This window comes from Microtus oregoni, unplaced genomic scaffold (genome assembly GCF_018167655.1).
Source record: "Microtus oregoni isolate MIOR12 unplaced genomic scaffold, Mior012 000018F_ref0000195, whole genome shotgun sequence".
NCBI lineage: Eukaryota > Metazoa > Chordata > Mammalia > Rodentia > Cricetidae > Microtus > Microtus oregoni.
In genome coordinates this window covers 3,768,854-3,873,316 of record NW_024543077.1, presented here as the reverse complement: position 1 = coordinate 3,873,316, position 104,463 = coordinate 3,768,854, and the positions used below count along the sequence as shown (strand labels likewise).

General features: G+C 41.1%; 2 protein-coding genes and 1 non-coding gene across 4 annotated transcripts; 2 read left to right on the top strand and 1 right to left on the bottom strand.

Annotated features, from left to right (window-relative positions):
• The first annotated feature begins 5,590 nt into the window (after positions 1–5,590).
• Positions 5,591–47,903, top strand: Rint1 (RAD50 interactor 1). Of its 2 annotated transcripts, XM_041668581.1 has the most exons (15): positions 5,591–5,762; positions 6,174–6,219; positions 9,921–10,105; positions 17,690–17,931; positions 24,849–25,022; positions 25,111–25,260; positions 26,592–26,748; positions 29,180–29,290; positions 29,382–29,607; positions 30,359–30,496; positions 36,942–37,141; positions 43,088–43,302; positions 43,987–44,167; positions 44,241–44,359; positions 47,057–47,903. In XM_041668581.1, exons 1-15 carry the CDS (start codon positions 5,721–5,723, stop codon positions 47,247–47,249), a joined length of 2,379 nt encoding a protein of 792 aa, XP_041524515.1. In that variant the 5' UTR covers positions 5,591–5,720; the 3' UTR covers positions 47,250–47,903. The 2 variants fall into 2 exon arrangements, with proteins under 2 accessions (XP_041524515.1, XP_041524517.1); XM_041668583.1 differs by lacking the exons at positions 5,591–5,762; positions 6,174–6,219; positions 9,921–10,105; positions 17,690–17,931; positions 24,849–25,022 and having other exon boundaries at positions 25,134–25,260; positions 26,594–26,748.
• Positions 47,904–56,538: 8,635 nt separating this feature from the next.
• On the top strand, positions 56,539–56,641 carry LOC121459164. The gene has a single exon (XR_005975919.1). It is a non-coding gene; the product is annotated as a U6 spliceosomal RNA (small nuclear RNA).
• Positions 56,642–63,088: 6,447 nt separating this feature from the next.
• Positions 63,089–72,913, bottom strand: LOC121458612 (signal-regulatory protein beta-1-like). Its single transcript, XM_041667926.1, has 3 exons — positions 72,841–72,913; positions 65,580–65,930; positions 63,089–63,201 (listed from the first exon to the last, which is right to left on the bottom strand). The coding sequence occupies exons 1-3, from the start codon at positions 72,911–72,913 to the stop codon at positions 63,089–63,091; spliced, it is 537 nt and encodes a 178-aa protein (XP_041523860.1).
• Positions 72,914–104,463: the final 31,550 nt, after the last annotated feature.

Genomic DNA, 104,463 nt, shown 5'->3' with positions numbered 1-104,463 from the left:
AACTGATCAAATCAAAACACCCTATAACATTTCAGATGTAATTTTTCACCCAGACTTCAACACAGGGAAAAAATAATAAAATAAATCAAGATATGTAAGAGTGTGGTGGTTTGAAAGAAAATGGCTCTCAAATGGAGTGGCACTATTAGGAGGTGTGGCTTTGAGTGGTTGTGACCTTGTTGGAGGAAGTGTGTAACTGTGGAGGGTGGACTTTGGGGTCTCACATATGTTCAAAATTCTACCCAGTGTCTCAGACTACTTCCTGTTGCCTGCCAGGTGTAGGAAATTCTCAGTTACTTCTCCAGCACCATGTCTGTCTGTATGCCATCATGTCCCACCATGATGGATAATAGACTGACTATCTGAACTGTATGTGAGCTACCCCAATTAAATGTTATACTTTATAAGAGTTGCTGTGGTCATGGTGTCTCTTCATAGTCACAGAAACCCTAACTAAAACATGGAGTGTCACAAGCTTGTTATCCCAGCACAAAGTTGATGGGGGAAGAAGGACTAGAAGGTTATGGTCCTTTGGGGCTGTGTAAGGAATCCCAGATCAACATGGGTTAGGTGAGAGCCTGTCTCAAATAAAAATGGTATTTCAAATCTTTGTATTTCTCTTAGACATGTGTTGTGTTTGTTGTATCTCTGTGTTTATGTTCACATATGTGATGATTGTCTTATTTGTCAATTTGACATAATCTAAAATTACCTGGGAGACAGGCTCCTGGCCATGCCTATGTAGAATTATCCTGGTTGATTTAATTGAAATGGAAAGACCCACATACTATGAATAGCATCATTCTCTGGCTGGAATTCTGGACCATGTAAATCAGAGGCTCTCAACCTGTGGGTCATGACCTTCTTGGGAGTTCTGTTTTTTTTGTTTGTTTGTTTGTTTGTTTTTCCAGACAGGGTTTCTCTGTAGTTTTGGAGCCTGTCCTGAAACTCGCTCTTGTAGACCAGGCTGGCCTCGAACTCACAGAGATCCGCCTGCCTCTGCCTCCCAAGTGCTGGGATTAAAGATGTGCACCACCACCGCCCCCTTCTTGGGAGTTCTGATGACCCTTTCATTGCTGTCTGTTTCCACTTGTGGGTGTGAGGTGACCAGGGTTCTTAGCTTCCCTTCCATAATGGACTCTATCCTTGAACTGTCAGCCATCTTTAACCCTTTCTCCCTTAAGCTGGTTTTATCACAAGAAAGTCACTAAGATTTTGTTCACTTTTAAGTTCAAGGAGACAGAAGGCCCATATTGGGTGTTTTCCTTTATTGCTTTCCAACTTACTTATTTTTACCATTGTGTGTTTATGACATGTGTGTATGTGTGTGCATGCCTACATGTGGAGGTCAGAGGTCAATTCTGTAGAGGTTGGTTCTCTCCTTCTACCTTTACATGGTTTCTGGGAATAGAAGTCAAGTTGTCAGGCTTGCTTGGCAAGTGCCTTCTCCTTTTGAGCCATCTTGATCATCCCTTTACCTTACTTTTTGAGAAAGCTTTTCGATGACCCTGGAGCTCATCTATTTGACTAGACTGATTGGCCAGAGAGCTTAAGGCTCTTAAGCTGTCTTTCTAATGCTTGTATTACAGGTACCTGCTGTGTCTAACTTTTTACACGAGTACTAAGATCTGAACTCATGCTTGCACAGTGAACATTGTATTGACGAAACCCTGGAGGTGGAGTTTTTCATGGGGACCATGATCAGCTCTGTTCAGCCAGCTGCTTCCCAAATAACCATTCAAAGACTTATTATTAATTATAAATGCTTGATTGATAGCTCTGGCTTATTACTACCTTGCTCTTACAACTTAAATTAATTAAGGTGCTGCCCCGAGGCTCTTGACTTTTACCTCTCCTGCATATCCTGCTCCCTTTCCATCTTGCTGGCGACTCCTCTGACTCTACCTTCCTTCTTCCCAGCATTCTCTCTGCCCTGAAAATCCTGCCTAACTATTGGTCAGTCAGCTTTTTATTAACAATAAGAGCAATACCTATTTACAATGTACAAAGATTGTTCCACAGATTGTCCCACAGCATCTCTCCAACTCAAGACTTCTTAAAACTTGGATTTAATGTGAAAATTCAACTAATTGAATCATTGTCTTAATTGTTTTCCTACTGCTATAACGAGACACCATCTCCAAGGCAACCTGTAGAAAAAAAGAGTTTATTGGGCTTACAGTTTCATAGGATGAGTACATGATGATGACCTTCATGGGGAGTATGGCGGCAGGCAGATATGAGCAATAGCTGAGCACTTACATCTGGATCCACAAGTTTGAGGTGGAGAACATCAGGAATGGTGTGGCTTCTAAAACCTCAAAGCTAGCTTCCTTTGACATGCCTCCTCCAATAAGGCCACACCTCCTGCTTCTTCCCAAACAGTTCTATGTACTGGGGACCAAGTGTTCGAACATATGAGCCTGTGGGGGGTCATTCTCATTCAATGACCACAGCCATATATAATTAGCTTAGACATGTGGGTTTTGTATTGCCTTCCTCTATTATGCATCTCAGTTACCTACCTAAATTCTTTCCTTTGTCCTTGTTTCATTCATTTATTCATTCACTTTTTTTTGAGATAGGTGCTCAGTGTACTGTTATGCCAAAGTCCAGATACCCAACATATCACCACGAGACTGAATCCAACACAAAAGCAGAGTCTTTTAATACGAGTTAACTGGGGCCTCTCTCTCCATCCAAAGCAGCAGCAGCACCACCACCACTACCAGGAGGCCCTGAGTAGTGTGGAGAGGCAGTTTTTATAGTGGCCAGGCAAGATGTGAAGGCCTTGGGGGATTTCAAAACTACATAGCTACACATTGGTGATTGACTCAAGCTCTGACTAGGGGTATCCGGACTGAGTTGATTGGCTGCCTTAGGTCTAGGGGAATTGCAGAGGACTCCTGGAGTTGTTTACTCGCTTCTGATAGGCCCCTCCCTGTGTGTGTGTGTGTGTGTGTGTGTGTGTGTGTGTGTGTGTAGCGGGGGTGAGGTGTTTCCTGTTCCTGACTGGTCTCTCTCAGTGGTGTGTTGTGGTACCCATTAACCCTCCCCATGGGTTAAGGTCAGGGGAAGGTCAGAGGCAGTTGTGCCTGCTTGGCTGAAGGAGACTGCTTCCTGCTAAGGTCAGGGGGAGGTCACACCTCTACACCAGAGGGAGCTACTTCCCTGCTCAAGGCTTAGTTGGGATTTGTGTTTCAGTTGGTCAGGGGCAGAGATGGCTCTGATTTCAGGGACAAACTGTTTCTTCCACTGGTCCTTTTTAGCCTTTTGGCTCTAATTTTAGGGTCAGGGCATATTTCTTTAACTGGTTCTGATTCTAGGGAGCAAGTGTTGTTTCTTTGGTTTCAGGGTCAGGGTGTTTTGCTCCAGTTCTGGGTTTGGGGATAAGGCGTTTCTTTTGCTGACTCAGGTTCCATATCCTTGGTGTGTTTCTTTCCCTGGCTCTGGGTTCAGAGTCAGGGTGCTCAGGGATTGTGCTATGGCTCCAGATCTGCTGGGGCCAGGGTCTCTCATATAGCTTAGGCTGGACCCAAATTCAAGATCCTCCTCCCTCAGCCCCCCAAGTACTGTATTTATAGGCTTGTGGCACCATGCCTGGCTCATTTCACTAATTCTTGTACAATCACATACTCTTGGGCTGTGGTAAATTAATAATGACCCTACATCAGCAGATTCAAATACAACTATGTGGCATAATTTAGCCCAGACTCTTTATTTTATTTTATTTTTTGCCTTTTCAAGACAGAGTTTTTCTGTGTAACCTCGGCCATCCTAAAATCACTGTGTAGACTAGGTTGGGCTCAAACTCACAGAGATCTGAATACCTCTAACTCCCAAGTACTGGGATTAAAGGCATGTGCCACCATTGCCCAGCTTTATTTTAATTTTTGATTTTTTAAAATTTATTTTATTATTTTTACTTTTTAAAACAACTGATTGTTTTGTCAGTATATCAAGTGTGTTCCTCCTACCTGGAGTCCAGAAATTATTCCCCTGAAATTGGAGTTACAGCCGGTTGTCAGCTGCTGGGTGTGCTAGGAAGTGAATCTTTTTTTTATTTTTTAATTTATTTATTTATTAAGGATTTCTGCCTCGTCCCCGCAACCGCTTCCCATTTCCCTCCCCCTCCCCCGATCAAGTCTCCCTCCCTCATCTGCTTGAAGAGCAATCAGGGTTCCCTGACCTGTGGGAAGCCCAAGGACCGCCCACCTCTATCCAGGTTTAGTAAGGTGAGCATCCAAACTGCCTAGGCTCCCACAAAGCCAGTACGTGCAGTAGGATCAAAAACCCACTGCGATTGTTCTTGAATTCTCAGTATTAGGAAGTGAATCTTGGTTCTCTGGAAGAGCAGCTGGTACTCTGAATTGCTAAAACCATCACTTTAGACCCTAATATTTATTTATTTTTTCTATTAAGACATAGTCTCATTATGTGGCTCTGTGGAACACACAGAGATTCACCTGCCTCCGCATTCTGAGTGCTGGGCTAAAGATGTGCACCATCACCCCTGCCACCTCTCCTGGCTCTATGTCTACTTACATTTTATGTGTAAAGGTGTTTGTCTGCTTATATGTCTGCACCAGTGAGTTTTCTTCTCATTGAGTAGTTTCTGTTTTCTCTAAAGATTTTCTCCTGTTGGAGCTGGGCGGTGGTGGTGCACGCCTTTAATCCCAGCACTTGGAAGGCAGAGGCAGGCGGATCTCTGTGAGTTCGAGGCCAGCCTGGTCTACAAGAGCTAGTTCCAGGATAGGAACCAAAAGCTACAGAGAAACCTTGTCTCAAAAAAAAAAAAAAGATTTTCTCCTGTTGGATCCCCATTTGTTTTGATCTCAAAGGGATTGCCTTTCAGGATTTGCTAATGAGGTTGTCAGATTTCCAGATTCTCTGCTGTTGCTTCTAAGTAACTCCAGCTCCTCCTCCTTGGGAAATGGTAGAGGCTTAGGGGCCTCTGCTAGGCAAAGTGCATGTTAGATTTTTGAGTGCTTTTCTTCTATCTGGCTCCCAGAATGACTCTCTAGTTGGAAAATAAGAGGGTCATCTCTATGCAATTTGACCAATATTAAATAAATATCGAGATACTGGCATTCATTGGTAAATATATGCCAAACCAAGTAACCTACTTTGCCTCTTATGGCCACCATGCTCACTCTCATTTTCAGAACATCAGGATATTGTCTAGATATTTATAATAAACTTACAGATTCACATAAAATCTATGGCATGGAAGGAGAACTATTTTCAAGTTCCATTATCTCATGTACTTAAGGGCATCTTTGAACTCAGTAGCTGGAGCTGACTTTGAACTTCTGATCCTCATGCCTTCCTTACCTCCCAAATGGTGGGATTACAAGTGTGGGTCACCAAGTGAGGGCTGAATTCTGTTTTTATTAATTCCATAGAAGTGGAGGGAGCTCTGTCACAGCGAGGATGCTTTCCTCTGCAGGGCTGGGAAGTAGTAGGGCCACCGGGTTCCATGAGCTGTCGATGTGACAGTCAACCAGGAGGTGGCACCACGGAACAGACTGCGGCGACGCAGATAGGTCTCTCTAGCCGAGAGAACGGAACCAGAGAGACGGCGAAAGGAAGCCGAGGTGGCGCTCGGTCTGGCCTCCCTGGAGGCTGATGTGGTTGTTTTGCCCGTCCGTGGGTGCCCTTACCGGACTCTGTAAGCCAGGCTGGCGGCGAATGGAATCGAGGACTCGCGCGGAGGCAGGATGCTTCCAGTTGGCGAGATAGGCAGGGTGTCGGCAGCCCCGGTGAGGTGTCCCTGGAAACCCGGGGAAGGGACACTGGTGACCCTGTGAGGTGGCACAGACCTCCCTAGGGGGATTATCCCCGCTAAGTTAACCTGGGAGCCTGTGAAGATGGTTCCCACGGTCCGAGGCAGTAAGGGGCTCCCCCGGGGAAGTAGTCACAGTGGAGTGTTCCAGGAAGATGACAGTTTTGAGAGTTGGCGGGAAGGTGGACTCAGTGTCCTGGCAGGGTAGTTGGGAGCCTGGCGAGGTGGTCCAGATTTCTGGGAAGGTGGCAGTGGTGGCATCAGGGAGGTGGTCAGAAGTACCCCTGGGATACGCGCTTAGGACCTCTTCTCCAGTAGGTGACCTTTTGGAGCCCTGTGTGCACTCCACTTGAATCTAACTTGTTCGCCACACCTGTTTTTCTGCCAGTGCTGCCCCGAAAGCGGTGACGAAATGAAGAACACAGAGGAGAAAAGTAAGCAGGCTTCAAACCCTTAGTTCTTTTTGCCTGGCTGTCCTTCCCAGCAAACTCTTTCAGGCTCTGCAAAAGAGGTTTCTTAGCCTGTTATCTTTTAAATGAAGTATTTTCTTCTGTACAATGTGTTAATAGTAATAAATACTAGTTATCTTTGCACATGGACTTTTGTCTCTTAAAGATTGTAAGATATAGAGAGAGCACTCTTGAGACTCCTACCTAGTGTCCTGTCAAGTATGACTTTACTGGGGCCTGTCATTTTAATGACACAGCAGCCTGATATCAGGTATTTGGAGGGAGTGATGTGGGTCACTGTTGCTGGGCTCAAGAAAGAGGTTAGATAATTGCTTAATTATACTTTTACTTTCAGTAAATTTGTAATTAAAATTTACTTCAGGTAGAACACAACTTAGGTCCTAAATCTTGGTCCGGATAGGGGATAAGGAAAAGATCTGATAGCTCATTTCCTGTTAGGGCAAGGAAACGTGTCAGAGATGTGGATATTTATCCTTTTACTTTAATGAGATAAGCATAGCAAGTTATTAGAAATCCAGTACTCTTAGGGACTGGTTTTGTTCCTCATGCCTCTGTTTCCCAGGTGTCATATTCCCAATCTCTTCAGGACCTTTTTTCCTTTTTTTTTTTTTTAAGAGGAAGCAAAAGAGCATGCAATAGCTTTTTTTTTTTTTTTTTTTTTTTTTTTTTTTTTTGGTTTTTCGAGACAGGGTTTCTCTGTGGTTTTGGAGCCTGTCCTGGAACTAGCTCTTGTAGACCAGGCTGGTCTCGAACTCACAGAGATCCGCCTGCCTCTGCCTCCCGAGTGCTGGGATTAAAGGCGTGCGCCACCACCGCCCGGCATGCAATAGCTTTTTTAGTGTGCTAAGAGTTCAGTTCAATGACTTGACAAGCAGACTGAGGGTGCCCATGTCACCGTGTCCTAGGAGGAAGTTCTGACCTTGCTATTGGCTACTGTTAAGCCCCCTCCCCCTTTTTCTTGGATCTGGAAAGATGGCTTGTTGCTTCAGAGTGCTTGCTGCTTTTACAGAGTATCTTGTTCAGTTCCCAGAATGCAGGTGGCAGCTTAGTCTTTAGTTTCAGGAGTTTAAATCCCCTGTTCTCACCTTGTAGGGCTCAGGAAGCAAACCTATGTGTACATCAGTTAAATGAACAAACCCTTTTAAAAAAGCAGAAATTGTCTGGGAAGTATTTATTACAGTGGCAGAATTCTTGCCTAGCACTTTGGCAGCCGTGGATTTGAACTTAGGCACCACCACACAAACAAACAAACAAACAAACAAACAGAAAATGGGCTTAGTTGTTAAGAGAATTCACCGCTCTTCCAGCTGGGTTCCATTCCCAGCACCCACAGGGTGGCTAACAACTACTTATAACTATAGTTCTAGGGGATCCAATGCCTGCTTCTGGCCCGTGTCTGGCCTCTGTGTTCATTGGACGAATGTGGTACACAGTCATACATGAAGTCAAAACACCTGTATACATGAAAATAAAATCTCTGAAAGCTGCCGGGCAGTGGTAGCACACTGCTTTAATTCCAGCACTCAGGAAGTAGAGGCAGGTGGAGTTTGAGACCATCCTGATCTAAGAAGTGAATTCCAGGACAGCCAGAACTGCTACACAGAGAAACCCTGTCTTGAAAAATCCCACTCAGATGCCTTGACATAACTGATCCGTCATTTTAGAATGTCAGGTACAAATTATTGCATTAAGGACTTTGTTGTGTAGCCAGTGACTCAATCATCTGCTGTGCAATGCTGAACGCTCTTTATAAGAAATAAAAGGAGCCAGGTGTGCTGGCTGATGTCTCAAATTCCTTTTCTTAGGAGACTGAGGCAGGAGGATTGCCATGATTTGGAGACCAGTCTAGGTCACAGATTTAGAGCCTATCTTTTTGTTTTTAGATCTTTATTTTTTAGATTTGTGAAGTATAATTAAGCCTAGACTCCTTTTTAAAATTTAAATTGATTTATTTTTAATTTTTATGGTGTCTTGCTTGCATGTATGTCTGTGCACCATATGCTTCTCTGGTGCCAGAAGAAGCCAGAAGAGGACTTCAGATCCCTGGGAACTGAAGTTAAGATGGTTCTAAGCTGTCGTGTGGGTGCTGGGAATCAAACCCTGGTCTTCTGTAAAAGCAACAATAGTTATTCTGCAGCCCATAGATCCTACCTTAAGAAACCAAAATAAAACCAAGTATGGTGCATGCCGGTAATCCTAGCACCCAAGAGGATGCTAGGATTAGAAATTGAAAGTCAAAGTCATCCTTGACTAGATAAGCAAATTTGAGACCAGCTCGGGATATCCGAGAGCTTTCTCAAAAGCAAATAAACATAAATAAATAATAAAAAAATCCTTATTTATAATTTTGAAGGAGATATGCTTAAGAATATAGTATGCCATATTTAAATATGGTTGTAATTTTTGTTGTTTAAAGTGAAGGTTAAATTGACCACCCAGGAAACAGAAACCTAGTTCTGTCAAATATACTCCGTACAACTCATTTGTTATATTTATGAAAAGTTCTTAAGAAGATATTAAGCAGTCAGGACATGATTGCAGTTGCATGTGTCTTATGTATCCCAGGCTGGTTTTAAACTTGCTATGTCGCTGCGGATGCCTCTGAACTTCCCATCTTCCTCCCCCCACTTCTCCAGTACTCCATTACAGGCGGGTGCCATCACATTCGGTATCATTTTACCAACTGAATCGCATCCCTAGCCACACATAATTATATTTTAATGTATTAGTTATTATTGTGGCTAACATATGTCAAATATTAAAGTTGAGATACAGAAAAAATAGCTGTTCATATATGGATAAGAGAATAAAAATAGTTTTGAATTAAAAGCCAGGAAATATGATTTTAGTCTCATTTTCAACCTTTATAGATTGGGGCATACATTATTACTTATTTATAGTTTGGAAGTTAAGACTTAGCCTTGTTTTATTTCTCCTATCAGTGGTTTCTTGCTTCTCATTTGCTGCAAATGATCTGATCCTCCTTTTGTATAAATAAAATTTTTTATTGCATTTTATTTAGTGTGTGTGTGTACATAGGCACGTGTGTGCTATGGTGTTGTGTGGTGATCAGAGGACAGCTTGTGAGAGTTAGCTGTCTTCTACCATGTACATTCTGGGCATCAAACTTAGGACATCAAGTTATTTTTTTTTTGTAGGGGTTTGAGACAGAGTTTACTATATAGTTCAACCTGGCCTTGAATTTGTATTTGTTCTCCTTCAGCCCCCGGAGTGCTAGCCTTGGTCTGGTATATTCTGTTACTCTATACATAAATATTTGAACAGTATCTCATACACATTTTTCATTTGGGCATATCTTCATTTAGATATGATAGAGTGCTTGCTTAGCACGCTCAGCTCTCTAGGTTCAGTACCCAGAACTGCATAATACTGTGTAGTGGGGTACCTATAATTTCAGCAAAGACTTGGAATGTGGAGTCAGGAGGATCAGACATTCATTTCTAGCTGTATAGAGAGTTTAAGGCCTGCCGGGCTACAGAGACCCTATCTCAAAACGAAAGCTCTAAACCAAAATATGCGCGCGCACACACACACACACACACACACACACACCCATAACAATTTTTTTGAAAGAGCTGATGCAGCTTATGCTTTTGTAATTCCTGTAACACAGTGATATGAGTAGTTGCTTTTCCTTTCTGTAGGTGACATGAACATTGCAGCTCTTGTTGGAAGCGAAAAACCCATGCAAGGTAGAGATAACGATGAGCTTCCCCTGAATGTGTCTGCATTCATAGAAAAGGAAGTGGGAAGTGACCTGAAATCTTTAAAGAAACTTGGCAAACTCATAGAACAGATGACAGAAAATAAAATGAAGTTACAAGAACAGGTAAGTATTAATCTCAGTGAAGTTATAGTAACTGTATTCATTGAAACAGAATGTAACAGTGTTATGCGTGCTGCATATCATGCATTTGAAGATGTAGATCGTGATGGAGAACAATTTAACTGATAGGCTTTAATGTCTTCTGCTACAAATTTTATAAATGAAGTAAACCAGCCTGGTCTACAAGAGCTAGTTCCAGGACAGGCTCCAAAAAAAAAAAAAAAACCACAGAGAAACCCTGTCTCAAAAAAAAAAAAAAAAAAATGAAGTAAAAGAGTTCCTACTGATTTGTATTTTTGAAAACAGAATGTTAGCTAACAATTTATATCATTTTCATTTTATACCTTCTAGAACAGGTTAATAATTCAGAATGTACAAAAATGGTTAAACAGTATCATTCCAAGTTTTTATAAATGCACATAGAAGAAGGAAGCATGTGTAATGTACGGTGGTTGCTGGGTGTGTTGGCAGCACACGATAACCTCAGCACTTAGAGAGAGGAGGCAAGTGTATCAGGAGTTCAAGGCCAACCTCAGCTATGTAATGATTATAGATCATTTTGGATTCCACGAAAAATAACAAAACAAAAAACTGAAAGAGAATTTTTAACAATGTTTGTTTGTGAGTGTTTGTTGAAAGGTGATTTTCCTCATGCATTTATGTATTATTGAGGTTTCATTTTACTATGGACATAGTACTTTATTTTTAAAAACCCAATGAAAATAATCTTAAGCTAGATAAGTAAGTCTTCATAGTTGTAGTACTCTGTCAAAGAGGAAAGATTCTATAATATAAGAAATTAGTTAGGTTAAGCAAACTCTGGATATGTGGGTGTGGCGTGGCTTTATTTTCTTCCAGCGCCGTGAACTGAGTTAGGCTTCCACAGTTTCTTGCTTTCCTATCACAGCTACTACTAATCTTTATGTGTGGTCTGGTCAGCTTTTCCATTCCTTCGGAGTTCTGCTGAGTCATTCAAGGATGGCCCAATTTGTGGCCTGCTTCCATGACTGTCTTCAGCTTTACCTTACAGATTTTGTTGCTACCTCATCATCCTTCTGAATTTTCCCGAAGAGACTACCCTATGTGGCTGTTCTGCCATATCGTTTTCTCTAATAGAAAATTGAAACCCCTTCCATGTATTAATTTAACACTTTATTTGTTATCATTTTTACCTTTCAGAGGTAAACTAATTTTTTGTTTACCACTAAAGGATTCTAGGTGAGCATTTAATAAGTTGTGTAGCAGAGAATGGCCTTGAACTTTTGACCTTCCTCCTTCCACTTCTGGAGTACTAGGATTTTCAACACGCACCACCATGTTGTGTTCCCAGGGATCAAACTCAGGGCTTCATGCATACTAGGCAAGCACTCTCCCAAGCAGGAACTCAAGTCAGGACCCTGGAGACAGGAACTGATGCAGAAACCATGGAACCTTTTCATGGGTTGCAGAAATCACACTTGGGTGATCAACCTTACTACTAGCTGCTACCTCTGGTCTTTAAAAATATATCATTAATGTTCTTAATGTATGCCTTTTTAGGGTTTCTATTGCTATGAAGAGACACCATGACCATGGTAACTCTTATAAAGGAAAGCATTTAATTGGGTCTGGCTTACAGTTTCAGAGGTAGTTCATTTTCATCATGACGGGACATGGTGGCTTGCCTGCAGACATGGTGCTGGAGGAGCTGAGAGTTCTCCATCTTGATCTGCAGGTAGTAGAAGCAACTATGTGTAGCTTGAGCATCTAAGACCTCAGAACGCACCCCGACGGTGACATACTTCCTCCTAATAATGCCACTCCCTATGGGCTAAGCATTCAGACATGATTCTGGGGGGGGGGGGCACACCTACTCACACCACCACAGTGTATAAATAGGTTTCATTATGACATTTTCATACATATATATCATTGTACTTTGCATATATTCTCTGATCCTGGTTCTCTCCTTACCTCATTTCTTCTGTCAATGATATTGTACCTGCCCTGCATAAGCCTTCCAGCAGGAGCTAATACTAATGCAGCCTTACACCCTAGCTTTTCCCTAGCACCTTGGCAACCGGTGGTCTTAACTTGCTCTTAGAATTCGATCCTTTGCTTCACTACCAGTCCTGTCTTTTCAGTAGATAAACATAGGTCTTCCTATCCCCCCCCCCAAAAAAAAGCCAAAAACCAAAAAGAAAACTATTCCCTTCATTTTTTAGTAGGCATTTATTCATTCATTTGGCTCAGGGTTTTTAAAAAGTCTTTATTATCAATCTCCATTTTCTAGTTTGCTGTTAACTCTTTTACCTTGTGATCAAGTTTGATTACCACAGATATTTTTGCTGAAGTCTATTGCTAACCCTGAAACTGTTCTCCTCTGTCTCTCATCTGTGACTGATAGCACGGCCCTCTGTTTATCACTCAGGTCTCGATTTTTAGTTCTGTGATAAAACACAGTGGCCAAAAAAAAAGCAACTTGTGGAAGAAAGAGATATTTTTGGCTTACACTTCCATGTCATGGTCTATCACTGAGGGAAGTCAAAGCAAGAACTCAAGACAGGAACTAGTACAGAGACCATGGGAAAACAATGCTTATTGGCTTGCTTTTCATGGCTTGCTCAGCTTGTTTTTTCTATAACTAAGGACCACCTGACCAGGGGTGGCACTACCTTTAGTGTGCTGTGATCTTCCACATCAGTCATTAATCAAGATCATGCCCACAGACCACCCTAAAAGCCAATGGTTTGGAAGCATTTTCTCAGCAGAAGTTCCATCTTTTCAGTGACTCTATCTTGTGTCAATTTGACAAAAACCCAACCAGCTCAGGTCTGTAGCCTAGCAGTCTGATGCTTCCCCTCCCTCGGTTAATATACAACCTCCAGTCATCTGAGTTCCCTTGTTACTTTCCTATTCCTGCTTTCTACACTGTGAATTTCCTTTATTTAAAACATCTAGTGGACTGTTACTGTTGTACAGTATGTTCTCCCGTTAGCTGTGATCTGGTCTTTCCCTCCTGTCCAGGCTGTTCTCTCTTCTTACTTTGAGTTAGAGTCTTTCATTTAGAATAAGATCTCTAGGCGACTTTTGTGCATGCTCAGGTTTCAGGAGTGCTACATTAGTGTTTCTACAAGCTCCTGGTGTGTTGTTAACAAGGCATCGCTCTAGCACTGGCTAACCTGGAACTCACAAGATTCCATCTGCCTTTAACTCCCAAGTGCTGGGGCTAAGGGTGAAGCCACGCCCACTTTGTTTTATTGCACTAACTTCACTTTTTTGTATGATTATGTGTCTCTTTCATACTTAAGGGCAGATGTTGTATCTTTGTTCTATTGCTAGTATAGTGCTGGGTTGAGTGTGCTAATCAGGGCTGATTAAGTTGAAATGCTATGAAATTCTGTGTAGTATGGGTTTGGTCACATGGTTTTGACCTGTAATCCCAGAACACATAAGATGGAAGGAGAATGCCCAGAAATTCAAGGCTAGCCTGGTAGATATGAGACTATCTCAAAATAAAATAAAATATTAGTCATCAAACCTTGCTTTTTGATGTCTAATATTGATTTATGTTTCTCATATATGATAAAAAACATTTTAAAACTGTTTATTTTTTTAAACTTTATAGGTGTAGCTTCTTTTTATTATTTATTTTTTTTTTGAAAAAATTTCCGCCTCCTCCCCGCCTCCCATTTCCCTCCCCCTCCTCCCACTCCATTCCCCCCCCCCCCAAAAAAAAGTTAATGTTTAAATGGCATACCAAAAATAAAAATGTTTCATCACGGCAAAAAAATAAATAAATAAATAAAACCTGTTTATTTTAATTACGTGATTGGGGTTGGGTTATATGCATAAGTGCAGGTGCCCCCATAGCCAGAGGCTTCAGTCCATTGTGGGTTCTGGGCAAAGAACTTGTGTTCTCTGGAGGAGAAATATATACAATTAACTACTGAGCCATCTCTTCTGACCCCTATAAAAATATCCCTTAATAAATTTCATTTCTAAAGACGTTACCTAAATATCTTTTTATCAAATCAGTAAGTCTCATCCAAGGCTTCTGCAAAATACAGGGACCCAGCTGTATTTTGGGTTTTTTGTTTGTTTGCTGTGAGACAGGGCTTTATGTAACTCAGGCTGGCCTCATACTCCTATGTAGCTGAGACTGACATAGAACTCCTGATCCTCCTGCCTCGTTCTCCCAAGTGTTGAGGTTGGAGGTATGTGCTACCTTGCGTAGTTTAAAAGATTTTTCCCTCTGTGGTACTGAGAATTTAACCCAGTCTTACGCATACTAGGTAGGTACTCTACTTGATGAGACATATCCCCAACTGTGTTATGAATATAGCTTGGATCACAACTTCATTTATTTTATGAAGGAAAATATCTTAGTGAATCAAGAAATCTCTGGCTGTATGCTTTCAAAGTGTTCCAGATACTTGCATGGGAGCCGTGTGTTGGGAGGTCTCTGTATATAGCATTTACACTTTGGGTTGATTGCTATAGGATAAAGAAATTGAGCCTTGTTATTTTTTTTGTGTGTGTGTGTGTATGTATGTGTGTGTGTGTGGTTGTGTGTGTGTGTATGTGTGTATATGGCATATGTTTCCATGAGTGTGCAAATGTCAGGTCAGTGTCAAGTGTCTATCTCTATCACTGTCCACATTTTTTTGAGGTAGGGTCCCTTTACTGATTCAGCTAGATGGTCTGGAGCAGAGTTCTACCTGTCTCTGTGCTCCTAGAGTGAGGATTACAGACACAGGGCTGTGCCTGGTTTTTACCTTTCCAGCCCTTTTTCTTTTTCTTTCTTTTATTTTTTTTTAAACACACTATCTTTTTTCAGTTTACATACCAATCTCCGTTCCCACTCCCTCCCTCCTCCCATTCCCTTCACCTTAGTCCCCCCACATCCCCATCCAATCCTCAGAGAGAGTAGGGAACATTGCTTTGAGGAAGGTCCAAGGCCCTCCCTACTATATTTAGGCTGAGCAAGGTATCCATCCAAAGAGAATAGGTTCGCAAAAAAACAGTACAAGCAGTAGGGATAAATCCTAGTGCCCTTGCCAGTGACCCTGCAGTCTGCTCCAGCCATACAACTGGATCTAGTTTATTCCTATGCTGGTTCCTTCCCTGTCTGGCTGGAGTTGGTGAGCTCCCATTAGCTCAGGTAGACTTTCAGTGGGTGTCCCCATCATGGCCTTGACCTCTTTGCTCATATTCTTACTCCTCCCACTCTTCAACTGAACTTTGGGAGCTCAGCCCAGTGCTCTGCTGCAGGTCTCTGCCTCTGTTTCTATCAGTTGATTGATGAAGGTTCTATGGTGACATTTAAGATAGTCATCAATCTGACTACAGGTCAGTTTGGGTACCTGTAGTAGTAGGAGCGGCGGGGCTGCGTCCTCAGCACCCCGGCCGCCTGGCTAGCTTATGCCCGAAATAACAACACACAAACTGTATTCATTTAATCACTGCTTGGCCCATTTCTATCTAGCCTCTTCTTGGCTAACTCTCGCACCTGGACTAGCCCATTTCTGATCATCTGTGTAGCCCACAAGGTGGCTTACCAAGGAGGTTCTAGCCTACGTCCATCCTGGGTCGGAGCTTCATCGCGTGTGCCTGGGAGAGCGGAGCATGGCATCTCTCTGAGGCGTCTGCTCCCGAGAGGAGAGCTGTCGAGTCTGAGCTCACTTCCTCTTCCTCCCAGCATTCTGTTCTGTTTACTCCTCCCACCTATGTTTTAACCTATGAGGGCCAGCCAAGCAGTTTCTTTTTATTGCTTAACCAATGAAATCAACAGATTGATATGACACTCCCACATCAGGTACCCTCTCCATTATTGCTTAGGGTCTTTGCTGGGGTCATCCTTGTGGATTCCTGGAAATTTCTCTACAGCCAGGTTTCTTGCTATTCCCATAATAGCTCCCTCACTCAAAATATCTCTTTTTTTCTCTCCTCTACTATACCGTTCCCTCAAGTTCTCTTCCCCTCCCTTTCTTCCCTTCTTCTCTTCCACCCTCCCTTCTCCCCGCACACCCATTCTCCCAATTTTGTCAGGAGATCTTGTCTATCTATTTTGCCTTCCCAGGGGGGAATCTATATATGTTTTTCTTAGGGTTCACCTTGTTACTTAGCTTCTCTAGGGTCATGAACTATAGGCTCGTTATCCTTTGCTTTACAGCTAGTATCCATGTTCATCTTTCTGGGTCTGTCTGGGTTACCTCACCCAGGATGGTTTTACTGAGGGTATTTATCAGCTGTAGAAGTTCCCTGGTAAAGTTTTTGGGGGTCACTTATGTATACTATCATATCATCTAAAAATAGCCAAAATTTGACTTCTCCCTTTCCAATTTGAATCCTCTTGATCTCTTTTGTTGTCTTATTGCACTAGCCAGAACTTCAAGAACTATATTGAATGGATATGGAGAGAGTGGACAGCCTTGCCTTGTTCCTAATTCTAGTGGAATCGCTTTGAGTTTCTCACCATTTAATTTGATGGTGGCTGTCGGCTTGCTGTATGTTGCTTTTATTATGTTTAGATATATTCCTTGTATTCCTGATCTCTCCAAGATCTTTATCATGAAGGGGTGTTGGATTTTGTCAAATGCTTTTCCATTTCTAATGAGATGACCATGTGTTTTTCTTCTTTCAGTTTGTTTATATGGTAGATTACATTGATAGATTTTCGTATGTTGAACCATCTCTGCATCTGTGGGATAAAGCCAACTTGATCATGGTGGATGATTTTTTTTTTTGATGTGTTTTTTGATTCGGTTTGCCAGTATTTTATTGAGTATTTTTGCATCTATGTTCATGAGTGAGATTGGTCTGTAATTGTCTTTCTTGGTTGAGTCTTTTTGTGGTTTTAGTATCAGTGTAACTATAGCCTCATAAAAAGAGTTTGTTAATGTTCGTTCTATTTCTATTATGTGGAACACTTTGAGGAGTATAGGTATTAGCTATTCTTTGAAGTTCTGGTAGACTTCTGCACTGAAACCATCCGGCCCTGGCCTTTTTTCAGAGGTTTTTTTTTTTTTCCTTTTGAAGATTAATTTATTATGTGTACAGAGTTCTGCTTGCATTTATACCTGCAGGTCAGAAGATGGTATGAGATCTTATTACAGATGGTTGTGAGCCACTATGTGGTTGCTGGGAACTGAACTCAGGACCTCTGGAAGAGCAGCCAGTGCTCTTAACCACTGAGCCATCTCTCCAGTCCTCTTTTGATATAGTCTTATGTAGGCTAGGGTGGCCTAGAACTCAATAAATAGCCCAGGCTGACCTTGAATTCCTGATTGTTCAACTTCTACCTCCCAAGTGCTGGGACAGAAGGTGTGTGCCAGCACACCTAACCAAACCTTTTGTTTAAAGGGTTTTTATGTTTTGTTTTTAAGACAAACTCTCATTACATAACTGTGGCTAGCCTGAAACTCACACACAGCCTTAAACTGACAAGGTTCTCCTGCACCTACCTTTTGAGTGTTGAGATTAGAGATTTATACCACTGTGCCCAGCTAGCTTGAAAGTTTTAATACTTTCAGTTCTTTTGGAACATGATTTTGGAAAAGACTAACAAAATTTTACCTCATTGCTAATATTTTTGTGTGTTGTTAGGTACTTGCAATTTCGTCAGAAATCCCTAAAAGAATTCAAAGTGCTTTAAAAGATGCAGAAGTATCCAGACACGTTCTTAGTCAGTTTCTGGAGCAGGAAACTCCTCTCTTCAGCTCCATCACCAGCCATTTGCTGACTGCACAGCCCTGGATGGACGACCTCAGTGCCATGATCAGCCAGATAGAAGAGATCGAGCAGCATCTCACGTACCTTAAGTGGGTTTCCCAGATCGAAGAGCTAAGGTAGGTGGGCATTATTCTCATAATTATTGCTTCCTTTGAGCTTCTGTCTCAGAGAGTGTGTGTATGCTGTTAAATAATCGAGTTAATTAAAGATAATAATTTTTACTAGTTGTTAGGAAAATGGCATTATGGTAATGAGTAGTCTGCTCTGTTGTGAATAAATATAAACTTTTCAGGGAGCTTAATTTGTGTTTGAAAGAAAGTACTCTAAATAAGTTAAAAATTTAAGGCTGCGCACGCCTTTAACCCCTGTGCTTGGGAAGTGAGGCAGGTGGATCTCTGTGAGTTCCTGTCTGGTCTACAGAATGAGTTCTAGGACAGCCAAGACTACACAGAGAAACCCTGCCTTGAAAAACTAAAAAAATTAAAAAGTTAAAAAAAAAAATTTAAGGCTCAAGCAATTGTGTTTTGAACACATGATCAAAACTACTATTTCTTTTCTTTCTTTTCTTATCACTGTATGCATATGGTGCACATAATATACATGCAGGCAAAGCACTTGTAAACATAAAATATGAATAAATAAATAATTGGCTGTGTAGTGGTATTTTATACCTTTAATTCCAACACTTAGGAGGCAGAGGCAGGCAGATCTCTGTAAATTCGAGGCCAGCCTGGTCCATAGTGTGAGTTTCAGGACAGCGAGGGCTACACAAATCCTGTCTTGAAAAACCAAAACTATCAATCAATCAAATCAATCAATCAATCAATCAATCAATCAATCCTGTCTTGAAAAACCAAAATAATAAGGAAAGGAATGAATAAATGAATGAGCAAATGAATACATAAATAAATGCTTAAAAAAGAACTGTGAGCCTAACATATAATCCCCAACTTGGGACTGAAGCAGGAAGATTGCTGCATGTTTTGGGTCAGCTTTGTTTACATAGTGACTTCCAAAAAACTTAGGATACTTACTGAGACCTGATTTCCAGAACAACAGCAAGCAAAAATAACTACATAATTTGGCCAATGTGATGGTTCAAACATGACATTTTAGTTTTGGGGAGGCCAAGACAGAAGGATAGCAAGTTCACTTCAAGAGCAGCTTAGGGCTTCATGGCCAGACCTTGCCTAAAAACAAACAGACAAATACCCACCCCCAAACAATGCACTATTATTAGATGAATAATAGAGTGAAATACCTATGAATAGGGAAAAATAAGAAAGTTATTTTGATAAAAAGAGAAATAAAGTTCACATCTGTTTTGTGAACACCACAAGTTGATTCTCTCTGGTCAGAGCAACGTTTCTGCCTAAATGGGGAGATTATTCTGCTTCACGGTATGGTCTCTACCCCTTCCAAATTGTACATTGGTTGTCTTCGTTTATTTTATTTTTATTATTATTATTGTTTTTTTGAGACAGGTTTCTCTGTGTAGCTTTTGTGCCTGTAGACTAGGTTGGCCTCCAACTCATAGAGATCTATCTACCTCTGCTTCTCGAGGGCTGGCTTGAAAGGCGTGCACCACCACCACCTGATGCTTTTTATTTTTAAGACAGAGCCTTACTATGTAATCCTGACTTCTTGGAACTTACTATGTAGACCAGGCTTCTGGCATCAAACTCACAGAGATCTGCTCTAGTCGTTGAGGTTTTTTTTCTTTTCTGTTTTGGGGGCCTGCTACCCAGCGCCCGAATAAATACACATGGAGGCTTATTCTTTCTTATGGCCTTAGGTTGCTTTGTGTCTATCCAACTTTTAAAAAATTATCCTGTCTGCCTCTGGGCTTTTATCTTTCTCTATTCTATATACCTTTCTTTACTTCTTACTCCGTGGCTTGCTGAGTGGCTGGGTGGCTGGCCCCTGGTGTCTTCTCTCTTCTTTTATTCCTTGATCTTTTCTTCCCAGATTTCTCCTCTTATTTATTCTCTCTGCCTGCCTGCCATGCCTATCCTTTCTCCTGTCTACCTATGAAGTAATAAGGGTGGCGGCGGGGCTGCGTTCCCAGCACCCCAGCCGCCTGCTCTTATTACTTCATTATGGCGCCCCACATGATGGACTAAACCCACCTAAAAAACCTGAGAAGGCTTAAAAATAAGGGAGAGAGAGAGTTTAACACAGATTTTTGCTGTTTGTTGATGGCGTGCTGTAGAGAGATTTCCTGATTCGGCAACAGCAGCAGAAAAAACGCTGTGTCATTTTCAAGCGCAGCTTCTTGGGGCTGTGCTGCCAGCGTGAACTCTGGCTTTAAAGCATTTGTGGCACTCTGCTTGCTAGAGGCAAGCAAGCTTCTCTCATCTAAGAGAAGCTTCCTGACTCAGCTTTGGCTGCAAAACCCTGCAGCTCATTAAGAGGTCCTACCACGAAACACTTAAATGGTGTTGACGAAAAGCTGAACACATGCTTTTCGGTTTTCAGCCGTAGCAGAAAAAAAGCTGCGCCGTTTAAAAATGCCGGCTTTCTGGGCTGTCCTGCTAGGACAAACTCTGACTCTTTTACGCAGGCGGTTTGTGCGGTTTGCAAGCACAGGCTGCTGAAGCTCGCTTGCTGGCTACAGCCAGTACCTCAGCCATGAGGCTGAAAAGCTAAGGTATGGGCTGGATCCAGCTGGCAAAGCCACGCCTTTAATCCTACTGATATTGCTTGGTAAATTGAAGACTCGTGTGGTCAGAAAAAGAGAGATATACAGTAAAGAGAGATTCAAAGACAAAGAAAATTTCTAAATGGTTTGAAGTGTGTTAAAAATATATGCAGACTAAAAGTTGAAGTTCTTAAAGTAAAAAACAAAAAAAAAAAAGGAAGAGAATTGTTATGTGTGGTAGCACACGCCTTTAATCCCAGTGCCTAGAAGGCAGAGACAAACAGATCTCTGTGAGTTCAAGGTGTAGTAGTGTACACCTTTAATCCCAATGCCTGGGAGGCAGAGACAGGCGGATCTCTGAGAGTTCAAAGACAGCCTGGTCTACAGAGTTACTTCAGGTCAAAGATACAGAGAACCTGTCTCAAAAAGCAAAGAGTTAAAAGTAAAAATAAACAAAATAGAGGTTAAAACAAAGCTGCACAAAGATGGAAAATACACAGAGAATTTTGATACTGTATGCTATTATGCTCTCTTTAAATTATTTAAATGCTGAGGAAGGAGCAACAGCTGCTAAAAGATATTTATTTATAAATGCTGCTGAACTAATCCAACATAGATATTTTGATGCCTTGAATTTGAAATTTGGATCTAAGGACATGATACTTTGGAAAGGAGTTTCTTATTTTGTTTTCACAGAGGATGAGACGCTGTTCATTTCTTCTATTCCGATTTGGTATGATGGACCACGCCCTCCTGAAGGGTTGGTGTGAACACCTTCAGAAAATTGCTTTGCTCAACTGCCAACTGAGATGAAACTAGCACACAGGTTATACCATGAAAGACCTAATTAACGACGCCCCCATTCAGCAGGAAGCAGTTTGGAGAGAAAAAACTGCGCCCATATTCCCAAATATGGTTTATAAACGTCCTTTTACATTTAAAGGGGGATATGATATAGATATGAATAATTTACATTAGTATAGATTTTGCTTTATTGATAGAGATTTAAGGTCAATTTTGTTATATATATATATATGTTTCTGATTTTGATTAAGGTATTGTGATTGTGTAGTTCATTTAAATATGTACTGTATAATTAAGAAATATAGGTTGTTAATGGATAATCATCGATAATAGTAAAGCTTGTAGTCATGTTAGTTAGATTTTCTAGACATATAGAGATATATTTCAGATAGGCATTCTTCATATCTCTCAAAGGCTGCAGAATATGGCATTTAAATTATTTTAATAACTTAGGACTTTTCATGACAATGAAACTCTGCTCCTGGCAGCACCAATCTACTTCAAGAGGAAGATGGGCATCGAAGAGGCTCGTTATGGAGTTTGATAGCTATTTGGGCAAGAAACTGCTCTTGCCTGGACTATTGCATAAACTGAACACAGAGAACCCGCAGAGAGGGGACTATTGAACTTGCCTAAGGTGAGATGATCTTTCGGGGTTCCTGATTCATGAAAGAGTCTGCGAGACATTCTGCAGGACACAACAGATAGTGACTGAACTGACTTTGAATTTTCCTGCTTTATGGAAATGTCTGCTGGATAGCATGGGCCTGAAGGCTGAAGATGGATGCCCCAACGGTACAGAGGAACTTTGGGTGACTGTCCAGGTAGCGAGATGTCTCTGTCATTTCTAGAGTTTTAAAAGTTGCTTTTTTCTTGTTTGCTTAGGTAGTATTGTATCTTTCTGGAGTCTTTGATGGAGTTAAGAATAGTTAGTTATAGTTTTCCTTAGTTATGATAAAGATTATTGTAACTTTTACTTGATAACTGTTTTTTTATATGTAATTTTGCTATGTTAAAGTTAAAGCCTTTTTTTTGTTTAAACCGAAAAAGGGGAAATGATGGAGGAAGGTCACTGGCCAATAAAGAAACTGCTTGGCCCTGTGGGTGGAGTAAACAGAACAAAATGCTGGGAGGAAGAGGAAGTGAGGTCAGAGACTCACAGCTCTCCTCTCGGGAACAGACGCCTGAGAGAGACGCCATGCCCCGCTCCCGGCATGAAGCTCCGACCCAGGATGGACTAGGCTAGAATCTTCCCGGTAAGACCGGTTCTCACAGATTATTAGAGATGGGTTGATCGGGATGTGAGAATTAGCCTGTAAGTGCTAGAGCTAAAGGGCCAAGCAGTGCTTAAAAGAATACAGTGTCTGTGTAATTATTTTGGGGCATAAGCTAGCCAGGCGGCTGGGTGCCAGGGACGCAGCCCCCCGCCGCTCTTATTACTTCATACCTATTGGCTGTTCAGCTCTTTATTAGACCAATCTGATGTTTTAGACAGGCAAAGTAATACAGTTTCACAGAGTTAAACAAATACAACATAAAAGAATGCAGCACATCTTTGCGTCATTAAACAGGTGTAACACATCTTCAACTAATATTCTATAACAATCTACCGATATCCACATACTGGGTGCTAAGATTAAAGGTGTGCACTCTTGTGCCTGCCTCATTTTTTAATTGGAGGTCTAGGCAGGTCTTAAGACTTATAAATTCCTGAACCTCCTGCCTCTATTTCCTCAGTGTACAGTGCAAGATTACATGCTGTGTCGCTGTGCCTGGCTACATTTGTACATTTCTTAAGCATGATGGTCTTTATTTTAATTTAATGAGCTCTTAGCTTGGAATACGTTCTTTTTTGGATGTAGAAATGGTAACTATGGTGAAAAGTATATAAAAACTGAAGGATACTTTACTTCAGTGTCCCAGTGCTAATTACATTATCCATGAAATGTGACCCATCTGTCCTCTCAGGAGGAGTGGGAGGGACAGGTAGATGACATCTGAAGAACAGGCTGCTCTTAAGAGGATGTAAAGGAAGGAACTCGGGTTCCTTCAGATGTGAGTGTCTTATAAAGAGGATGTAAAGGAAGGAACTCTGGTTCCTTCAGATGTGAGTGTCTTATAAAGAGGATGTAAAGGAAGGAACTCGGGTTCCTTCAGATGTGAGTGTCTTATAAAGAGGATGTAAAGCGCAGGGCGGTGGTGGCGCACGCCTTTAATCCCAGCACTCTGGAGGCAGAGGCAGGCGGATCTCTGTGAGTTGAGACCAGCCTGGTCTACAAGAGCTAGTTCCAGGACAGGCTCCAAAACCACAGAGAAACCCTGTCTCGAAAAACAAAAACAAAAAAACAAACAAACAAAAAAAAGAGGATGTAAAGGAAGGAACTTCAGATGTGAGTGAGTGTCTTATAAAGTAAGCAGCCAGCTCACGGCCGTGCTTCATTCTTCCTTAGATGACAGAGAAAGTTTTTTTTTTTTCCTTTTTTCCTTTTTCTCCCCCTGAGACAGAGTTTCTCTGTGTAGCCCTGGTTGTTCTGAAACTCTCTCTGTGGACCAGGCTGGCCTTGAATTTACAGAGATCTTCCTGCCTCTGCCTCCCGAGAGCTGGGATTAAAGGTGTGCACCACCACTGCTTGACTTGAGAAAGTTTTTCAGAGATTAAAATTGTTCCAAGGGATCTGGGTGATGTTTAATTAGTAAAGTGCTTTCTGTGTAAGCATAAATATCCCGAGTTCAGTCTCCAGCTCCTGCATGAGAAAGCTAGCTGTGGGGGACAGAAAGAAGGACTCCTGGAGCTGGCCAGACAGACAGTGCAGACTCTAGACTCCAGATGAGTTGGTGAAATTCAGGTTCAATGAAGAGGCCATGTCTCAAAGATAAGGTGGAGAATGGTTGAGAAAGACACCTGCCATTCACCTTGGGGTCTCCACACAGGTACACACATACACAGACAGACAGGTACACACACACATCCACATCCACACACAGACAGGTCCACACACACACATCCACACACAGACATACACACACCCATGTACACACATACACACATACACACATCCACATACAGACAGGTCCACACACACACGTACACACACACACATCCACACACAGACAGGTCCACACACACACGTACACACATACACACACACACACACACAGGTCTGCATACACACATACACACAGATGTAAACACATACACACAAAGACAGGTACACACACACATACACACATATACACACAGGCATCCATACACATCCACACACACATCCACACATAGACAGGTCCACACACACACACGTACACACATACACACACACAGACAGGTCTTCACACACACATACACACAGGTGTAAACACATACATACAAAGACAGGTACACACACATACACACATATACACACAGGCATCCACACACATACATACACACATACACACAAAGACAGGTACACACACGCACATCCACACAGGTGTATACACACATACACACAAAGACAGGTACACACACACACATCCACACAGGTGTACACACACACACTAGCTCATTCCACTAAAAGCTCTCATTAACATGTGTTCTGCTTTGTCTTACAGTGATAACATTCAGCAATACCTGATGACCAATAATGTGCCAGAGGCAGCCTCTATCCTGGTGACCATGACAGAAGTTGACATCAAGCTTCAGGAGTCATCTTGTACTCATCTTCTTAGTTTCGTGAGAGCGACAGTTAAATTCTGGCATAAAATTCTCAAGGACAAGCTTACCAGGCAGGAAATATCTCGTGGTGATTGTTTTCTGATGGATATTTGGTAATTCAATGGCATCATATGAGATAATGTTTCTTTTCTGTTACAGTGATTTTGAGGAAATTTTAGCACAGCTTCATTGGCCGTTCATCACACACACCCAGTCTCAGACTGTTGGCATAAGCCGGCCTGCTGGTGCGCCTGAGGTGTATGGTACCCTGGAGACCCTGTTTTGTCAACTGTTGAAACTTCAAGCCTCGTATCTTTGTTGGAGTGGAAAACTTGATAAAACTTCTTCCTGTAGTAGATTTGTGGCTAGTGATTAAAACATTCTGGGCAAGTGATCGAGAGGTAGAGTATGAAGGAGGCAGTGGAATTATCTCCAGTACCAGGGGAAAGTTTTCAAAGTGTCCATAAGCCAAATCGAGGGTCCTGGGTTAGACTTGATGTGCTTGTTGGAGAATATATATTCTCTTTGAAAAATGAATTTTCTGGGAGTGGGAGGGCTGTAAAAAAAGAATTCTGAGATCAACAACTGTCTTAGCCAGTGTTCTTTTGCTGTGAAGAGACACCGTGGCCACAGGAACTCTTATAAAGGAAAACCTTTAGTTGGGTCTGACTTAGTTTCAGAGGTGTAGTCCATTGTTGTCATGGTGGGAAACATGGTGCTGGAGAAGGAGCTGAGACAGCAGGAAGAGGGAGACACTGGGCCTATCCTGAGCGGTTGAAACCCCCAAAGCCCACCTCTAGTGACACACTTCCTCCAAGGCCACAGCTATTCCAATAAGGCCACACACCTAGTCCCTGTCAAATTGTATCTCTTCCTAATGACCAAACATTTAAATATTTGAGCCTGTGTTGGCCATTCTTATTCAGAACACCACAGTAACTGGTCAGTGTTGGCATTACAGGTCTTTTAGAACAATAAAACAAATAGGCAATAGGAAAAAAAAAAACCTTAGAAAGTACTAATCAAATGATTGTGTAAGTTGATTTTCTTACCGTTCATTGATTCTAAAAACCTTTTATATTTTCATTTATTTTTTATTTTGTGAGTATAAATGTTTTGCCAGTATCTGTATCATGTGCATGCCTTGTGCCTGTTCAAGTCAGAAGAGTACATCAGATCCCCTGATGCTATGGTTAAGGATGATTGTAATGATGTGGGTGCTGGGAATCCAGCCTGGATTCTCTGCAAGAGCAACAAGTGTTCTCTCTCCCTCCCTCCCCCACCCCCTCTTTGGTTTTCCAGACAAGGTTTCTATGTAGCTTTGGAGCCTGTCCTGGAACTAGCTCTGTAGATCAGGCTGTCCTTGAACTCACAGAGATCCTCTTACCACTTCTGGGATTAAAGGCATGCACCATCACTCCCTGGCTGCAACAAGTGTTCTTTACCATGGGGTCATGTCTTCAGTCCCATGAACCTTTTTAGGTTTAAATTCAATATAAAGTTAGATTTTTCATTACTTGTATTAAACCTTTTGCTAAGTATTAATATATTTGATGGAAATTTTTTTTGTGTATGTATGTGTGTACACTTAGGTGTATATATGTGATTTTGATTCTTTTTCCTTGACTTGACTGTGCCAGAGATGAATTATTAACTGAGCCAAAACAACTCCCAGAAAAATATTCTCTTCCTCCATGCCCTTCTGTGATCTTGCCCATCCAGATCATGCTGACTCCCCTTCAGAAGAGATTCAGGTACCACTTCAGAGGAAGCCGGCAGACGAACGTCATCAGCAAGGTGCGCTTCTCTATTTCCTCTTTTCTTTTTGAGATGGTCCGAGAAGAACCCCAGACTGGCCCCAAACTGAGCTCCCTCTGCATCTGCCTCCTGAGAACTGAGATTACATGTATGTGTCACGATATCCCTTTGCCGTGTTTTCATTAAATGTTACCCGTGCCAGGGTGTTTAAGTTAAAAACTGGTCTCTATACATGTTTCTGTTTTCCCTAAAAGGCTAAATACCTGCCTCATGACTGCCCTTTGTAGCCTTCACACGTTGTCAGAATTGCTGCTCTCTTTGGGACATTGACCAATTTCTCACATTTACATTTGGGCAAGCAGACTTGTCTTCACTGTACAGCCCACTCCTGTAGATGCATAGAGTAAATAACTGTGAGTTCCACAAGATAGTGCATTGGCTGGTGAATAGACAGGCCAGTGCCAAAGTGACTCATAGCTGTAGAAGAGACATCATGGCAGTAAGTGATGGAATAATTTAAAGGAAATTGTTAGCAGCATTTGAACAGAGGGACCACATCAGTGTATCCTGTTGGTGCTTTTCTGTAATTATAATTTACAAGGATGAGGGCACTGTCTTGTTTATTCTTGATGTTTGCTGCAGCCAATACAGCACATGGAGCAGGGCTCCAGGTATTTACATGTCATATGAATGAACTTAATGTTTGTACTTTATTGGTTTCCTTTTTGGATAGAGTGTTGTTGGAATAGCAGAATAATTTAGTACTCAGTAGTAAATGAGGCAAAACATAAACCGAACATGTAGAAAGGCAATAATATAATTTGGTGTAAGAAAATTTTGAGTTGTGTTGGCTTAGTTTAAAAGTGTGATCCTAATGAAGTTAGTGCACTGTCACTACACCTAAAATGAGACAATCCTTGAGATTAGATGCTGCCCTTATTTGTATGCCCAACCTTTAGAACACCATAGGCATTAACAGCATTTTTTTTTCTCAGTGCTGGGGACTGAACTCAGGGCCTTGCACATGCTAGGCAAGTGTTCTATCCCTGAGTTATACCCCCAGCTTAGTATATGTTTTTGAGTTCTTGTCTAGAAAAACTTGAAATGTTTGCAGAATCCTTTCTAAAGACAATTTAAAGTGCTTTATGTGGGGCTGGTGAGGTGGCCTAGTGGATGAAGCCGTACATACCTCCAAGCCTGGCAGCAGGAGTTTGATCCCCAGGACCCACACTGTGTCAAGAGAGAACTGACTACTAAGGTTGTCTTCTGAGTGCCACTGTACACTGTGTCTCTGTGCAAATGTGCATGTCTACACAGAGGAAAAATGTAATATAAATTTTAAATTCTTGGTACATTTTAAGGCTTGGATATATTTTTAATGTAGACCAGCTGACTTTCCCCCTTTATGTTTTGAAAAGAGAAAGCTGAAGAACATCATGTTTTTTTTTTTTTTTTTTTTTTTTTTTTGGTTTTTCGAGACAGGGTTTCTCTGTGGCTTTGGAGCCTGTCCTGGAACTAGCTCTGTAGACCAGGCTGGTCTCGAACTCACAGAGATCCGCCTGCCTCTGCCTCCCGAGTGCTGGGATTAAAGGCGTGCGCCACCATCGCCCGGCTGAACATCATGTTTAAAACTTATCTGGGGATGTAACTCATTCTAAGTATTTAGCATGCTTGCCTAGCTCACATGAAGACCTAGGTTTGCTCCCCTGCACCACATAAACCACATGAAATTCTCAAACGAGGGAGGTAGAGCAGAAGATCAGAAGTTCATCATCCTCAGAGTTTGAGTCTAGCATAAGCTGTATGAGATCCTATCCCCAAAAACTTTTTGAAATGCTATTTCAACAAACAGTTTCAAAGATATTAGTTGTTTGTAGTACCTCATCATGCTAGGTTTGGAGGGCTGTAAAATAAACCAGCACTTTATTTCTTTCTCCTGTGTATGTCAGAGGAGCGGCCTGTGCAAGTTGGTTCTTGCCCTCTACCACGTCAGGTTGCTAGGTTTGCTCGCAGGCCCCTTCACTCACAGAGCTGTTGTTTGTTTTGTTGTAGAACCTAGGGCTTTGTGTGCGCTGGGCGGATGCTGGTTTCTAAGTGTGTTTGACTGTCTTTTCTTCATTATTGTTGTCATTATGCCCTCCTCCTCTTTTTTGTGGCATTGGGGGTTGAAACCAAGGCTTTTTACATCTAAGTGAATGTTATACTACCAAGCTATATGTAGCTCCAATGTGGTGTTTTAAATTTGTGAGTTTACTGATTTAAGCCACATTATTGGAATTTGTTGAGAGTATATTGGGAAACATTTGATTATGAAGTCTTTTGTGAGTTTGAAGTACAGGGTAAGAATTATTGTCTTATGTATAGGATTTTTTTAAACTAATTTGGTGTCTGTTTACAATTAAATGCACTTAATTAGAATTTTTATAACTAAAGAATAAATAAAGAATAGAAACCATTTCTTTTCCCTTAGCCTGAATGGTACTTGACTCAGGTACTCATATGGATTGGAAACCATGCTCACTTTCTGGATGAGAAGATTCAGCCAATATTGGATAAAGCAGGCTCTGTAGTAAATGCCAGGGTAAGAGGCTAAGGCCTTTGAATTTCAGCTTCATTAGAGTTGTTCACGTACCTGATGGACATGATTCCTCATACCTGTCTGTTTCTTTCAGCTCGAGTTTTCCCGGGGCCTTGTGATGCTCGTCCTTGAGAAGCTGGCTTCCGATATACCTTGCCTGCTCTATGATGACAATCTCTTCTGCCATTTGGTGGATGAGGTGTTGTTGTTTGAGAGGGAGCTGCACAGTGTTCATGGCTATCCTAGCACTTTTGCCAGTTGTATGCATATTCTGTCAGAGGAAACCTGTTTTCAGAGATGGTTGACTGTGGAGAGAAAATGTAAGTGCTCATGTGGCCATTGCGTTGGGAGGGCTGTCTCAGTTGTTTTTTGTTTGTTGTTGTTGTTTGTTTGTTTGCTTCCTTTTTGTTTTATTTTTAGGCAAGGTCTCACTATACAACTTTGGCTGGCCTACAACTCTCTATGTAGACCAAGTTGGCCTCAAACTCATTGAGATCTATATGCCTTTGCCTCCTAAGTGTTAGGATTAAAGGCATATACCACCACTGTCTGGCAATCTGTCTGTTTTTGGTGTGTAAATTTTTGGGTTTTTTTGTTTTTTTTTTTTTCTTTCTCTTTCAGCTCTGAGCAGGAACTATAGGAGCCTGTTTTCCTGGGCAGGATCTATTGAATTACCTTCAAAGACAATCTTCTTTTCTTTCCATGAATCCTCAGGGTTTTTTTTTTTTCTTTTTTTCCCTTGGAATTGCAGTCTGCCTGTTAAAATATTGAGTCAGTAGAGGATATTGCTGTTTTATAAATTTTTGGCATATACTGTTTCTGCACTATTTCTACCTTTTGTTGATTGTTTTTGGATGTACCACATCTAGACAGCGTAACTATTTTGAGGATTTGAGAGGAGAGAAAATAAGGTATTTTATTTAACTCTAAAGTAGAACATTTTAAATATAGTGCAATTAGTTAGAGATTGCAAATTTATTTTGTATGAAAAAAATAATTGCTAAAAAGTATAAGTTGATAATTTAAGGATGACTATAACTCCTTGACATGGTCTTTCTTTCTTCCTGTTAGTTGCTCTTCAAAAAATGGACTCGATGCTTTCATCAGAGGCTGCTTGGGTATCTCAATATAAAGACATCACTGATGTGGATGAAATGAAGGTTCCAGACTGTGCAGAAGTTTTTATGACTTTACTTTTGGTTATAACTGGTAATTACTGGTCTTTTAATGTATAATATTAATTTAAAATTAAGTTTTTAAGCTGCTTGTGGGGACACACACTTGTAATCCCATCTTGGGAAGTAGAGGCAGGGCAGGAAGACTAAGAGTTCAAGGCCAGTCCCAGCTACAAAGCAAGTTTGAGGTCAGCCATATCAAACAAAAACAAAACAAACCAAGGAGCAAACAAAAAACAAAACTACTGTAGTAAGTTTGGGGCTTGAGAGGTAGCTCAGCAGATGAGGATCTTGTGCTCTTGGTAAGCTCCCAGTTTGTATGTAACCTGCTATAACCTCCTTAGACACCAGGTGTGTGTGGTGCATATGTATACATGCAGGCACACATTCATAAACATAAGAGTGCTAAATCTTTAAAGTAGTACATTTTACCAGGAGGTAGTGGTGCATGCCTTTAATCCTAGCACTTGGGAGGCAGAGGCAGGGGGATCTCTGAGTTCAAGGCCAGCCTGATCTATAGAATAAGTTCCAGGATAGCCAGGGCTACACAGAGAAACCTGTCTCCAAAAACCAAAACCAAATAAACCAAGTAGTACGTTTCACGCGGAATTTTTTTTTTTTTTTTGTCGTTGTTGTGGTTTGTTAAATAAGGGATCACGGTATAGTAACTTCATGTTTTTTCTATTCTAGTAAAAATCTAGGACAGTAGTCTCATGTTTGGTTTTATAATAATTTAGGACTGAGCCAGGTGTGGTAGCATTCACTTTTTATCCCAGCATTATGGAAGAACAGTTTAGAGGATTTGTGACTTTGAGACCATTCTGGTTTATGAATTCCAGGTTACCCCAGATGTATACTGAGATTCTGTCTCAAAATAATGAAATAACAGTAAATGTTAATAATAATATTAATAGTAGCAATGATCAGGCCATTTGAGATGCTATCTCAAAATAATGATAACAACAACAGCATCAATAACTTAGGATGTAAACACTGGTATACATATGAAAGGAAAAAGTCTTGAATGAGGCTGGGCAGTGGTGGTTCATGTCTTTAATCCCAGCACTCGGGAGGCAGAGGCAGGCGGATCTCTGTGAGTTTGAAACCAGCCTGGTCTACAAGAGCTAGTTCCAGGACAGGCTCCAAAACCACAGAGAAACCCTGTCTCGAAAAACCAAAAAAACAAAAAACAAAAAAATAATCAGGCCATTTGAGATGCTCTCTCAAAATAATGTTAACAACAACAGCATCAATAATTTAGGATGTAAACATTGGTATACATATGAAGGGAAAAGTCTTGAATAAAGGTGGTTCATGCCTTTAATCCCAGGACTCACGAAGCAGAGGCAGGCAGATAATTTATGAGTTCTAAGTCAGCCTGGTCTACAGAGTGAGTTCTAGGACAGTAAGGGGCAACACAGAGAAATCCTGTCTCGAAAAACAAAAAACAAACAAAAAAACCAACAAAAAAAATTAAAAAAAATTCATTGTCATTCTTTTTACAAGTCTTCAGATTTCATTTTATTACTATTATTTTAAAGACTTGATGTGTATGAGTATTTATACCTGCATGAACGTATGTGTACCATGTGTGTGTTTAGTGCCTATAGAGGCCAGAAGGAAATGTTGGATCCCCTGAAATTGGAGTTACAGATGGTTGTGAGCTGCCATGGAGGGGCTGAGAACCAAACTTGTATCCTCTGTAAGCAAGTACTCTTAAATGGCAAGCATCTCTCTGAGTCCTTTTATTTTACTCAAATTCTTTAGCTTTATGTGTTTGAGACGTTTGCCTGCACATATGTATGTGTACCACATGCGTGCTTAGTGCCTGTGTAGCTCAGAAGAGAGCATTGGATTCTCTAGAATGGGAGTTGTGTATGGTTGTAAGCTGGGAATGGAACCAGGATCCTCTTCAAGAACAGTCATTGTTCTTTCTGCCCCGCCCCCATTTATTGTATTTTTAAGAGGTAGAGTCTTACTGTATTGCCTGGGCTGACTTGAGCTCCTCTTCTCAGATGATCTTTCTGTCTTGGCTTTCCAGGTAGCTGAGACTAGGAACACACTGCCATGTCCAGTGCAAACCTAAACTTTCTTGGCACTGAAGAAGAGAGTAGAATAATAAAGTAGTTTTAGAATTGTTCAAGGAGATAAAATGATTACGTAACGGAATATAGGGAGTGGTGATCTCAGGGCAAAATCCCACCCGGCTAAGTTTCCAATTTGTGAAAAGGAACTAAAGAAAAGCTTATAGCCAGGTGTGGTGGTGCACACCTTCACTCCCAGCACTGGGAAGGCAGAGGCTGGTGAATCTCTTGAGTTTAAGGCCAGCCTGGTCTACAGAGCAAGTTTCAGGATAGCTAAGCTTCTACAGTGAAGGACAGAAAGCTGTTGAAGATGTAACTGAACAAGGGGGCCGTGTTCTAGTCCCAGTAAGCAGCAGAACTTGGCAGCTTTAGCCACATGGTTGTGGGTTTAGAATTAAGGATAGAAGAAATGGGTTATGGAGTTTACCTCTGAGCCTAAAGAAAGCCCCTGACATGTGACAGGGGTGTTCCTGAATGCAGGCCTAGTAGAGAGGTCATTGCGTGAAGCTGTGAAGTTGAAGCCCGCGTTTCCTTGGAGATGGCAGAGTTGTGGATACCTGTACTGTGCCTTTGTCACACGCAGCCCCCAAATGGAACCACCACAGATCTGGTGCCTGACGCAAACGCACTGGGGTTTATTGAATACAAGCTAACTCAGATTGGTTAGGGTATAGGGGAATTTCAAAACAATGACTATCAGCAGACAAGAATTTCAAAACAGCAGTCAATCAGATACCCACAAGGACATTTGAAGCATGCAGTAAAGAACTGTTGTTTGGACACTTTGGTGGGTTACTCTGACCAGGGCTGGCACAGCTTCTTGGGAATGCGTATAACTTTTGCTGGGCTGCATTAACCCCCAGCCCTAGTTAGGTCCTGTCTGAAATGGAGTTCTTCTGTTTGTTCTGCTCCTTCACCTGCTGAGTAGAGCTACTAACAGGGCGTAGAAGCAGCCCACAATAAGCTGAACAGAGTTGGAGATCTGAAGAGCATTTTGACATCAGACATGGAGATGCAGAGTTTGGAGTCTGCCCAGCTGGTTTTTGGTCTTGCTTTGGTCCAGTTTCCTTGATATGCCCCCTTCCCTGTGTTTTGGAATAGTAATGTATATCCTGTGCCATTATGTGTTGGAAGTATGTGATCTGCTTTTTGATTTTAATTTTATAAGGGATTACAGTTAAGAGATTGCCATGATTTTGGACTTTGAAACAAATTTGAGACTGTTATAGGCTATGGGGATTTAGGAAGTTAGATTAAATACATTTTTGCATTATAATACAGCTACAAGCCTTTGGGGGGCCAGAGAGTGGAATGTGACAGTTTGAAAGAAATGACCCCTAAAGGAAGTGGCACTTTTAGGAGGTGTGGCTTCGTTGGAGTTTGGTGTGGTATGGTCTTTCTGGAGCAAGTGTGTTACTGTGGGGGTGGGTTGTGAGGTTTCCTATGCTTGGGATACCTCCCAGTGTCTCAGTCAACTTCCTATTGCCTGCAAGATGCAGCACTCTCAGCTACTCCAGCACCACGTCAGCCTGCATGCCCCCATCCCCCCACCATGGTGATAAACTGTAAGGGAGCCCCAATTACATGTTTTAATTAATAGGAATGGGCATGGTCATGGTGTTTCTTTTTTTTTTTTTTTTATTTTCGAGACAGGGTTTCTCTGTAGCTTTTTGGGTCCTGTCCTGGAACTAGCTCTTGTAGACCAGGCTGGCCTCGAACTCACAGAGATCCGCCTGCCTCTGCCTCCCGAGTGCTGGGATTAAAGGCATGCGCCACCACTGCCCGGCATGGTGTTTCTTTACAACAGTAAAAACCCTAACTAAGACAGCAATCCATTTATTTATTTATTTATTTATTTGCTTTTTTTAAATTGATTTTTATTGAGCTCTACATTTTTCTCTGCTCCCCTTCCTGCCTCTCTTTTCCGCTCTTAAACCCTCCAAGGTCCCCATGTTCCCAATTTACTCAGATCTTGTAGCATCCATATCTTGAGCTTTATGATAATCTGAAGAAGTTTCATTCTGACCCAATCAATAATTACCTATTTTGACTACAGGAAAAATGTGAAACACTTAAAGATAAGGGAAGAGTCCTGGGCTGCCCAACTTGGCTGCCATCTGGGCCCAGATCCAGCACTTTGAGTGGGTCTACCTGAACATCTCTTCCATCTATGAGCTACTGGAGCTCATGGAGGAGCCTGTCTTACAGAATCAGATGAATAGGGCCTGTTTTTGGCCCATGCTGCCAGCATGGAGCTGCTGTGGCTGCTGGGAGAGCACAGGGCAGTGGTACTGCTTGCAGGCTACAGGCACAAAGGTCAAGCTTGGTGAGCCTTGGGTTGGATGCGAGGTCACTCTGACTCTGGGCAACCGCAGGATATCCAAGATGAGTTTCTGGCAGTGGTCCAGTATTTATGGTATGTCAGAAACCAGAAATCTTGAAGCAGATTAGTGACTCAATGGAATGAGTATTTGCACTACATATATATATATATATATATATATATATATATATGTAAATTATGTGGCATACTGCAGTTTCCAGTGCCACTATTATCAATGGATATGAGATGGAGAGATGGAAAGATGGAGGCATGGAGGAGTGTGTGTGTGTGTGTGTGTGTGTGTGTGTGTGTATGTGTATGTGTGTTGGAGAGAGATGGAACTAGAGGCGTCATGGTGATGACAGATGTGACAGAAAGACACAGTTGAACATGTTGCCATTGCCAGGTAGGACTGGTGGGGTGATGTGCAGCAGCCTTGAGCTTGCTCAGACTCAGCCCCTAAACATGCTGCCCAGCCACAAGATCGCTCTAGCTCTGAGCAACAACAGGATGTCGGAGGTAAAGAATGATTCATTTTCTGGGTTGGAATACCATTTAAGATCTTCATGGTCCATCCTGCCCCCAGAGGCTTTGTTGGTATCTGTGGTCCATGCTGTGGTCCCATGCTGTATTGAAGCCTAAGGTTCATGTATATATCAGTGGAGTGGGCTGCCGGTGGAGGCCATGTTGATGACTACCATGCTACCATGGTAGGCTAGATGTATGCCCATACTCTGTGCTAATGCAGAGGCCATGCTAGTGTCTGTGGTCCTGGTTGCCACTGGAGACCTGTCTTTTATGTTGATGTGTGTGGCCTGTACTGTCATGTTGATATCCATGGTCTGTGCTGCCACTGAGGGTCAAGTTGGGGTCTGTGGTCCTGCTGCAGCTGGGAGCCATGTTAATGTCTGTGGGCCATGGAGCTGCTGGGGGCCTTGTTGACAGAAGTGACCTATGCCTGTTGATATAAGTGGGCTGAGGCCATGTTGATGTCCGTGGTCCATGCTCCCACTGACTGTAAAGGACAAGGAAGTTGCTTTTGGAGTGGAATCAATGCTGGCAGACACACAGCTGAGAGCTGAGGCATATGAAAGCAACTACCACACGCTTCCCTATCCCCAACAAAATAACAGCCTAGACAACCAGCCATCAAAGAGCCCTTAAAAATTCTGGTAAGGATGCTGAAGTATTTTTTTTCCACAATTGATGACTTCTGGCAGGAGTAGGACTTCTGGTAGGAAGGACTGGAGTTTCTTTAAGGGGCTGACCACTGCGAGTTTGACCATGCTCCAGTGGGTATATGAGCAACACAAATTGGACTTGTGTGTTTTTATTTTTTCTTCTTTTTTTGGGGGTGGTGGTGGTGGTGGTTACAAAGGTGGTGGAAGTGGACCTTGGGTGCATTGTGTGAAATTCCCAAATAATCAATAAAAATAATACGTTGGAAAAAGAAAATGATAGCCAGATATGATGGTACATACCTTTAATCTGAAATACCAGGATTTTAGAGGTAGAGGCTAAAGAATCAGGGATTCAAAGTCATCCTTAGCCACATAGGGAATTTGAGACCAGCCTGGGCTACATGATCCCTGTCTCACTCAAGTCCTGCTCACCAGAGCTACTAACTTAAGGAACAGTTATTTTTAAACATAATATGTGCTGATTGGTGGTGGCACACACCTTTAATCCCAGCATTTGGAAGACAGAGGCAGGCAGATCTCTGTGAGTTTGAGGCCACCTTGGTCTACAAGAGCTAGTTTCAGAACAGGCCTCAAAGCTACAGAGAAACTGTCTCAAAAACAAACAAACAAACAAAAAAAAAACCCCAAACTTTCTTTTTTGTAAATGGGACATGATTTATATGTAGTAAAACACACAGATCTAGATTTTAAGTATTTTTAAGTATACTGTTGGATGAGCCCTGACACATGTAAAGGGTAATGTAAAGATTACCCTTGTAATCTTTAAGCGTTTAGGAATGGTCATTTGAGATTTTTCCTAAAGGAAATTTTAGGGAAAACTGTCATGACAGTGCCAAACCCCATCATGTGTTTTGTTAATTTTCTCCACAGACAGGTATAAAAATCTTCCCACAGCTTCACGAAAGCTACAGTTCCTGGAATTACAGAAAGATCTAGTCGATGATTTTAGGATACGATTAACGCAGGTCATGAAAGAAGAGACCAGAGCTTCACTTGACTTCCGGTACTGTGCAATTCTTAATGCTGTGAACTACATCTCAACAGTGCTGGCAGATTGGGCTGACAATGTTGTGAGTTAATATGCTTTTATGTTTATATAAATAATATATTGTACCTTGATCTTCTTTAACCTCTGAAATGTTGGCTCTGTTACAAGCAAAAAAAAAAATTATGTTCGACAAAAAGGATAATGATGCCAAATTTAGGAGATGTGAGTAAAGATTTTTCTCAATCAAATCTAAAACAGTTAAATAATACTAATTATTTAATAACTTTACTCATAAGAGGGCTAGAGGTATAGCTCAGTTGAGCATATAAACCCACCAAACTTGAGCAAGATCTTGAGTTTGATCCCTAGGACCATAAACTGAGAGAAAGAAAAGACAAAAAGAAGAAAACAGGCAGACATGGTAGGTTAGCCTGTAATCCCAGCACTTGGGAATATGGATCAGGAGCCTCAAGGTCATTTTTGATAATATAGTGAGTTCTAGGCTAGCCTGAGTTACTTCTTTCAGAAATAAACAAAAGGAAGGAAAGAAAGAAAATGAAGACAGACACACAGACTTCCATAAATAATTATATAGCATGAACCATTTTTTTCTTCCAACTTTGTACTCTGAAAATAATAATATGCTAAATGCTAGCACAGAAAAGTCATTATAATGATCCCCAAACCAATACATTTAAATTGGTGGTATAGTTCAGTGGCAGAACATGGTGGAAAGTTTAGTTTTTATTTCCCAACACTGCAAAGAAAAAAAAGTCCAGGGCTTGACTCTTTTGGATATCTTCAAAACAAGATTTCTTAGTTATGGTTCCTATTGCTGTGATAAAAGACTGTGGCCAAAGGCAGCTTGTCGTCCGCCATCCAGGGAGTCAGGGCAGGAACATGGAGACAGGAGCTGGTGCAGAAGTCATGGAGGAGTGTTGCTTATTAGATGGCTCTCCATCGCTTGCTCAGTCTGCACCCAGGACCACCACAAAGGCTGGAACTGCCTACATCAGTGTCCACAGGCCCATCCGGTGGGTGCATTATGTATCTGTCACTCTTACTGTTTTTTTTTAAAGGTTTTCTTTAATGGTATGTGTCTGAGTGTTTTGGTGCATGTAAGTGTGTAAACCACCCATGTGCAGTGCCCACAGAGGCTAGAAGATTCCTCCCATACTGGAGTTACAGAGGATTGTAAGTCACCATGTTGGTGTTGGCCACTGAACCTGGATCCTCTGAAAGAGCAGTGAGTGCTCTTAATTCCAGACCCTTGCTGTGCTTCTTACACCACCTTTGTGTTGTTATCACTTCTCCCTGCCCCAACCAACTTGACTATTTTAAGTTTACCTCAGATATTATATTTAATTATTAATATTTTAGTATGTATCTGTAAAAGAAAAGTGTGTGCGTGTGTGTAGACCAGAGGTTAATGTCTTTTTTTTTTCTTCTCTTCATTTCCATCTTATTTTTTGAGGCAGTCTTTTGGTGAACCTGGAGATTGTCCTTTTGGCTAGGCTGGCAGGCTACTAAGCCCTGGCCGGGATACCCAGCTTTGCCTGCTAGTGTTACAGTTACAGGTGCACACCCATCACACTGGTGTTTACTTGGCTACCGGAGGTCTTTGTGTTTGAGTAGCATGGGCTTTGCCCACTGATCCACTTCCCCAGCCCAAGAACTACTTAAGAAAAAACAAAAACAACCACCATACCACATTTACCACATTAAAAAGAAGTACACTGCAAAATATACTGCAAAATATATTTTAAAGTAAGCGTGACAAGAAGGTCTATGGCTATAACTGCAGCACTCAAGGGGCTGAGGTGGGGGGGTTGCCATGAGTTCCAGGCTTTCCTTCACTGTCACAAAACCCAAAATCAACAGCAATCTAAACACCTAAACTTGGGCCTAGTAAGCACTTCAGTCCTTCAAGGGTCCTACCTATTCTTGCCCTCTCCTTGAAGATTGTATGTGTCTTAGTTGCTGTTCTATCGCTGTGAAGAGACCCCACGACCAGTGCAAATCTTATAAGAGAAAGCATTTAATTGGGGGTTTGCTTACAGTTTCAGAAGTTTAGTCCATTATCATGGCAGGGATCTTGGCAGCATGCAGGCCGGCACTGGAGCAGTAACTGAGAGCTACATCTTGATTCACAGGCAGAGAGGAGAGGAGAGGGGAGAGGAGGCGAGGAGAGAGGTGAGGGAGAGGAAGGGAAGGAGGGAAGGGGGGAGGGAGGGAGGGAGGGAGGGAGAAAGAGAGAGAGAGAGAGAGAGAGAGAGAGACCGACCAGACAGACAAGACAGACATTGGGCCTAGCATGGACTTTTGAAATCTCAGAGCCCACCTTCTCCAACAAGGCCACACCTACTCCGAGAAAGCTACACCTCCTAATTATTCTAATCCTTTCAAACAGTTCTGCTCCCTGGTCTAAACATTCAAATATATGAGCTTATAGGGGTCATACTCATTCAAATCACTATGGTATATGTTCATAGATTTAAGTTTTAATCTTGTTATTAATCTAAACAACAGATATTAACTATTAGCTTAGTGAAGGTAACCAGATTTTCTGATATGTACTTCTGTTCGAATATGCCTTTAGAGACTGGGGCTGTGACTCAGTTGGTGGAATCATTACCCCCATGTGTAAGTCCTGGGTTTGATCCCACACAGCATAAACTGGGCATGTGGAGAAGTCTGCGATCCCAACACATGGGAGGTGGAGGAAGATCAGAAGTTCTAGGTTATCCTCAGCTACACAGGAAGTTCAAGGTCAGCCTAAGGTACATGAAATCCTGCCTCAAAAAAGAAAGCCTTTATATATAGTCTCAATATTGGTTAATTTCTTTAGATATTTTAGATACAGTACTAAAGTGATTTCAGAGGGCCTTCCGGGCTAACTTCTTAGGCAAGAGTGCTGTCCAGCTAGGATTCGGTGTTTTAAGAACATTTATGAAGGTACAGCTATGTATTTGGCTTTATAATGTATGCTTCATACAGTGCATTTCATGACAGAAACCATTCATAAGGACCTTAGGTAAGCATATGATGGCAAAATATACATTAGAACATAAAAACTATGATGAACAGATAGGTATATTATAGATATAAACTGTTATATATTATCATAAAAGCAAAGTAGACTAATCCCCCTAAATTAAAAATATAGTGTGTGTATATTTTAAAAATGCCGCTTTAAAAATACAGTATGTAGAGGGGAGTTAAAAATTATAAAATTAAGGTTGGGATTTTGTTCAGTGGCAGAGTCCTTGCTTAGTAAAAATGAAGCCCTTGATTCAATCTCTTGTACAAAGGAAAATAAAGTAGAAGTTTTTACATAGTGTTGAGAACGTAGCTCAGTTGGTAGGGTTTTCTAGCAACACACAAAGCTCTAGGTTCAGTCTCCAGCTCCACCAAAAACAAAAACAAGTTAACTGAAGGACAGGAGTGTAGTTTAGTGGTAGTAGAGTACTTGTATAAGACTGTTGGTTCAGTTTCAAGCACCATCTCTCTCTCTCTCTCTCTCTCTCTCTCTCTCTCTCTCTCTCTCACACACACACACACACACACACACACACAGTTAACTGAAATATATGTACATGATATCATTTGCTGGAGCAAGGAAATGAATATAATGCAGAGTGCAGTGATTAATGCATTTATTTTTATAAAGTCAATCAGCATTATTTGTTCATTTTGCGCTTTTGTGTCATGTTCTACTTCCAGTCAGCACTTCATATCCAGCTCCCACACTGATCCACTTGCTGCTAAGACTTTTCAAAGCATGAAACAAATTGTCATTCTTATGCTAGATGATCCAGTGAGAGACTCATTCAGGAACAGATTTTTAGTATCAATGAAATTCTTTGTAGAACATCCCAAGTATTTGGTGCCATTGTCTGCTAATGAAGATGGTTTGGCTACCATCTTTACCTAAAGAAAATTAAAATATTGAATGAAGAAAGTATGGAATATATACATATTAGAGTATTACTCAGCAGTAAAAAACAAGGACTTCTTGAATTTTGCATACAAATGGATGGAAATAGAAAACACTATCCTGAGTGAGGTAAGCCAGACCCAAAAAGAGGAACAGGGGATGTACTCACTCATAGTTGGTTTCTAGCCATAAATAAAGGACATTGAGCTTATAATTCGCGATCCTAGAGAAGCTAAATAAGAAGGTGAATCCAAAGACAAACATATAGGCATCCTCCTGAATATTAACCTTCATCAGGCAATGAAAGGAGACAGAGACAGAGACCCACATGGAAGCACCTGACAGAAATCTCAAGGTCCAAATCAGGAGCAGAAGGAGAGAGAGCATGAGCAAGGAACTCAGGACTGCGAGGGGTACACCCACACACTGAGACAATGGGGATGTTCTATCGGGAACTCACCAAGGCCAGCTGGCCTGAGTCTGAAAAAGCATGGGATAAAACCGGACTTGCTGAACATAGCGGACAATGAGGACTACTGAGAACTCAAGAACAATGGCAATGGGTTTTTGATCCTACTGCATGTACTGGCTTTGGGGGAGCCTAGGCAGTTTGGATGCTCTACATACTAGACCTGGATGGAGGTGGGTGGTCCTTGGACTTCCCACAGGTCAGGGAACCCTGATTGCTCTTCGAGCGGATGAGGGAGGGGGACTTGATAGGGGGAGGGGAAGGGAAATGGGAGGCGGTGGCGGGGAGGAGGCAGAAATACTTAATAAATAAATAAATTTAAAAAAATAAAAAAAAGAAAATTAAAGTATTGTTTCTCGGAGCAAGAGAAAGAACAAAATTTAAGAGTTGACTATTAAGTATGAATGGATTCTGGATTTTATGGTGCTGATTTTATCTTCCCATCAAAAGTCCTTCAATTATTTTCACAGTGCTTCAGACTTTAAATGCTTTAAGTAAATGTCATCAAAGTTTTTGTTGTATAGTTCCATAACCAGAAAAAAAAATGACAGTTCGCCTTCCGTCTGTTTCTGATTGTCTGTTGATGACCATCTGTTGTTGGATTATGCCAAGCCTGAAATATCCAAGCATTCAGAAATTTCCTTTCAGTTCCAACTGTCCTAAGTGTGGGAGTTGGGGAGGGGTAAGTGAAGGATTTGTGTAAATGTGCTCATTACATTAGGCATGCCTTCTCCACAGTTCATCTCTGGTTTCAGACTTTGGACATGTGGCCTAGGAGGCTCTTGGGCTAGTACTGAAAAAAAAAATGACATTTTAGTTCTCTGACTGTTATAATTCCAGGTTTATGACAACCTTCAGTTTTTTTTTTTTTTTAAAAAACTTGAGTGTTTGGAGCATGATCATGACCAGGAAATACAAATTTACAAATAAAAGCCACTGTAGTGAGAAAAAGAAACTGTCAGGGAAGGCACACCCCTTTCATTTTAGCAATGGGACCACACCTTCAAGGCCAGCTTCATCTGCACAGAGAGTTTTGAGCTAGCTAAGACTACAAGTACCACAGTAACACTTTTAACCAAATGCTTAGGAGACTGAGGCAGGGTGATTATGAGTTTGAAGATACACTGGACTACTATTTTGAGACCAGCCTGAACTACATAGCAAATTCCAGTCTTAAAACAGTGCAAAAAAGAAAACAAAACTCTCACATATGCCAAAAACAAAACAAAACCCAAACAACAAACCTACACAAAATTCTCCCAGTGTGCACGTAGAGAGCTTTAACCCTCTGTATACGGCAGGTGGTGAAAGATGGAATTATAAATCCAGCAGTTCCACTCTTCCAGACAGGCAAAGACATACTACATTTTATGCATTCTCTAGCTGCTGGATGTTTGGATTGTTTCCATTTTGTATCTATTATGTATAATGTTGCTGGGAACAATAGTGTGCCTATTTTTCTGTGAAAAGTCCTTCCATCTTGAACTCAGGACATCAGGCTTGGCAGAAAGTGACTTTACCGATGGAGCCGTCTCTCTGGAGCTGGACTGCTACCTTAAATAAGGAAATTGTATGATGCCCAGCACATGGTAATACTTATCCTAATAGATGCGTGCTTTCAGTTCTTCCTGCAGCTTCAGCAGGCAGCGCTGGAGGTCTTTGCAGAGAATAACGCCCTCAGTAAGCTGCAGCTGGGACAGCTGGCCTCCATGGAGAGCTCTGTCTTTGATGACATGATTAACCTCTTGGAGCGTTTAAAGCTTGATATGTTGACTCGCCAAGTGGACCACGTTTTTAGAGAAGTGAAAGATGCCGCAAAGTTGTATAAGAAGGAAAGGTATGTCCTGTGTCAGTCACTCTTACACAAGCTGGTCGAGTCGAAGGTGGCATGGATGCCATGGATCATAGCTTTTGTGGAACCCCTGCTCCCGTATGTGGAGACTGAACTCGGGGTTCTGTATGTGGTAGGTCCAAACTTTGGTTTCGATGTAAATCTTTCTAAAATCTATTCTTTTGAAATTTACTCAGAAATAAACAAGTGATAATGTGGATTTCACAGAGAAGGGACATGATCTGGGGTTGACTAGCTCGGTGTCCAGAGGAAAGTGCCCTGTAGTCCGTGCCCTGTGTATGTGTCTCACAATTGATTCTCCTGCCTTTAAGCCCTAGTATGGTACCTGCTCACAGAACTGTCATCAGTTTGGAAGTAGTATTAGTTTGTTTGCTAAAATCAGAACATAAGATTAACTGGCGTCTTTTTAATTCTAAAGATAAGCTTTAATTTTTAGCTTACAACAATTGAATTTAGGGTATTTTCAAGGAAATATTAAATGATTAAAAGTTAAAATATAAGTAGATACATTTATTTCTGGGAGGGCCTTTAATATTAGACATTACTTTTTTTCTTTTAAACTCTAGAATTCCCCCCAAACAGTAAATCTTGAATTTAAAATGATTTGTTGAAACCTTAAGGATACAGAGTGATAAACATCCCTCTGGTGAAGGTTATTTGTTTTTTTAGATGGTTGTCCCTGCCATCACAGTCTGAACAGGCAGTGATGTCCCTGTCCAGCTCAGCCTGCCCACTCTTGCTGACCTTGCGGGATCATCTGCTTCAGTTGGAGCAGCAGCTTTGTTTCTCCTTATTCCGGATTTTCTGGCAGATACTTGTAGAGAAGCTGGATACATACATCTATCAGGAGGTAAGCCAGTGGGTGCTGGGGGGCTGGCTGTGCTGACGAAGGCTGTCATTATATGTATTGCTTTTTGTTTCAGATAATCCTTGCTAATCATTTCAACGAAGGAGGAGCAGCCCAGTTGCAGTTCGATATGACACGGAATCTTTTCCCTTTGTTTTCTCACTATTGCAAGAGACCAGAAAACTACTTTAAACAGTAAGCCTGATGACTTATTGTAAATATTGGTGTATCCACTTGTTAAAAGAGTTGGCTTCTTTTTTAACAATTTCAGAGTTTCATTGATATTGGTTGCAGTAATATCAATTAAAATCTGGAGCTGGAGAGATAGCTCATAAGTTAAGAGCACGTGATGCTCTTGTAGAGGACTGGGGTTTGGTTCTCAGCACTTACATAGTGGCTTACAGCTGTCCATAGCTCCAGTTCTGACACTGTCTTCTGGCCTCCACAGGCACCAGGCACATACAAGGTGCATAGACACGTACAGGCAAAACAGGCACATATAATTAAAAAAATATATAAAAAATAAGTTAAAACCTTAAAGCATCCTTTGGGTATCTATTTTATTTTCAAAACACAATAGGGAAACCAAAATAATGCATGTGATCCACATCCTCAGAAATTACATGTTGTACTTGCTACCTAGCATCTAGGTCACTGCTATTTGCTTATTACTGGGAGAGTAAATAGAAAATGAATTCAGATATAAATCTACCACCTGCAGAAAATAAGAAATCACAGCTAGGTTTAGTGCCTAACAGTAGCCGAGACCACAGGAAAATGAGTTTTCTTATAAATTTAATATTAGTTTTAGTTCTAGGTATAGTTAAAACATGAGAACAATTACTAAGAATTTAGTAAAAATTTTGTTGATTTAAAATTTACATTATGTATAGGGTTTGTGCAATTTGGAAACATTCCTTTGCAATATAAAAGCTTATGCTTGTTTATTTCAGGAAGCTATGGTTGCTTCTGGTTTGGGTTTCAGGTATTGCAAGCTGGCCATGAATTAGTATGTAGTAGCAGAGGGCGCCCCTTAGCTTCTGACCCTCCTGTCTCCCACTTCTGAGTGTTGTGAATGCAGGTACACACTCTCCACACCCCCAAGTTCTCTCCCACACTTATTCGTTCTAGGTAAGCACTCTACCTAGTACAGTAAATCTCCAGTGCCTGTTTGTTTATTATTGTTATTTTTATTATGTTTTTTTTAAGACAAGAGTTTCTTTTTTATTTTAATTTTTTAAACAATCTTTTCTCATTTTCCATAGCTATTCCAGTTCCCACTCCTTCCCCTCTTCCCACTCTTTCTACATCCTCTCCCCGCCGCCCCTCTTCACTCCTTAAGAGGGTAAGGCTTCTCAGGGGAGTCAACAAAGTCTGGCACATCACTCTGAGGCAGGACCAAGGCCCTTCCCCTATATCTATGCTGAGCAAGGTATCCCTCCAAAAAGAATGGGCTCCAAAAAACCCCTTTCAAACACTAGGGATAAATCCTGGTCCCACTGCCAGTGGCCCCGTAGACTTCTCAAGCCACATTCAGAGTGCCTAGTTTGGTCTTATGCAGGTCCCTCCTCCCCCATCAGTACAGAGCCAGTGAGCTTCCTCTAGCTCAGGTCAGGTGTTCTGTTGGTATCCCCATCATGGTCTTGATCCCTTTGACTCCTCCCTCTCTATGACTGTACTCCAGGAGCTAAGCCCAGTACATCAATTTGATTACAGGGGAAGGCCAGTTCAGGCACCCTCTCCACTATTGCTTAGGGTCTTAGCTGGGGTCATTCTTATGGAATCCTGGGAATTTTCCTGGTGTCAGGATTCACACTAGCCCTGTAATGGCTCCTTCAATCAAAAGGATTTCCTTGCTTTCCCTCTTTGTCCTTCCCACATCTTGGCCATCCCATTCCCTCAAGTTCTCCTCCCTCCCCTTCTCCTGTCCTCTTCCTTTCCTGTTCCCCTCCCCCCATGCTCCCAATTTTCTAGGAGATTTTATCTATTTCCCATTCCTAGGGGGATCCATGTATGTCTCTCAGGGTTCTTCTTGTTACCTAGGTTCTCTGGGGTCATGGACTATAGGCTGGTTATTCTTTGTTTTACCTCTAATACCCACTTATGAGTGAGTACATACTGTGTTTGTCAAGACAAGGTTTCTTTGTATAGCCTTGGATGCCCTAAAACTAACTTTGTAGACCAGGCTGACCTCGAAGTCACAGAGATCCTCCTGCTTCTGCCTCCTGAGTGCTGGGATTAAAGGCATGCACTACCACTGCCCAGCTGATTTTTATTATTATTTAAATTTTTAAATTTCTATTCTTGTGTGGAGGTCAGATGACAACTTGTGGGAAATAGTTCTCTCCTACCATGCAAAACCCAAGAATTGAACTCAGGCAGGTCACAAAGCTTGCCAACAGGCACTTTACCCACGAGCCGTTTTACACAGCCTTTCTATTTCTGTTGTGGTTTTGGTTTTCTGAAACAAAGTCTCTCTGTGTAGCCTTGGCTAGCCTGGAGCTCACAGTGTAGACCAGACTGTCCTAGTAGAAGTAGAGATACTTCCACTTTGGTTTCCTGTGTGCTGAGATTAAAAGTATGCCAACATCTCCAACCTGTTTTATGTTTTTGATTTGTTTTGCTTTTCGGCATGTTCATTTTTATTCCTTTTCTTTTTTCCCCTATGTCCTAATTCTACCTAAAATCATTGCTATATTTAATAATCTGTTAACATCAGTTTACTAAGACAAACGAATGATCTGTTAACCCTGTACACTTTGTGTAGTCCCAGTATATTTAAAGAACTAAGTAGTAAGTCCATAGGTAGTCGATTCTCCAATGGTGATTGTCAGCCTAAGGATGGTGCAATAGAGAATCTGTCCTTCCCTTCTTTTTTGTCTTCCTAAACAGTGTAAAAGAAGCCTGCATTGTTCTGAATTTGAACATTGGTTCTGCATTACTCCTGAAAGATGTCCTGCAGTCAGCTTCCGAGCATGTTCCTGCCACAGCAGCCTTAAATGAAGTTGGAATTTACAAACTGGCTCAGCAAGATGTTGAGATTTTGCTCAATTTGAGGACAAACTGGCCTAACACTGGAAAATAATGTCTCTTTAAGAAAAGGGCTATTTAACAAAGAAAACAGTTGGATTGAAGTTGTCTGCTAAAAGTTCTGAATTACTGAAACTGGACAAATGAAAACTTGGTAGAATCATTTATTATCTTGAGTTATGATGTCACCAAAGCAATGAACATGCTTCCTCCGTCCTCCTGCTCCTAAGAAAACAAAGAACGGAAAACTCAGCTATGAGAAGCAGAGTAATTACAAATTAGAATTACAGATAGGCATGCAGACATCTGAAGACAGTGTGAGAGCAAAGGCCAGCCATAAACTGATCTCCACTTTGCTAAAGCCGAACACACCCAGTACCTTGTAGAAATACTAAGTTACGAATGTATGTTGATAATTGAGGTTCCTGTATCCAGTTTGGGATTTTACCATGTTTATATGAGAAATGCACAGTGCGTTGGGAGTGGTAGAAGACACCTATATTCTCAGGAGGATCACTGTGTGTTTAAGACTCGCCTGGGCAACATAGATTCTGTCTCACCAGAGAAAAACAAAACAAAGCAAACCACACCACCCCCAAACCAACAACACAACAGTTTTATGAGATGGTGGTTAAGCTATAGTTGTTCCTAATTTTCAATTCTCATGTCCTTTCAATTAAAGTATTTGTTGTATTTGTGTGTGCGTTAATGAGCGTGTCTGTGTATTTGCTCATGTGTGGGATATATAGGTGTGTGTGCCTGTGGAGGTCAGAGGTCAACCTTGGGTATTGTTCCCCAAGATGTCCACCTTGTTTTGGAGACAGGGTCTCTCACTGGGACTTTGGGCAGGCCCAGGGTTCTTCTGTCTCTGCCTCCCCTAGACAGGCATTACAAGTGTAAACCATCATGTCAGGTTTTACATGGGCTCTAGGGAGCGAACTCTTTATACTGATTTGTTAGTGAGTTAACTGTTTATGCTGGCTTGTTAATGGCAAATACTTTACCCTTTACCACTAAGCAACTCCTCAGCCCTTCCTGATTCTATTTCTTGTAATAATGGCAGTATTTTTCCTCTGGTTGAAACACTTTAGGATTCAGTAACTGCTTTAGTCATGTGCCTGTGGTGATAATTATGTAGCTGACGAGATAGAAATCCTCTCTCTCTCTCTCTGTCTCTCTCTCTCTCTCTCTCTCTCTCTCTCTCTGTGTGTGTGTGTGTGTGTGTGTGTGTGTGTAGGCGTGTTACTTGAGTGTGTGCACTGGAGGGCAGAGTTGATGTTGAGTGCCTTCCTCAATTGCTTCCCACCTTATCTTTTGAGACCAGGTCTCTGTGAACCTGGAGCTCATTGATTCAGCTAGACTGACTGGTCAGTGAGCTTTTCCCAGTGCTGGGGTTACAGACATGTGTGACTCTGCCCAGCTTTTATGTGTAAGAATTTAAACTCAGGTCTTTATAGTTGTCCAACAAGCCCTTTGCCAGCTGAGCCATCTCCCTGACTGGAGACCAAAATTTTAGATTTTTGTTTTTCCTCTTAACATTTGCTTGATCTTGGTCTATGTTTTATGTGTAGGACTAGAGATCAAACTCTGAGCCTTGCTCATTCAAGGCAAGTCCTCCACCAACTTGATTAATAACTCCTCAGAGAGTAAAGTTTTTATACAAATTGAGCTTAATTAGCCAGAAGATTTCTGCACCTATAAAATTTTATTCTGGTTTTTGTCCCTAATTACTAAGTAAGATGACTTTTATTTAGTACTTTCAATGCTGTAATATCTCAGCCTAAAATTGTTGGGCTGCGGACTCAGCTGTTCAGCTGCTCTTCCAGAGGACCTGGGTTCAGGGCCTGCCTAGCACGTAACAGTCGCTCACAATGGGCTGTGACTCCATCCCGTGGGATACAGTGCCCTCTTTTGTCTCTGAGGGTATTGCATGCATGTGGTACACATTTAGGCAAATGCTCATACACTTAAAAATAAAATCTCAAAAAATTAATTTCAGGCCTGCAGCTAGTCTACATTATTGATATTTACTTCACTGAAAGTCATTTTAAGAAAATACTTTAAGATGTATTCTATTTTCTCAGAGAGAGAGAGTGAGAGAGGGAGAGATTTGGACTTGTTTTGTAGCTCACACTAGGGTTGAACTCATGATCCTTCTGCCACCCCCACTTCAAGTACTGGGATTCTAAGCATGCATGACCATGTCTGCTATTATTTATTTAAAGTCATAGTAATCTATAATTATGATTGTGTGTATATGTATACTGTGTGTGGGGAGGGGAGTGTCATCATGTATGTGGACATAACCTGATGTCATCAGTTCTCCCTTTCCACCTTATGAGAGTCCCAAGGTCAGGCTCTGGTTCCTAGGCTCGCACAGGAAGCACTTTTACTGTCTCAGCCTTTCCACTGCCTTATTCTATATATACAGAAATATGCCACTAGAGAAAGTTCCTGGAATCCACAAAGACCCTAAGCAATAGTGGAGAAGGTACCTGATACGGCCTTGCCCAGTAGTCACATTTATGAATATCTCAAATGTCACCATAGAACCTTCATCCAGTAACTGATGGAAACAGAGGCAGAAGCCCACAGCAGAGTGCAGGGATGAGTTCCCAAAGTCCAGTGAAGAGTGTGAGGAGTGAGAATATGAACAAAGAGGTCAAGATCATAATGGGACAACCACTGAAACAGGTTACCTGAGCTAATGGGAGCTCACCAACTCCAGCTGGACAGGAAATGTACCAGCATAGGGCCAAATTATTCCCTCTGACTGTGGGTGACATTTGTATGGTGAGGCAGACTGTAAGACCAATGGCAGTGGCCCCAGGATTTATCCCTACTGCCTGTAGTAGCTTTTTGGGAACCCATTCTCTTTGGATGGATACCTTGTTCAGCCTAGATATTAGTAGGGAGGGCCTCGAACCTTCCTCAAAGCAATGTGTCTTCCCCTCTATGAGTAATGAATAGGGAGGGTGTGTGGGAAGATGGATGGAATGGGAGGAGGGGAGGGAGTGAGAAATGGGATTGGTACGTAAAATAAAAAAGATAGTTTGTTTTCTTTTCTAAAATATAAAATTTAATAATAATAAATTATCCATTTGTAGTAACAGGATTTTTCTTCATTGTCATTCAATACATCATCTTCACTTTACTAAATTCACTTCTATGTACATAAAAGCAGTTTTGTTTAAAGATTTATTTATTTATTTAATATACAGTGTTCTGCCTGCACATTTGCCTTTAATGAAGGCAAAATAGGGGAACAGGAATACATTATAGATTGTTGATAGATGATGTGGGAGTGTCATATATCAATCTGTTGATTTCATTGGTTAAGCAATAAAGAAACTGCTTGGCCCTCATAGGTTAAAACATAGGTGGGAGGAGTAAACAGAACGGAAGGCTGGGAGAAAGAAGCTGAGTCAAGGAGTCGCCATGATTCTCCCACTCCAGGCAGACGCAGGTTAAGATCATTCCTGGTAAGCCAGCTCTTGGGCTACACAGATTAATAGAAATGGGTTAGATCCATATGTAAGAGCTAGCCAATAAGAAACTGAAACTAATGGGTCAGGAAGTGTTTAAAAGAATACAGTCCGTGTAATTATTTCGGGTAAAGATAGCCGTGCGGGCGGCCGGGTGCCGGGGACGCAGCCCGCCCCTCTTATTACTACAGATAGCAACCACACAGTTGTTAGGAATTGAACTCAGGACCGCTGAAAGAGCATCTAGTGCTCTTTTTTTTCGATTAATTATGCATGCACGTCGACATTCACACACAGACACACAGGGACACATTCACACACAGACACACAGGGACACATTCAAACACAGACACTTACCCAGACACAGGCACAGACGGGAATCACACTCGGGACCTCGGGCACTGCAGGTGGCGCTTCAACCTCTGAGCCACCTCTCCGACTGATGCATCTAGTGCTCTTAACCTCTGAACCATTTCTCAAGTCCCCCTAAAGACAGTTTTAAGAGTCTGGTGGATAAGTAGACATGCCCTGCCTTGGATAGACTCCTGTGTTTGAATGCTTGGTCCAAAGGGAGTGGCATTATCATAAGATGTGTAGTGTTGAAATAGGTGTGACCTTGCTGGATGAAGTGTCACTGTAAGGTGGGTCAATCCCGATGCTGGGTTTGCTCCTGGCTTCTGCTCCTGGTTGAGTTTGTTGTCTCTGTGTCTTGTGTCTTAGGTAATTGGTTCAGTACCACTCCGGTTCTGGTGGAGGTCATGGACTCTGAGTCAGGTCGTTGGCTCAATCCTGGTCTGTCAGTGTCCCAGGATTGGGTTGGATCCCAGGGCTGGGTTTGTCCCTGGCTTCTGCTCCCAGTGGAGCTTGTTTCCCCATTTTTTTTTCTGTCTTACGTGAAAACGTTCACAACAAATCACTATGACAATATTATTCCTGGAAATGAAATCCAAGTGGGATTTTTTTAAAAAACTATTCCATGGCTGTTTTAATTTTCTCTGACTTGGTATTTTGTCTGAGAAGTAGGGGCTGGGGGCATGGGGAGTGGGGTGGAGAAAGAGAACTGCAAGCAAGCAAGCAAGCAGTGGCCATGGTGAAATATGTCTTTGAAAGGAGACTTAGATGGCAGGGAACTGCAGCTGCCATTTCCCTCCCTCCCTTCCTCCCTCCTTCCCTACCTACCTCCCTACCTCCCTTCCTCCCTTCCTCCCTTCCTTCCTTCCTTCCTTCCTCCCTCCCTCCCTCCTTTGTTCCTTTGGTCCCATCCAGTCCCTCCCTCTCACCATGCCCTAACCCTAACAATCCTAACCGTAAACCCTAAAACCTAACCCTAACCCAGGGCATCAGTCTTAGCAGCAAACAATTTTAATAAATGGAGCAATGTTCTAGATTTCAATTGTAGTTCTGTGAAAGTGTTATAAACAAATGTTTACCTTCCAGTATAAACAAATTTTAAAAAATATATGGTCATATAAAATTTTCCTATGCAGAGGATTTATTATTCAAGTTGTCCTGTGTTCCTCTATCCTCATATGAAATTAAGTTTACAATCTGAAAAGAAGACAACAGTTTACTGTTCTATAACAGTATATATAATGTTATATACTATATACTGTTATATATATTATATATACATATATTTATAAACACACACATATATCAATATCATATAATCTTAGCTGAGCACCAGTGAGATAGCTCAGAGGAAAATGTCTATGGTGTGGAAGGCTGGAAAACTGACCTTGATCACCATATTAAAAGGACCAAAAGCAAAAACCACAAAGTTGTCTTCTGGTCTCCACATATCTGCACTAGTACTACAAACCCATAATTACATTACACAAACACCATAAATCTTTGTTATAAAATAAAACCTAGTGTCATTACATTATCTGGCATTTGTGATAAATTTCCTTAGAAGTCAGTTCTTCAAGAGGAAATAACAAATGATTAACTATGGGGACAGGGAAATTCAATATTTATGTGTGTATATTCTAATATATGTTTATACACACACATAAAACATCAAGCTACAGTATGAGACACACAGTTGAATGGTGATTATCCTATTTTATTACATCTTTACCAGATAATTGAAAATATTGCTTTGAATACACACATGAGGTCATTAATGTTTCTTATATTCTCTTCTAGTAAATATTTTGACATTAACATTGTTAAATTGTGTTGATAAAACAGCAAATGTTGGGAGTACATCATCCACCCTTAGACTTGTACTCAGGACATAAACACATAAGGATCATGGGTTCTAATGTATTCTTGAATCATTACTGACATCTAAGTTGAGCTGAATAACAAACAAGAAAATCTCAAGGGAATTTGGGAATTTGTGGAAATATTAAAACAAAACCAGAAACAACAACCCACCACCATTTCATGGACACCCTTACTTGAAAAGTATAATCACACACTGCCTGATGTTTAACTAAACAATGGATCACTTAGATGATGGGGATACTATTCTACACATTACAGCATAAAAATATCAATCAATAAATAAGAGCACAATAGAATATAAACAAAAGCCACAGAAGAAATGTAAGGACCACAAAATAAACTTCACTAAATGGATTTGTCACACATGAAGCACCCTTCAGTATCTACCTCAAATGTTTCAAAGTAGAAACCACAATGAAGTAATCTACTATCAGTCTTCAGTGAACATGATAAGCAATTTACTTCCTTCAAGGTTATGATAAAAAATCAAAGAAACATGTTTTTTTCTTGAAGCTGAAGACAACTGTGATGTCTAACGTCTTTGCACAATCATTTTCAGGAATAGAGTTTTTCTCTCATATGAGTTTATCCCTATTTCTTGACTTCAAATGATACAAATAGGCTTTAAAATACTTACAGTACTAGAAACATGGCTGGGCAGTTAAAAAAATGTTCATTCCTGGGACCAAGGTCTAATTTTTGACAACTTCCTGTAATTCTTGCTACAAGAAGATCTTAGGGTCTAACATTCTCAGAAACCAGCATGAAAAATTTACATACTCAGGAGTGCAGAGCCCCAAAGCCATGGATTGTGGAGAGCTCTGTCTATTTGTCCCACACTGAGAAAATTTTCCAGGACTTGAGGATGGTTAGCTCAAGGCTTCCCTCTGGTGGCCAATGTGTCCCATTATCAAGATCTTATTGAGGCCAAATCTTAGTGCATAGAGAAATTAGCCATTAGGGACAGATTGTATCAGACAGTTCCAATATATAAAGATTTTGTAAGAGATATCCCAGGGAGGATAGCAGATTTGGCTTCGAACTGCAAACTCCCATTTTAAAAGTCTATGCCCAACTGTGTGACTCAAGACTGCTACAGCTCATCTGCCCAGATAGCTCTTAGGTCAGAATGGGGCTGTGAAGATTGAGTGCTAAGTGTCCCTAAAATAAACAAAATTCACCTAGGTGAAAGTCTGTTTTCACTGCTAGGATCAGGCTCTTGGCGTGGACTGTGTCTTCAACAAAAGCCCGGTAATCAACAAAAGTAAACATGAACGGGTGTCCCAAAACCCTATAGCATGAACAAGAAAAAGGAACTCACCAGGACACAGCCGCTGTAGTCCAGGATCCGGTTTTAGCCTGGCATGGATTTCTTTGTTTCTGGCCACCTTGATCTCAAACTCTGAATGTAGCCCTAAGAAACACTTCATCTAATTTCCATCTTTAGTCTTTTTCTGAATTTTGGTGATCCCTTTAAATGAATCACACTGATTCTTAGCTTATTCAAATCTCTAGACAACAGCTGCCAACACCAGATTCTACCTCAGTTTACCATACTGTTTCCATGATTGCAATGCAATATTTCTAAGTTAATTTCCATCTTCAGAATTATATAGTTGAGGGGGTGGTGTTCAGTGGTATAGCACAAACTTAACACGTATGAGGGCTTGAGTTCAATCCCCAAAACCAAAAAGGAGAAGAAGGAACTGGTTCTCAATTTAAGGGTCCTCGCCTATTTAACATATCAAAGCCGACCTGGCTGCCAGGTTGTCCCAGCATCCTTCAGTCCCTATGTGCTCCATGTTGCCCCACCCAACCCTACCCTGAAAGTTTCTCTCTCTCCCTTTCCCCCCTTTCCTCACACAGCCCAGCTCAGTGGGCTGGTCATGTATAACCTGAACTCTGTCATATGCATCTGGCTGTTTGGCTGTTCTCTCCCTCAGATCTACAATAAACCTTCTTCTCCACCATACCTAGGTGCAATCGTGTTCTCCTTTTATTTCTGAGTGGCTCCTAGTAGGTCAAACACTGCAATGATGGCAATATACCCAAAGGTGTATAGGTAATTAATTCAATGGCTTGAGAGAGAAAATACAAAACTGAACAGTTCTGGAATCGGATGTGGATCTAGGAGGTGAATAACCAATTCCCCCACTTACTCAACAACTGAATGGGTGGGCACTGTCCCTAAAGTTACGATTTCTGACACAATCTGACCTCCTTTACTGTCGTCAAGTATAGAGGAGTTGATGAGTCTACACTCAATTACACCGTAATTCCTCATCACAGACTTTCCTTATCTCCAGCGCAATTCTGCAATGGTCTTTAGCAATTGCACTGTAAAGCAGAGACACGCAACCCACTTAAAATCACTGCAGCAGCTCCCAGCCTCACCCTGGGGCCATACACTGGACTCGCGCTCCATACCAGTAGATACTTTTACTTCCCCTTCTAGAAAACCAGGAGGGATGGGAGGGCAGAAGTAAAGGCAAACTTCCAGCCTCCAGTGGGGCCCTGGGTGATGTCATGGGATCTGCACCCACAGGCCACAAGGCCTAAATCCTTGCGAAGCTGACTACTGCAGCTCAGCAGGGGGTGACAAAAGACCATTATGGATGCTACTTGAGCTGACACTCATGACCCATATTGCCACCAAAGACCACAAAGATTCCAAGTCTTGTTTGCCACCTGTGACCATTTTTGTGCTCAAAGACCATTCTTCCACTGTGGTAATACTGATCTTAAGGGCCTTTACTGCTACCTAGTGCTATATAGACCGAAGCTGTGGTGCAGAGACATGTCTAGGTTTGTGGCCCCACTACAGCCAGAGTCTGTGTTGATGTCTGTGGCTCCTGAATCCATTGAAGGTCATGAAAATGCTTGGGGTTCTGAGATGGTACCTGGGGCCATGTTGCTGTTGAAAGACCACACAACCACTTGAGTGGTGCCAATCTGAGTGTCCTTCTGGGGCCATGGTGATATCCAGGCTCAGATTGCTGCCAAAGATAAGTATGGGTCCGTGTTATTACCACAGCCAGGGTCTATGTTGGGATGCACGGACAATGTTGCCACCAAAGGCCACATGGATGTCTAAGTATAGACCATAACCTGTGGTTATGTTGGTGTCTGGGGCCTGTCTGCCGTAGGGGCCATGGCGATCTGCGTGACTTCTGCTGCTACATGGGGCCATGGTTGCCCAAGTCTGGGCTGCTGTCAAGAGTCATGTCTGACTCCATGTCTCTACAGAAGGCAGGATCTGAGTTGATGTCTGTGGCTCCTGTTACCACCTAAGGCCGTGAGGATGAGAATGTGTTGGTGTCTGTGTGGAAAGCTGCTTCTGTGATCACCTTGATCTGTGTGGCATTTGGTTAATTAATTTTGCATGGTTTTCTTTTGAGGGGGAATTCTGCAAGGGTGATGGGCAGATATGGAGACATTGAAAAGTGAGCAGAATTGTTTGCATGATGTGAAATTCCCATAGAATCAATCAAGAATTATAAAGAGATAGATAGAAAGAGAGAGAGAAATAGAGAGAGAGAGAGAGAGAGAGAGAGAGAGAGAGAGAAGGCGTTGAAACTGAACAGAATATTTAGGGAAGATGACTTCTAAGAAATTAGTTTCTGCTTGCTTCAGTAGCACATATACTAAAATTGGAACAATACAGAGAAGATTAGCATGGCCCCTGCACAAGGATGACATGCAAATTCATGAAGCGTTCCTTATTTTATATTTTAGATGTTATTATTTACAAAGCAATAAAAAACAATAAAAAACAAAATTATAGGTTGAAGGGAGATATTTACTCTTAGGACAGACTTTTCTAAATTCTTCTTATTTCAGAATTTATTCATCAATAAATTATTTAGTAGAATTAAGAAAATCGGATGGTATATTAAAGTAGGCTAGCAAATAATAGCAATACAATTTCAAGTGTTTATAGGCATGAAGTATTTCACATACTTAAAGTTATATGCTTTGGGCCTTGTGGGAATGTAATTAAGTGCTACATTTTTACTTTTGGAAATGTGATGAAATAACCTAAAGAAACTAGTTTCTTCTTTGTCTAGAAGCCCAAAATGGCCTTGGGGCACCTTGTTCTTTCCAAAGACAGAGAGAGCAAAAGTATTTGGAGACTCTGATCCTTATCTCATTCCTAAATGGTTTTAGGGTTATAATTTAGAGTAGCTACAGAGGTCCATTAAAGAAAGCTCATGATTAAGTGAACAGAAACAGTGGCGTGGGTGGAGACCCAGTGTTCTAGGTGGGCAGGGTCCATCACCTAGTCATAGGACCATCTAAAGTCACACCAAAGGGATAGGGAGAATAATTTTTCCTAGAGAGGCATGATGGTGCAGCACACATCCAATCCCTGGACTCTGAAAGCAGAGACAAGAAGATCTTAATGACCCTTGCCTACATAGCAATATACAGGACTGTCAAGGCTATGTAGTAAGACTCTGTGTCTAAACTTTTTCTCATTAATTGATATATTATCCATTTCATTCCTAGAATTCTCCCTACCCTGTTGGTTCCTGCATGCTATGTTGAGTTTCAGTTGGGTCTGTCTATCCCAGGGTGGCCAGATCAGACTTTTCCTTTTTTTTTCTGTCTCTTTTATTTGGATTTTGGACACTGGACTAATCTAATTATAACTTTTCTGATACTTTAGGCTCCTTTACTTTTTCTAGAAATGCCCCATTTTTCATATGTCAGTTTGTTTATCATATGTTTGGCCTCCATACCTGCTTAAACAACATGAGTGTATATCTCCCTTTTCCCCCTCTATTGTCCTCCTCTGTGATTGCTGAGTTGCATACTTGCATGAGCTTGAAATATTCCCTCATAACTTGAGCAGATTATCTTTGGACTTTCACTTGAGTACATTTTAAAACTTATTTATTAATGAGATTAAGAACTGCCAAACATTATCCAATAATGGAAGCATCATAGCTCTGAGCTATCAATACTTGTGCAGAGGAACAATAGGGAATTCTGAGTTGGAGGTGTCCTTTAATGGAGACATTTGTGGCAGATTTCCACACCTTCTCACCAGTTTTTTCTAGTCTCAGTCTCTCCAAGAAAGGTGAAGTCAGACATTCAGGATCCAATGTGGCAGAAGATGAAGAGAAGATCTGTGGAAAATGACCACTTACACATTGCATCTTAGTGCTGCAATGTCCCTGGTACTGCTCTCCTCCTGTCCTGAGTTGATGAGGTGCTCATGACAGAAAAGTGTCATCTAAGCCTAGTCCCTGAGTCATACGGTCTTTCTGAGTCTCTTCTTTATGATCACTGAGAGACCAAAGCAGACAGGTCCTTATTACAGGTCTCCAATTATAAAAATTGGTCTATAATGTAGATTACTGTTTCCCATGATCTTTGTCTTCCAGTTTCTATGGTGACCTCCAACAGGAGTAGTGATGCCAATACCCCACATCCTACCTTAGGGCCCATGTCCTTCACATCCTTTAGGCCTCTTTGAAGACCTTTATTGACCCTTACTTGGTTTCCTGAGAAATTCTCAACAACATGTCATCAGCACAGATCCTAAATCTGTTTGGCAAATGCCTTGGCCTTCCTCCTGATTCTGCCTCTTCTATGTTAGTTCATAGACTGATGTTCCTCTGGTGCTTTGAATAAAAAATATTCTCACAGACCACTGGGAGGAGAAGGTGAGCAGTAGTGAGGGTGGCCACACCAGCCTGCTGAGAGGAAATGCTTAAGTAGCAATGTGACAGGCTGGACAGGAAGGAGAAGCGTGAGAAACAGCTAACTGAGCCAGGCTAGGATGCTGGGAGGAGGAGTATAAGCAGCAGTGCAATAGGCCAGTCCAGGATGGTTGTCTGGGAGGAGAAATGTGAGCAGTAGCACAGAGGGTCAGGCCAGGCCAGGCCAGGCTGCTGGGAGGAGAAGCATAAGCATCAGCATGAAGGGCCAGACTGTGTCAGGCTGCCGGGGAGAAGATGCATGAGCATAGTGTGTTGTACTGGGACAGACCACTGGGAAGAGAAGCAGGAGCAGCAACGTAGCAGGCCATGATGGTAGCAGTGGCCTCCAGACATTATCTGACCCCTGGAGCTTCATCATCAACCCTGCCAACACCATGTGTTATGATCATCTGAGCCTCGGGCCCATAGGCACCCGGAGGAGCAATGACCAAAGGCTCTCCTCTGCCCACACCTGAAGAAGCAATCAACAGAGCAACAGCCCCCAACTATACCATTTGGATAAAATGGACCCCCTGAAACACAGACTCTATCTATTCTGATTGGAGGAAGAGATGTGTAGACAACAAGGTAAGAATACACTCAGCAACATAAAGAGCAAGACAACACCACCGTACACTAGTAGTTCTACAACAGCAAGGCCTGAACATCCCAATGCAGATGAAGCAGAAGAAAATTACCTTAAAAATAACTTTATGAAGATGATTGAGGTCTTTAAAGAGGAAATAAAAATTAAAGAAATGGAGGAAAAGACAAATAAAAAATTGGAACAAATTAACAAATTCCTTAAAGAAAACCAAGAAAAAACAGTCAAACAAGTGAAAAAAATAGTTCAGGACTTGAAAACTGAACTAGAGTCAATAAAAAATAAACACAAATTAAAGGAAATATGGAGATAGAAAATCTGAGTAAATGATCAGGAACTACAAATGTAAACACAAACAACAGAATATAAGAGATAGAATCTTAGGCCTTGAAGACATGATAAAGTAAACAGATTCATCAGTCAAACAAAAATGCTAAATCCAACAAATTCTTAAGACAAAATACCAGGAAATATGGGACACCATAAAAAGACCAAACCTAAAAATAATATGAATTGAAGAATATTCAGCTCAAAGCCATGGAAAATATATTCAACAAAGTCAAATAGAAAGTGTTCATAAACCTACAAAGGGTCAAACCTATAAAAATGCAAGAAGCTTACAGAACACTAAATAGACTGAACCAAAAAAGAAAGTCCCCTCACCTCATAATAAAAACACTAAAAATACAGAATAAAGAAAGAATATTAAGAGCTACAAAGAAAGAAAAAGCCAAGTAACATATAAAAGCAGACCTATCAGAATTACACCTGACTGCTCAGTAGAAACAATATAAGTCATAAGGTCAGGCTAAAAGACCATGAATGCCATCCAGACTAATATTCCCAGCAAATCTTTCATTCAACATAGAAAGAGAAAACAATATATTCCATGATGAAACCAGATTTAATCAATACCTCTCCACAAATCCAGCCCTACAAAATATACTAGAAGGAAATACAAGAAGAGATATAAGGAACATACCTAAATATAATAAAGGCAATATACAGAAAATCAACAGCCAACCTCAAACTAGATGTCAAGAAACTCAAAGTGATCCTTCTTAAATCAGAAACAAGAAAGGACTCTCTCCATATCTATTCAGTATAGTAATTGAAGTTATAGGTTATCGCTACAGCAATACGACAAAAATTGAAGATCAAGGGAATTCAAATTGGAAAAGAAAAAGTCTAACTTTCATTGTTTGCTGATGATATTATACATAAGTGACCCCGAAAATAACACCAGGGAACTCCTACAATGGATAAACACCTTAATCAGTAGCCCTTCTAAATATAGATAATAAGTGTTCTGAGAGAGAAACATCATCTTTTATTAGCTACAAATGACATAAATTATCTTGGGGTAACTTTAAGAAAACAAATGAAAAACCCATATGACAAGACTTATATCTCTGAAGAAGGAAACTGAAGAAGATACCAGAAAATGGAAAATTCTACCATATTCTTAGATAGGTAAAATTAAATAGTAAAAACGGCAATCTTACCAAAAGCAATCTATAGATTCAATGCAATACACATCAAAATCCAAGCAAAATTCTACAAATACCTCAAAAACATTATTCTACTTCATATAGAAAAACAAAAACCCCAGATAGCCAAAGCTATCCAGTATAATTAAGTAACTGCTAGAGGCATCACTGACTTCAAACTTTAATAGAGAGCTACAGTAATGAAAGCCACTTGATATTGGCAGAAAAGCAAACAGGAGAACCAATGGAATTGAATTGAAGGCCCGGATATCAATCTACACATCTATGATCATATGATTTTTGACAAAGAAGCTAAAATTATACAATGGAAAAAAGAAAGCATCTTCAACAAATGGTGCTGATATGACTGGATATTGACTTGTAGAATCCCCATGCACAAACTCAAGTCCAAATGGATAAAAGACCTCAACATAAAACCAACCACACTGAACCTCATAGAAGAGAAAGTGAACACATAGGCACAGGAAACCACTTCCTAAATATAACCCCAGAAGCACAGACACTGAAAGAATTAATAAGTGGGAACTCCTGAAATTGAAAAGCTTCTGTACAGCAAAGGACATGATCAATAAGACAAAACGGCAGCCTACAGAATGGAAAAATATATTCACTAACCCCACATCAGACAAAAGGCTGATCTCCAAAATACACAAAGAACTCAAGAGACTAGATATCAAAAAAACAAAAACAAAAAACAATCCAATTAAAAAATAGAGTACAGACCTAAACAGAGAACTCTCAACATAGGAATCTCAAATGGCTGAAAGACATTTAAGGAAAATCAACATCCTTAGCCATTAGAGGAATGCAAATGAAAACAACTCTAAGATAGTATCTTACACCTGTCAGAATGGCCAAGATCAAAAATACTGATGACAACTTATGCTGGAGAGGATGTGGAGTAAGGGGAACACTTCTCCATTGCTGCTAGGAGTGCAAACTGGTACAATCAGTTTGGAATCCAGTATGGCAATTTCTCAGAAAATTAGAAATCATTCTATCTCAAGACCCAGAAATGTCACTCTTAGGTATATACCCAAAGGATGCTTAATCATACCACAAGGACATTTGCTCAACCATGTTTATAGGAACATTATTCATAATGTCCAGACCTGGAAATAGTCTCGATGCTTCTCAACTGAAGAATGGATAAGGATACATTTACTCATAAGTTGTTTTAGACTTAAAACAAAGAATAACCAGCCTACAATTCCCAACCTCAGAGAATCTAGACAAGAAAGGAAACCCTAAGAGAGAAATACTTGGATTTGACTGGAAAGGAGAAAAGACAAGATCGCCTAAGTCAACTGGGATCATGGGGGTCAGAGGGGGAGAGCAGAAGCAAAGAGAGGAGGAAAAAAAGGGAGTAGGGAATATATATGTAGCCCAATTAAAAATAATAAAATATAAACAATATTTCAAAGTCAAGTGCCTATGAGCTTGAGATAGATAGTAAAGGATATATATCTAACTTCAAGGTTACCATTCAGGGAAAATAGTGGAATGATACAAATTAAAAGAGCTCATGTAAATAATTCTATTGGCATATGATCTAGCACAGAGAGAGCTTAAAATGTACTATTAGTAAATACGTTGTTAAAATTTTTTCCCTCAAAAAAAAGAAATAATCTGTATATATATATATATATATATATATATATATGTTTGTTTTTCAGTCAGTGTTACTTTTTGGTGAAGTTTAGGCAGTGTAGCCCTTCCAGAGAAAGTATGTTAAGGAGGTGAGCTGTGATATTAAAAAGAAGGTTTGTCACACTTCCAGTTTGTCCTCTATGTTTCATGAGGATGTGAGCTCTCAACTCCCTGATCTGCTTCCATGCTTCTCAGGCTTGATGGACTCAGGCCGCTGGACCAGTAAGTGATGGAGGAAGGTCATTGGTTAAAAAATAAACTGCTTGGCCCTCATAGGTTAAAACATAGGTGGGAGGAGTAAACAGAACAGAATGCTGGGAGGAAGAGGAAGTGAGCTCAGAGGCCATGCTCCCCTCTCCTGGGCAGATGCGATGAAGCAAGCCGCCAGGTCAGATATGCTGAATCTTTCCCGGTAAGACTGTTGCTACACAGATTACTAAAAATGGGTTAGGCAAAATATGAGAATTAGCCCGTAAGAGGCTAGAGCTAGTGGGCCAAGCAGTGTTTAAAAGAATACAGTTTCCGTGTAATTATTTCGGGTATAAAGCTAGCCTTGCAGGCGGCCGGAACGTAGCCCGCCGCTCTTTATCACTACAAGTAAGACTATAGAAACGCTTTATTCTATAAGTTATTTTCATCGTGCTATGTTGTCACGTCAAGAGATAGTAATTAACACCCCCTCCATCCCTCCTAACTTACAGTCAGGCCTTCTGCTTCTTGTACATGTAGATCGCAGAGGCACCAATTACCAGTAGCATTTTGGGTACAAGAAGCACAGCTACAAGGATTTCAGCAGTATCTGATGTCTTCAGTTCTGGAAATCAAGTGGTAGGAGGAACCATTAGAGAAGACATAAGGAGTTTATTATCAGAGATTTTTACCTGGGTCATTTATGCACCCAAGCCCACCAAAACTCTGAGGAGTTTGTATCTTACCTTCCTAATGCTGCAACCCTTTATTCCTCATGTGGTGGTTGTAGTAATAAGGGCGGCGGGGCTGCGTTCCCAGCACCCCGGCCGCCTGCCCGGCTAGCTTATGCCCGAAATAACAACACACAAACTGTATTCATTTAAACACTGCTTGGCCCTTTAGCTCTAGCACTTACAGGCTAATTCTCACATCCCGATCAACCCATCTCTAATAATCTGTGAGAACCGGTCTTACCGGGAAGATTCTAGCCTAGTCCATCCTGGGTCGGAGCTTCATGGCATGTGTCTGCCCAGGAGCGGGGCATGGCATCTCTCTCTCTGAGGCGTCTGCTCCCGAGAGGAGAGCTGTGGAGTCTGAGCTCACTTCCTCTTTCTCCCAGCGTTCTGTTCTGTTTATTCCTCCCACCTATCTTCTAACCAATAAAATGGGCCAAGGCAGTTCCTTTATTAGCCAATGACCTTCCTCCATCAGGTGGTGACCATCAACCATAAAATTATTTTTGTTACTGCTTCATAACTGTAATTTTACTACTTTAATAAATCATAATATAAATATCTGATACGAAACTGCTGTTCTGTTCAACCAGCAGACAGGTTGTGAACCACAGGTTGAGAAACGCTGTTCTGCACCCTGACATCCTCCTCTTTCTTAGGGATCTTCTTACTAAGTTGTCCAGTGGCTTTTACAGCACAATCAGGACTGCAAGCACTTCCTCCAGAAGGGCTAATTATAGAGAGCAGATGAGCATGAGAAGGTTGGAGGAGAGCTCAGCAACATCCTGTGCCATTAAGGTAGAGTTCTCAGTGAAAGAGAAACATCAGGCCTCAGAGATTGTTCCTCTGCAGCCCTGTGCAATATATATGAGAGTTGTGCCCTGAGATTGGAGTTGAACAGTGTTCTGCCTTGGTTGTATCTTGGGGACCCTGGGGTCCCCTCCCTGAGAAATATCCCTGGCATTTCTCATAAGAGAAATATTCGTAAGAAATACCAATTACTTGGTCTCTAGGGTATTGTGTGCAGGATGGTGGGCACTGCTATTCTGAAGCGTAAGGGTTGGTTCTTCCTCAGCTTGGTGACGTAACAGGTCTATCAAGGGACTAATCACAAATATCTCATGTTGTTTCATAAAATGTATCTGAGAATAATTTACCCAAGCTGCATATTAGAACATTCTCGAGACATTTAATATTTCAGATGCCAAAACCCATATCAGATCAAATAAAGAAACATGGATCTTAGATTTATCTATGTTTCCCACATTATTCCAAAGAAAAGAGAGAAACCAGGTTGAGAATCACCAACCCACACCCTCAACTTAATTGATAACTAAGGCCTGGAGCGGGAAAGTAAGTGTCCAAGGTCACATGACTTTTGAGTAACAAAGCTCACATTGATGAGACATTTCCTACAAGTCAGGAGTTTCTCTAAATGTGTTATATGACTTCACTCCTCCAGTATAGCAGACCTATATACTGCGCTTGCAGGGAGAGTCTGTGAAGTGAGTACCCCCTGTGGACTCACTCTACATGGAGACCAAATCCAGGACTGTGATTGGAGATCATCTACATGGAGACTAACTCCAGTACTTAAGTCTCCATTGCCCAGAACCTCCAGTGCCTGTGCAGGTAGGATGCAAAATGTTTCCAGAGAGACCCAGAACAAAGATGTAAACCAGGGGTGAGAGATTCCACAGTGAATGTGGACACAACCAATGGATCTCAGAGTGCTGTGGATTAAGAACAAGTAAGACAACCATATTGTGCCCTGGGCTTGTCACTTTTTGCCTTGATTTGCTTTTCCTCTTAGGAGGGAGGAAACTCACATCTTGGGGAAAGAGCTTATGCTTGCCTGCTTCTTGTTATCTGTTTTACATCTAGAACAGAACCTGACATACACTAGGCCCAGGTTGTCTGGCAGAAAGAGAAGACTTAATTGGTTGAGGTAATAAACTCTGGAGGCGGTAGGTCAGGTTTGTCCCTGTCACTGATGGCATCAGCTGTCTTTATGTAGCCACTAGACAGGGACAGATTGAGAAATAGATATTGTGAGGCAGGCAAGGGTATGGGTTCACCCCCATTTACCAGAAATGGCACCGCTAGCCCATAGCATGTCCTCTCCTCAGCTCCTTGGCCCACAGCTGGATAAAGTTACTCTACGAGCATGAGGGTCACTCACAGGCTTGCTTCTTCATTGTGATCACAGCATCTTGGACACATTTTGACCAGTTGGAGATATGAGGGAAAAGGACAATGCAGTACTTACCAAGGACATACAGCACTGTGCCTCCCCCAGACATAAACTCTCTGTCAGAGTCTGCTTTCTGGAACTTCACACAGTAGTAGGTACCAGCATCATCAATTGTGACATTACTGATGCGGATGGAAAAGTCCAGGTTGTTTCTCTTTGTGAAATCTGTAATATTTGTGACTCTGGGAAACTTCTCTCCTTTGAAGTTATATATTAGTTTCCGACTCTGTCCTGTGCCCCTGAACCACATAATGGGCCCCACAGGTAGCTGAGAGGTCACAGTGCAGTTCAGAGTGGCTGACTCTCCAGCAAGGACAGAAACTGATTTCTCAGGCTGAATCACCTTCAGGTCCCGTGTAGCTGTTCCTGCAGGAGACTTCAGTTAGTACTCATCATGATGGAAACCCACAGCCTCTCTAGTTTGTCATCAAATAATGTTATAAACTAGACCTCAGTATGAGGTGATATCATTTTCCCTCACTTGGGCCTCTTAGCAAACAAATGTAAGAAATTAGGAAATGAGTCTCAGAGACAGAGTCTTTGGCAATATTTTCACGAAACCCCAATTCTGTTTGAACTTCTCATGCCAGTATCAGCTTGGTTTTCATTTTCTGTGCACATGGCATGTTGTACTTTGGATATAATAATACTGGATGTGATTACCTGACTCTTTGAGACCAGTGATGTAAGTATTAAGTGTGAGGTATAGTTTTTGAGACGTACCTTTGATTACCAGATTCTAGGTCAGACTCCCAAGTCAGGGGGTTGCTTTACCAGGTGTTGTGATAATGCCATAGATATTTCCCAACATGCAATAACATACAAATTAATTAGACAAATAAAACCCTATTTTAAGTTCCCAGTTTGTTGACACAGACCTTGGAACTGAAGTTATATTAGTTATAAGTCACCATGTGGGTGCTCAGACTGAAACCTGGGTCCCATGGAAGAATTGCAAGTGGTCTTAACCCCCAAACCATCTCCCTCTAGCCCCAACATTATATTAACATCAAGGATGACGTAACAGATTCCTACAAAGGTAATGGTTTGACACAACAGAAACGTTTTATTTCATGCTTTGGAAGTCAGAAGTTCTAGTTTGGTGTGACATGGCAGCTACCAAGGGGTCACAGTGCCCCACCCTCCTGGAGGCCCTGTTTGTTCCCTTGCACATGATGTGGTCACCTGGGATCACTTTCTCTTGTCGCCTGTTTTCTCATCACAGCATAATTTACCCAGTTATTCTAAGTCCCATAGCCGACACATCTGTTCCTTCTTGCCTGAACTTGGTGATCTTGTAGCACTGCATTGTACTGCACTGTCCTATCCTACTGGACCAAGACTGTGCAACATTCATTTGAGATATGAAAAGATCAAAAAGAAAGTAAGGAACAGTTCTAAAGAAAGTGAAGAGTCTGAATTGCAAAATATAACACCAAACTGAGAGAAACTATGAGAAGGAACCAAATGATATTGAGAAGTTGAGGGATATAAAATTTATTATTCCAATGGACAGGGTCCTCAGAGGATTTAGCAGGTTACAAAAAAACATCTAAAATCATGGAAATGTGTACCATAACATTACTTAGGCAGCACTGCAGGGGCAGAGGTACAATAGAGAGAAAAAATTTATGTATTTGGAGTGTAGTGACAAGATTATTGGAAAACAACTGTTGTCTAAAACTTTCCTGGTTTATTAAAATATAAGAACTATAAATCCGGGCTGGAGAGATGGCTCAGTGGTTAAGAGCATTGCCTGCTCTTCCAAAGGTCCTGAGTTCAATTCCCAGCAACCACATGGTGGCTCACAACCATCTGTAATGAGGTCTGGTGCCCTCTTCTGGCCTGCAGACATACACACAGACAGAATATTGTATACATAATAAATAAATATTTAAAAAAATAAAGTTAAGGCATTCTTAAACTATCTAGGCTGGTTTATATCCACAGCCCCTCTTTCAGTTCCGGGTCTCTCGGCAGCTGCCCTTTAAAAAAAAAAAAGAACTATAAATCCGCCGGGCAGTGGTGGCGCACACCTTTAATTCCAGCACTCGGGAGGTAGAGGCAGGCGGATCTCTGTGAGTTCAAGACCAACCTGGTGTAAAAGAGCTAGTTCCAGGACAGGCTCCAAAGCTCCAGAGAAACCCTGTCTCGAAAAACCAAAAAAAAAAAAAAAAAAAAAAAAAGAAAGAACTATAAATCCAACAACTGATCTAATTCAGCATGAAATAAACTCAGAGACACACACCAGCATATGCTAGAATCCAACAGACAAAAGCAGAGTAGAAAGAGAATGCTGAGTGCTGTCTGGATGGAGCATGACTCATCTTGTCCTGCTAAATGATAGGATCACAGCTCTTATCAGAAGTGTTAGCATCCAGGAGGCCATGAGACAATGTATGTACTCACAGTTCTAAAAGAGAAAACACATCCAGAATTTAAATAAAACCCAAGATTCCACACAGTGTAACACTATGTGACCAACACAAGAGAGAAAACAGGCTTTGTAGTTAAAAATCTGAGACTATTACAATGATTCCTGTTTGGAGATATCAATACCTGTCCTTCAGGAAATGCTAATGGGTTTCCCTTGTGTTGAAATAAAGAATCTCAGAGAATAAGGCCTAGTTTAGAAGACAATACAACTCTGAGTGTACTCTGAATTTTAAAATCTCATAAAGCATCCCGAGCTCCCAACTTCTACTTAGGCTTTTTGAAGATGATGACTCTAATCTTCTACCTTGTGGTTCTCATTAATAGCCTGAGGGAAGGCCATATACCTGGAGCTGCTAGGAAGGGTGGGAGACACTGCTAGGTCTCAAACAAGAATGTCTGATGTGGAAAATCTGCTTCCCTTGATAACTGAAGCCGAAAGCAAAGGGCAACTTTGTGAAATTAAAACTTGAGTAGTGAGTAATAACAAATCTAGCAAGCATGTTGATAGTCTTAGAATACTTACTAATTAAAAATCAAATATGGAAAAAAATAATGGGAATGGGGTAGACCATATGAGCCTATACAATAATTTACATTTTGGCATAGCTCTATGCAAAATTAAATAAATAATTTTCTCAAAGTTCCATAATTTGTTGAACTAGAAATCCTACAATCCTAGACCAATTTTTTAAAAAAAATATAGAAAAATCATAAAGATTAAAAAGACCTATTTAGTTTTTTAGGTTAAGTCCAGAATTTGAAAAATGTAGCAACTCTCAAAACTTCGTGGACTGATGTAGTATTGTATTTTTAAAAAAGTTGTAACTTAAAAATTTATTGATGAATGGGACCTAAAATGTAGAGACAGAGATGAAACCAAAAGTATAGAAGCAGTATGTATGGCTTGCTTTTCCAATAGACATGCTTAAACACGACACATGAGTAGTAGCCATTCCACTGCAACATTTCTTATTATCAATGATGCTCTAACATATTTAATAAAAACTAAAATGAAATAATGTCTTTGTAATTTAAAAAGTAGTTTGATTCTATAAAAGTAAAATGGTAAATATAGGGAGATTTACACTCAATGTCCTATGCCCGGGACCCACCTCATCTTTCACAAAGAACTAAAGCAGTAGCCAGCTGCTCCTTGAGCAAACCAACTATGAGAGAGAGAGAGAAAAAAAAAGAGAGAGAAAGAGAGAGAGAGAGAGAGAGAGGAGAGAAGGAAGTCATCAAGTGAGTGCTAGGACCTTGTGTTTCTGGGAGGAAAGAACAGAAAACTGAACTAATTATCATGACATCTGTGAAATCTGCTTTGAAGAGTGGATTTGAGAATCTCATCAAATTTTGTTTGCATGGATGAAGATGATCACAGCTAGTAGAAGCATCCAGTCCTTTCCAGCTTTAGCAGATTTAGGGAGAACTGAAGTCTGCACAGAAGCTTTGCTTGGGAGAAACTCCATCCTTTTTCTTTGTCCCTTATCTAGAGTCCAGGCTGCTGTAACTGTGTACTATCTATGCAAGGAAAGAGTTTCTGACTTCACCCAGTTAGGGTTGTGGAAGGTAGAGTCCTTTACACCCTCATCCGTGAGTCCACAGAAATCCCAGAACACTACCATAAGGGTTGCAGCCTCAATATTCAATATATCCAGGGGAACAGTAACAACACCCACACTAAAGCCTGTCAAGTGCCACGGGATGCAGGAGAAAATTGTTTCAGCAAAGAAAAGAGCACTTTACACAATAGTAAAAGTGAAGGATAGTGGATCCGTTTTGTCCACAGTCTCTACTTCATAGTCAGGACTCAACAAATTCTCCTGTATATGTGATTTGCTCAGTGTGCATCTTCCCATGTGACTCACACCCATTTGAAATTGCTGATTGATGTAGAAATAGAAACCTTGTTTCCCATGTGAATGACATTTTCAAATAAAAACTGTTTGCATGTAAGGAGGAAGCTGAAGAGAACAGGTGCAGAAACCCACAGACCCTGTGCCCATTTCACTAGCTAAAGCTCATGGGATAGAAGAAAGTCTCTGGGAGGAGTGATTGCTAATCCTATGGCCTCAGTCAATCAGCCTGAATTCAAACCACAGCTCTAAACATTGCCGTCAGGGTTGTTTGTGCTTCTTCTTCTGCGCTGTGGCAGTGTGACACGAGCATTAACCTGACATGTAGGCCCACATGAGGTAGAACAGTGAAGTACATTATACAGTAGTTGGGACATGGCGAGTGCTCACGAACACGACATTGAAAAGTAATTTCTCAGATAATTTTCTGGGTCATGGATCGTTCACTGACACTGGGTATCTGCATGGTGTCATGGAGCTTGGTCGAGATTATGGAGCTGCATCTAGCTCTAGGTATAGATGTACATCTGGTGATAGTTAAGGCTTGCTAAATTATCTTTCTATTGATTTGAAAAATAGTGGAGGGTGCAAGGAAATAATATTACATCTGTCTCTGTTTCAGAGAGTTCAGGGATCACAGTGCTGACTGTCTCCTTTGCTGTGGTCTCAGGGGAGGCAGAACCTCCTCACGAAGACAGAGTATAATGGGGCTCATGTCCACCTGACCTTCTAACACCCAATCATCTCTCACAGTAGTTCCATCAGCTGGGAACAAAGGCTTTAATACACGAATTTTTGGGTATATTTCATACTCCAAGTATGACATTTGTACTAGACAACTTCACAATACTGAAGTAAATTCCTAAGATAAATTAGCCAATAAAAGCCAAAGTTGTACTAAATATCACATTTTAGAAATTTCAGTCTGCTGGCTATTTTATTGCATTGGAGACTGTAGGAAAACAGATGATTATGGTATGGAGACAGGAATAACGCAAGCAAGGCTGAAATGTGAATATAAAGACAGAGCAAGGACACACAATGTCTCTCAGTGAAAAATATTCTCCTTTAATGCTATCATGTGTATTGGTGTTGTCCTTGTTGCTGTAACAGTATATAGACTGAGCAAATTGTTTTTATATATTTAGGAATGTGTGTGTTTGAAAGAGAGACAAAAACAGAGATACAGAGGAGATATTCATATAAAGAGAGTGAGGGAGAAAGAGAAAGTGAGAACAGTTAAAGAAACAGAGTCAATGAATAAGAGAATGGGACTAGGGAAAAAAGATGTAATTATATATTAATTTGAGAAAATAAAAAACAAAATTTTCAGAAAGTGCTAAAATCTCCAGAAGGTCTTATCAATCATTGCTAGTATCAGCTGCAGTAGAGTACAGTGAGGACAGATTAAAAGCTTGACTTCTATTATCAGATGACACAATAGCTCCCCTAGCCAAAGTGGGGAGCCTGAGGGCTGATAAGCCCTGACCTGAAGTCATCAAGTTTTTCAAACGGACAAAGAAGAAACTGAGGACAAACAACCTTTGAGAATCATGGCAGGGACCACTCAGAGTGCCAATAATTCTTATTGATGAAGGGAAACAAAGCTCCCTGGAGAATATCAACAAGATCAGGGATGTGTGAGTACCTGGTATAGATGAATTGCTTACACTCTACATAGCAAAGTCATAGACCAGTACCTCATAATGTGACTATATTTGAAACAGGGTCTTTAAAGGAGTAAAAGTCAATTAAGGTGGATCTTAACCCAATGTGACTGCTTTCATTTCAAGAAACAAAAGATCTACAGAGACAGTCTGAAGTGAGATCCTGTGTGGAGAGAAGGAGAAGGTACGATTCACAATAGGAGAGGCATCACGGAAAAAAGTATCTTGGTGGTCATCTTGACCCTGGGTTTCCAGCCTCCAGAACTGTGCCAAAATGAATGACTATTGATTGTATTGATAGCCAGTCTGTGGTACAATGCTGTGGCAACCCTACCAATAAAACAAGCACTAGTAAGACAGCAGCACTCGGTGAGAAGTTTGTGGTCACACGAGGAAGGAACTGGGGGACAGAATGAGGAAACTTAGTGAGAAGGATGATGATGGCTGAGCACTGCCAGAGACACTTCCCTCTAGCCATGTCACCACCCTTGGCTCAGGAAGTGAGTCGAGGGTGGAGACAGGCCATCAACTGCTTTGGAACTGACATGCTGTCTCTGAAGGGGTCAGAGTTACATGGATTTAAATGGGATTCTACTAAAGTAAATTTGTCAGCTATAGTATTAGAAAAATTTAATTATTATTTTTTAAGGATTTCCAGATAGAATGTTTCTGGTCACCTGTGGCAACCCATGGACTCACAGAGCAGTACTCCAGACACTGCCTCTAGAAAATGAACAATGTTCTGTTGTTCACCTGGAACCCTTCAGTTCTATTCATAGTGAAGGGGACACTAGCCCACTGGAGCATGTGGCTCTAACAGACATTGACCTTCTCCCCAGTTCTTTCTGCTGTGCTAATAACCATCAGATTACATTCCTGAAGCTAGTCCCCTAAGGTCTGTTCCAGTATTTTGACAATCCCTTTTCCTGAGGCTGACTGCCAACGTTCTGTTATCAATGTATTAAAATCCAGCAATCAAAAGCCTTCTTGGGCTCACCCAATTAACATGCCCAATTAAGCACCTCTTTCTAACACGGGGTTTCCTATTTTTCCTTTATAAAATGACATTTTCCTATGTGCCACATCTGTCTCCTCTCTATCCAGAGGCAGTACTTTGTCCCTCCAGGACAAATATTCCAGCTCCCTTTCCATGGTTCTATTCCCCTCTTTCTCTGCTTCCTGTCATTGTCCCTTATCCCTACCCTCTGTCCCTCTGGGGTAAATAAATCTTTGTCCTGAGAACTGGACCTTGGGTGTCCTGAGTCAATACTTTCCCCTTTACACAGGAGATATTGTTGTACTCCTGAGCATGCTCACCTGGAAGTCCCAGCAGTAGGGTCAGCAGCAGGACACCGTGAGGAGTGTGAGGCCAGGAGTCCAGGTCAAGCATGTTGAGAATGAAAGACTTGCTCAGTGCAGTGTCTGTGCTGGTGAGATTCCGGGTGCTAATCTGCAGATACTAGGTTCTAATCTGGTATATCTTATTTTGCATAAGGGGTGTGACTGTATTGTGCTGAAACAGGAACCATACTGGCTATTTTGAAATAGACACACAGACTTGCAGGCCGATGGAATAAAGGAGTTATTTATCATGCATTGTAGAGGGACTGAGATATGCCTAGGAACAGTAATATTTTCTCCTCCTATAGAATTTATAGAATACACACACACACACACACACACACACACACATATATATATGGATTTATACTAGATCCACTTAATCTCAAGACATTTTGTTTCATTAACTCTTCCATTGGGATCCAGGAAAAAAGATGTTTTGTCTTAATAACGCTTCAATTGGGATCCAGGAAAAAGATGTTTTCTTTCTTTTTTTTTGTTTTATAAACAGTGTTTTTCCCTGTAGTCCCGACTGTCTTGGGACTCACTCTGTAAACCAGGCTGGCCTCAGAGATCTACAGTTTTTGTTTCCTTAATGCTGGGATTAAAGACATGTACCACCACTGACCCATCAAAAGGATGCTAAACTCTTAAGTTTAAAACCTTGGACGCTATTTGCAGCCTATCATTTCCTCATCCCATGTTTTAGCTATCACAAATCATTCAACTATTGGTCTAAAGTAGTGTTTATATGGTGACTAAAATGGTAATATTCTGAATAAGGCAAACATTAGTTCTGTTTTACCCTGACACAGTCAGACCATATCTATAAGACTTTATGCTTTACAAATACACATTTAAAGTTGTAGGCTTTTTTTCAAGAAGCAACTCTGAAATACTGGAAGAATATTTATCTACAGGAAATGCACATGGGATCCAGAGCCATGAAATTTCAGCAAAGATCTGAAGGGATAACCAGTGAAGAAGTATTTGATGTTATTTTCACTGCAGCGTCATATTAGATAGATCTAGAACAAAGGCAGAACTGCCCAAAGATAGGACCAGTATCTTAAACAAGAAATTATTCCCTCATCTCATGAAATGTTTTATAAAAAGTAGTTGAGTTATTCTGTCAATATTCTGTAGATTTATAAGTTTTCTTTTAATTCTGTGTTATCACATCTCTGACTTTGGCAATCTGCCTAGGCTTTGGGAGGTTTCCCTAAGGCCCTGATGTATAGAGCAATAACAGAGCTCTTGGGAATACACTTGGGAGAGCTGGTAAAGATGTGGGGCCAGGGCCTTTGGAAAAGGGTTGTTTCAGATTCTCAGAAACCAGGACTTTTTCACAGAAGGGTGAAAACTGGTTATCCATCCCAACACCACTGAGGACTTTGTTTATAATGTACTTGAGTTACCCAGTGTATTTCTTGTGCAACATTGTCTGATTTCCTCTTTCTGAATTTGTATACTTCCTTTTAAAACCGATTTACATTAGCAAGAGACTTGATTTAGAATTATAATTAGCAGCCAGTGCTGGGAATGCTGTGCTGTGAACCTTTTGCTCACCTGGTTCTGTCACTCAGACCTCACTAGCCAATCAGAGCCCCTAGCAGACCCACCAGTCAAATGGGAGGGTTCTTCCAGGAGCCAGGCTTCCAGTTTAGCTTTTCCTGAAGAAATCATCGTTTCTCTCCTCCTCTGCGCCTTGGTCTCCCTTGTTGGGAGAGAGCATTTGAGCTTGGCAGCTGCACCGTGGTGAGTGAGGGGTTGCTCTCCACAGACAGGAGGAGCGGTGTGCCAAGGTGAGTAAGGGGCTAAAGTCCCCACGTGTGGAGGAGTGGCTGGGTTTGGCGGGTGAGGGGCCGCTGTTCCCAAACTAGGTGGAGCGGCCTGCTGAGGCTCGCGTCTGGTGTGGTGTGTCCTCTGCTGGCTGGGTGGGAGCCAGTGGACAAACAGAGTTTAGTGTGTTGCTGCCTCTTCCTGCCTCATCTTAAGTAGTTCTAAGTGATCCTTGCAACTCCCTGCTGGCAGCCTCTGAATAACTTCACTGCCTGGGCTGTGTCTGCACAGAGCAGAGCTTTGGGAGTCGCAAATGATGGTGCCTATAGTGCTTATATTTTTGCATGTGGAGATATCACCAAATATGCCAAACTCGGAGACTTGTGGTCTCTCCTGGGTCTTCAGAAGTTCTGCACTTTTAACATTTAGGTTTAGGATTCGTCTGTAGTTAATTTTGTGTGGCTTGTAAAAGGTTTCTCCTGTGTAGAGTAGCACCCCGCTGCTAAACTGTGATGTAGGAGAGTAGAATTGATAATAGAATTAATGGTATAAGGATTTACCAGTTCTTAGGAGACATTAAGTCACACAAAGTGTTAGGCTGTGAGCTTAGGCCCCAGTCCTTCACATCTATCCCAGCCACCAGGCCTGGTCTGGACTTCAAATCCCAGAATGCCAGGTCCTGACCCTTCCCTGGGGGTGGGGTTGGGACCCCTCCCCCGGGTACTTAATTCATCCCCCAAAAGAGAAACGCGTGGTCTCCCCCTTCTTCCCTGGGGTTGCATTCCTGCAGCTTCCAGGTTTTCCCCTTGAGGCCACCTGAGATCACAGATCTCCCATTAAACCTGGATTTTCTTAATTTGGATTGTTTTGATTTGACTTTATTGGGAAATTTTGCATCGCCAGAAGTAGTTTGATCTGTGTGACTTCAAGGGGCAGAGGTAGATTGACCTCTGTGACTTCAAGGTGTGGCAGGACACACCTTTAATCCCAATGCCTGGGAGGCAAGGACAGATGAATCTCTGTGAGTTCGGGGTGTGGTAGCACACACCTTTAATCTCAGCACTGTTCAGGCAGATCTCTTTGAGTTCAAGGACAGCCTGGTCTACAGAGTTATTCCTGGGCGAAGATGTACAGAGAACCTGTCTCAAAAAGAAAAAGTAAGAATAAAAGAAATAAATTTTAATTAAAGCCACATAAAATGGAAAATACACAGAGAATCTTGATACTGTATGTTATTATGCTCTCTTTGAATTGTTTTAACGTTGGCCCTTCATGTTACAAAACGCCATTGCAAATAATATGGTTTCTGTGTTATTATTTCAGGTCTGAGCACTTGGTAACAGACAAGCATCCACCCATCCATTCCTTAGAGAAGGTAAGGCTTTGTGGAAGGTCCAAGGCCCTCTCTACTATATCTAGGCTGAACAAGGTATCCATCCAAAGAGAATAGTTTCCCAAAAAGCCAGTACAAGCAGTAGAGATAAATCCTGGTGCCAGTGCCAGTGGCCCATCAGTCTTCCCCAGCCATATCACTGTCAACCACATTCCAAGGGAATAGTTTGGACCTATGCTGGTTCCTTCCCAGTCTGACTGGTGTTGGTGAGCTCCCATTAGCTCAGTTAAACTGTTTCATGGTCTTGACCTCTTTGCTCATATTCTCACTCCTTCCACTCTTCAACTGTACTTTGAAAGATTAGTCCAGAGCTGTGATGTGTGTCTCTGCCTCTGCTTCCATCAGTTGCTGGATGAATGTCCTTTGGTGATATTTAAGTTATTCATCACTCTGACTACAAGACAAGGACACATAAAGTTTTAGGCTGCAAGCTTAGGCCCCAGTCCTTCACATCTATCCCAGCCACCAGGCCCGGTCTGGACTTCAAATCCCAGCATGCCAGGTCCTGACCCCTCCCTGGGGGTGGTGTCAAGACCCCACCCCCACGGTACTTAATTCATCCCCCAAAAGAGAAACGTGGTCTCCCTTTCTTCCTCCTGTGGTTCACGTTCCTGCGGCTTCCCGTTTTCCCCTGGGGGCCACCGGAGAGCGCAGATCTCCCATTAAACCTGGATATTTCTTAATTTGGCGTGTTTTGATTTGGCTTGATTGGGAATTTTTGTGTCATCAGAGAGCTCGCTTAGGAAATATTCCTAACATTTGGAGGCTTCCACTGAGCTAGGTCAGGGTCCTTTCCACGTGGCAGGCCTAGTGTTGAAAGGCCCCTAGTCTGCAGGTGGAGCTCTCTATGCCATGCTTCTGGGCTTCTGGGCTTCAGCGGCTGCGTCTTGGTGAGTTCCTTTTCTTGTCTATGCTATAGGGTTTCGGGGGACCCATTCGTACTTATTTTTGTGGTTTTCGGATTTCCATTTGAAGTTTTGAGCTCACGCTGGGAATTCTAGTCAGGTGCGGTCAATCCTGCGGGATTGGGGTTGGCTGAGGCAGAGATCCGTTTGTATCGGGAGGCTGGTCATTCAATCTTCGCGACCCCTTTTTGACCTAAGAGCCACTTTGGAGGATGCTCTGAAATGGACTTAGGCCACGTGGTTGGTGGAGGCGGCTGTGTTGGGAAGAGCGGAGGCGGAGGAGGCTGGCGCTGGGGGGGGGGGGCGCGAGCTCAGAAGCCAGCTGGACAGGGAGACAGGGCTCAGCAAGTGCGTGCGGCCCACGAGGCGGTGAGAAGCCTGTGGCCTGCCTGGGAGTGGTCTCCCTTTCTTCTTACTGGGGGTTGTGGTCCTGCAGCTTCCCAGTTTTACCCTTGAGGCCACCTTAGAGCTTTGATCTTCCATTAAACCTGGATATTTCTTAATTTGGATTGTTTTGATTTGGGAATTGATGCTCTCGTCAGAGAGCTCACTTATAACACAAAGTAGAATTTAAGTATTCTGTTTTTCTAAATATTTATTTTAAATATTGTTCACATTCACGATTGTTATAGCTTTGATGTAATTTTTTTTTGAGTTTTGGCTTTCTCTGTCTTTGAACTCACAGAGATCTGCCTGTGTCTGCCTCCCAAATGCTGGGATTAAAGATGTACACCACCACTTTCCTGCAAGAAGTCATATTATGTCAATCTTTGTACTATTTTTTTTAATAATCTTATTGATCACTCTGAGTGTTTCCACTATGAATGTAGCTTTGTAATCAGCTTTGCTGTTATAAATTGTTGGAAATTGTTATTGAATTGTATTCATTTTATTCTGCAAATTTACTATACACAGCATCTTTGTTTTGAGGTATCAAGTTCCCAAAAATTAATTATATGCCTCATAATTTACTTTGGTTTTATTTTTCTTGTTGCTGTTAATCTGTGAACTACTTTTCGGTTTATAGGATACACTGTCTTTGCAGGTGGGTTTTGCTGATGTGAGGTTATCTGTTGCTTGAGTTTTTATTTTTATTTTTTATTTTTATTTATTTTTAATTTTTATTATTTTTTATTTTTATTTTTTTTTGGTTTTTCGAGACAGGGTTTCTCTGTGGCGTTGAAGCCTGTCCTGGAACTAGCTCTGTGGACCAGGCTGGTCTCGAACTCACAGAGATCCGCCTGCCTCTGCCTCCCGAGTGCTGGGATTAAAGGCGTGCGCCACCACCGCCCGGCTGTTGCTTGAGTTTTTGTGCATGAAGTTAGCTTTGTTGGTTTGGGGTTTTCCTTGTAGTACTTTCTGTAAGGCTGGGTTTGTGGCTATGTGTTGTTTAAATCTGGTTTTGTCATGGAATATCTTGTTTCCTCCATCGACGGTGATTGAAAGGTTTGCTGGGTATAGATATCTTTGCTTGCATCTGTGGTCTCTTAGTGACTGCAGCACATCTGCCCAGGACCTTCTGGCTTTCTTGGTTTCCTTTGAGAAGTCAGGTGTAATTCTGATACGTTTACCTATATATGTTACTTGACCTTTTTCCTTTGCAGCTCTCAATATTCTTTCTTTATTCTGTATGTTTTGTGTTTTAATTATTATATGGCGAGGGGATTTTTTTTTATCCAATCTATTTGGTGTTCATTAAGCTTCTTGTACCTTCATAGGGATATCATTCTTTAAGTTGGGAAAGTTTTGTTCTATAATTTTCTTGAATATGTTTTCTGTGCCTTTTGTCCCTATTATTCTTAGGTTTGTTCTTTTGATGTTTTCCCAGATATCCTGGATGTTTGTGTTAAGAATTTGTTAGATTTAATGTTTCCTTTGCCTGATGAATTCATTTTATCTATCATCTATCTATCTATCTCTATCTATCTATCTACCTACCTATCATCTATCTATCTTCAACCCCTGAGATTCTCTCTTCCATCTTTTCTATTCTTTTTGTCCAATTCTTACAGTGGCTGTCTGAGTCTTTGGGAACTGTTCTTGGTCTGCTCTGTGTTTCAGGTAGCCAATGAGTTTTCCTTTAGCATGCTCTCTTGCTCTGTTCTCCTGGGTTGCTCTCACAGCTAGAGTTCCTCTCTTGGTCCTCTCAGCAGAACCTCTCCTACATGGTGTTTAGATAACCTGCATCAGGTTAGTGAGGACCTCTGCTGGGGTCCTGGTCACTCACATCAAGGTGTGGCGGGATACACCTTTAATCCCAATGCCTGTGAGGCAGGGACAGACAGATCGCTGATTTGGAGGTGTGGTGTTAGACACCTTTAATCTCAGCACTGAGGGGGCAGATCTCTTTGAGTTCAAGGAAAGCCTGGTCTACAGAGTTATTCCAGGACAAAGATATACATATAACCTGTCTCAAAAAGTAAAAGTAAAAATAAATAGATTTTAATTAAAGCCACATAAAGATGGGAAATACAGAGAATCTTGATACTGTTTGTTATTATGCTCTCTTTGAATTGTTTTAATACTGGCCATTCATATTACAAAACAGCATTACAAATAATATGGTTTCTGTGTGATTGTTTCAGGTCTGAGCAGCTGGTTACAAACAAGCAGCCACCCATCCATTCCTTAGAGAAGGTAAGGCTTTGTGGAAGGTCCAAGGCCCTCTCTAGTATATCTAGGCTGAGCAAGGTATCCATCCAAAGAGAATAGTTTCCCAAAAAGCCAGCACACAAGCAGTAGAGATAAATCCTGGTGCCACTGCCAGTGGCCCATCAGTCTTCCCCAGCCATACCACTGTCAACCACATTCCAAGGTAATAATTTGGACCTATGCTGGTTCCTTCCCAGTCTGACTGGTGTTGGTGAGCTCCCATTAGCTCAGTTAAACTGTGTGAACCCATCATGGTCTTGACCTCTTTGCTCATATTCTCACTCCTTCCACTCTTCAATTGGACTTTGAAAGATCAGTCCAGAGCTGTGATGTGTCTCTCTGCCTCTGCTTCGTACAGTTGCTGAATGAATGTTCTTTGATATTTAAGTTATTCATCAGTCTGACTACAAGATAAGGCCAGCTCTGGTCCCCCCTCTAGTGTCTTATCTGGGGTCATCCTTGTGGATTCCTAGGAATTTACTAGAGTCAGGTTTCTTGGTAACCCCATAATGGCTCCCTCAATCAAGATATCTCTTTCCTTGCTCTCTCTCATCTTTGACCTTCTTCCATCTCAATGATCCCATTTCCTCAAGTTCTCCTCACCCCTCCTCTTTCCCCCTTCTCTTCTCCTACCCTTTTCCCCCTCATCCCTGTGTTCCATTTTTCAGCTGATTTTGTATATTTTGAATTTCCAAGTGGATCTATATGTTTTTCTTAGGGTTCAGCTTTTTCAGCATCTAATGAGTTGGTCCTATGGTTTTCTTCTTTCAGTTTATTTACATGATGTATTATATTAATAGATTTTTGTATGTTGTACCATTCTTGCATCTCTGGGATGAAGCTGACTTGATCATGGTGAATTTTTTTGATGTGTTCTTGGATTCAGTTTGCTAGCATTTTATTGAGTATTTCTGCATATCTATGTTCATAAGTGAGATTATTTTTTAATTCTCTTTCTATGTTGAGTCTTTGTGTGGTTTTGGGATCAGGGTAACTGTAGTCTCATAAAAAAAGAGTTTGGCAATGTTCCTTCCGGTTCTATTCTGGGGAACACTTTGAGGAGTATAGGAAGTTCTGATAGAACTCAGCATTAAAACCATTTGTCCCTGGGATATTTTTGTTTGTGAGGCTTTGCATGATAGCTTCTACTTCTTGTAGTTTATAGGTCTATTTAAATTGTTCACCTGGTTGTGATTTAATTTTGGTATATGGTACCTAACCAGAAAACTGTCCTTTTCTTTTATGTTTTCTAATTTTGTGGAGTACAGGTTTTTGTAGTATGATCTAAGGATTCTCTGGATTTCCTTAGTGTCTGTTGTCTATTCTTTTTCATTTCTGATTGTGTTAATTTGGATGTTCTATCTCTGCTTTTTTTATTAGTTTGTATAAGAGTTTGTCTAGTGACCTTTCTTCAGTTTCTTTATATGCTATGAACTTCCCTCTTAGCATTGCTTTCATAGTGTCCCATAGGTTTGTGTACTTTGTGGCTTCATTTTTGTTTAATTTAGGAAGTCTTTTCTTTATTTCTTCCTTTGACCCAGGGGTGGTTCAATAGTTTTCTGTTCAATTTCCACGAATTTGTATGATTTCTGATAGTATTTTTGTTGTTCTAACTTTAAACCTTGGTGCTCCAATAAGATACATAGTGTTACTCCAATTTTTTCATATCTGTGGATATTTGTTTTGCTATGCATTATGGTCATTTTTAGAGAAGGTTCTGAGGTGCTGAGAAGAAGGTATACTTTTGCTTTTAGGTGAAATGTTCTGTACATGTCTGTTAAATCCTTTTTATTCATGCCAAATCTGTTAGTTTCCTTATTTCTCTGTAAATTTTTTGACTGGTAGACCAAACTAACATTGCGGTTATTGGAATGTAGAAGTCTACTATTAGTGTGTGGATTTTGATGTATGTTTTAAGCTTTAGTAATGTTTCTTTTACATATGTGAGTACTCTTGTATTAGGGGCATAAATGTTAAGGATTGAGACTACAGCTTGATAGATTTATCTTATGAGTATAAACTGTCTTTCTTCAGCTCTTATTTTATTTTGAAATCTAATGCTAGATATTAGTATAGGTACACCTTCTTGTTTCTTAGGTGCATTTAATCAGAAAACCTTTTCCTAATCCTTTACTTTGAGGTAATGTCTGTCTTAGAGGTGGAGGTGTGTTTCTTGTATACAACAGATGTCTGGATCTTCTTTTCCTATCCATTTTTTTTAGCCTGTGTCCTTTTATAGGCGAGTTGCGACCATTGATATTAAGTGCTATTAATGACCAGTGGTTGTTAATTCCTGTTCTTTTTCAGTGGGAGTGGTTGTGTGTTTCCCTTCCTTGGGTTTTGCTGATCTGAGGTTATCTGTTGCTTGATATTTTTTTTTGTGGGTGAAGTTAGCTTCCTTGGGTTGTTGTTTTCCTTCTAGTACTTTCTGTAATGCTGGGTTTGTGGATATATATTCTGTAAATCTGGTTTTGTCATGCAATATCTTGTTTCCTCCATTGATGGTGATTGAAAGGTTTGCTGGGTATAGATATCTGTGCTTGCATCTGTGGTCTCTTAGTGTCTGCAGCACATCTGACCAGGACCTTCTGGCTTTCTTGGTTTCCATTGAGAAGTTGGGTGTAATTCTGATAGGTCTACCTTTCTATGTTACTTGACCTTTTCCCTTTGCAGCTCATAATATTCTGTCTTTAGTCTATATGTTTTGTGTTTTAATTATTATATGGTGAGGGTACTTTATTTTGATCCAGTCTATCTTATGTTCTGTAAGCTTCTTCTATCTCTGTAGGAATATCCTTCTTTAAGTTTGTATGATTTTGTTGAATGTGTATGATTTTGTTGAATGTGTTTTCTGTGTCTTTGAGCTGGAGTTCTTCTCCTATCCCTATCATTCTTAGGTTTGGTCCTTTCATGTTTTCCCAGATTTCCTGGATGTTTTGTGTTAAGAATTTATTAGATTTAATGTTTTCTTTTGCTGATGAATTAATTTCATATAGCTATCTTCAACCCCTGAGATTCTCTCTTCCATCTTTTCCATTCTTTTTCTCCAATTCTTACAGTGGCTGTCTAAGTCTTTGGGAACTGTTCTTGGTCTGCTCTGTGTCTCAGGCAGCTACTGAGGTCTCCTTTAGTATGCTCTCTTGCTCTGTTCTCCTGGGTTGCTCTCACAGCTTGTGCTTTATAGTTCCCCTCTTTGTCCTCTCAGCAGGAACCTCTCCTGCTTGCTGTCTAGATAACCAAAGTCAGGTTTGTGAGGACCGCTGCTGGGTTCTGGTCACTCACCTCTTGGTCCTCTCTGTATTGTATTTCAGAATACCACTGAGGTTGCTGGATAGGTGAATTTGGGTGCATGATGATTTTTGTTGCTTGTGTGGGTCCAGTAGATGGGAGTGGGTATTGGTCCAGCCTACCTGCAGGAAACTCTCCTTTTGGCTATAGAAACTGAGGTAGTCAGGGTATAGGTCTAGAGTTTTGCCTCACTATGGAGGGCCTAGAAAATGCGGTGTCATACCGGGTGGCTTGTCACTCACCTCTTGGTTCTTCTCTTTATGGGAGCAAGCTACTTTCAGAGGTTATGGTTAGGGGCCCAAAAACTCCATAAAATACGGTTAAAGTACAAAAATAATCATGAGGGAAACTGACAAAGTCTTTCAAACATGGTTGACCATTTTACCAAAGTCAAAATAATGAGTTTTTCTCCAATGTGGTTCTCTATTGGAACCCTTAAGCTCCCATGTCAGATATTTACATGGAGCTGTGTTTGAAAGAATTGTTTGCAAAAGCCCAAGGATCAAATGGCAAAGAGTAGTGCGTAGGGTGCACTTAAGTGGGCTGGCACCATCTGCGCTCTGTGTGCACTCTGCTATGGGGGTTCAGCCTCCTCCAGGCCTTCCACTATTTACTTTTTTGGTGCCTCAGTGCCAGTACCCTACAGCCCCCATTTTGCAGTCTCCACAGGAACGGAAAGCTTTTTAGTCTCCATCCCATCAATCCCAAACACTTGTCTGCCTGGCAAGAATAAGGATATTCTAAGATATATTCAAGTTTCTCCCTTTTTCTAACAGCTACTGAAACAGACACTATGAAATTTGAGTTTCCTTGGGAATTTCACTGTGGAAAAAGACTGACTCCTTCAGGCAAGACCACGTCTACTTAAGAAACACTTACTCCTTATGTGACCACCTTACAGGAGAGACAGGAGGGTTTCAGAGATGGGAATGCATTCATTATATGACTTAGTGTTGCGGGAGGTCCTCCCACTCCTCCAGCCTATCACCGCTGAGGTACCAGCCCACTGGGGCGTGGTTTCTCTCCCTTTAAAAAAGCGGCCACTTTCCTCTCCTCTCTCTCTTCACTTCCTGCTCCACCTGCGACTAGACTCCTTTCCTGGTTGCATAGAGGGCTGTTGCCTGGGACAGTGATCTGTAAGTTTTTTCCCCTTTAAATAAATACCACCCTAATAATCATAACCCCGAATTGGTGTGGCATTGTTTGTGACTTACGCCTTCATTTTGGCACCCAACGTTTGGTTTTAGAACCTCTCCTTTCCCCACTCGCAGCCGCGAGTTCGGCTTGGCGGCCCCAAGTTCGGCTTGGCGGCTGCGGGCTTGGCGGGCACAAGTTCAGCTTGGCGGCCGCGGGCTTGGCGGGCTCTAGTTCGGCTTGGCGGGAGCCCTCCCTTCCTCAGCCGCCAGCGGCCTTGGACTCCCCACGTGGATTTAAACTCCACAGGCCCGCGTAGTCTCTGGCCGTCTGGTTTGCTCTTTTCTGAGTCATTTTTAAATCTCCCTTGCAAGTACAGCTCTTAAGTGGCACGAACCAGAGCACGTGGTTGCTGAAAGCTGCAAACCCTCAGGGTGACTTGTTCCGTCTCAGGAATTGATTTAATTACATTTATTTTGTTGAAAAACTTGCATTTTCCAGTTTTTAACATCTACTAAGGCACTGAAACAGGACCATGTTTTCACCGCGACTCTGCAACAGCACCACCTGCTGGATAATAGGTAATATTGCAGTTTTTGTTTCTAACGCAAATTTTACTGCTTTGTTTTCACTAATACAATGGATTAGTACATTTATATTTACTAATACAATGAATTACATCATACAAGGTTTATATGATTATGGGGATACCTTAATTTGCTTGTTACTAGCCTTCAGTTTTCTTTTCCATATTTTATCATTAAGGAAGAATATGGCACTCCTAAGAACGATTGAATCTTTACGTACTAATAATGAACAGAAGAATATGGCACTCCTAAGAACGATTGAATCTTTACGTACTAATAATGAACAGAAGAATATGGCCCTCCTAAAAACGATAGAATCTTTACAAACTAATAATGAACAGAAGAATATGGCCCTCCTAAAAACGATAGAATCTTTACAAACTAATAATGAACAGAAGAATATGGCACTCCTAAGAATGATAGAATCTTTACGAACTAATAATGAACAACTAATTGACAGGATTAAAATTATTGAAAATCAGAGGTTATCTGAACAAGTGGATACTATGACAGACAAAATTGATTCCATATCCAAGGGTATTAGAAAGTTACCTGAAAGGGTTCAGGCTGTTGAATTTGACGTTCAGACTTTATCACAAAGTTTTGATAAGGTAACAGACAGAATGTACCTCCAAGATGGGAATCTACATGATATACAAGAAAAGTTTAAGGAGGACATGTTATCTTTGAAGGAAAAAATTAAAGCTTTGGAATCACAGGTACAGAATGGGGACCAAAAAATTGATACCTCAGTGAAATCACTGGAAATATATACAGGTCAGGAGATTCAGGATTTAAGAGAGACAATGATAAAAAGATTTGAAAAGATTGGGGAAATTATTGCAGCTGGTGAACAGAGTAAGGAGGCACAAGGACAGGATACAAGGCCTCCACCAGCTATTAGAACTGGCTTACCCAGGGTTCTAGCGACATACCCTATACTTAATTCTGAAAAAGCATCAACTTCTAAAGGCTCAAAGGGAGTCAGAGAAGCTAGATGGACGCCAATAGCAATGAATGATCTGAAAGAAATTAAGCAAGCTGTTGTTAATTTTGGCTTGCACAATGCATATGTAAAGGAAATGATAAGGACTTGGGCTTCTAATGCTAGAGCTACTCCCCATGATTTCCATCAGTTAGTGTCTGCAGTTTTAGATAATGGACCTTCCTTGATGTTCGGAATTTATTTCAGAGAAGAATCCAAACATATGGAACAGCAAGGAAGAGCAAAAGGTATTGAGGTTTCCCAAGATCAAATTCTTGGTGCAGGAGAATATGCTGATCCACAGGTCCAAGCTCTTTATGACGATGAAGTACTGTGTCTATGTCACCAAGCAGCTTTAAATGCTTGGAATAGGATACAAGATCCAGCAAAAAGGGGTGAATCATATACCAGAATTAGGCAGGGACAGAGAGAACCCTTTATTGACTTTTTGCAAAGATTAATTAAGGCTCTGGACATAGGGGTAACAGACCCAGAAGCTAGACGAATACTTCTTGAATCTCTAGCTTTTGAGAATGCAAACATAGAATGCAAAAAGATAATTGGGCCTTTAAAGTCTAGATCAGCATACGATGAATGTTGAGACGTTTAGCTATAATGATGAATCTTGGGTAGGAGAAGCGATTTCCAAGCAATGAGGAGACATCAAACTGCCAGGTGTTTTAATTGTGGTAAATTAGGACATTTGCAAAGGAATTGCAGGCAAAGAATTTCTAGGAATAATATCTCTTCTGGGAATGACAAAAATAGGAGACCTCGGCCTTCAGGTATATGTAGGAGATGTGGTAAAGGCAGGCATTGGTCCAACGAATGTAGGTCAACAACAGACAGACGGGGCAATCCGATATCATCGGGAAACTCCATGGGGGGCCTCTCGCAGGCCCCCAAGCCAACAGTGGCCCAGTCATTCCCAGTCACAGTGGAGAACGTGCCTCACCAAGAAAATTAAAAGCTCCAATTTCTGCTGTAAAAAGTAATACTGGTCTAAATGAAGAATTACGTGTGCAGGATGAGTCAAAAAACCCAATAGGACAGAATAAACGTATATTTTGGCAGACTTCTATTAATGATCAAAGACCAAAGCTAAGAGTCTGTATAAATGGCACTTTTATTGAAGGCTTATTAGACACAGGTGCGGATGTAAGTATCATTACCCCAGAATCTTGGCATCAGAATTGGCCTCTTCAAGAGGTAGATGTTCAGTTCCTGGGAATTGGAACCCTATCTCGTGTAAAACAAAGCACAAGATGGGTTGAATGCATAGGGCCCGAAGGGCAAATAGGAAGACTAAGGCCATATATAGCCAATATTGCCATAAATTTATGGGGCCGTGACCTGCTACAGCAATGGAATACCCAGATTAACATTCCTGTATTTCCAGGAACTCATAATTCTGGGAAGGATATGATGAGGTATTATGGGAAAAGGTCACTAGCCATTCAGGCTGTACAAGAACATACAGCAAATACCAAACCTTTAGAGGTACCAACAGCCCTACCTTTAAAATGGCTAACTGAGAAGCCAATATGGACCAAACAATGGCCTCTAGCTGAAGATAAACTACAGGCATTGGAACAGCTGGTGCAAGAGCAACTAGATGCTCACCATATTGAAGAATCAACCAGCCCTTGGAATTCTCCTGTGTTTGTTGTAAAAAAGAAATCTGGTAAATGGAGAATGGTGACAGATCTAAGAGCTGTCAACAAAGTAATTCAACCTATGGGCCCACTACAATCTGGAATTCCTTTGCCTTCTCTGTTACCAAAAGGATGGCCTCTTATAGTTATTGATTTGAAAGATTGTTTTTTCACTATACCGTTACAAGAAAAGGATAGAGAAAAATTTGCCTTCACAGTGCCTACTTATAATAATTCTCAGCCTAATAGGAGATATCAATGGACTGTCCTCCCACAGGGTATGCTCAATAGTCCTACACTGTGCCAATATTTTGTAAGTAAGCCATTGGAAATAATTCGTAAACAATTCCCCAAGTCCATCATTTATCATTACATGGATGACATCTTATTATCTGATTCAAATAAAGATACTTTAGAAAGGATGTTTGAAGAAGTAAAGAAAGTCTTGCCTAGGTGGGGATTACAAATTGCCCCTGAAAAGATTCAAAGAGGAAATTCTATTAATTACCTAGGTTACAGAATAGGGTTAGAGAAAATTAAAACGCAAAAGGCACAAATTAGGAGAGACCGGTTAAAGACTCTTAATGACTTCCAAAGATTGTTAGGAGACATTTCCAGTCTACGACCAGCTGTTGGGATAACACCTGATCTAATAGTTCATTTAAACAAAACCTTAGATGGTGATAAAGATTTGAATAGTCCAAGAGAACTGACAGCTGAAGCAGAAAAGGAACTGACAATGATTGAGGAAAAATTACAGGAGGCACATGTGGATAGGGTGAACCCAAATCTTAGCTGCATCCTAGTCATATTGCCTTCCAGAATTTCTCCTACAGGGATTCTAATGCAGAGGGAAGATATTATTTTAGAGTGGATATTTATACCTAATAAACCAAGTAAAAAATTAAAAACTTATGTGGAAAAGGTCTCTGAATTAATTATAAAAGGTAAGCTGAGACTTCGTCAACTAGCAGGTATAGACCCAGCAGAAATTATAGTGCCTTTTACTACTGAAGAAATAAAAAAGTTATGGGAAGACAATGAACCGTGGCAAAGAGCTTGTGCTAACTTTTTGGGAGAAATTAACAGCAACTATCCCAAAAGTGATAGACTTAATCTCATAAAAAGAACTTCTTGGATTCTTCCTAGAATTGTACGTGATGCTCCAATAACTGGAGCCCGTACGTTCTATACTGATGCAAATAAATCAGGGAAAGCAGGTTACAAGTCAGATGAATTGAGTAAGGTGGAACAAAGCCCTTATAATTCTGTCCAGAAGGCAGAATTATATGCCATTCTTATGGTGCTAAGGGATTTTAAAGAACCTCTTAATATAGTTACAGATTCACAATATGCAGAAAGAGTTATCTTACATATTGAAACCGCTAAATTTATACCAGATGACACAGAGTTGACTTCATTGTTTATCCAGGTACAAGACATAATCAGGAACAGGCTTTGTCCGATGTACATAACACACATCCGGTCCCATACAGGTCTGCCCGGTCCTCTAGCCCAAGGCAACGCTGAGATTGATCAATTATTGATTGGAAGTGTGTTGCAGGCCTCGGAATTTCATAAAAAGCATCATGTCAATAGTAAAGGCCTAAAGAAAGAATTTTCCATTACTTGGCAACAAGCTAAGGACATTATAAAGAGATGTCCTACTTGTTCTTTCTATAATCAAACACCGTTGCCTGCAGGGAGTAACCCAAAGGGTACTAAGAGTAATGAAATCTGGCAGATGGATGTGTTCCACTTTATGGAATTTGGTAAATTAAAATATGTACACCACACCATAGACACGTATTCAGGTTTTCAATGGGCTACAGCCCTGAGCTCAGAAAAGGCTGATTCAGTAATCACACATTTATTGGAAGTTATGGCCATCATGGGTATACCTGCGCAAATAAAGACAGATAATGGTCCAGCATATGTATCTAAGAAAATGAAACGCTTTTTTGATTATTATAATATAAAACACATTACAGGTATACCAAATAATCCTACAGGTCAGGCAGTTATAGAAAGATCAAATCGTACTATAAAGGATATGCTGAACAAACAGAAAGGGACTGAAAATACCCCCAGAAATAGATTACATAATGCTTTATTAACCTTGAATTTTCTTAACGCTAATGAGAAAGGAACGACAGCAGCAGAAAGACATTGGATAATGGAAAAGTCTGCTGAACTAAATCAACCAATTTATTTCAAAGATGTGCTGACCTCTCAGTGGAAGCCAGGAGATGTGCTACGTTGGGGAAGGGGTTTTGCTCTTGTTTCCACAGGAGAAGAAAAAATGTGGATACCATCAAAATTAATAAAGTTTCGATTTGAAGAGGAGAAACCTCTTGGAAAGGAGAAATGACAACTCATCCACAACGATGATATTCATACAGGTGGTAAGAAAAACATATAGAATGGGGGCAGGGTTCTGTTCTTATCTCCACAGGAAAACACTCATCTTTGAGAAATTCAAGGGACCCTGGATGTTTGGATACTGACAGATGGAAAAATACCTGCCCAATAGGAAATATCAAGACAACTGAATGGGTTGTGTAAGTAATATTAAACCATATTTCTAAATTTATAAAGCTGGTTTTGAAGTTGGACTCTGGCTCAGTCCCTCTCCAATTCCAAGCCTGTTAGTAAGAGAAAAACCCAGAGTTTCTGGAGTTTCTGTCTCATGTCAAGAGCCATGATATGGGACAGAAAGAAATATGAGTTTAGAAAACATCTTTGCTTTTCTTCATATCTATCATACTTTTCATTGAATATATGAATATATATATATGTCTATATATGTCTATATGATTAATGTTTAAGTTTTTCATAATGAACAATGAGTTTTTCCTGAAGTGACATTTGAAGTTTCCAGGAAGAAGATGGGGCCCCATAACAACAACTCCATCTGGTTGATATGACGTCATGATACTGATAGCGCTACTACAAGACCTGCTTTTGGTACCAGCTGCACAAGACAGTTCCAACTTGGTTAGCTGAAATGGTGCACATCTTATACAACATTTTGGCCAGACCTGCACAAAATACTCAGAGACTATTGGCAATTTTAAAAGACATTGATCTTGAAATTTAACCATCATTTCACTTTCACAGGATCCCCCAGAAAGAACGTCGCCCCCATGACAGCTGGAAGTAATTCTAGAGGACGACGTCCCCTTTCCCAGTAAAACTTGCCCTTGGGTTTAGGGACATCATTTAGGGGTTGATTATAATTAGTATACGATTGAGGGTTGGGGGAGGAATTTTATACGCTCAGGGATCATTTTGAAAAAAAACAAAAAAAGAGGGATGATGGGATAATAGATTTGTAATTGTGAGTTACTGTTTTTAGACAAATACATTGGTATAGATTCTTGTATATTGATACAAAGTTAAATTATATTGACTATTGAACGCATGCATGTTTCTACCTCTGTTTAAAACATTTTTTATGTATTGACATATATTGTATTGATATATATATATATATAGTATATATTTACCATATTGCAGTGTACATTTCTACCTCTGATTAAGATACTTATATAATGATTGTGTATTGATATATATTTACCTACTGCAATGTATATTTGTACATTGTTTATATTTGGAGGTCATTGTCCTCATTTGTTTCACAGTCGTTTATTGTCTTAGTCTTTAAGTTAGATAGATATTGAGAATTATATAGACTAATAGTCATCTAAGTTTGTCATTTATAATAGACTAATCAGGTTCTTTAGATATATAGAGATTATACTCAGTATAGATAGATAATCTTCAACTTCTTCAAAGAGCTGTAGAAAATGGCCTTTAATCTAACTCAGAGTTTTGTGGTAGTGAGACACAATTGCTCCTGGCAACACCACTCTATTCCCGAGAGAATGTTGAGCACCAAAGACACTCCACCTAGAGCCTTTCTTTTTGGCAGAACTGGCGTTTGGGCAAAGAAATGCCCATACCTCAACAACTGACATGCATCAATGGATAAAACAGGACTGTCATATCCTGCCAAGACAGGGTAAGATAGTTTTGAAAAGTTGCTTGCCTTAGAAAATGGTATGTCAGTTATGTTAGGCCTTAGCCAAAGTTGGTTGCTTCAACGCTGCTAATGTGACTTTGGGTGATTGCCCAGGTAGCTAGTTGTCTCTGTAATTTGTTGCATGTTTTGGAAGTTGTTTTACTGAACTTCCTAATTACCCAGGTAACATTATTTCCCTTCTCAGATCTTCGATGGGGTTGAAGACTATATAAATGTAGTTACTTTCTCTCATGACTTGGCCAAGTTATTTATTATACAAGACCTAAGCTAGTTAGAATAGGATATTTGTACTTATTGTATATAATTTCATAGTAGGTTTAGAACTCTCTTATTTAAACAAAAGGGGGAGGTGTTGCGGGAGGTCCTCCCACTCCTCCAGCCTATCACCGCTGAGGTACCAGCCCACTGGGGCGTGGTTTCTCTCCCTTTAAAAAAGCGGCCACTTCCCTCTCCTCTCTCTCTTCACTTCCTGCTCCGCCTGCGACTAGACTCCTTTCCTGGTTGCATAGAGGGCTGTTGCCTGGGACAGTGATCTGTAAGTTTTTTCCCCTTTAAATAAATACCACCCTAATAATCATAACCCCGAATTGGTGTGGCATTGTTTGTGACTTACACCTTCAACTTAGTTATATTAACTTATTTTTGTATAGCCCTTATCATCTATTTAAACCTGTTAGGACCCCAAGGATAAATTAATCACCTTATATCTTCATCACTGTTCCAAATTAGTCACACCAAAAAATATGTTTATTACTACTATTCTTAATAATTTGTTCTTTTTTCTTTTTTATATTAAGTAATAGCCTCATTATGAATCTCTGGCTGTGTTGTAACTCAGTGTATAGTATAGCATCTTGTAGAGAAATCAGAGCTATTTTGCCACGTGATCTCCAGTATTCCTCAATTATAGTTTGGCACACCACAGACCAATTAATACATTTTTGTTGTTCAAGACAGGGTTTCTTTGTGTATCTTTGGCTGTCCTGCAACTAGCTTTGTATACCATGCTTACCTTGAGTTTGTGGACACATACCTTTCTTACACTATGTGGTTTAGAATTGTTTTGAACACCTAGTCCTGGTTTTGTTGCTCAGTGCTGGAAAGAAAGTCTTGCAACTGCTGCAAGGTTGGGTCTTAAGTGGTAAGTGAGAAGGAAAACTTTGTAGAACATGACCATAAACCTGGAGTTTAAAAGGTGGTAGAACTATGGTGATGTTGATTGTCCTTTGGCGATACATGATTAGAATGCTTCTAAGTTTCTGCTCTCAACAGCCACGATGACATGATTCATTGATGTTTAGTTCTAGGGGACAAAAGGAATTACCAAAGTTTCTCATGTGTTCATGTTATTGGGCAGGTAGATAGTGCAGAATCTGTTTCTTGTGATATAATCCTTGTGACATAAAGCAGATTATTAAATTATTTTCCATAATTATTTTTTCATAACCCCATTGATCACTCTGAGTGTTTCCACTATGAATGTAGCTTTGTTATCTGCTTTTCTGTTATAAATTTTTGGAAATTGTTATCCAATTATATTCATTTTATGCTGCCAATTTACTATACACAGCATAATGTTCCCAAGAATTGATTATTTGCTTCTTCATTTACTTATGTTTTGTTTTTCTTATTGCTGTTAACCTGTGAAATATTTTGGTTTATTGGCTAAAATGTCTTTGTAGGTTGTTCCCCATCTATTCTGATTTCAAATACCAACACTCAAGTTGAGAGGCTCATAAATATCTACTATTTCATATTCTGTATACGTGCAGAGAACATTCATTCTCATGTGCAAAGATTTGCAAAAAATAGCGATAAACTTGTTTTTCAAAAGTGCTTGTGCCTAGGCAGCGGTGGTGCTTGCCTTTAATCCTAGCACTCATAAAGGAGAGGCAGGCCAACCTGGTCTACAAGAGCTAGTTCCAGGACAGGCGCCAAAGCTAAAGACAAACGGTCTCTCAAAAAACAAACCCAAAAAATGCTTATGGAGCAATTATGAACTGAGTTTGTTTAGGTATATACTGATTCTCTCGGGTCTGTTTCCTAGAGGCAAGCAAGTGCTCTCATCTAAGAGGCTTCTTGACTCAGCTTTATCTGCAAAACTCTGCAGCTCTTTAAGAGGTCCTGTCCTGCCAGTAAACACTTAAACTGTGTTCATGAAAAGCTGAACACATGCTTTTCGGGTTTTCAGCCTTAGCAGCAAAAAAGCTAAGCAGTTTTAAAACTATTAGTGTGTGGATTTTGATGTATGTTTTAAGCTTTAGTAATGTTTCTTTTATATATGTGAGTGCTCTTGTATTATGGGCATAAATGTTAAGGATTGAGACTTCTGCTTGATTTATCTTGTTATGAGTATAAACTGTCTTTCTTCATCTTCTGATTTATTTTCTTTTGAATCTAATGTTAGATATTAGGATATCTACACCTTCTTGTTTCTTAGGTGCATTTAATCAGAAACCCTTTACTTTGAGGTAATGTCTGTAAAGTCAATATGATGAGTTTTTCTCCAATGTGGTTCTCTAGTAGAACCCATAAGCTCACATGTCAGAGACTTACATGGAGCTGTGTTTGAAAGAATTGTATGCAAAGTCCAAGGATCAAATGCCAAAGAGCAGTGCATTGGGTGCCCTTAAGTGGGTTGGCACCATCTGTGCTCTCTATCCACTCTACTATGGTCTTTCAGCCTTCTCTACTATTTACTTATTTGGCACCTCATTTAACTGTCAGTGCCAGTATCCTACAGCCTTCATTTTACAATCTCCATAGCAACGTAAACCTATTTAGTCTCCATCCCATCAATCCCAAATACTTGTGTGCCTGGCAAGAATAAGGATATTCTAAGATACATTCAAGTTTCTCCCTTTTTCTAACAACTACTGAAATAGTCGCTATGAAATTTGAGTTTCCTTGGGAATTGCACTGTGGAAAAAGACTGACTTCTTCAGGCAAGACCACGTCTACTGAAGAAACATTTATGTGACCACCTTACAGGAGAGACAGGAGGGTTTCACAGATGGGAATGCTTTCATTATATGACTTAGTTATATTCGCTTAGTTTTGTAGTTTTTTATAGCCCTTTAGTCTCCATCCCATCAATCGCAAATGCTTGTCTGACTGGCGTTACACAGGCAGACTCTCTATCCTATTTATGTGTGAGCACTTGCTATTTTCACTACATACATGTACATACAAAAGGTAAATAAGCATTTACATCTTTGCATCTAAATATCTAATATTCCATATTAACATGCTATTTTTTCCTTGGGTATTTCGGGGTTGCCCTCTCAGCTAAATTCTACTTGGTGTGGCTTACTCTCTCTAGCATTGTTCAATCCTTTATATCACCAATTCTATTCTTCTATATTGTGACTTAGTAGTAGCGTAATACAAAGTACTTGAGATGCCATTTACATCTTCCCCAAATTTCCTGGAAATGGACCTTACACCTAATTGTCAAATGCTAATTTCAAGACTTGTAGAAAATAGTTGAAACTATGCCTCTCCGTCTTTGTTAATCTCTCTATGCTTTGGGATGTTTTTCTAAGGCTCCGATGTATATACCAATAACAGAGCTCTGTCTCTAATCTCGGTAATACGCTTGGGAGAGCTGATAAAGATGTGGTGGTCTTTGTTTCAGATCCTCAGAACCTAAGACTTTTCACAGAAGGGTGAAAACTGTGGTTATCATTCCCTACTCTACTGTGGACTTTGTTTCTAATGTTCTTGGTTTACCCAATTTTACCTTTGTTCAACATTCGCAGTCTCAGGCAGAGGGGCCTGGCGGACTCTCGCCAGATTCTGGAAGCCTTCCGAGTGTCCTGTGTCCTCCCAGGGGTGGCTTGTGAGGTCTGGCGCCCCTCCCCAGCATCGTCAGCTCGTATCTGAGGCCTCTCTGGGCATTGCCCAGGCCCCTAGTGGAGTCCTGATCACTATCTGTGCAGAGTCTGCATACAGTGGGGCCCTCTGGGGCCCTCTGTGCATCTTCCTGCATCCTCTGGTGCAGTATCTCTGGGTCCAGAGGCATCTTGAGTTCAGTCAGGTGGCTGAAGAGGGCACAGGGGATACGTGGGGTGACCGTCTGGGCCTGGGTCACGGGGCCACCTGAGTGTCCTGTGTCTGCTGGGGGGTGGGGTGGGGGTGGCAGACACCATGGACATCTGTCTGGACCATGGCTGCTTGCTGCTCCTGCTCCCGCAGCTGCCGCTCATGGCGGGAAACCCTGTGGTTCACTCCTCTCCCTGCCCTCCTCGCCCGCCCTCCCCACGCCCCCCTCCATGCCGGACCAGGAGCCCCAGTTGCCCCAGTCCTTGTGGGAAGCAGATGTGGCACCAAGGGACACAGAGCTTCACCTCCTCCCCCTGCCCTGAACTGGAACCTCTTAACTCCCTGCAGGCGGCTCCACAAGCCATGGAGGTGATTGCAGAGCAGCAGCAGGTGGAAGGGGGGGGGGGAAGCAGCAGTTTTTCTCCTTTCTCCTTTTCTCCCTTCTCCTGCATGCTGCAAGGTGGTTACCAGCCTGGCTGGAGCAGCAGGCAGGCAGGCAGGCAGGCAGGAAGGAGCCCGGCCTTTGATGCCAGGGATATACTGCTATACCAAGTCCATCCCTGACTACAGGCAAAATTGCCACCACGGGGAATCTTTGGAGACATAGCCTCGCCACCCCATGTCCCCAGGGACCCCAAGTGCCTGGTCACCCTGTCCCCTCCCTGACCCTGACAACACCCTACCCCTAGTCCTGCTACCACCATCAATGCCCCACCCATAGCCACGCCCTAACCCTAGGTCTAACCCAAACCCTAGCCTAACCATAGCCACTCTCAAACCCTAGCCACACCCCACTCCTAGCACCGCCCACCCCATAGCAATGCCGCACCCCTTGCCCTGCCCCAACCCCAGCCATGCCACATGGTGACTGCCCTGTTCGGGTTACCTAGGGTTTTGGTTTAGGGCATGGCTAGGGTTAGGGAGGAGCTAGGGTTAAGGCGTGACTCTTGTTTTCAAGAGGGCTTGTGCCCAGGTAGTGGTGTTGCATGCCTTTAATCCTAGCATTCAGAGGCAGGCCTACCTTGTCTACAAGAGCTAGTTCCAGGACAGGCTCCAAAGCTACAGAGAAACCCTCAAAAAACCAAAAAAAAAAAAAAAAAAAGCTTGTGAAGCAATTATAAAATGTGTAGCTTTAAAATGTGCATTCTTTAAAAGTCTGTTATCTTGTATTTTTTTTAGTTAAGTAATTAATTAGTTGTTTTTCCATTCAAAAATTTATACTTTCCCATTCCCCACCCTCTCCCCCACTACCCTCTTCCCCCCCTTCCCTCCTTAAGAGGGCAGGGAACCCTTCTCTGTGGGAAGTCTAAGACCTTCCCCACTATGTCCAGGCCTAGGAAGCTTTGCATCAAAATAGACTTGGGTCTCAAAAAGGCAGTACATGCAGTAGAATAAGACCCAGTGCTTTTATCAATGGCTTCTAAGTTGCCCTTATTGTCAAGCCTCATTCAGAGAGTCTGGTTTTATTGCATGATTGCATGCTCATTCAGTCTTGGTCCAGCTCTATTTTGTGAGCCATTAGAACAGGCACACTGTCTTAGTGGGTCGACCAACCCCTCATGGTCCATACTTCCTTGCTCATCTTCCCCCTCCCACTGCTCTTCAACTGTACCTTGGTAGTTCAGTCAACTGCTCTGATGAGCGTTTCTGTCTATGTCTCCATCCTTTACCAGAAGAAGATTCTATAGTGATACTTGAGATAATCATCAGTGTCGTATTGGGGCAAGGCCTGTTTGCTTATGTGCACATCAATCCCACAACAGTTATGATTTAAATGGATATTTTTTTTTAGCTGGGTAGAACACAGGAAACACCAACTGTCAGGTAAGGAGCCTAGTCGCCAGAACATGAACCAATTGCCTTAACCAAGATAGTGTGCCCAGGCTTTCAGCTCTTTTGTGATTATTTTTACACCACTTCCCTTCGGCTGGTATTTCAACAGCTATTTGCTGATCAAGTTGAAGGCATTCCTGCAGCTCAATGGGTTCGTACTTCAGCGACTATTGGCTGAAGGAGTGGTAGTTCGTCCTGCAGCACCTCCCCCTTTTACTTAAGTAAGAGCATTTTAATCCTACTATAAAATTGTATACAATAAGAACATATATTCCATCCTAACTATCCCAAGTCTTGCATCATAAATCACTTGGACAGGTCATGTGAGGAAAGTTTCTATATTTATCTATTCTCAAACCCCATAGAAGATCTGAGAAGTGAAATAATGTTAGCTGATCAATTAAGAATTGCAATCCAACAACTTCCAAATCATAGAGACAACTTTCTACCTGGGCAATCAACGAAACTCAATTTTTTCAGTGTTGAATCAACCAACTTTGACTAATTTTCTAGAATAACTGACAGCTTACTTTTAACATGCAAGAGATTTTTCCAAACCGTTTTACCCTGTCTTGTCAAGATTTGCTCATCCATTTCTGGATTTTAACAGGCCAGAGATTTTTTTAAAACTGTTGTACCCTGTCTTTGACAATTCTGTGTATCCATTACCAGATCCTGTGTATTCTGCCAGTAACTGAGGTATGGGCAGTTTCTTTCCCATTGGCTGGTTTTGTCAATAAGAAGACGAGCTCCAAGTGGAGTATCTTTGGTGCTCAACGATTTCTTGTGAATAGGTCGGTGTTGTCAGGAGTGATTATGTCTCACTCACTAACACAGAACTCTAGTAATAAATTAAATGGCATTTTCTACAGCTCTTTGAAGAGCTTGAAGACTATTTATACAAAATATAATCTATGTATCTAAATAACCTCATTAGTCTAACTATAAATATGACAGACATGGATGACTGTTGATCTATAACTCTTAATATCTATCTAACTTAAATACTAAGAGAATGAACAACTGTGCAATCAATGAGAACAATTACCTCCAAATGTAAACAATGGATATCAATACATAAATAATATAAGTATCTTAGTCATAGGTAGAAATGTATACTGTAATATGGTATACATATATTAATACAATATGTATCAATGTGCAAAGATGTTTTAAACATAGGTAGAAGCATGCTTGCATACAATATTAAACATAACTTAACTTTGTATCCATATTCAAAAATCTATACCAATGTAATTAGCTATGAACAATAATTCACAAATACCGTTATTACCTATCCAAATTTCCATCTTTTTTTTTCAAACAGATCCTTGAGCTTATAAAATTCCTCTCCCAAACCTCAACTGTATATTAATTATAAGCAACCCCTAAGTATTGTCCCTAAATCTGAGCACAAACTTCTTTGTGATAGGGGACATCGTCCTCTCTAATTACTTCCGGCTGTGTGTGGGCGATGTTATATCTGAAGGATCCCGTGATAGTAAAATCATGGTTAAATTTCAACATCAATGTCTTTTAAAATTGCAAACAGTCTCTGAGTATTTTGTTGAGGTCTGCCAAAATATAGGCTTCTTATTTCCTAATTTAATTTCTGACTTATCCTCCAAATTTTCCTTATTTAGAACCTTAGTGTTTTGTACTGAAGCTTCTGGAGTTTTTAATTGTCCTGGTTTGATATGTTCTCCATGATTACTGGGAATGACCGGGGCCACTTTTGGCATGGGTTGCTGATCTGCATTCATTTGACCAATATCTTACTTTACCATACCTCCTACATACACCTGAATGTTGAGGTTTCCGATTTCTGCCATTCACAGATGAAGTGTTATTCCTAGAAATACCTTGTCTTCCATTCCTTTTTAGATGTCCCAATTTACCACGATTAAAACATTCGCTAGGTTTATGTCCCCTCATCACTGTAGAAATTGCTAATCCTACTCAAGATTCATCATCGTAATTAAAGGTCTTAAAAATTAAAGATCATTTCCTCAATCATTTCAAATTTTTGTATCATTGTCTTTCTTAGATCATGAATCTCCTTACCTGTATGCGTCTCTAGGGATTCCAGTAAGGTATCAATTTTTTGTTCCCCACTCTGCACCTGAGTCCAAGTTCTTCATGTTTCCTTTTAAAGATAATATATGCTCCTTGAATTGCCCCTGGATATCATGTAAGTTACCATCCTGGAAGTATATCCTGTCCGTTTCTTTGTCAAAACTCGGCAATAACTTCTGAAAGTCATATTCAACAGCTTGCCACCTTTCAGGTAAATTCCTAGTACCATTATCTAAAAAGTCAATTTTGTCTATCATTGAATTTGTGCTATCTATTGATGCCACATACTTCCACAATGATATAAACTAAGGATGAGACTAAAATTAAATAAGTAAATAGATGTACCTCCAGGGTCATATAGGCCACTTGTTATTTCTACCCCAGTGGCAGGAAAAGACGTCAATTGAGAGGTCACAGAGAGAAAATCCATAGGCCAGGCACAGAACACAAAAAGTCAGTTTTTAGTGTCCAATATAAAAGGCAGCCTGTCCTACTGCGTGGCGCTCTGTTTAACCCTATGCAGAAGCTTATGACACAGCCACTGCACTGCTAATAAATAGGCCGAGTGTTGTGGGCCCTGTGTCCCTGTATTGGGAGTAAGGGTCACAGTGCTTACAATCAGTTGTGGCATGGTTTCTGTGAATTCAAAGGGAGATTTTTTGCTTAAGTGGTTTCTATCTTTGGCAACTGCTTGCTCTTGAGCTCTTTGACTCACCTTGCAAGGTGAAACTAAAAAACCTGATCAGTATAGACCAAATTTTTCCTGGGAGAGACATTCCATACCTGTGGGTACCCGGAGGCATGGGGTTACATATTTAAAAATGCTGTAAGATCCCCTGCGGAAACGCTGTAGGTTACAAATGGTGATGGCTGGCCATGTGTCAGCAGACAGTGTGCCCTGGTAACAGCCAGTCCCAGTCAGAAATGGCTGCTGGTCCAAGAGAGGTGACCTGAGCAGTCGTTGTAGGTCATGTGATGGCAGGCAGTGGGCTATGGGAGCAGCCAGTCGCAGGCAGAGGTGCCTGTCTGTCCTTGAGCAGTGCCTGGTACCAGGCAGGTAGACACATGGCAGACGGTCGGATAGACATGACTTTCAGATTGAGGTTGAATACTGATTCATGGTGTTTTGGGGGTGAAAGGGTGAATTGGGGACGAAGAGAGAAGAGAAGAAAGAGACAGAGAAGGGTAAGCAGAGAAGTGTGGAAAGAGGCACAAGTTAAGCTGACTCTCCGAAAGGAAGATGAAAAGAGAGCAAGCTCAGTCCAATAGCTGAAGATCAGCCTGCCTCAGCTGGTAGGAAGGGAGTGAGCATGGCTTGTCTCTTTAAGATACAGAAAACCATAACATTCCCAGGTCTTCTCTATAAAAAAAAAAAAAAAAACAAGGGTATTACACACCACATTTTGAAGGAATTGGGGTGGAGAATTCTTAACTTCTTAATGCTGGTTTGTGTGCATCGTTTTTGTGGTCGTAGAACCCAAGGAGGGGGTTTGCTCAGAATCTGAGTAAGCTGTGTGCTGGTCACATCCTGGCATAGCTTGTCTCTTTGCTTCTCACCGCTGTCTGTGGCATGGAAATGTCTGTTATCTCTTATCCTGTTTAAGGTATTGGCAGAACAGAAAACAAAGTTTAATTAGGGGAAAAAAGAATTCTACCAGGGAAATGAGGGGGGTATCTGACATTTTTAATATGAAGTCCTTAATTCAGCTCCCGGGAATTCAAAAGAACTCCTTGTGTTTGTGGAAACAGAATTTGTATACCCATTTAAGGTAGCATAGGAGAGAAATTTGATTTGAAATTTCTTTGAGGTAACCAGGCAAAACCTCTCAGCCATCAAACTGTCAGAGATCTTAGAGAATGATAAGATTTTACCTGAGTTACTGCTTAAAAAAGGACAGAGAACTTACTTCGTTGTCACCCAGAGCTCCTCTGTTTTGGGTCCTCGATGGTTGCTGAATGTTGCACTTGAGCTTTGCTGTTTAGTGCAGGGACTGCCAGGCTCTATAAGAACCTGTGGGCTAAGAAATCTGTATGAAGACATGCCTACCTTGACCTGAGCTGCTAGGCTGTCAATTCCAGCGATTCTTTTCACGCCCATAGGTTTTTAGTTTAGACTAAATGCAATTTTCCAAATGGTAAGCACTGTGAGGTTGAAGCAAACTGCATAAGTATGTTCTTCAACTCCATCAAAGACTCCAGAAAGGTACAATATTACCTAAGCAAACAAGAAATAATCAACTTCCAAACTTTAGAAATCACAGAGATATCTCGCTTCCTGGACAGTCACCCAAACTTCCTCTGTATTGCTTGGGTATCCATCTTCGGCCTACAGGCCCATAGCTTTCAGCAGGCATTTCCATGAAGCAGGAAATTTCAAAGTCAGTTCAGTCAATATCTGCTGTGTCCTGTAAAATGTCTCACAGACTCTCATGAACCAGGAACCCCTAAAGATCATCTCTCCTTTAGGCAAGTTCAGCAGTCCTTTCTCTGTTGGTTCTTTGTGTCCAGTGCAACATTCCAGGCAAGACCAGTTTCTTGCCCAAATGGGTAACCAACTCAATAATGAGCCTCTTCGATGCCCATCTTCCTTTTGAAGTTGATTAGTGCTGTCAGGAGCTGACATGTCTCATTGTCATGCAGAGTTAGTGATTTATTTTAAAGTATCATTCTGTATCCTTTGAAATAGATGAAGAATGCCTATCTGAAATATCTATGCATATTAAGAAAGTCTACTGAACATAACTACCAGCTATATTATTATTAATGATTATTTATTATCCATTAACAACCTATATATATTCCATTTTTACATGAACTACGTAATCACAGTACCATAATTAATATTAGAAATATATATAGATATATGCATATAACAATTGCCCTTAAATTTATATCAACAAAGCAAAACTTATACCAATGTAAATTATTTATATCTAGATCATATCCCCCTTTAAATGTAAAAGTACATTTATAGACAATGTTTGGGAATATTGGCACGGTTATTTTTTTTTCTTTTCTTTTCTTTTTTTTGGGGGGGTTTTTTGAGACAGAGTTTCTCTGTGGCTTTGGAGCCTGTCCTGGAACTAGCTCTGTAGACCAGGCTGGTCTCGAAACCTCTGCCTCCTGAGTGCTGGGATTAAAGGCGTGCCCCTAATCGCCCGGCTGGCGAGATTATTTCTCTCTAAACTTCGAGCTGAAGGGGGCACTGATAATCACATCATTTATGGTCTGACCTTTCAGCAGTTAATAGAAGTAATTTTTTGAGGGGGTCCACAGCAACCTTTCAGTATGGTGTGGTCCATCATACCATCTTTGGATACAAGTAATAGACAGAATCTAATCCTCTGTGAAAATAAAAGAAGAAACTCTTTTCCAAGGTATCACGTCCTTACATCCAAATTATACAGTCAAGGTATTTTCTAACTATCTGGAATTAATTGAGCATCATTTATAAACAAATATCTTCTAGCAGCTATTTTTTTCCTCAGCATTCAAACAATTCCAAGATAGCAAAATAGCATGCAGTATCAATATTCTCTGTGTTTTCCAGCTTTCTGCAGCTTTGTTGTAACCTCTGTTTCATTTATTTTCAAATTTAATTTTTGAGACCGGTTCCTTGTATATGTTTTTCCTGGAATAAATCTGTAGGTCATGCTGTCCTTGAACTCTTAGAGAGATCCTTCTGTCTCTGCCCCCCAGGCATTGGTATTAAAGGTGTCTGCTACCACAACTTGAAGTTGCAGAGGTCAAGCTACCTACTTCTGCTTCCCAAGTGTTGGGATTAAAGGTGTGTACTACCACACCAAACTACTTTTTTCCTTTTTTAATAACTTTAATTTTTAGCCTTCACATTGTTAACACACAAATCATTTAGATGTTTACTTTGTTTTTGAATCTCTCTTTACTGTATCTCTCTTTTTTCTGACCACATGAGCCTTTAACTTACTAAGCAATATGGGTAGTATTAAAGCCATGTTCCTTGCCAGCAAACAATGTACAACACTCAAATTTTCTCTCTGTGGCTTACCTCCTGCCTCAAAGAGTCGGAGTTAGTGCCATAATTGACATCAGTAGAGAATGGCTAAAGGTACATACCAGTTTAAATTATGAGGCTCCTGTACTTTGAGTCTGAAATGAGATGTAATAAACAATTATTCTCTTCATAGAAATAGTGAACAGTAATTATTTAACATTAGTCCCTATCACACATGCTATTGCGCAAGAGACATGTAACAGAGTTAACAGGAGTATTTTATTGAAAACCGTAGGAAAAGGCAGGGTATACATAAGCAAAACTAGGAGAGCTTGGTCACGTGAACCAGCAAAGAAAGGCACCTTACCCAACTTTCCCTAAGCAATGATGGGTACAGCCACGTGTTGTGTGAAAAATGTAACAGTTTTCAAGCTGTAAGTACTTTAAGTTTAATGGGAGGTACCTAAAGGTGTAATCTGCTCTGTTTTGAACCACTATGCCCCAAGCCACCATGCCAGTTTCTGTGGCATGGAGCAAAGAGGGAGAAAGGCCGGAATTGAAAAATCTGGCTGGAATTCTAAAAGCCCTCTTAGTACCTACATATTTGCCTGTACGTGGTAGTGATTTGACAATTTCCGTGAAATTTTGGGAAATTTCCGTGAAATTTTAGACTGCCATTTAGTTTTTCTCTAAACATTTCTTGAATAGAGGCAGATAAGTGTGGAGGTCTGTAAGGAAGGCATTAAAGCATGAGTCTGCGTGGCTTGTCTCCCTTGGTTAAGGCTGTGAAAATACCCGCCAAAAACCATGTTACCTCAAGGCTAGAAGGAGAACTGCTCCACGTTAATGTCCAATGCATATGACCCGAACACCTGGGACTTGTGAACGGGTGTCTGCGTGTTATGATTGGTGTGCTAATGGCCTAGCTGAATCTGGGCAATTTACTCAGAAATCAGAGGCTGGTCCGCACCATAGCTGCGTTCCGCACCATAGCTTGAGTTACAATGAAAATACGGAAGAAAAGTAGGGAAAAAAGAAAGTGGGAGAACTGGAGAGCCTGAACCTCCATGCATGTGTGAGATGATAGGCTGGCTAAGGCCACGCCATCCCACTGGCTTAACCAAGGATGCAAGCCGGTAGTGACTGCCAGCGATGGGAACAACCAATGCCCTGAAGGCATTTGGTGGAAGTTCCCCCGACCCTAGAAACACCAGGAGGTTTCCAGGATCTCAATAGTCAATTACCCG

What these genes read in the sequence shown, in the direction of transcription:
- Rint1 (XM_041668581.1), top strand. Translation starts at nt 5,721, where the DNA reads ATGCTTCCAGTTGGCGAGATAGGCAGGGTGTCGGCAGCCCCG. An exon ending in GCTCTGTAGTAAATGCCAGG is followed by an intron (nt 29,291 to 29,381) that starts GTAAGAGGCTAA and finishes TGTTTCTTTCAG; the next exon opens with CTCGAGTTTTCCCGGGGCCT. An exon ending in GTTGACTGTGGAGAGAAAAT is followed by an intron (nt 29,608 to 30,358) that starts GTAAGTGCTCAT and finishes TCTTCCTGTTAG; the next exon opens with TTGCTCTTCAAAAAATGGAC.
- LOC121458612 (XM_041667926.1), bottom strand. Translation starts at nt 72,913, where the DNA reads ATGCTTGACCTGGACTCCTGGCCTCACACTCCTCACGGTGTCCTGCTG. An exon ending in CCTACTGCTGGGACTTCCAG is followed by an intron (nt 65,931 to 72,840) that starts GTGAGCATGCTC and finishes AGTCTCCTGCAG; the next exon opens with GAACAGCTACACGGGACCTG. An exon ending in CACAGTGCTGTATGTCCTTG is followed by an intron (nt 63,202 to 65,579) that starts GTAAGTACTGCA and finishes CTTGATTTCCAG; the next exon opens with AACTGAAGACATCAGATACT.